Here is a 144,179-nt window from a genome sequence, read left to right as displayed (position 1 = left end):
TAGAAAACTTAAAATTATATATATGGTTCACATTATATTTCTGTCAGACAAAGCTGCTCCAGACAAAATGTCTCCAGAAGCATTGTTTTATTTGCCACGGCATTCCCAGGGCCTGGCACAGAGCCTAGCATGTAGTAGGTGCTCAGTAAATAACTGTTGAATAAATGAACACTTCCTACTTAAGGTCTTTTCCCCAGAGGGATCATGAGCTCCTAGAAGACAAGGCAGGGATTTTTCTGTTTGCCTCACAGGTGAGAGTCACCTCTGACACACATTTGCTGAATAAAGGTGATTAGGGAGGTCCAAATCTAGCTGAAGCTCTAGGAATGAAACCTGGTGGGGCCTGATGTGTGAATCAGGAAGTAAAGTCAAAAGACCAGATTGGAGAGTGAGTGGCATTACCTTTCTATGAAGAATAACTCACTTGAGGGTTTTAGAAGAACACAGGACTCTTAGAGAAGAAGCACAGGACCCTGGTGACCTGTTTTAACTCAGCCAGGGAGGTTGTTCTGTGCCAATTCTCTTGACAGGAAGATGCTAGCATCTGCTGGCTCTGCACATTTTTACCTTCAGAGGGGGGAAATATGTAACCTTTTCTGCTGCAAGAGGTTGTAAAAGGAAGAGATATCTGCCTATGTCCAGAGGCAGATCTCGAGCCAGACACTGTCATGAGCACTTTAGAATTGTTATTTCATAAATCCCTTCCATGCCTCTGAAAGGCAGGTAGTATTACCAACTCTGCTTTACTGATGAGGAAAATGAAGCTCCAGAGGTGAAGTAACTTAGCCAAAGTCTCAGATATAGTGGCAGAAAGAGCCCCAGAACATAATTTTCTTGATTCTTTATCCAGTGTACTGTCAACTGTATTACACCGTCTCCATCCTCAAATTGAAAGAGGGAGAGAGGGAGGAAAAAAGAAGGAAAGAAAGAGAGAAAGATGTGGAGTGGGACAGACAGAGTTTTGGGGTCTGTAATTCATTGTTTTTCTCATGTAATTCTTCAATGATAGAATTTTTCAAAGAGTATAGGTGCACTCTCCATCAGAGCACAGCTGTGTGACAGGAGCCCAGATCTAGAATTCTAGAATCAACACCCATATCTGCCTCACTTACTGTCCCACCACTAGCTTTCTGAGTCCCCAAGGATGATATTTCCCAGGTTCTTGTGTTTCTCTGTAAGATGGAGAGCTGAGATGCTGTGAATCTTCAAGTTTCCTGGTATACTTATATAAAATACCACCCACTAGCTGTTTGACCTTGGGCATGTAGAACACCTGTATCAATCAGTTATTTCTGCACCACAGAGTATCCCCAAATGGCCAATCACTCACATGTATATAGATCTATGGGGTGCTTCTGCTTCACAGACCTCAGCTCAGGACCCAGACTGACGGAAGGGGCATTAGCCACACAGGCATGGTCTTCTCATGTCAATTGCAGAAGCACAAGCAGGTAAACCAATCAGTCAAGCATACCTCAAGTCTCTGTTTGTAGTCTCATCTACTAACACCTCATTGGCCAAAGCAAGTCACATGGCCCAGCTCAAAGTCAAGATGCATAGGCGTTTACTCTTCCTATGGAGATTGGATGAGGTTGGTAGAAGAAAATATTTTTTTAAGAACAATGTAATCTACCATATCCTTTCGTCTATCTAGACCTCAATTACTATTGGTTTCAATGATCAATTGGTCAAGGAATAGAAACACACATCATGTTTAAAGGGTAATATTAGGTATATTCTTGATTTGTGGAATAATGCTAAAATAGATTTCTATTATTTGACTAGCTCATTACTTCCTTGACTGGAGTATTTCACAGGTCACATTCTATCTCTGAAACTGAACAACTACATCTGATTTGATGCAATTGGCCAATATATAAGTCCCATTTCCCATTACCAAGGTGGTAACATTTCCACTGCAATACTATAGAAACTTACCCATAGCATTGGCAGTGTTCTGTTCTCCAATGACAGTTTTCTCCCTGCAGGAGTTATTAATACAAAGGCTCTCCTTATAGATCTATTCACTTTTCCATAGCCCTCCCAGATTTTAGAATTTGCCACTTTTCTAAGAGAGTTGAATGAAGATTTCTTGTATTTAATGGCAAATGGATTGGGCATGCTTATTAGCCAAGTAATCATAAATATTTAGGCAACAGTTACACACAGGGCATTGCAGCAGGGAAGTGAAGACAGACTGAATGGTGAGAGACAGCCCTTACCCTCAAGGAGCATAGCATCTGGTTGGAAAATTGAGATACTCTCCCATATTGACATAGACCAGGCATGCCGGTACTAGAGTGTACGTATAGTTCAGGTCAAACCATCACTGAAAATATCACCTTTTTTAAACATGTTTCTCAACCCTGATATCTCTAGCTTGGATTTCAGAAGCAAATCTGAAATTTTGAAAAAATTTCAGTTTTCTGAAATGATGGTTTTAAATCTCTGATCAGCAATGTTTAAACTTCTCTAGCATTCTTTTCAGTTGAATTTCTCATCTTGTAGAGGGTATTTTTCAATTTAGGAGAGAAGGCTAATTTTGTTTAATAAAAGAAAAATAGAAGCACTAGATGGTACACATTTATCTTGCTTTCAGTTGATGTTTCATTACAAATTTCCATTGCATCTGACACTCTTGCATTAACGAATCTTTGGATACATCATTTTGGAATTAAGACAATAATTTGCCTGCAAATTTGACAAAAAAATTCAGTAATGCTGAAGATCCATCATACAGATATAATTTGCTACTGCTGTGATCATTTTCAGTAAAATGATCCAATTATACTCCACATAGCTTGTTATTAGTTTCCCTCCCTCGACCAGCTGGAAAAGGGAAAATAGTTTCATGTTATTAGTAAATGGCTAAAGTTTGTGCAACTCCAAGTCTGATTCTGACAGTGAAATCTGGGGACATCAAGCCCCAAACCCTGTAATCACTTATTTGCTCAACAAATACACATTAACCCTCTGAACTATGCAAGACGTTGTGCTGGATATGAAGAGGAGTAAGAGGACTTCCACAGAAAGGAATAAGACAAGGGGTCCCAGACTCAGTGCCTCCAGTTGCCAGGCTGCTGACATAAGTTGCTGAAGTGAGCACAGGAGAGCTTGGCAAACAAGAGACAGCATGCCCTGCCTACTCAGCTCCAGTCACCTATAACCTGGCACAAAGGTGAGACTGGTGTGACTACAGCATCTAAATTTTTAAAAGAAGCCAAAAACCAAGCACCTGGGTGGTTCAGTCAGTTAAGTATCCGACTCTTGATTTTGGCTCAGGTCATGATCTCGGGATCATGAGATCGAGCCCTGCATCAGGCTCCATGCTGGGCATGGAGTCTGCTTGGGATTCTCTCTCTCCCTATCCCTCTGCCCCTCCCCCAATCCTTACCCCTTAAAAAAATAAAAGAAGCAAAAAACTGGGGCATTTGGTGAAAACTTCTGATTTGAAAAACTTGTGTATTGACCTATGGGCTACTAATTGGGACCCCCAGTTGGAGGCAGGATTCCTGCCTTCAAGCAACATAGGCAGCAGTAAACACAGGTCACTTTGACACAGAGCAGAGTGAATTAGTGGTGTGAGGCATGCATCTCCAAAGTACTAAAGAAGCAGGAAGGATGGGGAGAGAGCCCTCTAGATGTTGGTTTCAGCAGGAGTCTTCTCTTTTGAGGCATCTGTAAGCCCCAAGCATTTTTTCCTTTGAAGGCTCCACCCCAAGACATGGTCGTCATATTTAAACACATCCAGTTCTCAGATTCAATATATTTCGTTGTCAAAAATTTGTTTTTAATATATTATTTTGATTTTTTGTTTTTCATATTTTGAGGACCATTATTCTTTTTCCCCTTCACTGCACATCTGATTGTCATAGGCTCCTGAAAACTCTGTAGGGCCTGATGAATAAAATACTCCAGAAGTCAGGAACAGTGTCATAGATCTTGAAAGATGCGTGTATTTCCACCAGTAGTGAGGGAGCCGAAAGGCTTTCCAGAAAGGAAACAGGGGAGGACATTCAGGAACAGTCTGGAAAGGATAAAGTATTCAGCATTTGCCAGAGGCAGGTTAAAGAGAGGTCTAGAAAAATAGGTAGAAGACAAATTTTGGAGACAGGATATGGATTTTAGACTTTATTCTCCAGGCCATGAGGAGCCACTGATGGTTTCTGAGGGAAGCCTGATCTTTCCAGAGTATTATAAGTGGGACCGGCCTGGAAAGGCTTCAAGAAGGTGAATCTAAAAATTGACTTTGAAGAATTGAACCTCAGAGCAGAGCTTGGGGTAGAACTCAGTGCTGTATGCATTGACTCTACTCCCTGTTTTCCTATAATTCCTTCTTGCCTTTGCCTTTCAAAGCTCTTCACTCCCTTCCCCTGCCACCATGCTCCACATAACACATTCTACTCCTGCTTCCTGGTCTAAAGTTTCGCTTTCTAGAAAGGACTTATTTCATAGAACTTTAATGCTGAAAGGGAAATTAGAAGTCAAAGATTCTTCATTTCTTCAGCTTATAGTAAAGGAAACTTAGCTTAGACAGGAAAAATGAATTGCCTAAGGTCAACAGAATCAGAGCCAGAGTTGAGACAAGAATCTGTGTCATCTGGTTCAAATAATGTTGCTTCTTTGCACCTGGCCACCTCCTGTGGGTATAACCTAGAGATTGAACTGATAACTATACAGTGGTATGAGCCATCAGACCTCAAACACATGACTGTTTTCTGAATTAAGATTGGTGTCCTTTGAGACAATTTAGAAATACTTTTAGTAAGGGGGCCCTTGGCTTTGTGACCAGGCTAAGTTGTTTTGGGACTAGTTAGACTGACCCATAAAATGCATTCTCCATGGATTCTCCAAGTCAGTCTCTGATTCACTTTATTTTTCAACCTTTTTAAATAAGAATGAATGAAATAAATGTTGGGGCTGATGATCCACCCTTTTTCTGATCTTCTGAGAGGAAATGTCTGACCAAGAAATAACCACTTTTTTTATTGGAAAAATTTGACATATTGGATAAAATTATTGGATAATTTTGACAATAACATTATATGTGTTATTTTGATACATTTATATATTGTAATGTGATTGCCATTGTAGCAATATCGATCACATTATATAATTATAATACAGTATTGTCTATATTCATTATACTGTGCATCAAATCTCTATGGCTTGTTTATTATCCATTGCAAGTTTGTACCCTTAAGCAACATCGCTCTTATCCTCCTCTCCATCCCCTGCTAACCACCATTTTACTGTTTTTTATGAATATGACTTTTTGAGATGCCACGTATAAGTGATATATAGTACCTGCCTTTCTCTGTTTGACTTATCACACTTAGCTTAAGGTGCTCAAGGGCCATCCATGTTGTCACAAATGGCAGGATATACTCTCTCTTATGGCTGAATTGTATTCCAGTGTATATGTACCACAGCTTTTTAAAATCTTTTTATCCGTTGATGGCCATTTAGGTGGAAATAACCATTTTTTTAAAGGCTGCTGTTCATCCTTGGAAAAACAGTGATGTCAAACAGAGCCACGAGTTTCTTCAGTGCGCTAACCTGCCTTCCCCCACCATTTTAACAGTGAGGGCTTCCCAGGTAACATGAAATTTTCATGAAAGCTTCGTTTGTCTTTATTTTTTTTTAAATTTTATTATGTTATGTTAGTCACCATACAGTACATCATTAGTTTTTGATGTAGTGTTCCACGATCCATTGTTTTCATATAACACCCAGTGCTCCATGCAGTACGTGCCCTCCTTAATACCCATCACCGGGCTAACCAATCCCTCCTCCCACCTCCCCTCTAAAACCCTGTTTGTTTCTCAGAGTCCATAGTCTCTCATGGTTCGTTTGTCTTTAAAAGAGATTTAGTGCTAAAACTTTCCATGACAGTCTGTTAATGTCAGTATAACTCATGTTGTGTTGGGCAGGCAGTGGAATTGAGCAAAATAGCCATAAAACCACCCAAAATGGATCTGTCTCTCTCACTTTTCTTGTCTTTGAATGGCTATCACATCCCTTCCTGAAGATCTTCAAGAGGGGAGATGCCATAGCCTCAACCTGATGTTTTATCATTAGATTTCACAAAGCTGATTTTCCTATCAAAAGTGTTATTCCTTTAACATTAAACTTTTCCTTTCTCAGTTCAGTCCCTAAAGCACAGAAATCACTGCCCAACTTTGTTTTTCTCCATCCTGTTCTTGCAGATGACATTGCACCAAGGGCCCTTGAGGGTAGAGGCAGCTTGCAAGGAAGGTTTCCCTGAGACTCATGACCCCAGATTCTCACCCTCAGCTGCATTTCAGATAGGCCCTCTTGAAGATGTTAGTGGCTCACTTCTCTGCTGCCTCTTCGTTTCTTCAGGATTCCAATGAACCTACTGCATGCAAAATGAGTTCTTCCCTTGTTTGAATCTGTGCTTACAGTTCCTAATTAAATAATAACTTGCACAGCACTCTGCTGCTCTAAGCCTGGGCAGCATTTCCATTACCTCTTCTCTGAAGTCAAAATTATAGGTCTGTCATTTCCTGGATTTTCTCATAAATGCAAGCATTAAATTATACCTACACTCATCCATTAGTAACTTCTCTTTGTAGTGGGTGTTTAAATGTCTTATAATGACTCTACTCTTTCTTCAACTTTCCATCTCTCTCAGAATATTAATAAGTTCCACCTTGTTCTAGAGTTCCTGTCTACTTTGTCTTCTAATTTCTTGATATAATATGAATGTGATTTTATAAAGCTCTTTCTTCCTTCTCTTTGGGAAGGGAGAAGGGAAACGTCTTTCTTAGGCAGTTTCTTTGAAGGGCAAGAACCTGAGAGAAGAGGAATCACTTTCAGATTTCAAATTTTTCCTTGAGCAGAAGTGCAGACAGTTTGGGTCCAGTTGCAGACAGACTGATTGAGGCCCTCTGTCTCTCCAAATAATGTTTCGCCACTTGATCACACTTTGATAGTGACACTTATGTCCTGGGTGCTTTATATGTATTAACTCTTTTAATCCTCACAGTGACCCTATAAGGTAGGTTCTGTTTTTGTTACCATTTTATAGCTGTGGAAACTGAGGCAAAGAAGTCAGTAAACTTTTTCAAGATCACAGAGCTAACAAGTCTCACATGCAGATCGAACCCAAGCAGTCCAGCCGAGTCCACATAATTGTCAGGGCCTTTTGAGTTACAAATGACAGAAGGTCAACGCAAACTGGCTAGGCAAAAAGGGAGAGTTTATTTCTTCATAAACTAATCCTTGAAAATAACAAGAAGGGAGCTGCTCTCTGAAACAACAGAGGCTGGGAACATGGCTGCCCTCATGACTCCATCTCTGATCTCTGGTGTTTGCATACTTCCCTCAGGCTAGCTTCTTCCACAAGGCTGCAGTGGGGGCCACCGATTATTTCCTAGCTGACACCCTCCCAGCTTCACAGGGAAAAGAAGGTTCTTTCCCGCAAGTTCCAATTAAGGAAAGAAAGAAGAAAGAAAGAAAGAAAAAGGGAAAGGAAAGGAAAGGGAAAGGAAAAAATTCTAATTGTCCAACTTGGGTCACATGACCAGCCCCTGGACCAATAACTGTGGCCAGGAAGGTGAGGCACTAGAATCAGTTTAGCCTGGGCTAGGTGCCCGTTCTTGGAGAAGTTTTGGCGAAGTTACTGTGTAGTTATCGTGCAGTCATTGTGCAGCTACCAGAAGTAGCTTCTGGTAAATTACATTTTAGAATCATGGAATAAGAGAAAAACAGTTCCCTAAAAGTTGGGGGTGGGGTGAGGTGGGGGGAGGTAGCACAGTTTTGCCACTGGTGCAGTTACTGTAAACTGAACAGCAGTTTACAAAAAAACATAAAAATTAGAGAAATAGAATGGGTAAAATAATTCTTCCTGAAACAGATGGAATGGATCTGCAGATCTGGCAACACCCGACTTGCAGGTCAACAGTTAGCTAGAGCTCAGGACCAGGTTCCCCTTTTTGGTGGGATGAGGACAGCCTACTTTCCAAAGCCACCATCAGTCCTGCTTTGTTCATTTATGTTACCTGCCCGGCCCCTGTAGGCATTTGAGTTTGAGGCCTGTGGCTTAGCATATTGCCAAATAGCACATTCCATCATTGGGGCAACCAACTAGAGCATTCATTTCCTCCATCATATTTGGCCAACAGCCCAAGAAGAAGGTTAATGCTTTGAAGAAAAAAGAGGCAAAGCAAAGGATCTGGCAGTTAAAAACAAGAGATTTCTTGACAGAATGGCTTATGGCATTTGACAGAATTTTTCAAGGCGCAGAAAAACAAGTTTGACAGCATGTGTTTTAAGCAGAGATGCATGTATGGCACTTCCAAAATCAATCACTGCCAGCCTTTGTGTGAGGTGGGAGTGGGGAGGGAGGGGGACTTTTTCTCTCTCTTTTCTCCTTCTTTGCACCCAGAGCCTTGGCCTGCCCTCTTTAGATGGTTGTGTGAAATAGGCAAACCTATTTCTTTCTTGTTCCCACTAATTTCTAGGTCAGCTCTCTGCCTTGGCATTCCATTTGTAATAATGCCCAGGGGCTCCAGGAAAAGCCATGAGCCCCAGGGCATTGTACAACACTGCACTTTTCAAGCTGTGGCCCTGGAGATTCTTTGCTGTGTAAGCCAGGAGGTGTTTTCTGGCAAGATGCCTGCCAAAAGCCTTCTAGGGCTTAGAGAAAAGATTTTGTTTTCCCTGATAGGCTGGGATGGAGTAGGCTAGTAATGGAAACACTGGATGAAGGTGTTATGCTTCACATTCAGTCTTCATTTTTCTCCACCTCCAGATCTGTGAAAATATAAAGAGACTCTGTGGGTGGGGGGAGAGGGCAGTGACCCTGAGCTGGGAAGTAGAAAGTGAGTAGGAGGTGATCATTTAGGAAAAAGCATCACTCTTGTCAAGCAAAAATGCAACTTTCTAGTCTCCTCTCAATGAGTGTCCATGAGAGGATGAGTCTCTTGCTTCTTTTTATGGAATTATTGGTGCCCTTATCACATTTGGGGTGGAGAGCAAGCTTGGCTGCCAGTGACTGTCTCCTTCTTCTGTCCCTTTTGGAATAAAACCCATATTTGTGCAGCATTGCTACACCTCTGGGCACTATTGTCTTCCCTGTAACTTGTGTAATCACCCTTCTGCATTCCTAAATGATTTTGGTGTTCATTTGTATGTTTTCCTCTCGTTTCACTGAGAGAGAAGAAACAGTTTATTGCTCCCTATTGCATCTCTACAAAGTCTCAGCTTCATTGTCCAACCCCTTATTTTGCTGATTTTTTAAAGATAAGAAATAATGCCTTTATCAAATTCAGTTATTGACCTGAAGAAAATAAGAATGTGTTTTAAATCATATTTTTTTTCAAATTTATAACCTGTGCTCAAGGTCATCCTTAATCTAACAAGTAATTATCTCTCACACCACATTAATCACTCATCTATCTATCTTTCCATTCACCCATGCATCCACCCATCCAACCATCCACCTATCTAGTCATCCATACATTCACCATTCTTTCATCCACCCATTCATCCATCCGTCCAACCATCTGTTCATACAACCATACATCCAGCCATGTATCCAATCATCCATCCATGCATCAATAACATTTATTCAGATAAAAAAAATCAAATAAAAAACCCATTTCTTTGATATGTTCATTCATCTCAGTGACCATATGGAATCAGCTGCATCACAAGACATAGCTACTATGCAGAAGTCAGTTTTTAAAATTACCAAATAGGATCACCTAGGTGGCTCAGTCATTAAGCGTCTGCCTTCGGCTCAGGTCATGATCCCAGGGTCCTGGGATCGAGCTCCACGTCGGGCTCCCTGCTTGGCGGGAAGCCTGCCTCTCTCTCTCCCACTCCCCCTGCTTGTGTTCCTTCTCTCACTGTGTCTCTCTCTGCCAAATAAATAAATAAATTAAATTAAGTTAAATAACCAAATAAAAAATTTAATTAGGCAATTATTAAATGTATAACTGGACTTTTCTGGAAAATATTATTACCAAATCTTTAAAAGTAATTTTTAGTTGTGAAAGTTAAGTATGACTATTTCTTAAAAAGACAAACAAAAGGAAGGAAAAGAAAGAGAGGAAGAGAGAAGAGAGATGTGAGAAAATCACAGATATCTCTTTGCTAACGTCTCTACTCTTCATGCCCAACCTTGGTTCCCTCCCTTCTCCCTAAAGGCCTTCATTGTTGAGGTAAGATTTGCCAACCTTTTTAGATGCATTTATATAGATATACAGTATGATACAGTTTATATTAAAATACACACAAAATAAATCCACGTATTTGCTGATTTTTTTTTTATACAAGGAATTTCAAATATTTCCCAGAGTTTCAGTAGAAAGATACTAGGGTCATTGTTTCCTTGCTTTTTGGTAAAACTTTGAAGGCCCTGCTTAAACATCAGTGTTTTGGGTGGCATCAGTGTCAGAGCTTGGGTCAGAATATTAGCATAAATTTGGAGAAATGCAATTTTCCCAGATGAATTCAAATTTAAAACCACCCACTTTTACAGAGGGCACTATATTATCAACTCTCCCAGGGCTTTTCCTTAGTAGGGGCTGGAGATTAGGAAAAACAGCCTGTCCCCACCCTGATTTCCACAGGCTAGGCTTCTCCCACCAATTCACTTGCTCTCAGCTCACTCTCCCTGATTTGAGAGCAGAAAAATTGACACCCAGGGAAAAATAACTTGAACAAGAGAGAGTCTTAAAGCATGGGACTGTCTCTATATCAAGCCCAAACTGGAGGTGGTGGAGGCATAAAAAGAGAGCCTTAAGTCACAATGTTAAGCTTGCTCTCACTCTGACGGGAGTCTTTCCTTTCAGCTCTTCCCTCACATCATTAATTCACTGTAAATTCACTTTTTGCTTCACTCTGGTAGTTCTGATTGTAATAAATTCATTTGCCTTTAAAAAAAGAGTTTGTTCTTTACCCTCTGCCCTAACTTTGTCACCAGTTTTACACCCCAACATGGATTAAGAAAGCATGGGTACCATACTTCAACAATGGCATAGCCATATATTAACATACAGAAACATTTCCAAATTGGAAGACTTTAAGCTTAAAAAATATGGATCTGTGTTATAAATTAGAGGGATTTATAGATATACGCAAATAGTCCATGTAAACATGAGTAATCATGTATGTTATCCTAAGAATCTATATTTTTTTTTAAAGATTTTTATTTATTTATTTGAGAGAGAGAGAATGAGAGAGAGCACATGAGAGGGAGGGAGGGTCAGAGGGAGAAGCAGACTCCCTGCCGAGCAGGGAGCCCGATGCAGGACTCGATCCAGGGACTCCAGGATCATGACCTGAGCCGAAGGCAGTTGCTTAACCAACTGAGCCACCCAGGCGCCCCTCTAAGAATCTATATTAAATTATTCATCTATACAGCAGATTTTTCAGTGAACCCAGAATCTTTTTCTTTAAGATGGTTTTTTTTTTTTAGAGTAATGACTGTATTGGGCTTTAAAAAAATAGTTTGTGTTTGTTCTAAAGAATTTAAGCAATGCCAAATCTACAAAGAAGAAAGTAAAAGAATTATACTGAATCTAACCCCTAGAAATGGATATTATTAAAATAACATGAATATTTTTTCAAATTGTCAGAATATCATTCCAAATACCTCTTTTTCTTTTGCATATATACAGATGGGAGGACAGATAAATCATGTAAAACATGTTTCTATGAAGTAGATGATACCATACATGCTACTTCTAAAAAAAATAAATTTATTTTACTTGAATTTAGTAGGAAAAAAATTGACATTAAACTAAAAGAATCTATAAATTTCAAGTAACAGTTACTGTACCATCAAAGGTATTAATTCCTAAAAGAGCTCCCTTGGATTAAACTAATAATAACAATTAAAACTTGAAAATACCTAATGGTATTTTTAGCTATCTATATCAATTTTTAGGTGTTGTTTATATATACCAATTTCAAATATTTACTTACTCCATATGGAAATCAGCACTGCCCTACCCTTATTTTTGTTGGTTATTTTTTCTTGATTTTCAAGGTTTATGACATTTGCAGGCTATTCTATAATTTTAATTCCCAATTATAATTTATTTAGTTCTGGTTCACAATTAAGTGACTCTAGTATTCAGAACCTGCCCCTTTCCATGACTTTTCCACCCCTACTTTATTTTGACTTCTCTCTTAATTGGCTATATTTTGTTATTGGGTGTTCTTCTTTTTTAATTTTATTTTGTTATGTTATGTATGTTGTATGTTATGTATGTAATGTATGTTAATCACCATACATTACATCATTAGTTTTTGATGTAGTGTTCCATGATTCGTTGTTTGCGTATAACAGCCAGTGCTCCATTCAGTATGTGCCCTCTTTAATACCCATCACCAGGCTAACCCATCCCCCCACCCCCCTCCCCTCTAGAACCCTCAGTTTGTTTCTCAGAGTCCATAGTCTCTCATGGGTGTTCTTTTCAAGAGGACTCAGGTGGGTTGTTTTTCTATGGTTCTTTCCACTGAGAATCTCAGTCTGCAACTGTTATAGCCAAATGACATCTTGTTGGAGTAGAATAGATTAGGAAGGTCTGTTACACCCAGACCCCGAAAGCCTTGGGCAGAGATCTTGACAGTATCATACTCAGCCTGTTGGGTCCCAGTGGTCTCAAAGCAGTAACACTTAGAAGCAAAAGGAAGAGGAGGAAGAGGGCAATATATTGGGGCAGGAGAGTGCAAATAATTCTGCAAGAACCTGTATGAGAAAAAGGTACCCTGGTCCTTTGTGGGTGCCAAGGTAAGGCCCATCAAAGGGTGAGCCCCACACTTGTTCCAGCTCTTCTATCAGCTACACATGAAACCCAAAGGAGGAGAAGAAATGCCCTCATGAAATCACAGAAGCAGAGATGGTGAGCAAAAACCAGCCTGCCAGGGAATGAAGGAGGAAATTCTGCCACCTGAAAGCCAAACCCTCTGAGGAATAAAGCAGAGTAAAACTAACCAACTAAATAAATCAGAGCAAAAGCAAATTAACAGGGGCAGTGAGGATAGGAGGGAATGAAAAGCTGGTGATCAAGCACAGCTGGCCCATTCAGAACAAGCTTAATATCTCTCAATTACAGGATGAGCTCTGCTCTTCAAAAACATTTATACTCATTTCCTCATTCAGTTCACAGTAACACTGCAAAGTTGACAGGACTAGCCCCATTTTACAGACAAAGACACCAAGCTGGGATATGGCGGGTCTAGGACTAGGTCCCTAAACACTAATCTAAATGGGGGTTCCTTTGTGATGTTTCTGGTGTATTCAAAAGACAAAGAGGATAAAACTGGGAGAGCTTTAGACATCTTCCTCTGGATTTTCTTTTGGTTGTCTTTTGCAAGATGGATGCTGGCCAACTATGTCATGGACATCCATCAATGGCCCACTACTTTCCTATTGGGAAATTACTTCCTGTGCTCCCCATTGGGGATAGTCTTGGTGAAAAACAATTCCAGATGATCACCTTTCACTATAAAACTAAGGGAGCTACTTCAGGATAGCTACAGCAGATGCTCTCTCTCCAGACTTTGAATCTTGAAAAAGTGCTGAAAGGAAAAGTAAAACCATTTAAAAGTAATTGACCCATGATGAGGCCATTCATCATGGTAATGGTGGAGGTGGTAGCGGCCATGGCATCCACAATTGAGATAGAATCACTCCTACTTGTTATATCTTTCCCATCAGTCTCCATTTGTATAAAGAGACCAAAGGTGTTTTCTGTTGTGTGCAGCCCAGAATCCTAACGGACACAAAGGAGTTGGCAGGGCTTATAATCTTCTCAAAGCTCCAGCCCCCTACGTGGCCACAGAGACCCTAGATGGACGGTCAAGGAATTGGGAGGGTAGCAGAGAGGACTAAGTCTTTCTTGGGCCATGAAGCTATAGATGAACAGATCCTGTATGGCAGATGTGCAGCAATCCTTGTCTAATCAGTGAGAAATCCTTGGAGTCTCCAGAATGGTGGATTCATGGCCAAACAGAGGAGTTCCTGGGAGACTATGGGACTGAAGTCTGCATTAAGCTAGAGTTGCCTGAGGGAAGGGACACAGGCACATTCTTCTGGAAATGTAGAAATGTGTCTCCATCACCAAGCTTGTTCAAGGTGTCATTTTCTCCTGCAAATGATTCCCTGCACCAGCAGAATGGCAGGTGTCCTGAAGAAAGGCCATCCTCCGAGTCTCACTGTTTGCAGAAGAGATGCTTGAAAGAACCTGCCAGGAAATGTCAGTGGGTCAGCTCTTAAGCACTCACCCCTGGACCTGTACTGGGGCAGCCTGTAAACATGCATTTTCCATTTTGTGGCAGAGCTTTGTTTCCAGAGCATTCAGTGGAGTGGCCTAGCCAGTGGGCCTCCATAAATCATACCTCGGAGCCCACTTCACAGGCTCTTTCCTGCCACCTGAGGGCTGAAGGATGACTGTTTCCCTGATGCTGCAGGTTTCTGCTTCTCTCCTCTTTCCCTCCTTTTGCTGCATAGGAAAGGCAACATAGTTCTAATGGTGGGAGTCAGTGTTAAAGGAAAAAGTTGGTTTGGCAAGAAACAAAGAGCTTTTATTTTACTTTATTCATTCCCTCAGTCTTAAGGCTGCTTGAAAAAGAGAGATGAAGAACCAATAGTGTGACAGCAATAGAAGAAGCAAATCCTTCTCTCCTGACTCTCCTCTCATTGCCTTTCCAGCAACACTGCCTGAGCTGCAGTATGTGGGCCAGAGCTCTTGGACGAGAAGCTCATTTATGGGCCCTCTGTTTTTGGTCTTTCCCTCCTAGAATAGAAGATCCATGAGGGCAGATGCTGTTTGCTCTAGTTACTGCTACATCTCCAGGGCCTGGGAATGTGCCTGGCACTGAGGGAGAGGTGTGCTCAGTAAATATGGTGGGAAGGAAGTGGTGCTCACCAAGTGGTGCTATGTGGCAGGGGGTCTCTTTTTCTTCTTTTTCAGAGTATCTGGAATAAAATGTAGAATGTGAAGGGATCTTAGTGATGTACTCCAATAGCCATACTTTAGGATGAAGATGCCTGGAGAAATAAAAGCATTTGCCCTTGAGTCACCAGCTAATTAGTGGTAGCTATGGAACTCACACTAGAGACTTTAGACAATTCTGTCCAGACCACAGAAGTCCCCTTAAATTATTAATTTTTCAGGTTATATAAGAAATATGAAATTTTTAAATTTAATTTTATAGTGGCAAGAACACTTAACACTCAACAAATTTTTAAGTGTACATACAGCATTGTTAATGACAGGTACAACATTGTACAGCAGATCTCTAGAACTCCTTTATCTTCCTTAACTGAAACTTTATACCTGTTGATTAGTAATTCCCCATTTCCCTCTTCCTCCAACCATGGGAAACCACCATGCCACTTTTTGCATCTATGGATTTGACTATTTGAGATAATTCATGTAAACGGAATCATGCAGTGTTTGTCCTCCTGTGACTGTCTTATTTCACTCAGCATAACGTCCTCATGGTTCATCTCTGTCATTGCATATTGTAGAACTTCCCTCTTTCCAAGGTTTCATTTATTTTTTTTTAAAGATTTTATTTATTTATCTGAGAGAGAGAGCACAAGTAGGGGCAGAGTAAGAGAGACAGGGAGAAGCAGACTCCCCACCAAGGAGGGAGCCGGATGTGGGGCTCGATCCCAGGACCCCGGGATTGTGAGCTGAGCCAAAGGCAGATGGTTAACTGACTGAGTCACCCAAGTGCCCCTAAGGTTCCACTTATGTATGCACCACATTTTCTTTACCCATGCATCTGCCGATGGATATTTTGATTGTTTCCATATCTTGGCTATTGTGAACAATGCTGCAATGAACATGGGAGTGCAGGTATCTCTTCAAGATCCTGATTTCAATTATTTTGGAAAAATACACAGAAGTGGGATTGCTGGATTATAAGGTTAAAAAAAAAAAGAAATATATGATCCTGTCTAAGTGCCAGATTTCAAGAGGGATTCAATAAATATTTTTTGAATGAATTGATGTTAAAAGAATTACTTTGACAACTGGGATGAATTGAAAAAGAATGACAACGAGGTTGGAAAGCCGTATCATTTGAGAACCAGCTGAATACATTGGGATCCTGGAGAAGGAAGGGCAATGGGGTGCAGAGCTGCTATCTTCACATACATTTCTTTCCTCCCCCACAAACACTTAGCACAGAGTCGGCAGACCATAAATATTTGTTGGGTGAGTCAATTAATTGCTTTGCTTGGAGAAGAGAGGACTGATATACTACATGCCGCTTCAGAAAGCTCATGATAGCTAATGAGTAGAAAAGTTTCCAAGAGCTGGCTCTCTTCGGGGGAAGTGGGTGGCATCTGTCAGAGTGGAAGGAGAACAACGCTTCTCAAACTTCAATTGTTCATGAATCACCTGGAGGTCTTGTTAAAATGCAGATTCTGATTTATTAGGTCTGAGGTGCAGCTGAGATTCTGCATTGTCAGTGAGTTTCCAGGTGATGCTGGTGCTTGCTCCTCATAGACCACCTTTTGGGCAGGGAGGATATAGATGAAACTCCTTAGACGGGTTAGTGTCAGTAATCACTGTAGGTCACCTCCATCCCTAAGAGTCCCTGAGTGCTGAGCCTTCAACAAAAAAGACAAAGTTGAGAAATCTGGTAGGGTGTGATTTCCAGACATACAAATTAATCTTTTATTTATTTATTTATTTATTTATTTATTTATGTATTTATTTATTATGTTATGTTAATCACCATACATTACATCATTAGCTTTTGATGTAGTGTTCCATGATTCATTGTTTGCCTATAACACCCAGTGCTCCATGCAGAACATGCCCTCTTTAATACCCATCACCAGGCTAACCCATCCCCCCACCCCCTCCCCTCTAGAAACCTCAGTTTGTTTCTCAGAGTCCATAGTCTCTCATGGTTCATCTCCCCCTCCGATTTCCCCCCTTCATTCTTCCCTTCCTGCTATCTTCTTCTTCTTTTTTCTTTTTTAACATATAATGTATTATTTGTTTCAGAGGTACAGGTCTGTGATTCAACAGTTTTACACAATTCACAGCATTCACCATAGCACATACCCTCCCCAATGTCTATCACCAGCCACCCCATCCCTCCCACCCCCCACCACTCCAGCAAATTAATCTTTCTATTTATGCAAATCCAGAGATCTCTGTGCTGGGAACTGTGATCAAAGGAAGGAGGAGGTATTTGTATTTTCACACCAGAAGAAAAGCATTCCTGGTGGCTATGATTCTACTAAAATGCTCAGCATAAGTGTGCTGCATTTCACAACAAATCTGCTCAGTTTGATGCATTTAAAAACCTGTCAAATGCTTTATAAGAAGAAAATACATAACTCATGCAGAACCTGTAGACACTTTAAAGCCCCTTGCTGTTACTCTCAGCAAAATGATCTCTCACCCTCCAACAGCCTCTCCATTAGGTGTGTTTCTGAGTCACCAGTTTTCCATTCAGACGTCCACCCTGATGCTGCTCCCTTACTTGGCCCTGGAGAGTGGGAGAAAATGCCCTCCCCCCTTCAGCTGACCACACTGGCCATTCCTGAAACACCAGATAAAAGGGCAGTTCTTCCTCACCAGAAATCCTTAGATTGACAACTTCTGGTTGACACAGGGGAGCAAGTCAACAGGGAAGGAAGAGGAGGGAATCACATTTGTTGAACACCTGTTACATGCCAGACAATGGACCAGACTCATTCCACACATTTTCCCTCTGCTCATTATACATTGTTACAAGGCAATAGAGGGTAAAGAAGTTTCCAGATATTCATGGGCTTTGGGGGTGAGCACACATTTCCCAGACTGCTCCCGTGTCCCTTTATACACAGATCGTGACTTTGACTATGTCCCAAAATCTCCCACTTTGTCTAGAGGGCCAGAACAGATACCAAAGCATGCCCAGACTGCTGCATGAGGAGAATATAGTAAAGGTGGCTGTAGGCTGTCATTGTTTCTTTCCAGTGTTGTCTGCTCCTGGGGGAGGGCTGCAGAGAGCAAATGCAGAAGTCCTGCCTAGATTCTGCCTTCACAAAAATCCTTTCCTGGGGCCTGAAGTGCCAAACCATAAGAGTGTTCAAGCCCAGACCATAATGCTGAAGCATGAAGATCCCATTATTAATGCTGCCAATTTCAGGTCTATTTCCAGTAGGGGAGGAATGGGGTTTGATTTTGAGGCTAAATTGATAAGTAACAATGCTTGTCCTTTGCAGACAATTGCTCACACTGACAAAAAATGTCCACAATAAGAACAAGAACAACAGTAGCAATAACAACAACAATAATAATAACAAAACAATGCCACCATGACCTTTTAGCAATATGGAGGAAATCATTCTTCAGCAGGGATTCATTTTCCCAGCTTTCATGCTTTTTAGTCATAAGAAATAAAGAAAGCACACACCTTATCCTTTAATTCACTGTTTTCACCTTCCAGTTTCTGTTTCCTGGTAAATTAAATAAATGCAGTTTACAGGTTTTTCTTACTTTCCTTGCTCCTGTGAGCTGTTTTCAAAAGCCTCTCAGTTCTTCCCCTACGCCACCTTACAAATTTCTAACTTGGCTCTTCCAGAGGGCTTATATAAATACTCTTGAATTCAATCAGGTATCCTGCACATATAGGTGCCCGGTAAATGCTGTGTGGGATTAAATTGAAGCACTGACAGTTTCTTATCTTGGTGTTAGCCCTATAGAGAACTACAGAATCTGGGGAGATGGACTGGTCACACTTTGTCCCCCAACCTAGTTTGCTCTCTTCCACGTCCATTACCTGACTTGCAGTGGAAAATCCAACTCCGCTCTGTATCCTCAGAAGAGCTTTTCCTCCCTAGAGACTGTGTTGGATGAAGCATGGAGTCCAGCCCAGCCCGCATCAGCCATGACAGCCGGCACCTGTCAACACAAGGCCTGCAGATCAAATGGAGGGACCTTCTAATGGGGCCGTTCTGGCAGGGCCACTCTGAAGAAAGGAGTCACATACTTGCAAAATGGGGGCAGAGGGCAAGCACACTACCCAAATCACAAAAAATAGTCACGAACTGAAATAATCATTGCTTTGTCTTTTTTTCTCTTTTTCCGTTTGTAAACAGCTCTAGGTTCTTGGTTCTACTCCCTGGCCACAGCAGCCCCTAGTGGCAGGAAGCTGCAACACACAGGACTGCAAAAGGATCCCAAATAGAAGGGCTTCAGAGTTTAGATTTTTCTAAATATGTCTCCAGATGTTAGTAGGAGCCTGAAACATCTTCACCACCACTCCCTGCTCACCTTCATTGATTTTATTTCTTAGGGCCTAGGTTAGTTGTAGACTCATACTGACACCGTGTGTGAGGCCTGGGAAAGCATCTGGGTCAACCAGTCCCTGGGGTGGGGGGTGCAGAGCTGGAGATTGGTGAGGACAGGAAGTGATTCTCAGCAAATTCCCATGTTCACTGACCCAGTGTATCTCGTGAAGCTGGGGCCCAGCTCTGACTTGATTTTTGTCCAGAGGAATTAGCTGTCAAAGAATGAGGGGTAGGCAAGCCAGACCTCACCCAGGGCTCACAATCTCTGCTTTTATCCTCACACCCACACAAGGAGCTGCCACCAGCCAGGGTGAGAAAAGCATAATGGCACCCTTTGAGAGAGGGCCTTGCATTAGCAGCAGAGTCTCTTCTCTCTTCCCAGGGAATGACTTAACAAAACCTGAAACTCCTACCTTGGATGACAGCTTACCCAACCTAAATGCAAAAGCTTATTTGAAACAGCATACCAAGGGTGTCCTTGGATGCCTTTCCCTGAAGGGAGTCTAAATAGTCAAGGTCCCCTGAAATTCCCCTTCCTATGATCAAAGGCCGGTGGGAAGCACCAGCCCCTGCCCAGGGTTGGAAAGGGCGGGGGAAATGGATTTGTGAGTGCCTACTGAGTCCTGAGACTCTGCTGGATGCTTCCTTCATTAAACCTTAGCTCACTTCAAAATCACACAGAGGAAACCAACATGTGAAGAATTCCTCTGGGAGGGAATTGACACTTGGAGGAATGGAATCCTGCCTTCAATGGACTCTGCAAATATGTGAACTGATTTAAATACAACTGAAGCTGAGTTGGTGTGTGTGTTTTTTTTTAATTTATTATCGAAGTATAGTTGACATGCAATGTTATATTAGTTTCAGGTGTGCAACATAGTGATTCAACAATTCTACACATTACTAATTGCTCACCACCATAAATGTAGTCACCATCTGTCGCCATGCAACATTATTATAATATTATTGACTTTATTCCCTCTGCTGTACTTTTCATCTCTGTGACTTATTTATTTTGTAACTGGAAGTTTGTACCTCTGAGATGGGTGATTTCAACATTGATTAATATACTCCGATAAACTTAGTAGAAGGGATCTTTGAATTAAGCTCAAGAAAAAAAAGAAGAAAGACCAGCCTTTATACTTCCTACTTTAAATTTTAACAGTGTATACAGGGCAATTCCCTCAAGGCTTATTACAAAGACTCAGAAGATGTTAAATCCACAGGAAAAATCCCAGAGCTCTGGATCTTGGAGGAAAATGTGAGTTAGTCAGTAAGGGGACAGTAGATCATTTTAACCATGTGTGATAATGGACTTGGTGTGGCATGCTTCCCAGCTGTTTGAAGGTTGGATGTCAGAGCAAGCTGGCTGGGTTCTCAGGAGTGCACTTTCAAGCCATGATCAGGAGAAACCTTCCCGAGGGACCCAGGCATTTTTAAGAACCCCAGCCCCCACCCCATCATGGCCTGTCCCTCCTATCAACCTGAACGTGAAAGACTGTCCCCTTCCCACATGACCCTTCATTGCCCAGCATTTGTTCCTCTCAAGTCCCTAAGCCTGAACTGTTTCCACCTCTTCAACCCCCCCTTCATCAGGCTGCATCCACTGACTTGGCTTTGGAGAAGTTGAGTATGTTGAGTGCCCTCTTACCATCGAGATCCATGAGCCTCCTCTCCCCTTCCTGCAGTTGGCCTGCCTCTCTGATCTGTTCTCCTCATGCAGCTCCAGAGACATGGCTCTTGCTCAAGTGCCCTTTCCTCCTCTGTTCTCCCTCCTGTCCCTAAAGCTGACCTCTGTTAAGTGTTAATGCTTTCTGTGGTTTGGTAGCAGACATCCAATCTTTATACGAACCCAGCATCCACTTCCCTATTCATGCCACAAATACTCATTCAGTACCTACCATCTATCAGACATTCTGCCAGCATTGGGCGTATAGCAGTACATATAACAGACAAAGTTCCTGTTCTTATGGACTTAGGTTCTAGTGCAGGTGTTGGCAAACTTTTCTGTAAAGAACCAGTATATTCTTTAAATTTTAACAATGTATACAGGACAATTCCCCCATGGCTTATTACAAAGATCCAGAAGATGTTAAACCCATAGAGAGAAGCTCAGAGCTCTAGGTATTGGAGGAAAATGTTAGCTGGTTTGTAAGGGGACATAATAGTAGGATAGTATATATTACAGGCTTTGCAGGCCAGGTGGTCTCAGTAGTAATGACACATCTCTGCTGCTGTAGCTCTAAAGCTGCCACAGACAATGCATAAACATGTGGATGCAGCTGTGTTCCAAATAAACTTTATTTATAAAAATGGGCTGTAGGAGGGAGGATTTGGCCTGAGGACCCCTGTTCTAGTGGATTGACAGCACCTCCAATTTTCCTTTGTGCAGACATACCTTCTCTACCCTCAGTTTATATTGTTTCAGTGGCCCTGAGCCCACTCCTCAGGCCTAAGGGTGGTCATGTAATCCAGGCTCAAAGTCATGGGGATTGTCTCAGGGATGGGCACAAGAACAACGAACTAATGAGAATCAGTCTTGGTTCCTTTGCTGGAACTGCTGAGAAAGACATGACCTTTTTCTGTTGGTATTTCTAAGTTATAGAATAAAGCCTCGGGGTCATTTTTGCCCTACATGGGAAGAACATACCTGAGAATGAAGCCATACAGAAGGAGAGCAGAAAGAAGAATCCTCATGACATCCATGACATCTGTGACACTTGGAGGAATGAAATCCTGCCTTCAATGGATTCTGCAAATATGTGAATTGATTTAAATACAACTGAAGCTGAGTTGGTGTGTGTTTTTTTTTAATTTATTATCGAAGTATAGTTGACATGCAATGTTATATTAGCTTCAGGTGTGCAATGTAGTGATTCAACAATTCTACACATTACTAGTGGATTGACATGTAACCATGTGTGAAGCCACGTGTGAACCGCCCCTGGTAACTTCAGTTACTGGAGTCAATAACATTTCCTCCCTTCTCCATTTTTGTTCTTAAGCCACTTGAGTTAGGGTTCTATCACTTGTAACCAGAGTACTGACGGATACAAAAACCATTCTTGAAGGCCCTTTCTGCTTACTCTGTATACTTTCCCTGGGAAATCTCATCCACCTCCATGAATTTCTGCTATAACCTCTAAGTAGATGATCCTCCTATCTTTATTTTGGGCCCTGACTTTAGTACTGGGCCTTTACTACCTACTGCCTATTGGACATTTCCACTGAGATATCCTGCAAGTGTAACATGTCTAAAGCTCAACTCATCCTAACATCTTCCCCTATGTTTTGTAACAATACTAAAAATAATAACACCAATTGGGTTACTACTCTGTGCAAGGCCCTATGGTAGCATTACATATACATTATTTTTAATCTTCCCAGCTAGGATGCAAGGCAGATATTGTAAGCTCCTCTATACAGATGAGAAAACTAGATCTCAGAGTCTAAGCTCATTTGTTCAGTGAGTGCCTGACCTGCAGATGAACTTCAGGCCAGCTGTCCTAAACCTTGATCCTCTACTGTGCTAGTCTGTCAGCCCTCCTGTTTGGTTAATAGCACCAGCACCCAATCAGGCAACCAAGCCAGAAACTTCAATATCCCACTGGTCACTAGGACCCAGTGACTCTTCTTCCAGACCATCTTCTTTAGCTTCTTCTCTATATATAGCCTTTGTCTTGGTCAAAGTTCTCATTCCTGAGGCGATACAATAGATTTCCAAATACCCTTCCGTTCTCCAGGTCCTTCCATTCCACTCCAGTCCATACTACATTTCATTACATTATAAATCCAAACTGTGAATGAACAAAAATAAAAATTCTCTGCATCTTGAACTCCCCTTCTCAGAAATCAACAGAACAGTTCCTCCATCACCCAAGCACCTTAGTTTTCAGTCAGGGCCAGTTTTATCCTTTTTCTTCTTTCTTTTTAGAGTTGGGGGAGGGGCAGAGGGAGAGGGAGAGAGAGAATCTTAAGCAGGTTCCATACCTAGCACAGAGCCCAATGCAGGGCTCAATCTCACAACCCTGAGCCAAATTATGACCTGAGCCAAAATCAAGAGTCAGACGTTTACCCAACTGAGCCACCCAGGAGCCCCTCCTTTCTTCCTTTTTTAAAACAACTTTATTGAGGTGTAATTGATATACAAAAAAGGTACATATTTAATGTGTACAATCTGATGAATTTGGACACACACATACACACAAGAAACCATCATCACAATCAAGATAATAGACGTACCCATCACTTCTAAATGTTTCCTTGTGTCCTTTTTGTATATGTGATAAAAATGTTTAACATAAGCTCTACCCTCTTAACAAGTTTCACATTTTTTTAAAGATTTTATTTATTTATTTGAGAGAGAGAGAATGAGAGAGAGCATGAGAGGGAGGAGGGTCAGAGGGAGAAGCAGGCTTCCTGCTGAGCAGGGAGCCCAATGCGGGACTCGATCCCGGGACTCCAAGATCATGACCTGAGCCAAAGGCAGTCGCTTAACCAACTGAGCCACCCAAGTGCCCCCAAACTTCACATTTTTAAGTTCACAATACAGTATTGTTAACTAAGCACTATGTTCAATTCGTATAAAATTTCAGTTATACATGATGAATAAGTTCTGGAAATTTGCTGGGAAACATAATCAAGGCTGACTTCAATCCAGCCTGTGACCAACCTTTTTAATCTTCTCTTGTAGTGACCCACCATTTAATATATTCTTGATCAAGCCACTGCTTCCAGAATATAACAAGTTTAATCTCCTTTTCTAGAGCTATTGGGCCACTTCAGCTTGGAATAATCCAACTGCTATCTGACTGTCCTTCAGTCCCTTCTCAATTTGCAATTCTTCCACAAGGCTCTCACAAAGTCTTGAAACTACTCTTCCCTCCACACCTTCCTAATTTGTTTGTCCCTTGGAGTTGTTGTCTCATTTTTTTAGTTAATACATACACTGTTATTTAACTGCATACATTTCCCTAACTAGGCAGTAAGTACCTAGAGGTCAGGTGTTTGGTTTTGTTTACTTGTTTTTTTTGTTGTTGTTGTTTATCTTTCCACAGTTCCTAGCACATTTCTTCTCAACTTTAGTTGTACATTAGAGTCTCCAGTGGAGCTTTTTAAAAAATACAAATGCTATGTCCCATCACCAGAGATTTAGATTTAATTGGTCTGATGTGAGGCCCAGGCCCAGGTGATTCTAATGTACAACCAGGCTGGGAAACTAGTGGTCCAGCACATCAGAGATACTCAGAAAATGGCTGATGGACATCTGATTGATTGGCTTGAGTCTAGATGTGGACCCAGATTTCATAGTTAATTACCCTAAATATATTTGGCTGCCATAATAACCTAATTAATAAATATTGTTTGGGATTGAGGATGATAATGTCATTGATGAGGACGATGATGATAGTCATGATGATACAAACCTGAAACAAATTCCCTCTGTGTTCTACTTGCAGCACCAGGCAACAGTTCCCCAGCAAGAAATCAGGTCAGCCCCAGTTCAATCTCTGCAAATTCTTTTCTTCCCTAATAGGTGCCTGGTGCCTTCCCAGTCACTCCATTCAGGGCTGTTTGCAAGACAACAGGCTTCCTGCATCAGTGGAGCAGACTCCCTGGGAATAACCCAGTTCCTCCTCATCCCCAAGGCTGCAGTTTATAAAAAGTTTAGTTAATTTGTCATTCCGAGGAACTTTTGGACCTATCTAAGTTCTTTTCTTAATGAGGCCTGGCTCCCAGGGAATAGGTAGGGGCACAGCCTTTTAGTCTATGGCCTAAAACATTCTTGGAAGAAAAGGAGTTGGTGTCAATGGCTGTTGCCAGTTGTTTAGAGACATTTGCTAATGAGGCTGGTGTCATGGCTCCAACCCCTCATAGAGTAATGAGCTTTGTCCATTCTGTGAGTGGAGCCCACCCCTGATCTCACTCAGCATCTTGCAAATGCCCTCAGACATTCCTATAGATGGTAAGAGAGTGTGGAGGGTGGCTGGTTACTGCCAGATTAGAAAGCACATGTGTATTTATGAAGTAGTCCCCATAGTTACAGCCTAAGTATCAGGACCTGGGGGCTGTCTCTGCCATTTTATGGCAGTGCTGATTAGGGACTTATCTTGGTTAGAAGTCAAGTGAGATCTAAGATGCAAAAACCGGACATGTTTTTATTTCTTCTGTAGCCCACCTTCCATTTAAAGCCAGAAGAAACCAGGACAGGTCTGAGTAGATCAGAAACAGAGGGTCTTGGGCAGTGCTTATTTTGGGGACCATGTGGAGAACATGTCAGGGGCTTGGAGTAGTACAGGGGTCAGGAGTACAAGCTCTGGAGTCACACTGAACTTTGGCAACTGACTTCATGTTAGCCTTTAATTTCTATATTTGTAAAATAGGATAAAAATAGTAAGTAATAGTAACAATCCTAGAATGTTCTGGGTCAGGGCAGAAGGAACTAATTGTGGGAGCTATGGCACTGAGAAGCCTCTATGACTATTATGTGATAATAATGTTGACCCAAATCCTTGTTCCCTGTAGCCTGGCTTCTGTTTAGCACACTCCTCAAATGGGAGAATCAGCTTCTCATCTCATTGGTCAATGGAGGGTAATAGGCACTCTTTTGTCCTTGACCCACAGGATAGACCACTATAGTAATGAGGATCCAGTCAGAAAAGCAAAAGTCAGTCCAGGTCTTCCAAGCAGAAGCAATATGATATGGGGAAACTGTGACACAGATAATGCAAAAACCAAGATGCCACGCAGAGGACAATGTGGAGAGCCAGAAATTAGCAACAGTGACAAGTCACCATCACCTGAGGTCTGGAAGGATGATAGGAAGAGATGGGCCCACAAAGTGCAGAAGCTAGGCCTCCTGGTAGGAGCTAAAACCATGGCAGGGGCTTCTGGGAGGTATCTGGGACAATGGAGGGAGAGACTGCCTGGTGGAAGCTGAAATAGCAGAGGAGAGACAGCCACTTACACCCAAGTAGGCAGAAGGAGGTGAGAAGAAATACCCTGGCTTTTCTCCTTCTCTCACCCCACCCCAGGGAGCAAGGGAGTTTGGGAAATGTAGTTTCCAATGACACCACATGGATTTGAGAATGCAGGGAATGGATCTGGAAGCAAACAAGTGCCTGAGGAGCATAGCCTCCTTCCACAATTCCTACTGCACTTGTTTCCCCTGGAGTCAGCACAGAACTTTGTCTCGTTGGATGAACTAAAATACAAAAAGGTATCTCTCACCTGGGAAGTGTCAGAAGGCACGGGATAAACTGAATTAGAAGGGCCCTGGAAACACACAGCATACCCAGGGCTGCTCTGTTAGAATACAGAATACTACAGAGAGCAGAAAGGCAAGCACTTCTGGGATTTGGGGAATTCGATTAGCTTGTTTCCTTTAATTTTTTTTCTGACAAATGCCTCAGTTCTTTTTTATTATTAATCTTGGATTTTTCTTTCATGTTCTCCATGCATCTTTGGAAGATTAATTTAAACCAAATCTGTAGGTTCCCAAGAGGCTAATCCATTTTTCTGACTCTTTGAACAAAAGACAGCTATTATTTCTTATCAACAGAAAAGCACAACTTTCTGTTAAGAGTACAGGAAGTTCCCTGCCTCCTCAGCAATCTGGAGGCTTGAGACTTGGTTAGGGATCTCAACACAGACTGAGTTTCTTGTGGGACTGCTAATGTGGTGATAAGGGAAGAGAGAGAATGGCCTTTGCCACACTAGGTGATGACCTCAGGCCATTAGCACCTCAGGCCATTACCCTTCTTTGCCCTCCTCCCATCCCAGTTCTGTGAAAGAGCAGGCTTCCCCTCAGCCAATGGGTAAATCTGTAATGGGGAGGAGAAATGAGTCTTCCATCTTTTGTCTGAAGTTCAGAAGCTAGAGCCTTGCAGCAAAAAACAAATAATGGCTGAGGCTGTCCAGGGGGCACTGAGAGACACAGCTAGTGCTAGAGATGCCAAGTAAGCACAGAAACTGGAGATAAATGCCCTGGCTTTTTTTCCTCTTCCTGCCCTCCAATCCTGGAGGACAGGAAGAGAAAATGAAGACTTTAAAATAATACAAACTCAGGGCGCCTGGGTGGCTCAGTCAGGTAAGCATCTGACTCTCAGTTTTGGCTCAGGTCATGATTCTCAGGTTTGTGAGATTGAGCCAGCCTCAGGCTGGATGTGGAGCCTGCTTAAGATTCTCTCTCTCCTTCTCCCTCTGCCCCTTCCGCTCCCTCCTTCTCTAAAAATAAAATAAACAAAATTTAAAAACCACAAACTCAGAACCCAAATGTCTGGCCTTCTAATAAATGTCCCCTCCCTTAATATCCCCTCTCCCAACCCCACTACCCCACCCCAACACACAGAATCCTGATGCTGTTAGAATATGTCCAGCACTGGGAAGTTCACTTCCCTCCATCCCTTTGGTGGCGGGTCCAACCACTACACTTCTTCCTTTCACTGAGCCAAATCTGTCCACTGCATTCCAGAAAAGAAGGGCTCTTCCATGCATCAGTTTATTTCTTTTTTTCTCCTGGCTGAAAAGCCTGATAAGCACTACACTCAGCTCTGATTTTGTATGTCTACCTATTAAGTATTTGAATCAGATTTATCCAAAATTTGTCACAGTGTATGAATTGATGATCTTCGGCAAATACCGTCAGCATCCATCCATATTCTTCGCTCGCCCTCCTTCGGTGCACACCGGCCCTACTTCCACGGTCAGCGCACACATTTCTGTTCCTGAGGGCCTTGTTTGATCGTTGGAACCCACTTTGCTCAGCCAAAGGCAAGTAAGAGGTGTTGAGAAATGAACACACCTGAGGAGGAGCCCTCAAGCAAAGAGGGATAGAGGTGGTGTGGAGCTACCCCAGCTCTCCTGCACCACCCTCAGGTGGGATGACAAGCCTGTGTTCTATCTGGCTGCAAAGGTCCACAGTGGGATTAAACTTCAGTTCACAGTGGTAGCTGGTCCTCTAACTCATCCTTTACTGGCTGCTTTCCCTTTCCTGACTCACTTCACCACTCTTGTTCTGCATCTTCCAGGAATCAGGAGTCTCTATCTCAGTAAATGCTTTTGGGAAGCCCAAATTAAAACACAGCCAACTTGCACCGTAAATCTCCATAGTCTGAGGCCTTTCGCAAATGTGTTTAATCAAGGAACCCTTTTCTCACAGTTCATCTTAGGGACCAGGGTTCCAGAGAACACTCTTCTTTGGGAAGCCCTGTTCTAATTCCTAGGCAGCACACACTCCGGTCACTTGTTGTTGAGAGGAAAGAAGTTGAGGATGGATGCATAAGGCAAGATGATGCTAGCTAGGGAATATTCAGCCACCTAGAAATGCCTGAGATTAAGATTCCTCAGGGACAGAGCCCAGTCTGCCAGAAAGTGGCCAACGTGGTCGTTAAACAGGTTCATCTGTTGTTACAAGACCTGCTTGGAATTATCATTCTCACACTTAAAGTGCAGTGTGTGGCCCAGGCTAATTCCTAGAAAATTCACACTTCATGAAAAAATTATATTTTCACTGTCTATGAGGGAACTAACCCTCCTGCTCTGCTTCTATCTGTAAGGAAATGGTACCAATCTCCTCCAGCTGCGAGACAAAGAGGCAGAGACACCCCAGGATTAGGCAATTATGTCAGGAAATTCAACATTTGAGATGAATGGAAAATGGCTGGGGAGTTTTTTTCAACAACTTGGCTTGAGCAGGATTGATTCCAGGACTGAGAAGCATTCAAGCAATACAGTGCCTACAGTGTTATAAAATAGGATCATTTTATAGTTGGAAAATCTAAGGTGTGCCCTACCATCAAAGCACAGACATTTAATAATGTTGGTTGAGAATGTGGAAGCAGTGAAGGGGAAATCAACCATGAAACGCTCGGTCAAACCTACATCTGGAGTCTGGACCATCACAGAGGCACAGGGAGACATCCTCTAGATTTTGACATGAAGTGGGAGCCTTAATTTTGCCCTAGAAGGACTGGAATGTTCTCTCTGGGACACTTCACAGCACTGTCCCAGGAAATCTCCATGACTCAGGAGTGCTGTCTGAGTCTGCACAGATCCTTAGGGCTCCACCAAACATTGGCTTTACATTTGGCATTTGGTGGTCGGTGATATGTGATGGAATATAACATTTAAAAGATGAATGTTCCCAGTCTTCCCTGACCCCTTACCCATAATGAGCATTCTGGCTGAGCCTTCTCCCTATCCATTAAGAAGGGCACCACTTGGCAGGCCAGCTCTTTAGACTCAGTAGCGCAGAATCTAGAGAAAGGGAGAAGGAGGAAAATACAAGAGGTCTTGGGGAGGCAGGGCTGAAAGGATGAAGATTTTCAGGGTGGTTTGGAAAATAATAAGTCTGGAATGCTATAGCACATGAACAAAGAGGATGAGAGAAAAAACAAAAATGTGTTAAGGATGACGAAGTTCAACACGTGCTCTCCTTGGACATCTGACTGGTCCAAAAGGATAGGAGTACCTGCTTTGAAATTACTCTCGATTGTGGTTTCTCTGGACCTCTAAACCACCCTGGCACTGGATTCTGTGGGTCATGGCTTAAAGCATTACATAGATGTATACCCAAACCCTGAGCCTATAAATAAATCCACCCAGGGGCGCCTGGGTGGCTCAGTCGTTAAGCGGCTGCCTTCGGCTCAGGTCATGATCCCAGGGTTCTGGGATCGAGCCCCGCATCGGGCTCCCTGCTCGGTGGAGAGCCTGCTTCTCCCTCTCCCTCTGTCTACTGCTCTGCCTACTTGTGCTCTCTCTCTCTGTGTTAAACAAATAAAAAAAAAAAAATCTTAAAAAAAAAAAATAAAAAATAAATCCACCCATCCACAGAAGGTTTGGCTAATGTCCAATAAAAATGGACATTGGGACCTCCAGCCTACTTTACAGATTAATGTCTTGGATCTTCTCTCTCCTCCCATCCTGTTCCTCTAGTCTTTTACTGTTTAATCTTTTCTTGACTTCTGACTTTCAACAATTCTCCCATTTTTGGCCCTGACCTTCTTTCTTGAACTTGAGCACAGAAGTTGACTTCCCTGGTATTGATCCTTGCTGTCCATAGGAAATAACTTTTTTCCGTTGCTGGCTCTCTCCTATCCTAAGCCTCCAGCATGAGCACCAGCCCAGCCTGGCTCCAGTCCCTGGGCCACCATGATGCCTGTTAGCTGGGCTTGCTTCACACCCCACTTTGGCCTTAAAGGGTCATTAGATAGTGTAGAACATGGCTGTTTTCCCAGCAGCCTGTAACTACTGGCTGTAGTACTGTAACTACTCAAGATCCCAGATAGGTCTGGTTTATCATGGTGTCCTCCCCACTCCTATCCCTGCACCTTGTCTAGAGCAAGGGTTTATCAAGTATTTGTTGATTCCCAGACACAAGATCATCTTTAGATCTCAGTCTGGGGAAAATGCCAGTAACAACTGTGACACTTTGAATTTACCATCGAGATGTTTACATGTGTTAATAGAAATTCCAGAATGACAGAGAGGCTCCTGGAGAAATTAGAAATTGTAGGAAAGAGAGATGCTATTTTCTGGTCAACAGTCAATGCACTAATGACTGAACAAAGTCAATAGCTCATGACATCTCCATGACCTTACCTCATTAAATTGCTGCCCCTCCTTTTGCTTTTAAAGGTCGGTCCTTTTGGCTCAGCTGATTTTTCCCAGTTGGACTGCACTTTCTCTGGTCCCTAGACGCCTTCCTGCCTTGTTGTAGCCCCTCCCCTCTGATTTCCTCCTCCTCATTACACCTAGAACTTGGAGCCAGATAGAAGCCAGATTTCCTTAGGTCTGTGATGAAATCTTGAGTTGTTTCTGATTTGATTATTCATTTTTCCTGTTTTTATTTACTTAAAAAAAATTTTTTTTTTTAGTATGATGAGTAAGCCCCCTGCTGGTCTCTAAGAATATAGTGACAGACCTTGACATCAAGGTTCCAGCACACTTGGGAAGACAGACAAGATGGTGGTGAATTACAAAATGCTATTTTGGTGGGTCTGGAGTGTTGCAGAAGCATAGAGAGGAGCCAAACAACCTAGCCTGGGTTTGGGGTTCTGTGTGTGGTGGTGGGTGATGAGGGTGGTAGGGGTAGAGGTGAGAAAGGCTTTTGGAAGGAGCAATGCCTGGGAAGATTTTAAAAAATAGATAGCAGGTAGGTTAGTCCAAAAGAGAAGCAAAAGGCAAGTGTTCTAATCTTCCTGAATTCTCTGACTTGAGTGTTCTTTGAGTCTTCTTTACCTGATACATCCATATACTTCCTCCAAAGCCCAGCTCAGACATCACCTCTGTAGGGTCTTTCTGACTCCCTTACCCCACCTCCGCTTCTGGGACTCAGCTCTCTGGTTTCCTCATGGTACTTTTGAATCCATTGCAATAAAACTTCTCCCACTACATCATTATTATGTACCCATGAATCTATCTCCCCAGACAAATGGAAAGTCCCTAGGTCTTGTTCATCTCAGTAGCCACAGGGCCTAGCACAATCCTGGACCCTAGTAGGTACTCAGTGTTTGTTGAGTTGAAACAATCAAATCTTAAGACAGCTTACTGATGTCATAGAGCTTTTGCAAGTATCAATTTGGATAATGGTTGGTGCCTATTAGGGAGTGTATTAGTCAGAGGATGCTAGGCCATGATACTGTAATAAGATCTCAACCCAACAAAGGTTTATCTTATACTTAATATGGCAGAAATTTATTTCTCACTCATACCACCTAATCTATTCAGGTCAACCTGTGGTAGGAAAGGGAGGGTAGGAGAAATTCTTCTTCACCTACTTACTCAGGGACCCAGGATGGTGGAGGCTTCACCATTTGGAATGTGGCCAAAACAATGGAAGAGATAGCTAGAGGGTTTTCGCTGGCTCTTCCATGCATCCGTTTATTTTGACATGTGTCACTTCCATTTAAGCCTATTAACCAAAATTGTAAAAGAATTGCAAAAATCTCTCCCCGATAGCAAGGGAGCCAGGAAAGGAGGCGGTAGGGAGGCATAGATGGAATGTTTGGTGAGACCACTGACCCTGCTACAGGTAGAAACTAAAATCCCCAACACCTTTTCTTCACCAGATGAGGAAAATAGGCACCATTGGGGGAAAGTCACCAACCCACACAGCGTGGCCTGAGATCCCATTGTCCTGGCTCCAATTAATTCACAGAGAACTTGTGAAGCCTGAAGCCCTAGGAAACACTCATGTTTTGGGGGGTATTTTTGTTTTTGTTTTTGTTTTTGAAACACTCATGTTATATTCATCTTTCCTTGGAAATGCTAACCACTGTTCAGATCTGACTGGTCCCTGGCCTTCTCCAGTACAGTCACCATCCCCATTAGAAGAGCTCCATCTTAATGCAAGTGCCAGAGGCCCAATGAGCAATGCTTCTCTGTCACTGCATCCATCAATGTCCAGTGGGACTCTGTCCCCATGGACTCCACTTTGCACACAGTTGCAAATGCAATTTTGTGGAGTCATGCTCTTCACTTTCTTGATTTTCAAATTTTCCTCTGCTCATCTTCATTCTCCTCTCTGGTGCCAATGTCTTGAATACTGCTATGTTTTCATATTGCAGTTTAATCAGATAGCTCATCTCTTGAGTTGCTGTTACCAAGGGCTTCAAATAAATAACTTTTGGTAATCATTTTCAAAGTCTTCCCACCCTTCCCTGTGACCCCTCCCCCACCTTCTATTGTCCTCTGCATCTTCTTTCTGTTCTGAGCTTGGACTCATTTATGAAAGTCATTTGAATCTGTTTTCTGCTTGGGTCTATTAATACAATGCATTTCTATGCTATTGCCCTCATTAATTCTACTTGTGCTGCCGACTCCGACTCAGGAGATATCCATCAATCCACACGTTAGCTTTTTGGAAGGGAAAGGAAAGAGGCTTGGCTAGCGGTGGGAGTTCGCATTGCCTCTACTGATCCACTTTCTTCATTACCTCTCAAGTGCAGTTGGTAGTTTTCATTTGCTTGGGTTTTTCCTTCTGACTATGGATGGCCCCTGGCTGTCTCCCTCATGTCTTCTCTGCACTGTGATACAGGGCTTGCTGGCTGTGGCTGCTCACTGGCCAGCTCGTCTGGCTGATCCACTCCCATCCTCCTCCTGCTTGGCTCTCTCAGACACTCAGTCTGGGGGTGCAGAAGAAGGCCAGAAGCCTCTCAGCAGCCATGTCATACGAGAGCCCTGACCATCCCTAAAAGATGTTCGTCCCTTCCTCATGTACTTGCTTCCCCCTTCAGCTTGTCTTCCCCTAAAAATTGAGGGAAACTTGGAAGTCCCTTGGACACTGTGGACACTTCCTGAGGGAAATAAAGCTATTTGGGTCTATTTGGGTCTAGCTCATCAGAGGGACTGGGACTACCACAGACCCTCTGTTCCTTCTGAATTTAGAGGGTGGCCATTCTGGGTAAGGAGATGGGAGTGAGGGTGGAGAGGAGTAGTTTCTGAGAGGGTGGGTAGGTGCAGTGTGTGTGTGTGTGTGTGTGAGAGAGAGAGAGAGAGAGAGAGAGAGGGAGAGAGACAGAGACAGAGACAGACAGAGACAAAGAGAGATACAGAGACAAAGACACAGAGAGAGAGAGAGTCACACTTCTCCAAGGAGCAGGGTACAATACAAGAACTGGGAGATTAAGACTCTAGACGCCAACTTGCATTTAGGCAAACCTCTCTGTCTTTTGAGCCTCTGTCTCCCCTCCCGTTAGATGAGCAGTCAGAATTGGGTGTCTTTAGTAGTTCCTGCCAACTCTGAGCTTCTGTGGTTTTATGAATGAATGCTGACTTAAGAGTCATAGTTTGACCATTGGCAATTTATCTCAACTTTTTATGCTTTTAAAAAAAATCCTAAATGAGGGATAAAAATCCCAATTCTGGAAACTATTGTGATACTAAAGTAGATTAAAGATGTGAAATCATTTTAAAAACTTAATAGTACTTTAAAAATGCAAGATCCTTGGGCAAGGAACTCAGCCTGCCTGTGCTTCAGTAAAATGTGGATAACAAACACATGTGCTCATCGAGCTCTTGTGAGAAGTAAATGAGGTTGTCAGGCAAAACTCATGAAACAGTGTCTGGCACATGGCAAGCACTAAATAAGTGTCTTATTATTTATATGCTTCAAGATGCCTGTAGGACAGTGTAACAGAGGGACCTCCCTGTGCTGAGACCATGATTCAGGGACTGATCTGCTGGAGGAGGTGTATGCAAGGGAGGCCTGGATCTGGAAGAGCATCTAGCTCCTAGTCTTGCCCCATGGGCTGGGGTGGGGCTATCTGGTGAGGGCCTTCTTCCCATTTAGGGCATGACATAGCACGACTCTGACACAGTGGGAGCATTTAGGTCTTTGGGGGGTTAGGAAGCTCTGGGGATACCAGAAGTCAGCAACCCAGGCAGGCCATCAGTTGCTAGTCCCTCAATAGGGACTATGCTACCTCATAGCAGATAAGTAATACCCAGGACTTATGGTAACATCTTCTCCATATCTGGGCTCTGTCTTTCTTCTATGTTGGCTTCACTCTCAGGCAGACACTCTCCTTGCAATATTGAAAATGGCATTTGGAAGCTTTAAGCTAAAGAGGTCTGTGGACCTCACCATACAAGAAGGAGAACTCCCCATTTTCCTCTTAGTTCCAGGGTTTGACCTTGACTGGCCCAGCTTGGGTCATGTGCCCACCCCAAACTTCTCAGAGCACCACGGAGATGTGACTCATATCAGCCTGGCCTGGGTCCCCAGGCCAGGGCCTCACCCCTAGAGGTAATTGTTAGGGTCAGCCTGAACTGCCTAGATCCTGGGCTAAGACTAGAGTGGGCAGTGGTCTCCCAAGAGGTGCTGGAGACTTTAAATGATGGATTTGCTTCTAGGCTTTTCTGGTTTTCCTCATGAGTGGCTCCAGTAGTGCAAGGCAATCCTGAGAAGAGTTAAAGGTAAAGACCAAAAGCACGCTGAAACAAACAAGAAGAAGGACCTGGGCAGAGTACTAACAACACTTCCTAGAATCCTAAAGCCTAGGCTTGTTTCTCTACACCATGCGTCCCTGTCCTCAGTTGGCCAATTCAGATGTTAACATGTTGCCTTTGCTTAGACTGAGGTTTGGCTCTAAAATCCCCTCATCAGAGAAAATGGAGGAATTTGATTAGTGTGGTAAGGCCATTATGACCACTTCCCAAAGAACCCCTTTGGCTGCCAAGCCAAATGTGCTCTCTGCACAGAGTGGCCTCATCATTTCCGAAATTATCCTGCTATGCAGATGATCTCTGATTTACCAATTGCAGAAGCAAAGAGGCACACAATTGAAATGGATGCAGCAGAAGGAACTTGGCTTTCCTGTCTCTTCCACTGCATGCCTGAGAGAGAGCTTCCTGCTGGTGGGGGCAAGGTGCATGTTACGGATCAGCAAATGTGACCCTTGTGTGCCACACTGGCAGTTTCTCCTCGGGATGCCCATCCTGCCCTGGGGAAGGGGGTGATGTGTTGGAACCACCAGTTTTTGTCCCCCATAGCTTGTTGGCTCTGCTGCAGTGGGACTGTCGGAAGCCCTGCTTTTCCTTGGCCAGACTCCCATGACTGCTAATGGGTTCTTCCCAGCGCTGCCCTAATTGTTTCTACAACAAACTGTTCTCCCATTACCAATTGTATCCAAGCCATTGGTGGTCTCCAACTGTGTTTGGAGGCGCAGACAGTGAAATACCTGACAATTTTCCAAACAGTCATCAGCCCTAGTTAGACAGTTGCCTGCTGTCTCCCCCAACCAAGCTAATCCTTATCTCTAGGTTTCTGGATGATTCCCCCAACCAGAATCATATTCATGGCCCCTCCTTGCCCTACAAGGGCCATTGGTGGTTTCCAGAATCATCTTCATCTCTGCCAACCTTCATTCACCTCTCCCTTTTTTAAATGGAAGGATGGATCAAAAGAATGAAGAATCAGGTAAATGAGTGAATGAATGAATGAAAGGATGACTGAATGAGCTCACATCTAACCTTACACTCTGTCCTCCAGCATGTTATGGTATTCTCTTTGGCACTTTTAAGTCATCTCTCCAGTAATATTATAAGCTACCTGAAGGAAAGTACTATTGTTTTTTATTTCTTCTATGACTCGGGTCACAGAACTGGGCCACCATTGGCCTTTTTGAGAATAGTCTGTGCATCAATCAATGTGAAGTCATGGATATAACACTAAGTTGGAATTCAGGATACTAATCCTCCCCCGCAGCTCTCTGGAAGACTTTAGACCAGTTTTAGGCTTTGTGGGCCTTAGTTTTCTAATCTGTGAAGTGAAGGGATTGGGCTGAGAGAGTAGGCTCTGAGCTTTCCCCTACCTACCATCTAGGTAATCTTGGGCAAGTTGCATCATTTCCCCAAGCAAACAGGAAGAACCATCTCTACCTCGTGAGCTGTTTTAAAGACTTAATGATATGACATACATCAGGTGCTAAGTCCATAGTTAATAATTATATTCTCTAAATTCCTGTCCAGATGCTGACACAGACTATCCACTCAAGATGCTGTATTAGAGAAGGAACTTTGCAAAATGGTAGAACACGTCTCTTCCGTTAAGATTTTTACATGCTATGTAAATTATCTTTAAAGAAATGCAAGGCCAATAAGCACATGAAAAGATGTTCTGCATCACTAAACATTAGGGACAAGTCAAAACCACAAAGAGATACCACTTCACACTTACTAGGATGGCCTTAAAAAGGAATGAATATCTAGTATCATATGATCTCACTGATATGAGGAATTCTTAATCTCAGGAAACAAACTGAGGGTTGCTGGAGTGGTGGGAGGTGGGAGGGATGGGGTGCCTGAGTGATAGACAGTGGGGAGGGTATGTGCTATGGTGAGCGCTGTGAATTGTGTAAGACTGATGAATCAGAGACCTGTACCTCTGAAACAAATAATACATTATATGTTAAAAAAAAAGAAAAAAGAAAAAAAAGAAGATGGTAGGAAGGGGAAAATGAAGGGGGGGAAATCAGAAGGGGAAACAAACCATGAGAGTCTATGGACTCTGAGAAACAAATTGAGGGTTTTAGAGGGGAGAGGGTGGGGGGACAGGTTAGCCCCATGATGGGTATTGAGGGCACGTGTTGAATGGAGCACTGGGTGTTATATGCAAACAATGAATCATGGAACACTGCATCAAAAACTAATGATGTAATGTATGCTGACATAACATAATAAAATAAAATTTAAAAAATTAAAAAAAAAAAGGAATGAATGTCTGACATGTGTCTTGAGGACACTATGCTAAAAGAATTCTTCCAGTCACAAAAAGACATCCTATGATTCCACTTTTAGGATGCACCTAGAGTAGTCAAATTCACAGAGAAGGAAAGTAAAATGGTGGCTACCAGAGAGGTGGCGGGGCGGGGGGGGGTGGAATGGGAAGTTATTGTTCAATGGTTAGAGTTTCAGTTTGGGGAGATGAGAAAGTTTTAGAGATGGGTGGTGGTGATGGTTGTACAGCAATGTGAGTGTACTTAATGTTTTAAAGAAATGTAAAACCAAAATTAGTTTCCTTTGGGTGTAATTTTTTGCCAGGTGAAGGAGGCCCAGAGCTCCAGGGGCTCCTGGAGCTGAGAGTACAGATCATGCTGTCATGCTTTGTGCTGAAACCCTAAAAACAGACTCAGCCTGGCCCTTTAATGCCAGTCCCACCATAGAGAAAGCTTTTCAGCAGGAGCCATGAACAGGCACATTGTGAAGTCAGGCAGACCTTTTCTATGGAAATCAGCATTTATTTGAAGGCTTTAGTGCCGGATTTATCCTCACCCAGAGGTGACCTTCTACACAGGGCCAAAAGAAAAGTGATTTCTTTGATCGTCCATTTGACCCCAACTTTGACTCCTGTGCTTTTCAATTCATTTTAAATCATGCTGTTCTGGCCAAAGCGATCCCAACTCTTAGCAGAGAATATTTCACATTTTTACCAACAATTCTGGGCCAATTTCAGATCTGTTCACTCGAATAGCAAGAACAAACTCTGTGAGTTCTTTCTGAGTCTTTCTGATCTTAAGCAGCAGGGAGGAAAGTTGAGGGAAATATTCATAAATGGCATGGATTTTTTGGGGGGAGATGTGAATTGGAAACTCCTCCTTGCTTAGATATGACCTAATGCTCATATGGGCCACATCTAAGGTAGGGAAGACAGGTGACTCCCAAGGCAGGGACCCAGATTCTCTTCCCCTTGAGTCAGAATCAGCAATGTCCCGGGAAGGAAGACATCACTGTCCTTTGCACTGTTTATGATGTTGTGGGTTGTAAGTAACAGTAAGCCAACTCAAGCTGGCTTGAACAATAAGGAAAATGCATCTTCTGGCACAATAAGAGGTGGAGTGAGGGCAGAGTTGGTAAGCCAGCAGATCAATGTTATAAAAAAGGACCTATGCTCTGTCCATCTCTCCACTTCCTCTGTGGTCATAAGAGAGCTGCCACAGCTTCAGACACCAAATTCACACCAGGCAATGGGAGAGAATGCTTTCCAGAACCTGCCCCCCAAGCCCCAGCTGACTTCCCTCTCATATCTCATTAACCTGAATTGTATCACACACAAATACCTAAACCAGGAGTGATCAAAATTTTCTGTAAAGGGCCAGGTTAGTAAATATCACTGGCTTCGAAGACATGTTTTTGGTTGCAAAAACTCAGCTCTGCCACTGGAATGTGAAAGCAGCCATAGGTGATGCGTTAACAAATGAGAATGGCTGTGTTCCAATAAAACTTTCTTTATAAAGACAGGTGGCAGGCTGGATTTGGCCTACAGGCTATGGTCTGCTCACCCCTGTTTCAGATCAACCATTTCACAATTAGCTTCAGGACACAACTAACTGGGAAACATGTCACAGGCAATTTGTTATTAATTTATAATAATAATATTTATAAGTGGTTTATTCTCTGCTGGCACACAAGAAAGGATATTCAAGAGGTTCTAATTCATAGAAGATCGCTCAATAGGTAGGCAGATGAACAGAGCACAGTAGAACTGGGCCACCAAAATAAAGTGAGAACAAAATTTCAAAGAAGTTCTTATGTGCAAAGAGCCTCAAAGGAGGCACTGTGGAAGACTCAGAACTTGGTTAAACTTTGTTCAACTTATTTTACAAATATAACCTTTACCAGAAATGTTTTAGTTATAGTTAGGGTTCACTGTAATTCCCCTAAAAGTTTAAATTCCACTCTTTAGAAAGTGTTTTCATAACCTCCTTTTTTTCCCTCCCATAGTTAAGTCAGGACTGGAAAGAACCTTAGCACTCAGTCCAAACCCCAAATTTTATAGATGGGGGAATGGAGGCTCAGAGGGCAAGCTAATTCCCCCAGATCACACAGCTACCCAGTGGCAAAACCAAGACCCAAATTCAGGCTGTGGTAGGTTGTAGTGTTATTCAAAATACCTGCTCCCCCTCCCAAGAGGTGGATTATATAGCTTCCTGCAGGGACAAATTCCACCATGTGTTTGTGGTTCCCCTCCTTACTGTTGAGCTCAGGAGTGGCCATGTGACTTGCTTTGCCAGTGGGACATGGGTGAAATGGCACGTGTCACTTCTGATTGTCATGCGTGTCTGCCCTCTGCCACAAAACTGGTGATGTGCTAGGCAGAGGCTGCCCTGCCAGCCTGGACCACAGAGTGAAGAGGATAAAAAGCACAGGCACAGCTGACCGGGATGGACATGTCACACAAATCGGGAATATACCCCTGAGATCTGGGGCTGTTTGTTACCACAGCACAACTGAGTCTATGCTGACAAATACATGGGCTGTACAACACTAAACGCTGGGCTCCTTCTCACTTGGAGAATCTCAGGTTCCAGGCAGTATTCAATGGACTGAAGAACACACATTTTGGAGTCAGCCTGCCTGGGTTGAGATTTCACTAGCTGTGACATTGGTCATGTTACTCTCTGGCCCTCAGTTTCTTCATCTGCAATATAACACTGGTGCCTACCCCCTGGGGATATGGTGAGGATTCAATAACTAATCCTGTGTTTTGAGGACTCTGGCTAAATGTTGGTTACTATTATTCAGCATAGTCTCTCCCTGGGGACAGTTCAGCAACAGTAAGTTGTGGGTGGTGGGGGGCTCACTAAGACTACTTCGTGTCATTACACATGAAAACAACAGCCATCCTTCCAGAAGTCACTCTCCCCGGTGTGCAGTGCTGACAGTCATCACTGTCCCTGCTACAGGCCGAGGGGAAGGGACATGAGAGGCTGTTGCAGAGGGGTTAGGAGCAGGGCTCCTAGGGTCAAGCCTGATTAGGGTTCAAATGCTATCTCTGTCTCTCCTTTCTGTGCATCTGTAGCTAAGTTATTAACCTCACACACTCATGCTACTCATTCTTGAGTGCTCATGTGTGCCAGGCATGTTTGGAAGGATGGGGAGAGGTATGTGACTAAGACTAAGAAGGGGAGGTGTATAGGAGATATCAAACAGAAGCTTTGTTGGCCATGGCTGCCCTTTGCCACATCTAGAGCTCAGCCTGGGGGCTGGGAGGTGAGTCCAGAAAACCTCACCAAAACATCACTGGGAAATTCAAAGGTAAAAGAAGACAAAGAATCAGACTGTGGGTGTGCCCTTGGCAAACACTGCACAAGAACCCTTTGGATCTTTTTTCTTTTCTTTTTTCCTCTTTTCTCTTTTCTTTTTTCTTTTCCTTTCCTTTCCTTTCCTATTTTCTTCCAAATGTTACCATGAATTAACAGCACTCACTGCAGGCTACTGGAAACATATCTTTTCTGTTTCTGACATAGCATACCTTAAAGTTGGAAAGGAAGCCTTTTATTTGGGGATGCTGTGGGGGTTTATTACTGAGTCTACCCAGAAAGCAATTAGGGTCTGTGAGAGGAAGTAGTACAGAAGGTGGAAGATCTTCAGTAAAATAATTGCAAGGCAACATTTCAGGGTAGTTTAATTTCCTACTGCATTTTAGTGACCAATATAGAAGATATAAAAATGTCATTTATAGAGAAACTCCAACCTTTTGTTTTCCTCGTTATTCTAATAGATCAAATGGAACATATAATATGATTTTTTTTTAAATTTTTCACCAAACACTGTAATCAATCTTTCATGCTACAGATCTGTGTAGTTACTGCTTGTCACACACTCAAAATAGATATGAATAGGACTTCAACAGAAAGGAAACTCCGCTCTTTTCCCTTCTGGTAACAAGGCAGGAAACTTTACAAATTCCGTCCTTAGGCATTTTCCCATTCCGTTTGATCAGGTTTAACTGAAAGTTACAATGTTTCCAATCTCAAGCACTGAGGTGGTATTGATGGAGACACATTGATGGGGACCTTGGGGTTTTAGGAGGTGAGGGGCGGTTTTTTAATCCATTAGTTTCTTCTGCGTCAGTTCACCACCCAGAACCAACCCCAAGCCTGCCAGGTGAGGTCGGGAGGCATGGGCTGGGTAAGGCAGGACAGCAACCTCCGCCCTAGCTCAACTTATGTGTCAGGGATGGAAGGGACAATGGGCCAGGGCTGCCTGCGGAAATGGCAGGCCCTTCTCCTGCAGGCTCCTCCAACTCATCTGAAGCATCCTCCTCCTCCTCTAAAATCAGCTGATGTGGCCCCATCAGGGACCTCTACAGTCGAACTTTGTTTTCTGCGGCTAGTAACATTGCAAATGCAGAATCTGGCTTCTCAGCAAGGACTTCAGGCTTGTCAAACTCGACCACCTGAAAGTCAGAGAAAAAGAGCTGAAATTGGCAGAAAAGATCCACTCACCTAGAGTCCAAACCACTGAAGCTTCTGGGGAGGTTACGCCAACAACTTCCTGTACCTTTCCATTTTCCATGACCAGAACGAGGTCGCAGTTGAGAACCGTGTTGAGGCGGTGGGCAATGGTCAATACCGTGCAGCCTTTGAAGGCATCTTTGATGGTGCTCTGAACAAGGGTGTCGGTCTTGGAGTCCATGGAGGCGGTGGCTTCATCAAGGAGAATGATCTGTTGAGGAAGGCACATCGTAAAAGTCGCACTAAGCCAAGACTGCAGCTGAGGGAAACTCACGGTCTTAGCTCTACTTATTAAAAAAAGAAGAAGAAGGGCTGAAAAGTCATGAGCTAAGTGTCCATCTCAAAAGGTTAGAAAAATAAGAGCAAAGTAAAAGCCAGTTCACACCTCCTCCATCTCCTTCAGAGGGACTGACTGAAAGAATAAGGTGATATATGACTTACGTCTCTTTTTAAGTTGTTTATTCTAATCTTACAACCTGGTAGGAGGGTTTATCTACCATGCTAACATGAATCAGCATGAGCTATAATAATGTATTTGTTTCTGATCGCAGCTATAACAAATTAGCACAAACTCAAGAGGCTTAAAAACAACACAAAGTTAGTGTCTTGCAGAGCTGGAAGTCAGAAGTCCTAAAGTCAAGTTTTGCCAGGGCTGCATTATTTTTGCAGGCTCTAGGGAGAAACTGTTCCCTTGCCTGTACCAGCTGCTCTGGCCTGTGTTCCTTGGCTCGTACTACCTTCCTAGCATTGCTCTAATGTATACTTCCATCGGTCACATCTCCTCTTCTCTTTCTGACTCTCCTGCCTCCCTCTTAGACAGATCTGCATGACTATACTAGGCCCACCCAGGTAATCCAGGAAAATCTCCCACCTCAAAATCCTTGGCTTAATCACATCTGCAAGGCTATCAGTACGTGGACATCTTTGGAGGGGGAGGGCACAGTTCTGCTGACCACAGTGCTGGTTTGCAAGTCAGAGGGCTCGAGCTCAGCTCTAGCTGGCTTGACCGTGGTTAAATTATTTAACTTCCCCAAGACTCCATGTCCTCATCTGTAAAAGGGGGTTATACCTTCTTCGGGGCATGAAACACAAAGACAACACAGCACACAAACCACTTAGCAGCGTATAGTGCCTCAGTCAGGATGGAATGCATGCTGGGGCTGGCTCCCTCCCTGCCATTAGGACATCTACACAACATACACGATGGGTTACACTTTGATCAGGGTTCAGAGAATGGGATTTCTAAAGCAACTGCAACCCGTTCCTTGAAATCAGTAGCCAAGGATGACTAAGTCACTAAGAAAAATGAGTATAAATTTTACAATTCTCATTTCTTAGCATTCTGAAGGTGTTCTTTAACATCCTGGGTGTTGTTTATCAGGCCTCAGGATTGTTCAGGGACAAGGCAAAAAAAAAAGTCAAGAGGCAGATTTCTTATACTCAAACCACTTAGGAGGACAGAGAGAATACCTAAGCAAGGCTTCCCAGGGGGAGGCCCAGGGGAGGCAGGTGCTATTGCTGTAAATGGCTGTTATTTTTCAATTTTTACCCCTTACAACTTTGTCTTAAAAGAAAGTGATCGGTTTTTAAATGGCTCAATTGTTCTCTCTTTGGTGAAAGACAAACGCGTGGCTCTACCTCCTGGATTGAGTGGCGCTGCGGGAAATATCCAAAATTTGACCAATCCATTTTCCGTGCTGTTTCCTTACTTTTGAATTACGGAGAAGCGCTCGGGCCATACAAAGCAGCTGACGTTCCCCTACTGAGAAGTTTTCTCCATTTTCTGTGACTTCTGCCTGTAATTTTTCCGGGAGTTTCATTATCTATAAAACATAGAAAATGTCACATTTATGCTGATGATCTATAAAATTGTCCTGCATCGTCTATATTGATTGTCCCCTTCTCATGCATTCATCAGCTGGCTTTATTTTACTGAGGAAAAGAAAATACAAAACAACAATCATTTCATCGCAAACAGGCACCAGGGAAAGACCAGGGAGTAGGCGGACATTAATAATTTAAAATCACAGTATGATTCATATAGCCCCGTAGACACCTTGCCAAAAGAGGACAAATGGTGCACATATGGCTCCAGACAAACACAAACGAAGCGTAAATGGCTTCCAGGGTCCCTAGTTCCCTAGACAAAATAGACATGGGATGGGAGAGTTTTCTAGTCATCAAAGAAAGGCAAGGAAGTATCTGATTTATACAGTCATAGTGGCATTGGGGCATGCTCACCTTGGTACCAAGTCTTGGTGGAAACAATCCCCTCTATGCTGCAGAGGTGGCCACGTTCACCTGCTGACCCCAGCTGCAGCTCTTATAGGACAGGACCCCATCTCACAGAAACTGGCCATATTTGCCATTCCTGGAGCATGCCATGCCCCCTCACCTTCCTGGGGCTTCTCTGTTCCCAGAAGCAAATAAGGCTATTGGCAGAGCAGAAGGATGCCCCATCTGCTCTAGAGTCAGATGCACTTGGGTTCAAGTCTCCATTCTGCCATTTACTAGCTTACACATATTTCTTCCCTGAGTCTTCATTTCTGTACCTCTAAAAATCAGGGTAGGAGTCCCAACCTCAGAGGGTTATAGTCAGGACAGGACCAAATGAGATAATGCATGCAGAGCTCTTGACTGGACCATTGCAGAGGCCTAATACATATTATCTATTGTTGCTTTAAACAATAGAGAGTAAATAAGGATCACATTCTACTGACATATGTGATGCCAACAAATAAGCCTGGCCAAATGCTGGCCCAGCGCTTGTCCAATTCAAACCTGGGCCAGGTATTTGGGGCCCTGGTGCTGAGAAACAGGTTCATCCTGGACAGCCCCAGAGACCTACTGTGTCTCTCATGAATGTCCTCTCCAGAACCTGCCAGATCATCTCATCTGAGTGGTTCTCAAAGGGATCCAAGTTGTACCTGCAATAAAGGAAAGAGCAGGGAGCTGGATTTCTGAGGAAGACAGGATGGGGGGAGCATGTTTTCTGCAGCCTGTGGGAGAGAGTAAGAGGTGGTGTGTGATGACTCCTTTGCCTCCAAAAGTAGTGCTTAGCCCAGGACAATGGTCCGTAAAATAACCAACCTCAGACCAAGAGAGCAAGAACCCACAGCTCTGTGATGGGGCAGAGACCACCAAGGCAGAAGAGATAGCACTGAGCAAGGCACTCAGGAAGACACATTTGTCCTCACAATGGCCGTTTACGGCAGAATGCATTTGGCCCTCTGCAAATTCTTGGTGGAGGTGAAGGGGTGGGATTCACTCTGCCATTGCATTCACTCCACCTTCAGAAGCAAGAGGTATAGCTGCAGCTCCCAGGCCCTTGCCCAGAGTGGGTATCCCACTTGCAGGGTGTGAGTCTAGTATACAGCCTACTACTTGATCTGGTGCTCCATGGGAGAAATATTCCTCTCATCAGAGGGGCAGCCATTGTGCTGGACTAAATGAGAAACTGGCTTTCTCCTTGTCCCTTAACATCAGATCTTGAGTCCTAAAAGTTGCAACCCTACCATTCTTATACTTGAACAACTTCTGTTCACTCCTCAGTGGGAATAAATTGATGCACTGTCCTATGGACGGCTATATACACAGGGAAACCACTTATTTTATTTCGCAAAATGGGCTCTTCTGAGAGTGGCCATTGGTAAACATGATAGGATGCTGAGACACAGGCATAAACCGGGGCTCTCCAGGACCAACTGGGAGATCTGCTTACCCTATGTGTAAGCATCTCGCTTATTGGTGATGTAGCTCATAAGATACAGGTAATGTTCAGGGCCCTAGTCCTTGGCTCCTCCCAAGGTTTCACTGAAGAGCAGGTACTTGCAGTGCTCGTGAGCACCTCAGGATGCTGCTTCTCTTATCCCCACTGTGGGCACTTCACCAAGCTCCTGGCTGGTCTGATTTTACCATCCAAAAAATAGATGCATGACGATCAAAAACAGCTACCTTACTGTACCTACAAACAGGACAGGATCCTGAGGGATCACAGTCAGCTTGGTTCTGAGGTCTTCCAAACCAATCGTGCAGATATCCACCTCATCAATGAAGATCGTACCACCGGCTGGCTCCACTAGACGAAACAAGGCCATTCCCAATGATGACTTTCCTGGGAACAATAAAAGCAAGAACAGCAAATCAAACATCAGTTTGCACTTCCATCATATCCAAGTATCTCATCAAGGGAATTTCTAATGCAGTGAAATGTCTCCATGCAGATGACCATGCAGACAGAAAGGCCTCACTCTGTGCAGGTAATCCACTGCCCTAACGCGGCTAACCTGCCCATCCCTGCAGGGGCTGTTAACACAAGACTCATCCTCTGGGCCTCGTTTCACCAGAATGATTCTCATTTAATTAATTCAAAAACTGATGTGTGATTGTTTCCAACTCCGTACACCCATTCAACCTGAAATCCTAATTTACAGTAAAGAGATTTGAGGGGAAAAAAACCAGCCAATCCACCACACACACACACACACTCACACACACACACACACACACACACACACACACACACACACACACCACCCTCTGGTGTGGCTTAACCAGCACACCCAGTGGAAATGCAAAGAAAACAACCTGAAAAAAGCATAGTCAGAGCTCACCAGAACCTGTTCTTCCAACAATCCCAACTGTCTGCCCACTTTGAATGACCAAGTTCAGCCCGTCAAGAACAAGGGGAGTGTTGTCTCTGTATCTCATCTGATAGTCTCTGAATGTTATCTCCCCACGGCTGGGCCAGTCATGCGGACAGGTTTCCACTCTGAGGGGGTGAGTGCACTCAGGAACACAGGTCTGAAAAGCAGAATGACCAGTGACAGGTTAATAATCATTCACTTTTCCATCCATTTAATTCATTCATTCATTCCCACAATTCTAGGTCCTCGTGTTCTTGGTGGTGAGCTAGACCAATAAATTCAGTCAAGAACTTACATTCCAGTGGGGAACTCAGATGATAAACAAGAAGTGAAATCAGAAGTGACGACAATAAAACAGAGTATTGTAACAGAATACAGAATGTGTGTGATGGAAATGGGAGGCAGAATAAAAGTAACTTAAGGGTTGAAGAAGGCATCTATGAGGATGTGGCATTCAAGCTGAGACCTGGAATGCTGCAAAAATGCCTGCTATAAGAAGATTTGGGTCCAGAGCCTTTTAGGCAGAGTGGACAGCTAGTGCAAAGGCCCCGAGCCCAGGGCAAGCTTGGTCACTTTGAGGAATAGAAAGAAAAATCATGTGGCTGGAGCTTAGTGAATAGAGAGATGGATAACTATAAGGGACAGCTCCTACTGGGCCTTGTGGGCCTGGGCAAGTGTCAGCCGTGTGACCTTGAAGCTATATGACAAATCCAGACCAAATCTTGAGACTTACAGAATTCAATCAGATATAATTTCAATATCTGCCAGAGTCATCATGGTGTTAGAAGTAAGAAGATGACAAGAAGGCAGAATGTCAGGTTCAGAGGTCTTTAAAGTGACATGGAAAAGACATTTTAGTTTCCAAAAAATCCAAGAAATGCAAAGTCTAAGTAAGGAGCAGAGCAACTTGGCTATGTTATAAGACCAACCCCTCCTCTGTAATGATGAGTCTTTGTTAGAGATAAGAAGACCCTCATGTGCCCTTGTACGGTGGTTGACCAGCCCAAATCTGTGATAGGCAACCACAATTAGCTGAGAAAATAACTGTATTCTTAGTGAATATTTTTAACCCCCAGTTGACCTAGAATTCATAACAAAAATATTTAAGAGAAGTTTGAGGCACCTGGGTGGCTCAGGCTGTTAAACGTCTGACTCTTGATTTCAGCTCAGGGTCATGAGTTCAAGCCTCACATTGAGCTCCATGCCCAATAAAATATATATATTTAAATTTATATATTTATAAATATATATATTTAAGAGAAGCAAAATTATAACAGTAATATTATCAGTTTAAGGATTCTGCATATTTGGTGTTTTAAGTATAATAATATTAGTAACATAAGGGCCTGTGATTCTAATTTAAAATGTATAATTGAATAATTTATTTAAACATGATTTTAAGTTAAAAGCTTACTGTTCATCTACAGCATTGGGATGGTTATGCAAATTTAAAGCTTACTGTATTTATAAGTGTAATTTATTAGATTTATATAACCTCTGGAAGGTTTGCTTGTTAAATCAGATAATCAAGATACTTAAGAAGGGAATAAAATGCGCTAAATTTTAAAATACAGTTTAAAATGTTTTAAAGAGATTAAGTTTGTAAATGGGGCTAAATGCTATTCAGAGTCCCTTAAAAGTGATTGCTTAACTTGTCTAGGCTTCTTTTCAAAGAATTGCAGGATTTGTAAGTTGAACATAAAAGCATTTAGAGAAGGGGCACCTGGGTGGTAGAGTCAGTTGAGCGTCCAACTCTTGGTTTCGGCTAAGGTCATGATCTTAAGGTCATGAGATCAAGCCCCGCATAGGGCTCCTTGCTCAGTGGGGAGTCTGCGTGAGATTCTCTCTCTCCTTCTTCCCTTCTTCCTCTCCTGCCCCACCCCCCGTGCTCTCTCTCTAAAATAAATAAATCTTAAAAAAAAACCTTTTAGAGAAGAGTTCAACCATTGTTTTTTTGCAATTTACAATTTCAGCCAATCAAATATTAATTTTTAGGAACTAAAGTTAGCCACTGATTTCTCTTTTTGTGTGGAGAAACTGCCCTCGAGGAAAAATGTTTTAAAAGGTGTATCTTCGGGCGCCTGGGTGGCTCAGTTGGTTAAGCAACTGCCTTCAGCTCAGGTCATGATCCTGGAGTCCCGGGATTGAGTCCCGCATCAGGCTCCCTGCTCGGCAGGGAGTCTGCTTCTCCCTCTGACCCTCCTCCCTCTCATGCTCTCTGTCTCTCATTCTCTCTCTCTCAAATAAATAAATAAAATCTTAAAAAAAAAAAAAAAAGGTGTATCTTCTTCAACCTCAAGAACTTTAGAGTAAATATGGGTTTTAAGAAGAGGGTTGTGGTCCCATTTCAGTTTTCAAAAAGATGCCTTTCACATGTCTAAAAAATCAAATGCCTACATAAGTTTTGCCAGAGTTAACTAGCCCCTCCTCTGGCATGTACAAATTTCTTACCAAAATATACTCTCTGAGCAACTCCACGGAGGTGAATTTGGCCTGGGTCTCTGTCCCTGTGCGCACGCACACTTGGAGCAGTCCACTTAGCTATTGTAGAGAAGCAAGCAGCTGGGTTAGAACCCTTTCCTCCCTTGGATTCCACTGTCCCACTTTCAGGGGAAGCCCTTGTGAAGTACCGTTCCCCAGTCTCACTCAAGGCCACACAAAGAGTAGGCCTGCATTCCCAGCCAAGTGCTTAGAAGTGAAGATACTGGGGTGTTTTGCCTTTAAACATTTCCTGTGCATTTAGAAACAAATGGGTAATGACATTTTCCCTGGCACTCCAGATGGCAAGTACCATCCCACCACAGTATCACTTGATCACTCTTAGTCTGAGCGACAGGAAGATGCTGATGAGCTGGAATCTCCCAGGGCCACAGAACTGCTGGGTATCCCCCCACCTTGCTGCCATCTGGTGGGGTCCTGTACCTCTATGCCCTCCCTGCTTTAACCTATCCACAACCAAACAGCAATTGAAATCCAATCACCACAGATCATCAGAGTAGAAGAAAACCATTAAGCCCGTCTGTTTGCTTCAGACATGAGAAAATCTAGGCTCAGAGTGGGGAATGTGGCTTGTTAAGGTTACCCACCTCAGGCCAGGATCCCCCAGAAGCCAACTCTGAAATTTGAGTATAAGCAGTATATTAGGGCAGATTGAATGGTGGTCCCCCTAAAAGGTATGTTTGCACCCAAATCCCTGAGACCTGTGAATGTTACCTCATTTGAAAAAATGATCTTTGCAAGTGTAATTAAGGATCTTGAGATCATCCTGGATTAGATGGACCTAAATCCAATGACAAGTGTCCTTCCAAGAGACAGAGGAAGAGAAGACACAAAAGAGAAGAAGATGCGAAGGCAGAGGCAAAGATTGAAATGATGCAGCTACAAGCCAAGGAATGCCCAGGAATGCCAAGAGCCACCAGAAGCTGGGAGGGACAAGGAATGGACTGTCCTCTAGAGCATTCAGAGGGCACAAGGTCCTGTCTACACCTTTGGGACTTCCGACCTCTAAAACTGTGAGAGAATAAATTTCTCTGGTTTTAAGCCACTAACTTATGGTAATTGGTTACAGCAGCCCTAGGAAACTAATCCAGGAGGTGGACCCTAAAAGTACCAGTAGGAGCTGGGAGAAGTGGGGCACAGAAGAGACGGTAAGTCACAAGAGGTTTAGTTGTGGGCAACTGAAACTTGATCCCACTGGAAGCTCTGGGACACTGCATGGAACACACTTGAGTTGTCCTGAGGAAGCTGGGCTACATCTCCACTGACCCCCTTCAATCATTGCTGGGCCACTTCCAGCTGGGGGAACTCCCCACACCTGTAGGCTGCTCTGGGCTTGGACTGATCACCTTCCTTTAGCAGCAGGATGCCAACTGACCTGCGCTGGAAGGTTGGTGCACCAACAGCACCTGTCTCAGTTGCAAGGTGGGCTAGTGGGCTCGAGGCAGGACCAGGTCTTCTTTCTCTAGGTGAGCAGTGACTGTGGGCCAGGTACTGCTGGAGGGTCCTGGTTTTCCAGGGCTGAATATGAAGAACAAAACCCCTGCTCTCATGAGGCTAATGTTCTAGTAGGCTGGCAGGAGAAGACAGGGGTAATTTCAAGAAATGGTGAGAATGCCAGTAAAACAGGATGACGTGAAAGTGGGCCAGGTTTGGGGGTGGGGTTGCCTCAGTTAGGGAAGTTAAGGAACTGTGTGAGTGGAGGCATTTACAGTAAGAAGTCCATGAGGTAAATTCAAGGTTTGGGTAGCTCTGAGTAGCAGCAAGTGGCCTTAACAGGAAGGAGGCAGTGTGGCCCAAGCAGGTGAATGAGGGGAGGAGTGGTATAGGTCCAGACCCTTTTCAGGGTTCCCTTGCTGCTTCCCGGCTTAACACGTGTCACTGGCTTTCCATTTCTCTTAGAGAATGGCTCTTGACCTGGGTAATTATGCCCTTCAGGAGACATTTAGCAATGTCTAGGGATACTTTTGGTTGTCACAGCCTTGGAGGAGGGAGGTTCTACTAGGATTTCCTGGTTAGAGATTAAGGAGGCTAACATCCCACAACACATAGGATAGCCTCTCACAAAGAGGATCATCCAGCCCAAATGTCCATAGTGCTTCAGTTGAGAACTCTTTCTTAGAATATAAGCAACTCCCCTGCCATGGGTGACAAAGCCCTGCAGAGTCTATCCCTGCCAATGCCTCAGACCTTATTTTCTACCAATCTGGTCAAACTATATGACCTTCTGAGTTCCTCAAATGCACCAAGCTCCTGCTTATCCCAAACCTTGCCCTGGCCCCTCAGCCTGAAGCATTCTGCCTTCTATCTTCTCTGGTTCTTTGTCATTCATGTATCAGTTTGGAAGTCACCTCCTGGCAGAGGTCTCCTCTGACTATAGGATCTAATGTTGCTTCCCCACTGACAGTCACATTCCCTGTTTTATTATCTTCATAACACTTAAACAATTTCCAAAGTCTTCTCATTGATTTACTTGGGCACTTATTTATTCCATCCCATGTTATATCTCTTTTTATCCCATGGAGTATAAGCTCCGTAAGGGCAGAGACCTGTCCAGCTTGTTCATTGCTGAATCCACAGCACCTCCCAGAGTTCCTGGCTCATGGTAGGTACTCAGTGGCTATCTAGTCAGTGAATGAATGAACCCTGCCCTTGAGAAGGGCTTATACGTTTTGTTAAATTCAAGGGTATCAGCCCCTCAAGGCTCTGGGCAGCCCTCCACAAGTTTAGAACTCCCCTGTCAGCACAGTGCTGGCCCCAGTAAGTGCTCATTCTCCTCCATGATGTTATGTGATGTCACTTTACATTCACTTTCTGCTCTGTGGGACTTCACACATCTAGGGAGTCTCATCTGTTCTCAAGGGAAACTCTGTCATTTGGATTCTGTGTTCTCCAAAGAGGGCTAATGCTCAACAAAGCCATAAAGCCAGCTAGAGAAGTGTTCCCCTAGATCTCAGTGTGTTCAAATTCTCTAGCCTCACAGCAATGTTTGAAAATAATCTTATGGAAAGCTGATGATACCCCCAAAAAGCACAACCTCAGTTGAGGAAAGCTGTTTCTCTTGGACCAAGTATGGGAATCTATTCAATATCATCTGCTTTCTATCTTACTAGGCAACAACAAATAAAAACATCCATCAATTAGGGAAGCTGCCTACCCAAGAAAAATTCATTTTTTCCCACTTAAGATAAAGACCTGAGAATATATTTTTGTTCCTTCCCCTTCCCAAAATGCCATTAAAATGATATCAGAGAGATTTTCAAAAAGGAATAGACCTTTAAGGGCAAGGGGGTTGGGAAGAGATATCTGAATGAAAGAGTCACAGATTTCTGGAAGATGGAAAAGGGAAGAAAAGCCTTTTGACAGAATGGAGGCAGAATGTCCTGCAGGGGCTTACTATCTAGCAGAACTCAGTTCTATCTAGCAGAACTCAGACAGGCTCTGGGTGTGAGAAGGAGCCACAGAGAGACTGATTTGATTGGTAGTCTGTCTATAGACCAATCTATTCCCCTCCCCTCATCTTTCTCCCAACCAGAGGTAGCTGGACACTTTATCCCCTAGACAACACGCACACCAAGATTCACACTCAGATGGGTATCAGACCCAAATGACATGGGTTCAAAGCATAGCTCTCACACATGACAGGTGTGTGATGTTGGACAAGTCTTTCTGAGCCTCAGTATTCTCATCTGTAAAATGAGGACTATGGCAGTACCTGACTCATAGGGTTGTTATGGGAATAAATGAATTAATTTACATACAAGACTTACAACAGTACCCAAAATGGCATGTGTTTCCTGATTATTATTATTATTCTCTATTCCTATTATTTCCCTATTACTGTTACTTTCCAAAAGAAAAAACACCAAAGCAACCAAAATGAGAAGTCAGTATTATTTGTCATGGACATCACGGTTGTCTCTCCAGCATTCTTTTCCTGCTCTCTATTGTGGGACAGCTGTGTGACTTGGGGGTCAGATGGGGTATGAATCCTAAGCCAATCATCCTAATTCTATTGGCCTAAGCCAATCATCACAACTCTATCCAGGCACTAATTCTGGGATGCCCAAATTAATCCAGTAAGAGTAAAGCTCAGGGCTTTTGCTCAGTGGCTAGGGTAGGAAAAGCTCTGTTTCTCCTTCCTTCCTGTTACAGCCCTCAGAGACTGTCAGTCACCATTGTACAACCATGAAGGAAGTCATCACAGAATAAGGACAAAGCCAGGGGCTATGATCCAACTGTTCCTGAAGCCCACATAACCGCCAGGCCTTTTAATGATGTAAGCCAGTAAGTTCTTTATTCTTTGAACCCATTTGGGTTGGATCTTCTATTACATCCATCCTCCTTGATATGCCCTATGCCAGAGCCTCCAGGCCAAGCCTAACCTTACACGAGGTGTTACCTGGATGATGTAAGACAAAGACAAGCCTTTGGATGAAGCACTAATTGAGGAGAAGCTCAGGGTCACCAACAAGGCCACAATGAAGGTAACGATGTTCATGAGGACGTCCATTCTTAGAGCAAACCACCTGAGAGCACAGTTAAAGTATAGGAGGTGGCTCGAGTTTTCATCATTTAGCATCTTAAACCTAAAATTAAAAGATCAGACAAAACAGGAGATCAGGTGTGCTTCCAAAACTTAGGGTTGGGGCTACTGGAAAATTAAGGCAAGGGGAATTTTTAACCAAGGGCTAATGCACTTTACATAGGAATCCCTTACAAAGATAGGAAAATATCCATACTCTAAAATCTGCTGCCATAGGTATCTTTGATTTGCACATATCCCATGTGACAGTATTGTGCTGAGTGGGTTCTTTCTCTTTCCCAGAACTGGCAACTAGAACTCACAGCTGAGAACAAAAGGTGCTCAGTATCTCATGCTCTACAATCAAAAGATCCCTATTTTGGAGTCAGCCACTCCCTACAAAGGCCTTGTGGAATTGATAGTTGGCCCCCTTGATCCATAAAAGGAGGGAGGGCTGGTTTGTGGAGGAGGTTGCCTTTAGGGAGAATCAATGTTTATGACGGTAAAATAAGGGAAAGGAGGATGCTTGCTTCCCTCCTCAAATCAGAGAAAGAAGATTCACGGCAATTGCTTATAAAGCTGGGGGTCTCCTTTAGAAGAAAAAGCCGACATCTTGTACCCCTGCTGTGTATTCACTGAGCCAAAGAGGAGAAGGGCACAGGGTAGAGGGACAGAGCGATGACAACACCAAGGTTGAGGGCAAGACCCGCCCCTAGAGTTGCTCATTCCCCAGATGTGTGGAAGACAGATCCTGCCCATTCCTGCTGTTGCTACAGTTTGGGGGTGCAAAGAAGTGACTTTTGGTGCTGCAGTCTTAATGCAGTATTCTTCCGCATGAGGCAAAGAGGCCCTGCATCAAAGGAATGCAGTGTGAGACTGCCCAGGAAGAGCTCTCTGGAAGACCCAGGCAGGTCTTGCCCATCAGCAATGCCCAGCAGAGCTGCTAGGGATTTGGTCCTGTTGGAGCCCCCACCTTGCCACACCAGATCACCACAATTTGCTGGACTAGCAGAAATGAGCAGCAGGAAGGAAAGAATGGCCCGAGGATGTGTCCTCCCCCACTCCATTCCCCTGCACCAGCTTCAGGGAACCAGGCTCAGAGAAAAGGGGGAGGATGTTTAAAAGAATAGATCAGGGGTTTCCCAGCAGCACACCTGCCCCCCATCCTGCACAGCTCATACACAAAGCACCGTGTTACTACTCCAAGCCTCTGGGTATGTTAGGGAGGGAATACAGTGGACCCTTGAACAACACAGGTTTGAACTGCATGGGTCTACCTATGCATGGATTTTTTTCAATAAATACAATGTGGTACTGTAAATGTATTTTCTCTTCCTTATGATTTTCTTAATAACACTTTCTTTAGCTTACTTTATTGTAAGATTACAGTATGTAATACATACAATCTATGAAATATGTTGTTAATTGACTGTTTATGTCATCAGGAAGGCTTCCAGTCAATAGTAGGTTATTAGTAGTTAAGTTTGGGGGGAGTCAAAAGTTAGATGCAAATTTTCAACTGTGTGGGGGGTTGATGCTCCCAAACCTGCATGGTTCGAGGGTCAACTGTACATTCAAGATGGAAATTTTAGCTGAGCTGAACCATTAACCACAAGAGACATCAGGTCAACTGCCACTGAAGGTTCCCCTGATCTATTGGGAAAGGGGCTTCATCAGAACAACTGGTAGAAATTATTGCGAAAAAACGAAAACCTTTCAATGTTTAAACCCCTAAAGAGTTAAGATTCCTCCACTGCTACAATCACAATCATCCTCAGGCATTGCTGTTCCATCTTGTTCCAGAACTCCTCAAAAGACTGTCTGGAAGCACCTCTGACCAGCCGTGCTGGGGCCTGTAACACCCTCCCCCTTCTGTTTCCACCCTAACTTATTTTCCCCAGAGCTTAGTTAAAATATTCTTCCAAACACCGTGGTGTTTCTATCCTTTAGCTTATAAAGCCTACAAATGCAGCTGACGGTTTAAGTGACTTAGAAGTCATGTGTGGTCCTATCTGTGTGGTTGGTTAGACTGCACAGGAACAAAAGAAACAGATTGGAATTTGACCTCAAGGCTCTGTTCAGTCCTGTGGCATTTTTGTCTGGTGACAAAAGCAATACATGTCAGAAGCCCAAGCCCTCTGGAAAGTCCACGGCAGGAAAGAAAGTATTAAAAGAAGGGGACCAAGGACCCCATCAATCATGTAGGACTCAGCTGTCCCATAGAATTTCCCTGAAAACCTTGGATGAGAATCTGCAGGAAGACAAAGCTTGTATCTGTTTTGTTTGTCCTGAGTAAGTCAATGAATGACTCCATGGACAGGAGCCTTTCCTCATGACCAGGACATGGGAAGGTCCATGTGTGATGCAGGACTCTTGACAGATGACATGCAGGTTAAACTAGGAACAGCACAGCCACTGATTGAACTAAAGGCAAGCTGGCATGCCGAGTCTACACTGAAATCCTAGGTAGCGAAGTATGGGAAGAGAGAGAGAGAGAATTAGACCCAAACTTGGAGTGTGTGTTAGGTTTTTTTTTTTTAAGATTTTATTTATTTATTTGACACAGAGAGAGAGCACACAAGCAGGCAGAGCAGCAGGCAGAGGGAGAGAGAAAAGCAGGCTCCCCACTAAGTAGACAGCCCAATGTGGGGCTCAATCCAAGGACACTGAGATCATGACCTGAGCTGAAGGCAGGTGCCCCAAGCTTTAGGTTTTTAAGGTGGGAAAATATAGGGAAACAAACAAACAAACAGAACAAAATGGAACACCCAATGTGGCAGATATTGCTATGGATTCACCAAACTCCATTTTCTTTTCCTCCTATGGGCACAGCTGGACTCCATTTCCCAGCCTCCCTTGCAGTTCGGTGAGCCCATGTGAATGAAGTCTGGTCAATGAGTGTGCAGAAATGATGAGTATCTTCATTGGAGTTAACTCATAAAAATTTCCCATGAGGTTCTGCATCCATTCCTCACCTTATCTTTCAGTTAGACACAGAGGATCCTGGAGAAGACCCCCAAGGCCTTCAGGATGGAAAAGCCCCAGGTAGAACAACACCCCTTTCCCCTGCCCTATGGACTCTCATTAAAATGTGACTCTAGGAAGAATAAACACATACTGTGTTAAGCCCCTAAAATTTGGAGGTCTTTGCTACCACAGTGAGCCTACATGGTTGATACAATTTATACTGTATTTTAGAAGTTTGGAGCTGGAAGACTCCAGAGAAATTTACTCATCTAGTCCCCACATTTTAAAAAGAAGGAAAGTGCTGTATCCATCAAGTAAAATATAATATGGCCTTTAAAACTTTATATTTATGAGAAATATGTTATAACATTTAAAAAATGCCATTTAAAAATAAAATGAGACAAACATGATTATGAGTACTTAAGAAATAGAAAAAATGAAAGACTGGAAGGAAATATATGAATATACTAATGGGATTTGGGTTGGGGACCTATGAGTGATTTTTTTCCTTCTTTTTCCTGCTTCCTCCTACTTTCCTGAATTGGACACATTTTGCTTCTACTGCAAAAAATAAAACATGTAAATTCACATGCTGCGGTTGTCATTGAATGAGCTCACCACTTTTGGGGCCCCAGATACTAGGGAGAAAGTCCTAGTGCCTTAGACTGCTCCTTCTTGATTCTGCCAGCAATTCACCAACTGAGTCCCCAGCATCCCAGACTTCCCTTCTCAGAGCCAGAGAAGCCATCTATTCCTGTTACCTCCCATTCAGGGTCAGGGGTGAAGTGGGGAGCCCTGGAGCAGGGGCCCGGCACTGGACTCACTTGCTAATGCAGTCCTCCTTCTTGTCATAGGCGTGGATGATGCCCAGGCCCTGCATGGATGAAGTGATGTGGGAGAACCAAGGAGACCGGCTGATGTTCTCCACCTTCTTGAGTTCCTGGACTCCTCTATGGAAAATGCTGTGGGTAAATCAAGAGGGCCACAAAATGGGGTCTCGGAGGGCTCGCTCTTAGCACACACAGGTCCGACTATGCACTCAAGACAAAGTTTAAGTCAGATGGATGCCATATAACTAGGGAGAAGGGGTTGGCCCACCACTCTCCTCTAGGACAGGCCATCCTGGTTGTGGGACAGATGGGGTCTCAGAAATGTGTCTCCGACATGAATAAACATTTTTCCAAAGAAGACATCCAGATGGCTAACAGACACATGAAAAGATGCTCAACATCACTCATCATCAGGGAAATACAAATCAAAACTACAGTGAGATATCACCTCACACCTGTCAGAATGGCTAAAATTAACAACACAGGAAACAACAGATGTTGGCAAGAATGCAGAGAAAGGTGAACTCTCTTACACTGTTGGTTGGAATGCAAACTGGTGCAGCCATTCTGGAAAACAGTATGGAGGTACCTCAAAAAGTTCAAAATAGAACTATCCAGCAATTGCACTACTAGGTATTTACCCAAAAGATACAAAAATACTGATTCAAATGGATGCTTGCACCGTGATGTTTATAGCAGCATTATCAACAATAGCCAAATTATGGAAAGAGCCCAAATGTCCATCGACTGATGAATGGATAAAGAAGATGTGGTATACACACACGCATGTGCACACACACACACACACACACACACACACACTGGAATATTACTCAGCCATCAAGAAAGAATGAAATCTTGCCATTTGCAATGACATGGATGGAGCTAGATTGTATTATGCTAAGTGAAGTCAGTCAGAGAAAAACAAATACCATATGATTCCACTTATATGTGGAATTTAATAAACAAAACAGATGAACATGGGGGAAAATAAAAGAGAGAGAGGCAAACCATAAAACAGACTTAACTATAGAGAACAAACTGTGGGTTGATGGAGGGACATAGGTGGGAGAATGAGTTGAATGGGTGATGGGCATTAAGGAGGGCACTTGTGATGAGCACTGGGTGTTGTATGGAAGTGATGAATCACTAAATTCTACTCCTGAAACTATTATTACATTATATGTTAACTAACTGGAATTTAAACCTGAAACTACAAAGGAAGGAAGGAAGGAAGGAAGGAAGGGAGGAAAGAAAGAAGGAAGGAAGGGAGGGAGGAAGGGAGGAAGGGAGGAAGGGAGGAAGGGAGGAAGGAAGGAAGGAAGGGAGTCTCAGAAATGTGAGCCATTCCTTGCTGTGGTCTCAGTTTTGAGTGCTTCTTGTAGCATGAGTGTCTCGCTGCAGGAGATGTGATTCCAATCTTTGAAGACCAGAAATTTTCATACAATGCAGCTCCTAATACAAGCCAACCACTTTTTGGGACCCAACCAAAGAAAAAGTGATCTTTTCCAATTCTAGAGGAAAATCTGGTCCTCAACTGCCAATGCGTGGTCTTCTAAAGGCATTTTCAAAGGTAATTTGAATCATAGCCTCAGGAGCTGACTTTAGAACCAAACCCCTCCACAGGATGCAACTCCCCTGGGTGTTGAAGCTCCAGGACCCTGCTGAGCACCAGACTACTGCCCTCAGGCATGCACATTGGCAGGCTGGCCCATGACAGCGAATCAAATCTGCCCTCCAGACTCTCAGCTAAAACTACCTGGGGGAGAGGAAGGAAAACCTCATTAGCTCAGAGCTCAAGTGAGTTAGCTGGAAATATTTAGGTGATTCAGTCATAGCCAGCCATGGTCTGGCCTGTCTCTGTAGCAAGAAGGAGGGGTGCAGAGCAGAGAAAAACTTTTGCTAAGTAAATCAACAGCATAAACTGGAGAACAGACGGAAACAATGGTCGGTCAAACACAGGGATTACAAAAACAAGCACCAGGCCAAGGAGTCCATTTTAAGAAGTGGTATCCAAGACATCTTTATCTTTGCAAAGGACTTGAAGAAAGTATTTTATTGGGTCATCACAATAAACCCTTGAGGCTGGACAGTGAGGCCATGTGACCTTTCTTGGAGTCACCAGGGAGATAGTGGGAGACCAAAGAGAGAGCCCAGGGCACTGGTGCTAGTTCTCACAGTCACACCAGCTCCTACACAGAAGCCAAGGATACAGAGTCCACCTCTCCAGCCCCAGTGCATCCCTATACCCTCCCTTCCCACTGTCTGTTGGCACCATCTGTGGACTTGACCCACAAACTACAAACATCCAAATGTAAGCCCACAGACTTGATTACCCAAACCGCTTCTCTTCCCATATCACCTGTATCTCTCTTCACGTCACTCCCTATCTTGGACCCATCCTTGGCCTCTCCCATCCCCCAACCCCAAAGACCATCTCAGAAATGGCTCCTAAATCCACCCCTCTTTTCTGTCCCCTACTGCTTCCGCCTGTCTCATCTCTCATTCAGACTCTACATTTCAAGGGTCTCTCATCCCATAGCCCTGGTCTTGATCTTTCTGTAGCTCCATCCATCCTCCACACTGGGGCCAAAGTGATATTTCTAAAACTCAGTTCTGAGTGTGGTGTCGCTGGATGAAAACAAACTTGCTTACAGGTGGAGGCAGGTCCAGGATTTGGGGCTGAATCCTTTACAATTTGGGGGACCCTCTTTGAGACCCTCAGTGTCCAGCCCAAAATTCGGCACATCTAGGAGCATAATAAACATATTGTTGAGTTTTATGAAAACTCAAAGTTTCTATAACATTGTACAGCTGACCTTTGAACAGTGCAAGGGTAGGGGCGCCAATCCCCCATGTGGTTGGAAATCTGCATATAACTTTTTTTTTTTAATTTTATTTATTTATTTGATAGAGAGAGACACAGCGAGAGAGGGAACACAAGCACGGGGAGTGGGAGAGGGAGAAGCAGGCTTCCCGCGGAGCAGGGAGCCCGATGCGGGGCTCGATCTCAGGACCCTGGGATCATGACCTGAGCCGAAGGCAGACGCTTAACGACTGAGCCACCCAGGCGCCCCTGCATATAACTTTTGACTCCCCAAAAACTTAACTACTAGTAGCCTACTGTTGACTGGAAACCTTATCAATAACATAAACGTCAACTAACACATATTTTATGTTATATGTATTATATACTATATTCTTACAATAAAGTAAGCTAGAGAAAAGAAAGTCATTAAAAAAATCAAAAGGAAGAGAAAAACCATTTATAGTATGGTACTGTATTTATCAAAAAAAGAGTCCACATATAAGTGGACATGAGCAGTTCAAACTCATGTTGTTCAAGGGTCAACTGTATTCCATTTTTAATTTATAAGCCACTTAGAGTCCTATAGTCTCATTTGATCCTCACAGTAACCCCCTGGTTCATGTGCCAGGTGTACGTTTTAATGATTATCTTTAGGGATGAGGAAACAGGCTTGCCCCAAGCTCTTCCAGCTAGTTTTGCAGTAGGGCTGGGGGTCTGGTGCAAATTTCTCTGATTTCCAACCATCTGGCCTTACACAATACTGACCATGCTGCCCGCTGAGGGCTCCAGCTCACCCCAGCAACAGGGAAGAACTGGGTTCCTCGAGGGCTGGGGTCAATCCACCCTCCTGCTTCCCTCCAAGGTGGGTGAGGAAATAGCAATGGGGCACAGCCTCAGCAGGACTCCCCAGTGCCTAGCTGCCTGAAGCCTTTCTCTAACCATATCAGCAGTTAGGGTGGGGGCTAGTTCCCAAAGCTCAGAGTGACTAAGGACTGGTCTCTCTCTTCTCCAGCAATGGGATGGCAGAGAGAGCTCTGTAACTGAGGACACAACAGCAGACAGACAGCAACCGTGGTTACTAGTTTCCTGGCCTAGGACCACTGACTTAACCTTCCCAATCACGCCCACCTCTCAGGGTTACCCTGAGGCTAAAATGCCAGATGTATGCAAAGCACTGAGCATAGCACCTGGCATTTCATCGAGACTAAAAATCAATATGCTCCCACAGTCAGAGAAGACAGCAAGGATTCTGCATCACCTGATACTACCCCGTCATTGAGCAGAGTTAACCAAATACATAAAGGTTTCATGTGCTCCTTTTTAAATAGTGCATCGACCTACCGTAAAAGAATGAAGAAGCCAACAGCAAGGCCGGCCAGGACTAAAAGGACAGCAGGAAACACAGCAGCCAATATCACAAGAATAAACAGCACCATAAAAAATTGCTGCAGAAAGTTCTCTGCGTGAAATGGCAGCCTCACATCCAGCTCGTCCATATCCTTGGAAAAACGGTTCATTAGCCTGCCAGTGGGAGTCGTGTCAAAGAAGCTCATTGGGCTCTTTAGGATCTGTGGATAAAATCAGAGAGTCCGAAATGAGGTGTGTGTTTAGGAAACACCGACCACTCTGCTGGGGCTGGGATACTTCGAGCAGCTTGAGCATTTTTCCAGGGCCTAACACCGTGTCCCAGGCCATCTTGGGAAAGTGAGGATGCACCCCATTCTTATGCCCCCCATGAATGAGAGTGTGGGAAAGATTCAGCCTGTGTGTGGAGCCCCAGGGAGAGCCCCCTCAGGTCAGGCCTCCCTCCAAACCTGGGATGCAGCCCGGGATGCCTTGGGAGGAAGAGGGTATTTTGTGCCCAGGGGCAATAAAAAGCTAAGTTCCCCTGTGTCTCTCTGCCTAGTGTGAGCCACACCTGTGGGCTCCGGCCAGGGCCCTGGCAATAAAATAAATCAATAAAATAAATCAATTCTGCCTACTGCAGCAGTGGAATGAGGAGGCAGCCAGAAGCACTTCTGGAGGCCGTCTGTGGACTCAGGGCTCTTTGGAGCTGGAGATGGCCTGCTGGCCGGCACATGTCTGTTCCAGTGCAGTGCAGTGTCCTCAGGGAAACCTTCCTGACCACCTTCACCTCCACCCCCAGTCTAGCCTGAGGGCCCCTGACACATCCTCACAGTCCCTGGAGTTTGCCTTCACAGTCAACAGTAGATACTGTAAGCCCCTTGAGCATGTGTCTGTGCCCAGAGCCCAGCACAGTGTCTGATGTGTCATAGGTTCTCAGTAAATGCTATTGACTCAACGACTAGAATTGCGTGCAGCCCCTGGGAGCAGTACCTTGTCAAACACACGGTCGTGTAACGAAGAGGACGCCATCAGTGTGGTCTTGGTGAAGGTGAAACCTTTGATGACACTAAAGGTCAGCACAGACACCATGCTCCCTGCGTACACCCATTGGTACACGCGCTGCCCTGTGTCTGCCAGCACTGCGCCCATCTCACACGCACTCTCGTTGCCCTGGGGCCCACAGGTCATCTTTGGAGAAAAACAAGAGAAGCACCAAGAATTGGTAAATTGTCAGGAAAAGTGGGAATTGGCCAGATGATCTTTCCGGAGAGAAGAAACAAAGGAGGTACATGATTGCGAAGAATGAACCAGGTAGTAAAATCAGGTCACTTCCCTTTGAGGACCTCTGTGCTTTGCCTGGGTCCTCCTGCTGGGCTCCCTGCCACCAAGGCACCTGACTTACGAGGCTCGAGGCTCGGCACAGTCAGTGGGCAAGCAAAGCAGACAAACCAGGCAGGCACAGGGCAGCCAGATAACTTCTGTCCCGGAAGCGAACTATGCATCAGAGATGAGAGGTGATGTTGGGCCAGGAAGATTACAGAAGCACAGGAAATCTGGATTCCGTGAGGCTGGCTGAAGAGCCCTCAGGCAGCCCATACAGGACAGGATATCAAGCCAACCCCACAGTCCCCTCCCTTTCCTTTTCTCAAGGAGCACCTTGGGGGGCACTGGTCCACTGCCCTGAAGTCCCTGGTAGGGCGGAGGGAGCCTGGTGAACCTCAGGGCTCTGGGAAGATTCAAGAAGACCACATGCGGCTCCATCCTGCTGGGGGGAGAACACACATTTCTGCTAGCACTTCTGGGGAGAGGCCATCTCCTCCTCCTGAGAAATTGGCAGCTTCATTTTTCTCTGAGCCATGTGCTGAAAGTCAAGACTGCCTTTGGGGAGCAAACAAGCATCTTTCTTTTAAATGCCATTTTGCTGATTACAGCAATAGCGGAAATGTAAACCAGAGGTGACGGCTGATGGATGAATATCCATAAAAGCAAAAGCATCCCTGGGGAGCTAATTGATGAAAGGCCCAGCTTGAACAGAGGAGACTTCACTGTGCATCAAGTTGTGCCCACAGTGTCTGGGGGCAGGGCAAATGCCTGGGTCTGCCATTACTGCTGCTGCTCAATTAGCCAGTGGCACTAGCCCACTGGGGAAGCACCACACCTAGGAGGAGGTTCCATCCTGACCAGAAACTTTGGGCTCTCCAGGGAAAGAGCTCTTAATGAGCCAGGGAGGATCTGGGAGAATATTCTAGAAATGGCGCTCTTCCTACACAGTGCAGAGCACCCACTGGCTTCTCCCCTTGGGAAAGCCCTCAGGAAGCTGTGCCAACTTCCAGGAGAGCTATGGTGACCTCTCCCCTGCCCACATCTCCCCAGTGCCTTCCCACTTTGGTTGTCATAGCAACAGAACTATACCAAAATGTCATCTTGCAGGATGGGCCCACACCATTCCCAGGGGCTCCAGGAAAGCTTAGAAACCATTGGCCAAAAGCTGGGAGAGTTTTTATCAAGCTCCAGCAAGAGCAGAATTATCAGTCCTTTCCAGGAGGCGCCCTGGTCTAGAGGAGACCCTTGGGTGGCAGATACCCGGTGTCTCAGAAAGATACAGGGTAGCTCTGCAGCACAACCAGGAACTGAGTCTGGCTTTTGCATGTCCAGTTCCTGTAGAGGGACTTTGGAGGGCAGAGAGAGATGAAACCCTCTGACACCTGACAGTGTCAACAATAAGATGTCAGTTTCTGTTCAGAGGCAGGAAGATTAAAACCCATGCTAGGTTTCCCCGGCCCCTCCACGGCCATCCTCAGAGGTGCCTCACAATGGAGGCTTCAAGACTGACTCTATCCTACACAGGCATGACTCCACAGACATGCTGCATTTGCCTGGCACAATCACAGTCTTTTTAGTCAGTCCTTTAAAATCTGAAGGTGGCACATAAAAATCCAGATGCCCTGCCTGTCTTGCAAAATCAAAGGGAATTTCAGGAATTGAACTGTGCAGGCAACTGATCTCAACTTCATGGAAAGAGGCAGTGGGAGGTTCATTGTGTGGTGTTGGGTGCATTCATGCTCTCCGTCAGCAACTGACTCATCATTTTCCAATGCCAAAGGGAAACTCACCTGTGAGCCCTTGTCTAGCCAGAGACCCAGCCACCAATTGCTGAAGGCAGAGCTGCCGATCATCAGGAGGAAGAGGGACACAGCGAACAGAGAGAGGAGGTACCCTACAAGAGGAGAGGAGGGGTCCAGGGGGTTACAGAGGAGGGGGCTACAGTGGGCCCAGCCCTGATAGAAAATTCAAAGCCTGCAGGAAGAGGGCCCCCACCCCTGGGAACTGCCTTTCAGGCTACTGTCACAAGTCTGGGGGTTGTGACCCTGAACCCCGAAGGGGACATGTGTTCCACCTGGTTGGAAAATGGGTCCAAATTGCCAATATATTGAAAAAAACTACCAATATGCACCTTAATAGAAGCAACTCAGTGTTCTTCAAAAACAAACAAAAGCTCAGTCTTGCTGGGCAGAGACAGGGAATAAAACTGGAAGGTATTTTTGCACATCGAGATGGGGACCTTGCACTAAGGCAGGCCATGAGCAGACTGCTGCAGTGCTCAGTGAAAAGGCAGCGAGGTGCGGAAGAACCACGGCTGGTTCATGCTGCTGCTCACTCAGTTTCAATAGAGTCTGGCCGCTTTAATGGAGATAAAGGGTGATTCCATTTAAAAGGCTGTATTATCAGACTTCAGATGGAAAAAAAAAAATAAAAGCATTGATAAATAGCTCTAGCATAAAAGGAGCAATTGTTAAGGAAATCATAAAACGTGAACCCAACAGTTTGAGAAAGGATTTTCTAATGCAAATTAAATCAAGAAACCCGTTGTTTTATATCGAACCTCCAGAAGCCTTAATGTACGTGTGATACGTTTTCCAGGTCACGGTTCCTTCCTGAGGGGACTCAGTCTGGACGAGCTGGTGCAGAGGAACTACGGAGACAGACACAAGTCCTGTGGCGCCTGCTGGCGGCGGGCGGGAGGGAGCCCAGTGGGTCAGACCCACCCCTCTTGCATATCCACACCCCCAACGGGGGCAGTTTCCACCCTTCCTTCCATTGTCCTACACTTTGAAATTCCCAACACATTTTTGCTCATGTTATTTGATTTGATCCTTATCACAGCCCTGTAAGGCAGGGGGCTTTCAGTATTTCCAGAAATATTTATGAAGCAACTACTATGTGCTCAGCCCTGGGATACAGGGGTTGTTTGGGTCTAGTTCTCCAGAAGTAGTTCCTAAGAGGTGGGTATGAATGCATGCAGTTTATTCAGGAGCTGTAGGGCATGGGAAAGGGAACAATAGAAGGCATCTCATCAAGCCAGAGAGCCCTGTGGGCAACTGGAGCTTAATCCTATGTAGAGAAGTGTCGGAGCCAGTGTGGAACACCCACATCACAGGTTTTCACCTGACCAGACGGATAGAGGATATTTCTACAAATCCCACTGGCCCCTGGGTGAGGGCTCCTCCCTGTGGGGCTTAATTCCCCAGCCCTTCTAGCTTAATCTGAGGCTGGCAGCTTGCAGAGTGAGCCCCCAGGCAAGAGAATACAGCTGGGAGTCCAGCTTCAGGCACTGAAGTGCTAAAGGCACCCACAGCAACTACTGAAGGGTGAACAAGAAGGAGGTGGCTCCTGTCTTCTCAGAGCTCATGCCTTGCAGAATAAACCCAGGGCATCCTCCTCAGTCAGCCGCTGCCTGGACTCCCGATCCCCTCCACGGGGCTGTTCCAAGTCCTCTCCACATTCCAAAGGGAAGGGAAAATGACTGTCAAGTTCTCATGGAAAGCACATCCAGAGGTCCAGGGATGCTGGGTCAAGCAGCTCCCAACAGTCAGAACCGAGTACTTGTCTCCTTCCTCTCCTTCACAGACAAGCATGAAAATGTCAGCTCCAAAGCAGAATCCTAAACCATACATGGCTATTATAAACAGAGATAAATAGAGCTAGACCCAGGGGTCCCCCTGAGCGTGTGTGGGCTCTCTGCACCTTGCTCCAAGAGGAATAACCGTCACACCTCAAAGGTGCCATGAATAGAGCTATGATTATACCCTCTGCCTGGGAACCTTCGTGCTTCTTTGAAAGTGCTCAGCCTGACTTCCTCTCATTGTGTCTCTCTCTGGGCCTGCAAGATGAGGGAGATGCCTCAGTGGGTCGCCGGAGCCTAATGAAAGGCATCGTGGAGCACAAAGGGAACTAGTCAAATCCCACTGTAGCCCACCAGCCCAGCCAGGAGTGCTGATGATGCTCTTCACCTTGCTGTGCTCTAGAAAATGCCCTGATGCCAGGCGTGGTGGGCACAGCCGGCTTTAACTGGCTCCCTTCCTATAGCTTTCAGAGCAGTGATTTCACATGCTCAGTATCCCCTCCAGAGAAGTGGGGTGAGGAGAAAAAGAGGAGCAGGGTTTACTTTCTCCACAAGACCTCACATCCTAGGCAGCCTGGAGCTTTCCTGGGAAGGCATGGAAGAGATGGTGGGTACCTCACTTCAGCCTTGGCCGCCTCCAGAGCGATAAAAATATGTTGTCTTTCCAAACGTGCATGCATTTGTCACAAGCACCATTAATGGTGCCAAATTTCATCGATTCAAAGACTCACATTTTTTTTTTTTCACATTTTAACATCTCTGAAATCAGGATGTGCCTTCCATTCGGTAGTATGCCATATCATCTAATTGGCAGAGATTTTTCTTTCTAAGTGGTACATAAAACGATGGTGATCTTAAAATGGATGCTATCTTTGATGAAATACACTGAGGTTTGTGTTTTTTTTTTTTTTTTTTCAGCTACACATTATTGAGGAATAGAGCTCTAACTTGGAAAGCCACCAATGGCACTTTGAGGAAAGAGACAGTGGATCTGGATCCCTGCCCTCTCCGTGCCCAGCCCCGGGGAAGGGCATAGAGTAGGTGCTCAACAAGTGTTGAACAGATATCAGGGTGGAAGGGAACAGTGTGTGGGGAGGAGAAGAGGGAGCTTGACGAGGCTGACCCACACCAGGCTTATCTTATCTCCCACATCTCTTCTCTCTGCCTTCCTGGAATTCCTTCCTGCCCTCAGCCTCAAAATCCTCCCCCTTCCCCACCTTCTCACCACAGTGCCCCCAGAAAATGTCTACATATCCTCGAAGGACTAGTCCCAAGGTTGCCACCTCTGTGAGGCCCTCCCTGATTTGTTATGCCCACTCCAACTTCCCATTACCCTTATCCCAGTTTCCCAGAATTATCCCCTTGAGTGTGTTGCCCACCAGACCATGAGATCCTGAGATCTCATATTTTTGTCTATGCAGACAAGTGTGGTGCCCAGCACATAGCAGAATAGTTAGTCCTCCCACCCAGTCTCTTCAGTGCTGCACATTCCTTTCTCAACGCTCCCCATAAAGAATGTGACACATCTCTCTTGTGTGTGCTTTTGCCTCTAACCAATCTTTGTGCACTGCTTTGACCTCTCTAACTAATAACAATAATAAAAACTGTTGAGAGTTACTATACATCAGACACTGGGTTAATCATTTTATGTGCAGTTTCTCATGTAATCTTTGCAAGAATTTATGAGGTTGGTTATTATCTCCCCATTTTATGGATTAAGAAACTAAGGTTCAGAGTGGACAAGTATCTTGTGCCAACTCATAAAACTAGTAAGTAGTTCAGCCAGAGTTTGGACTCAGGCAGTTGAACCCCAAGGCTCACATGACAGTAAGCTGTATTAATTCTAGCTGCCCCCAAAGGACTTACAATGTGCCTACATTTCTCTATCCAGAATGCTCAACAAATATTTAAGACTATATAACTGAGGGAACGAATAGCAAATACCTGTTATGTCTATAAATTCTGAGTCCATTTCAGGTTCTTTTCCTTCATCTTTCCCATCTCCTGGAGCCAGAGCTAGGGTGAGAAATAAAGAGAGATCTGTGTCCGCTCATGAGCCATGGGCAATAAGAGAGGAGTGGTTCGAACTTGGATTGTACCAGCATCTTCATCTCTCTCAGCGGGGCTCTCCTTAAGGGCTTCCACCATTGCTGCATTGTAAATGTGTTCAGGATCCTGGAGACAAAATGACAGTCCTTCTGAAAGCTACAGGACAGGACTTCTTCCAGGCTAGAGATTGAGAGGGAAGGACCCCATCTCTTACACCCAGGTGTAAAGAGTTACCTTGAATTGCAACCCTCGGAGATTGTGAATCAGTTTTGCATAGCACCCTCTCTCCTCCATTAACTCCTTGTGGGTTCCCTTTTCACAAATCTCTCCATCTTCTAACAAAATGACTTCATCACAAGACTCCAAGAACTGCAAAGATATTAAAATGATCTACAGCGAACTTCTGCCTAGTAAGAGAAGAGTGCCATGCCAAACTTCCTTCCAGTGGCATCCCAATCTCCTCTAGTACAGAGGTTCTCAACCTTGGCACTGTTGGCACTGAGGGCCAGATCATTCTTTGTTGTTGGGGCGGGGACAGGGGCTGTCTTGTGCATTGTAGGATATTTAGCAGCCTCCTCCTTCCCTCTACCCCCTAGATGCCAGTAGCACCCCCTTACCCCAGTTGTGATAAGCAAAAATGTCTCCAGCTATTGACAAAAGCCCTCTAAAGGGCAAAATAGCCACCAGTTGAGAAGCACTGATCTAGTGCCTACTGGTGTCTTGAGTACAAAGGGGGCTTCTGGTTGTCACTTGAAACACTGTTCCCAAAATGAGCTGCCCTGCTAAGAAATCTGATCAGGGGGCAGTTGGGATTTGGAATATGAAATTGACAAGTTACTGCAAGACAAGATCTGGTGGAGACCTCAGCAATGACCTTCCTTTGATATAACGTTACAAGCCCACCTCATCATCCTCATCTAGCCCAGGAGAAGCAGAACATGGAGCAGTCTCCAGCCACCAGGCCCTACTCCTCCCCTGACCACCCCCCACCACACCAGGCCTGAGGAGTTTACACCAGCTTTATCTGTATGATAAAAATATAGCCACATTTTGCCCAAAGCACTTCTGTTTTTCTAATTTGAGTTCCCTTCATTTACATATCACTCCTGAGATCAAAGAGTTCTGCTAATAGGGGTTTCCTCTTATTTGAAACTAGATAGATTTCTCTCCATAGGATCAACCCATCTAAGAGCAGGAAGCCCCTCCTACAGGAACAAAATGCTGTGAGATTTAAGATGGTTCAGCCTAATGAAGCCTTTGCAATACAGGCCAGAGGTCTTCCCCTAAATTCGGGGTCCACTGATTCAAAGCTTGAGAGAAGCAGCTACATTTGGTCACTGTACTCCCGATGGGGTGTTGGGGAAATGAGGGTGGTGCCCAAAAGACCAGATGACAACAGTTCTGACAGCTTGGGCAGCTCCAGCCTTTCTGCCTCCCTTGGACTAATGACTCAGCTCCTTATCCACTTTCCCAGATAGCTAAGCAGCAACAGCCTAGCTTTTAATGTCCAGTTGAGACACTTTCTGAGAGAATCTTTTTCCTGAAAATAACTTCTCTCCTTTATATAGCATCTTCTAGCTTTTCAAAGCCTCATCTTCAAAGTTTGGCTCTTATGTCTCAATCTCCCACAAGCCAGTAAAGGAAGTGGCAGCTTTGTTATCAGCCCATTCTCCAGATAGGGAAACTGAGGCACCAGTGTGGGGTATGTGGCAGCCTCACAGCCTTTTCTTCCTCTCTGGGGGCCCACATTCTAGCCCCAGAAGTTCCTGGTGAAGGCCCTCTGGCTAGTGAGCCCCCAGTTCATGCCAGTGAGATCTGGCGTGATTTGAGCAGCTTTGTTCTGCAAACTCTCAAAATCTGACCCTGGGCTGGTTTTCAGTGGTGACCGCAGGCCTCATTTCATTTGTTTCCTCATGGAAAAGAAGAGCAATCGCCCAGCCCAAGCACTGGAAGCATCCGGATTGGCTGTGGGCCAGAGAGTAAAAGCAGTGGAACACTATTCTGGAAAAGCCCTGGGGCTTCAGTTCAGGGGCTCGGAGCCCCCTCCTCCCCAACAACAGACAGCTGGACTGAAACTCCAGTGCCATCTGGTGGCTGCTTGCATTTTTCAACACTCAAAGAAAGAGAAAATGACCTTGGTGAAAGGTAGACTCTTTGAAGAGACTTAGGCCTGGGGAAAAGATAGTTCTTGCCTGAGGTCATGCTTCTAGTCATCAAGGTTCAAAGACTGGACCAGGGCTGAGGAGACGATTCCCCCCAGTGAAGATTCCTGCAAAGACAACTATGACCCACAGTTGTCAGGGGCCAGAAGTCTCCCTCCAGATCCCCAGGACCCCTCAGGAGGACAGCCCTCCCCACTGCAGGGGGTCTCCAGGGCTTGGATCCTCACAGTGCAGAGCTGTGGTTACAACATTTAGCACCCTGGCTGGGCAAGAGCCCATTCCCACTGACCTCATGGGGGTCCAGAAGAAATCCAACCTTCTCTTCCACTCTGATGCCTGGCCAGCAGAGTAACTTGTCGGCACCACACTGGATGCTTCCTGGAGGTGACCGAGCCCACTCAGAGGGAACCCAAAATTCAGATGCTTGGAACTTATTCTGAGAACTCTAGTCTCCAGCAAAGAGATACAAGCTGGGGGCAAAACTACAGCAATGGGAAGGAATGGCTTTCCTGGGTCTTTAAGAAACTTCCCCCTCTTCAAGCTGGCCCTTCTGGCCACTGATAGAAGATCCTAGAAATGCTGGTTAGAGCACCCTGTAGCCATGGTGATCTCATCTGCCTCCCCCTCCCCTAGGTTGACTTACCCTTGCAAAGACCATGAGGTCTGCCTCTTGCTCTCAGACCAGGCCCCTGTTGAATATTTTCCCCACAGGCGGCAAGAGAGGAAAGAAGATAGGACTTCTGCTCCAACAGTCCTCTCAATGCAGGTCAGTCCCATGGGATCTCTCCTCCAGCAGGAGATGCACACATGTATATACACACATATATACACACACACATACCCCACACCTATAGGGGCTCACCGTAGAGAGGGGAGATGGAGGCAGGGGGAAATCTGGTTTGTCTCAGGGTAGAGGGGAGTCTTGTATTCTACCAGGCATTCAGAACCCTTGATGAGGCTGACACTGTGAGAACTCTCCCCACCCTGCCCAATCCTCAAGCGCATTCAGGGCAAGCTTAGTAACTCCTCAGCAAGATTCATGTTCCTAAGCCTAAGAGAGTGGCTCTGAGAAAGGAAGAGTCTTGCCTTAGCCCAAAAGCCCTGGTCTCTAGCCAAGGGCATCAGAGCCTCTTATCCCCCTCCCAGACTCTCCTGTCCTCAGGCCCACCTAGCCCTTGCTGGAGGAAGGGTGGGGCCTGAATTATTTGCTCCTGGGTTCCCACCTCCCCACAGTCATTGGTCCAGAGCTGGAGGAAGTGGCCCATGTCCACCCCATAGATAGGGGTCATTTGCTTCTGGAGAGTCTATCCTCTGGTGGAAAAAAGACTTGGCCCCACTGAACCCAAATTTAGAACCAATAGAGGCTATGCCCAGAGAACAGTAGGCAGGGCTATGTGCAAGCTGGGATGGCTGGGGAAAATCATGAATGTAACCTACACACCTTGCTCTTTCCATCCCCGACCCTGTCCAGGTGACGCCAGCCTCGGATGGGACAGGTTTAGGCAGAAGAGGAGACTCTGTGAGCATTAGGTGCCACACCCATCCTGTGACCTCATGAATCCTGCCAGTCCCAGTCACCTGCAGCTGATGGGTCACCAGGACGATTGTCTTCCCCCTGAGCGTCTTCTTAATGCACTCTTCAAAAACATGCTTCCCCACGTGGGCATCCACTGCTGACAGGGGGTCGTCCAGCAGGTAGATTTCGTGGTTTGAGTAGACAGCACGGGCCAGGCTGATCCTCTGCCGCTGCCCCCCAGAGAGGTTGAGGCCCCGCTCCCCAATCTGTAGACAGGAGCAATGTTACTGTCCATCTCTGGGCCCCATTCCCACCCTGCAGTCTTCAAGGGAACTAGAGCTTCTTGAATCTTCTCAAGACTCTTCTGCAGACTGATGATTACTACATTCCAGATCCTCCACCCTTCGCAGGGACCACCTGACTGCACTAGATGCCCTGGGAAGTGGAAGACTCACTTCTGTAGGAAACCTGGTGGGCAGTGGCAACTAGAGAAAACTCCAATGTTGAGTGAGGGGGACCTGTCCTTCCAGTGCATAGCCCATAGAGACGGGCTATGTCTTGACCACTAGCACCAAAGGCAATTGTTGAGCAGAAAGCTCTGGGAGAGTGGACAAGTAAACAGGAGGGACCAGAGCCTGGGAGAAAATGGACAAGGAGGCTCTCAATTTGCTTGCTTGTGGACCAACTCCCCACCTCCCCTAGAACCTCTAAGCTCTACAAAGACAGAAGGCATGTCTACTTTGTTTATCACTATATCCCTAAGGTCTGGCATCACACCTGACCAAGAGCGGTGCTCAGTAAGTATTTGTAAGAAAGGATGAAAAGCTAGATAACCTACTTTAGGTTATTCTGTCCAACTGACCCCAAAGTGAGCCCCCATTATGTTCAGCCAGGCATTGGGCTGAGCACAGGGGAAGGACACATGAAGCTGGACAAAAAAAAGTCCCCTATCTACTGGGAGTTCACATATCAGCAGAAAGTGGAGGCATGGTCATGCACATAATAATGGTACAAAGCAGAATTTAACAATTGCCAACTGAGAAGCATAAGATACGTATTCTGGGGCAAATTACTGCAGACTGTGGGATTCAGGAAAGTCTCCCTCAAGGGGGTGGATTTGTGGTTGGAACTTGAAAGGTGGTAACAATAGCAGGAACAGAGGTCTAGAGGCTGGAAGGCAAGTGCACACTTAGGCAGGTAGAGATGAGTAGAAGCAAACCCTGGGGAGGTGGGCCAGGGCTGCAGCAAGATGAATGCCAGGCCAGGATGGCTGTGGTGTCCATTTCCTTGACATAGGCACATTGAGGGCCCTAGCAGAGAAAGGCAATGTATTCCAAACTCGTCTTTTTTCAAGACTCTCTTTTGCTTTTGGGCAAAGTGGAAGACTAAGCAGAGGACACACTGGGATGGGGAAACAGGAAGATGGCATGGTGACCCCCTACCTTGGGTCACCTGAGTTGGCAGGCTCAACCCTGTGCCCAGGCAGCTTTTTGGACAAGCAGCTGGAAGCAATGTTTGGAGGGCAGAGTAAACGAGCCAAGAAGGGGCCCTTGAGACTCCAGCCACAATGCAGCATCCCTGGACCTCTGTGTTTGGAGGACAGAGCCAGTCCATAAGATATGGAAGCAGCTTCCACCAGAAACCTTCTCTAAGTTAACAGGCAGATTGGGAATGGCTCCAGGAGTGACCACACTGAACCCAACACAGGTAGAGTTGGTACCACATCCGTTGTAATATTCCCCCAGAATAAACCCAGATGGAGAATTCAGGATGGTAGAACTTGGCTTTTCCCATACTTCCCAGGACCTTTCTGTCTTCCAGGGCACCCAAATGTGGATGGAACCAGGGCCTGCCAGCCTCAACACTTTCAACCTGGACAGCCAGGCTGCCATGCTGCTGCAGTGCAGCTGAGCTCCTAGCTCTGCTCACCTCAGTCAGGTCTCCATAAGGAAGGCTGCTCAGGTCCTCCTGAAGGGCACAGACTCGAACCGTGTGCTGATACCTGTGGACACAAACGACAGAAGTCAGCGTGGTAACAAAAGACCCCATTGCTGGTATCACTGGGCTAAGGCAAGGAGTTGGCCAGTTGCTTCATCTTTGATGTCCAAAGCCTCCCCTTGACCCCTAGGCATTCCCCACACACCTGATGCAGAGTTGACTCAGGGATGGCTCCTTCCCTCACAGGCTTCCTGCCCTGAGGGGAAGATGATTCAATGACGTGAAACTTCTGAAGGCAAAACTGGGGGCACCAACTGCTAGCATTGCTCTTGGAAGTCAGAGAAGGGAATGACCAGTGTGAGCTGAGGTCAATGTGGGAGGCTTCCCAGAGGATGCAAGACCGTGAATGGAAGAAATGTGTGCGGATGGAGGGTAACAGCAAGGTGCTGGGATGATTACTAATGATGACCCTGACATCTGCTCCAGGATACTCCTCAATCCACCAGTCACTCTTACCAGGTTAGAAAGAGCAGGGCTTTCTCCCCCTGAGACACCTGAGTACGCTGGGCACAGAGGATACTGTCTGAAGAACAGAGGCCAAGCAGGAATAGGATCTCAGTGCCTTGGACCTCCTAGCTTCTTTGTTTTGTCCCTCAGCATTGCCCACTGTCTAGCATTGGGCCAGTCTGTAGGGAGTCTAATGGGCAAGGCTCTAACCAACTCTCAGCAGCCATGCTGCTGGGATCAGCACCTCATCCTGCAAAGGACAGCAAAGCTGGGGGACCCATGACCTACCAGGCATGACCCCAGTCTCACTCCCTGGGAACTTCAGACAGCAAGGGATCCAGGAAAGTCAATAAGTTAGTGGGTAGGAACTGGAAAATGCTCAGGCCTCAAGATATGGGAGAGTTTCACACCCTCCTCCCTGGGTTTTCTCTGTGCCTCATTCCCGCTCAGATGGCCCGCACTGTAGATAGACTGTTTCCCAGGGCACCACAGTACACCATGTCGCTGCTTCAGGGACTAGTTCCTGCTCTGAATTCCCTAATGTTCCTGGTGTCAGTTCAAGCTCATGCCCTATGCAAGGAGCAGCTGGTTCCCACCACTGGCCCCTAGGTTTCTGTCCCACTTGACAGGCTGCCTGCCTCCACAAGGGTTAATTAGTTGACTAATTAATTGATTGATTGATTAGCTGGTTGATATCATCAGCATCATCAGCATCATTGGGGTCCTCTCTTCTCAATGCATGACAGTGGGCAAGCCTCACAACTCAGACTTTGCAGGACACACTCTCCCAATAAAAGGCACCAACAAGAGAGTGAGCAGGCAGATCATGGGTAGCTGCCCTTCAGGTGGCATGCTGACCCCTGGCAGAACTTAACGTCCTGGAACAGAAGCTGGGCAGAGCCCTGAGCATCATGCCCATACACCAAATTTAGGAGTGGTATATATATGGTGGTTAAGACTGAGGGCTTTGGCAAGGTAGCAATATTTACATTAGACAAAATAGACTTTAAAGCAAAGACTGTAACAAGAGACAAAGAAGGGTATTACATAATGATAAAGGGATCAATCCAACTAGAGGATATAACAATTGTAAATATCTATGCATCCAACATTGGAGCACCTAAATACATAAAGCAAATATTAATGAATATAAAGAGAGAAGTTGATGGTATTACAATAATAGTAAAAGATTTTAACACCCCATGTACATCAATGGATAGATCATCTAGGCAGAAAATCAATAAGAAAAGTGTCTTTGAATGATGCATTTGACCAGATGGACATAAGAGATATATAAAGGACATCCCATCCAAAAATAAGAAAATACGTTATTTTCAAGCGCACATGAACCATTCTCAGAATACATTGCATATTAGGCCACAGAACAATCCTCAATAAGTTTAAAAAGATTGAAATCATAGCACGAATCTTTTCTAATCACAACAGTAATAAAACTAGAAATCAATCACAAGAAAAAAAAACTGGGAAAAACACAAACACATGGAGTCTAAACAACATGATACTTAACAACCAATGGGTCAATGAAGCAATCAAAGAAGAAATAAAAAAATATATGGAGACAGATAAAAACACCATGGTTCAGCATCTTTGGGACACAACAAAAGTAATTCTAACAGGGAAACATATAGTGATACAGGCCTACCTAAGAAACAAGAAAAAGCTGAAATAAACAATCTAACCTTACACTTAAAGTAACTAGAAAAAGAAAAACAAAGCCCAAGAGGAGTAGAAGGAAAAGATAATAAAAATCAGAGCAGAAATAAATGACATAGAGATGAAAACAAATCAGAAAAAAAATTAATGAAACCAAGAGTTGATTCTTTGAAAAGATAAATAAAATTGATAAACAGCCAGATTCGCCAAGAAAAAGAAAGGACCCAAAAAAATAAAATCAGAAATGAGATGAAGTAACAACTGACACCACAGAAATACAAAAGATTATAAGAGAATACTATAAAAATTATATGACAACAAACTGGAGAACCTAGAAGAAATGGATACTTTTCTAGAAACATACAATCTTCAAAACTGAATCAAGGAGAAAAAGAAAATTTTGACAGACCAATTACTAGTAACAAAATTAAATCAGTAATAATGATAATAATAATAATAATGACCACCTACTGAAAAATAAAAGTCCAGGACCAGATAGATTCACAGGTGAATTCTACCAAACATTTAAGAAGAGTTAATACCTATTCTCCTCAAACTATCCTAAAAAATAGAAGAGGAAGGAAAGCTTCCAAATACATTCTATGAAGCCAGCGGTACCCTGATATCAAAACCAGACAAAGACACTATAAAAGAAAAGAAAACTACAGGCCAATATCCCTGATGAATATAGATGCCCAAATCCTCAGAATATTAGCAAACCCCATTTAACAATACATTAAAAGGATCATTCACCATGATCAAGTGGGATTTATTCTGGGGATGCAAGGATGGTTCAATATTTGCAAATCAATCAACATGGTACATCACATCAACAAAATGAAGGCTAAAAATCATATGATCATTTCATTAGATGCAGAAAAAGCATTTGACAAAATTCAACACTGTTCAAATAAAAAAAAAAAAGTCCCAACAAACTAGGTTTAGAGGGAATATACCTCAACATAATAAAGGCCATATGAAAACCCACACCTAATATCATACTCAATGGTGAAAAACTGAGAGGTTTTCCTCTAAGATCAGGAATGAGACAAGGATATCCACTTTTGCCACTTTTATTTGGCATAATACTGGAAGTTCTAGACACAGCAATCAGACAAGAAAATAAATGAGGTATTCATATTGGCAGAGAAGAAGTTAAACTGTCATTATTTGTAGATGACATGATACTACACATAGAAAATCTTAAAAACCCCGCCAAAAAACTACTAGAAGTAACAAATGAGTTCTGTGAAGTTGCAGGATACAAAATTAATACCCAGAAATTGGTAACATTTCTATACACTCATAACGAAGTAGCAGAAAGAGAAATTAAGAAAACAGTTCTATTTACAATGGCACCAAAGAAAATAATAAAATACCTAAGAATAAACTTAACCAAGGAGATGAAAGTTCTGTACTCTGAAAACTATAAAACACTGATGAAAGAAACTGAAGATGACACAAATAAATGGAAAGATATACAGTGCTCATAAATTGGAAGAATTAAAAATGTCCACATTATCCAAAGCAATCTATAGATTCAAATGCAATCCCTATCAAAATACCAACAGCATTTTTCACAGAACTAGAACAAATGATACTAAAATTTGTATCTTTGTATACAAAAGATGCCAAGTAGCCAAAGCAACCTTGAGAAAGAAAAAAAAGCTGGAGGTATCACAAGTCCAGATTTTAAGATATACTACAAAGTTATAGTAATCAAAACAGTATGGTATTGGCACAAAAATAGACACATAGATCAAAGGAACAAAATGGAGAGCTCAGAAATAAACCCATACTTAAATGGTCACTTAATCTATAACAAAGGAAGCAAAAATATACAATGGGAAAAGACAATCTCTTCAATAAACAGTGCTGAGGGGTGCCTGGGTGGCTGTTGGTTAAGCGTATGCTTTCGGCTCAGGTCATGATCCCAGGGTCCTGGGATTGACCCCGCATCAGGCTCCCTGCCAGCTGGGAGTCTGCTTCTCCCTCTGCTCCTCAGCCCGCTCATGCTCTCTCTCTCCCTCTCTCTCTCTCACTCACTCTCTCAAATAAATAAATAAAATCTTTTTTTAAAAAATGGTACTGAGAATACCGGACAGCTGTGTGCAAAAGAATGAAACTGGGTCAATTTATAATACCATTTCACAAAAATAAACTCCAAATGGATTAGACCTAAATGTGAGAACTAAGGCCATAAAAATCCTAGAAGAGAACACAGGCAGTAATTTCTCTGATATTGGCTGTAGCAACATTTTTTTAGATATGTCTCCTAAGGCAAGAGAAACAAAAGCAAAAATAAATTATTGGGACTACATCAAAATAAAAAACTTTTGGGGACACCTAGGTGGCTCAGTCAGTCAAGCATCCAACTCTTGATCTCAGCTCAGGTCTTGATCTCAGGGCCATGAATTTGGACCCACTAATAAACAAACAAACAAACAAATAAATAACTTTTGCACAGCAAAGGAAACCATCAACAAAACAAAAAGGCAACCTACTGAATGGGAGAAGATATCTGCAAATGACACATCCAATAAAGGGCTAATATCCAAAATATATAAAGAACTGACACAGCTCAATACCAAAAAAAAAAAAAAAATCTGATTAAAAAATAGGCAGAGGACCTGAATAGATATTTTTCTAAAAAAGACATACAGATGGCCAACAGACATATAAAAAGATGCTCAATATCATTAATCATCAGGAAAATCAAAACCATAATGAGATATCACCTTACACCTGTCAGAATGGCTAAAATCAAAAAGGCAAGAAATAACAAGTGTTGGAGAGGATATGAATAAAAAGGGACCCTCATACACTGTTGGTGGGAATGTAAATTGGTGCAGCCACTCAGAAAAATAGTATAAAGTTTCTTCAAAAATTAAAAAATAGAAATACCATATGATCTAGTGATTCCACTATGGGGTATTTACCCATAGAAAACAAAGACACTAATTGGAAAAGATATATGCACACCTATGTTTATTGCAGCATTATTTACAATAGCCAAGATATGGAAGCAACCTAAGTGTCCATTGATGGATGAATGGATAAGGAAAATGTGATGAGTGTGTATGTGTGTGTGTACATGCACGCACACGCATGGTGTGTAATGGAATATTACATGACCTTAAAAAAGCATGAGATCATGCCATTTGCAACAACACGGATGGGCCTAGAGGATATTATACTAAATGAAATAAGTCAGACTAAGAAAGACAAACACCATATGGTTTTACTTATATATGCAATTTAAAAAAAACAAATGAATAAACAAACAAAAAACAGAGTCAGACCCATAAATACAGAGAACAAATTGATGGTTGCAGGTGGGGGAAGGAAGTGGGCAAAATGGGTGAAGGGGGTCGGTGGGAGGTACAGGCTTCCAGTTATAGAATGAGTAAGTCATGGGGATGAAAGGTACAACACAGGGTATCTAGTCAATGATACTGTAATAGAGTTGTATGGTAACTGATGGTAGCTACACTTGGGGTGAGCACAGCATAACATATAGAGAAACTGAATCACTATGTTGTACACCTGAAACTAATGTAACATTGTGTGTCAAATACACTCAAATAAAAAAACTTTTTTAAAAGACCAGGGGCTTTGGAATCAGAACAATCTGTGTTTGAATCCAGCTGGGTAACCTTGGACAAGTGAATGTACCTCCCTGATCCTCACCCTCCCCTCTGTAAATTGGGCTAATAACTCTCATTGGGTTTTGAGAAGGAAACAAGAACACATGTGTAGAGCCATTAGCACAATTCCTGGCGCACTGGAAATTCTCCATCAGTGGTGGTTACTATTAATATTATTACCTTTGTCAATCTTTAACTATGAGATGCAGATTGCTCAGCACTTCTTCATTCCTTTGCCACCCTTACCCCCCTTCTTAACTTTCCTCCTACACTCCTGCTTCCTGTGGCCTGAGAGCCACCATGGTCACCCTAGAGATGCCACACACAAAGGGTGCCTTGATCTACTCTACCCTCCCAATTCAAGCACCACCTTCTCTTCCTTCTCATGATCTCTGCTGCCTCTGAATAATCCAACAGGACCTCCTGACACTTGGCACATTCCTTCTTGATGCACTGTTATTTCTGTACATCCCTTACTGCCCCTTCCAGACTTGTAACACCTCAGGGGCAAAGATACATCTGAGCCACGCTTCTTTCCCCCATCATCCTGCATGAGCCTGAAAACTGCAGGTATTTGGTAAATATGTGCCCTGACATTCTGCCTGATAAAATAGGAATTCTTCCTCCTAGCTGGCTACCACAGAAAGAAAAACCATTCCAGGTGGGGTGGGGAGGAGGCCAGGAAATGCTGAGCAGAGCAGTTTAGCTGGTGCCAAGGAGTCCTGCACTGATCAGACCTTCCTGCCGCTCTTGAGCCTCCTGGCAATAGGATGTCATGGCCAGGGAAGAGGAAGGGAAGTAATAGACCTCTTGCTGGGAACGCACATGCTGGCCAATGTCAGCCAGGAAGGACAGTTTGTGGGTTCAGACAATAAAATATGAAAGTCAAGACTATCACTGGAGAGCTGACAGCCAAATTTTAAAAAAACAACTCCATTGGTCTTTACTTCAGCATCGTGGAGCTTGGGGAGGCTTCAGGGGGAGCCACATGACAGGAAGCTCCAGTGAGAACAAATGATGTTGGCCTGGTATTCAAGACTCAACCCCTGCCATTTAATAGCCTTGACCTTGAGCAGGTCAACTCCCCTTCTGAGCTTCAGCCTCTTCATCTGTAAAATGGGGATATGATGCCAGGATCTCCCTAAATAGGTGTTTATAGAACTCTAATGAGAGAATGTACATGGCAGCATACTAAATCCAGGAAGGAATCATAGAAAGCTTTACTTTCCAGTGCTTAAAATAATGGTCCAAACTGTATCCAAAAATTATGACTTGAACTTTGATTTTCTTCCATTAGATCATTTTCAGTATATTAACGGCAATATATCCTTATAGATGTGATGTCAATTAATAATTTCAGGGGTGATTAATTTGCATACCTGCTGCTCATGATTTCAAGCAGTTTTGGTTACTTGGCCTAAAGCAAAATTCCCAGATATATCTTCCTCCAATCAGACAACATATGCACTGTTACAGAAAACCTCAGAACATATGCTACTCTGCACTGGGAATGAAGTGCCAATTTCATCCATTTCTCAGAGTGTGATCACAGGTCTGCAGAAAGCGCCTCTCCTGAACTCTTGGGTCAGGAAGAGAAAAACCAACACCCATTTGGATCTGATGAACGTTTAATCAGAATTCATTAAAGAAACCCACTGAGCAAGCATTACAAATGGCATCAGCATCTATAGCAGAAGGTATCAAATATCAAAGTGCCTCATCGTTTCAAAGTTAATATTACCTTTGGTGATCATACTTTTCTCCAAATAGTATGTTTTCTCTCACATTTCCATGAAAGATCCATGCTTGCTGGGAAACATAGGCCACAGTCCCATTGACTGCCACGATCCCTTGCTGTAACTGCATCTGGAGCAAAATACCGGAATACCTTCAGAAGCTGAACCTCACAAACTTCTCTTCAGGGGCCCACTAAACCCTTGCCACCCACTTATTCCATGAACATTATCCATGATGGTGCAAGAGGGTCAACAAGATGTCTTAACCCACACTGCAAAGCACAACCGTATAGTCTGATGGTCGCAAAGTCAAAAATCTATAAGTGGCCAGGCAGGAATGTCACAAAAGAGGCAGTCGTGAGTTCTACTATAGGCTGGAGAGGCTGCATGACACCTCCGTACAACCAGAACAAGATGCCCTCTGAGGGAACCCATCACAAAGGTTCCCTTTTCCTCCAAGTGCACCAGCAGGATCCCACCCTCCTCAGCCAGGCCCCAGGGGCAGGATATAGCCTGCATGGCTGTGAAGGTGGTCCTGGTATGCCCTGTCTCAAGGAAGCAGCCTGTACATTTGGTGCAGGGCCTGGTACAAGGATTTGGGCTTGGTGCAGCCAGAATTTCTCATTCTTCAACAGGAGTGGAAAATCCAGTTTCATGTGGCACATCAAGCAATCCAATTAAAAACTTACATGGGCTCTAGTGTGTGACCCTGAGTACATAAGTTCACTTAAGATGATCCCACATGGTGGGCATCTAACAGGTAACAGTGGACACTAGTGATGATACCCTGTTCAAAGCTTTCAGGAGGCAGGATTTGTGAGAGATGGCATGGTGCTCAGGGCTGATGCAGCAGCAGCAGTATGTCATGGACAGGGAAGGAAGATAGCCAAGGTCAAAGGATGTGATGCCATTTCACCTCAGGAATGGTCCAAGGGACAGAGAACATTAGACTTGGAGAAGAGAAAATGATAATGACAATAATGGTAATAAATATAGCTAAATGAATAGAGTATATGCCAGGCACAGGGTTAAGTACATACAAAATGCTGATCACCACGACTGTCCCTGGGAATTACCCTATAACTATTATATACATTATCTTGTGGAATCCTCACCATGACCCTCCTAACCCCCATTTTACAGATGAAGACACCAAGGTTCAGAGAGGCTCAGTTACTTATCCAAGGTTAAACAGTGAGCATGAGGCTGAGACAGGTGGTAAACATAGGCAGTCTGGAGCCCACTCATCAGTCACCCTGCTGCCTCTATCCCAGTGACTACAGTGAGGCATCTAATCTCACCACTGTCACATGGGAGATAGATTCTATTTTCTCTGAGAGATTCCAAAGGAGCAGATCAAAGGGCAGAAGTTAAAAAGAGGTAAACCCTACGTCCATATACATCAAAACTCTCCAAAGAGGGAACTGAACTCCCCATTGCTGGAGATATCTGAGCAGAGTTGGCTCAGCTATTAGGGCATGCTGTGGAGAGACTCCTGTTATTAAGTAAAGAATTGGGATGGGTCACCTGTAACACACCTGCTGACTCTAGGGTTATGACAGAGATACACACACAGAATCCTAGAGCATAAGGGACCTCAGGAGCTCACCTAATTCTGCCCCCACCTCCTTCAGACAGGGAAGGAGTTATCACTCTTTCTAGAATTGAGTTAACTGAGGCCAAAAGAAGTCACCCTAGTCTAGCGGGCTCTTCTGAGCCAGTGTCCTTGTTTTTTCAGAGGTGCCTCCTCTCCCTACTACAGGCATCCAAACTTCTCTTTAGGAACAGCAGGGCGGGGAGAAAGAGGACTTTCATTTGGGATGAGAAACCATATCAGTTTAGAGCCCTGTGAATACAGTAAATGGCTTGGCTATTTTGCTGGGGTCACACAGCTAGAAGTAGCAAAGGACAAAAAAACCTGGGCTCTTCCCTCTTCCTACCACAAGGTCTGCAGAGAAGTTGAGGGCAAATTGCTGTTTTAGTTGATGCATGCATTCAGCCACTCCATCAAAGAAGCTTTGACTGAGCCAGTGTGGTCTGGGAAGACACTGGAGATATGGAGATGGACATGGGGAAAAACACATCTAGAGACATGGTGAGTCATAGGTTCCTCAGTCCTTCCCTGCCAAGCCACCTTGCTGGCCTTTCTAATCAGAATAGCCCAAGTCATGGGAAACACCATGTACTTAATGACTTGTCTCAAGGAAACAGTCATTGTTTAACACATGTCCTTAGGAGGTAAACCTAAGGGTGTATGAAAAGCTCAGCACCACCTGGAAAAGGAGCATGGAGCTACTGAGCACATTAACCTCCTGGAAATCACTATTAACTGTGTGCACAGCATCCAATGCCATCGAGCCCAGCTGCTGGGTCCACTGTTCTCAAAGGGCCCCAGACATAGCAGGTGGGGACCATTTGACTGTCATGTCAGTGCTCCATCTTCGCAGCTTACCTGTCCTAGGAGAGCTGCAATGAGGGAGCTCTTTCCACTTCCAACATTCCCGCATATTCCCAAGACCTTCCCCTACCAGAGAAACAGAAAAAAAGACACAGTCATTCCACCAGTTCTTAGAGGGTCTTGGGCCAAAGGTGTTGCCCACAAACTGTGCTGGCTAGGCCAGGTGGTGACCAAGGGGTCACTGCTGGCTCTAAGAGGTGGCAGCTACAGCCTCACACCCCAAACCTGAAACACAGCCTGGGAGGAGGCAGGAACCTAAGTCTTAATTAAGTGCTTTCCTTGGCACAGCACAGCAGAGTGCCCGGAGGACTTCCAGAAATCATGTACAAGCACTGATGCGAAACAGCCTTGTGCTGGTCTGGGACACACAGGCCCTGGACATGAGGATTGTCCCCCTGCCCACACTCCAGGAAAGCAAATCTAATAGAAGTTAAAAGCTGTACAACCCAGGGGGACAAGGGTAGCCTTTGAAATACAGAGAGCCTAGTGTTTTCCAAAAGTCATTTTTAAAGTATCCTTCCACCATACCAAAGCGTAATCTGAAATTACTGAGCAGCTATGCTATTCCAACACATGGGGCTCATGGATTATTCTACAGCTACAGATCTATTAATTCAACCACAAATCATTGTAAGAGACTGCTATGTGCCAGTTGCTCTTCTGGACACTAGCAATAGCACAATACAGAAATGTACATGACAGACAACAGTTTCGCTCTGTCCACAAGGAGCTTACGTTTTAGTTGGGGGGCACTGACAGTCAACAAGATAGGTAAGTAAAATATGGAGAATGTCAAGTACATGCCACAGAAACACATAAAGCAGAGAGGAGATAGGGAGATAAGAGTGGAGGGAAACTTACTGGAAAAGTAAACATCTTAGCTTGAGTTCTCCCAGAAACAGGCCCTGAATCAAAGATTTGAGTGAAGGTAGTTTGTTTGGGAGGTACCATGGGAAGGGGAAGGTGGCCCATCAAGGGTGTACTATTATATCAGCTCCCATGGGAGGCAAGTGAAGTTCAATCCTGCTGGGAAATTCCGGGAAACTGAGGATTGTTCTATGTCCCCAGTGGCTGAGGGAGTTGGGGATAAATAGCCAATAGTCAGTGCTTGAGAGCAGCTCCCTTGTCTGTGGATGTCCTGCTGTTTTGGGGGAGGTGGGGAGGGCCCTCAGGCACAGACACAGATCCCGCAGTTGGAAGATGGCCAGGAAGATGACAGTATCTGCTACAGGCACCATTTGAGTAAGACCTGAAGGAGGTGAAGAAGTGAGCCATATAGATATCTGGGGGGAAACAACTGCAGGCAGAGCAAGAGTCCATTATGGAAACTTTTGGGCAGACATGTGCCCACTCTTGTGTTCAAGCAAATACTGTAATGCTGCAATTGGAACATCTAAGAGCATTCTCATTAAGACTTGCTCTCTGTGATACCTTAGAGCAAAGATGCCCATCATGAAGCTAAATATGTCTCCCTTCCCACCTGAGATAGACCAGAAGGGTCCTGTCTGCCACACCCAGCATGTGAAGATTGCTTCTTGTCATCACGAATTTCATTGACAAGTCTTTATGGAACACCAGGCATCATGGTAGGCATTGGGGATAATGCCTAAAAGCAACATAGACCAGAAAGGAACACAGACAATATACAGTAACAGTCACCTTACAGGTAATACAATGGCACTAAATTCCTATCTTTCAATAGTTACCCTGAATGTAAATGGGCTAAATGCCCCAATCAAAAGACACAGGCTATCAGATTGGATAAAAAAACAAGACCCATCGATATGCTGTCTGCAAGAGACTCATTTTACACCCAAAGACACCCCCAGATTGAAAGTGAAGGGGTGGAAAACCATTTACCATGCTAATGGACACCAAAAGAAAGCTGGGGTGGCAATCCTTATATCAGACAAATTAGATTTTAAACCAAAGACTGTAATAAGAGATGAGGAAGGACACTATATCCTACTTAAAAGGTCTATCTAACAAGAAGATCTAACAACTGTAAATATCTATGCCCCTAACATGGGAGCAGCCAATTATATGAGGCAATTAATTGCCAAGAAACATATCGACAACAATACAATAATAGTGGGGGACTTTAACACCCCCCTCACTGAAATGGACAGATCATCTAAGCAAAAGATCAACAAAGAAATAAAGACTTTAAATGACACACTGAACCAAATGGACTTCACAGACATATTCAGAACATTCCATCCCAAAGCAATGGAATACACATTCTTCTCTAGTGCCCATGGAACATTCTCCAGAATAGATCACATCCTGGGTCACAAATCAGGTCTCAACCGGTGCCAAAAGATTGGGATCATTCCCTGCCTATTTTCAGACCACAATGCTTTGAAACTAGAACTCAATCACAGGAGGAAAGTCAGAAAGAACTCAAATACATGGAGGCTAAAGAGCATCCTACTAAAGAATGAATGGGTCAACCACGAAATTAAAGAAGAATTTTAAAAATTCATGGAAACCAATGAAAATGAAAACACAACTGTTCAAAATCTTTGGGATGCAGCAAAGGCAATCCTAAGAGGAAAGTATATAGCAATACAAGCCATTCTCAAGAAACAAGAAAGATCTCAAATACACAACCTAACCCTACACCTAAAGGAGCTGGAGAAAGAACAGCAAATAAAGCCTAAACCCAGCAGGAGAAGAGAAATAATAAAGATCAGAGCAGGAATCAATGAAATAGAAACCAAGAGAACAGTAGAACAGATCAACGAAACTAGGAGCTGGTTCTTTGAAAGAATTAACAAGATTGATAAACCCCTGGCCAGACTTATCAAAAAGAAAAGAGAAATGACCCAAATCAACAAAATCATGAATGAAAGAGAAGAGATCACAACCAACACCAAAGAAATACAAACAATTATAAGAACATACTATGAGCAACTCTATGCCAGCAAATTAGATAATCTGGAAGAAATGGATGCATTCCTAGAGATGTATTAACTACCAAAACTGAACCAGGAAGATATAGAAAACCTGAACAGACCTATAACCACTAAGGAAATTGAAGCACTCATCAAAAATCTCCCAAAACACAAAAGCCCAGGGCCAGATGGCTTCCCAGGGGAATTCTACCAAACATTTCAAGAAGAATTAACACGTATTCTTCTGAAACTGTTCCAAAAAATCGAAATGGAAGGAAAACTTCCAAACTCATTTTATGAGGCCAGCATTACCTTGATCCCCAAACCAGACAAAGACCCCATCAAAAAGGAGAATTACAGACCAATATCCTTGATGAACATGGATGCAAAAATTCTCACCAAATACTAGCCAATAGGATCCAACAGTACATTAAAAGGATTATTCACCACAACCAAGTGGGATTTATCGCTGGGCTGCAAGGTTGGTTCAACATCCGCAAATCAATCAATGTGATAACAATACATTAATAAAAGAAGAACAAGAACCATATGATCCTCTCAATAGATGCAGAAAAAGCATTTGACAAAGTATAGCATCCTTTCTTGATCAAAACTCTTCAGAGTATAGGGTACATTATAGAGGGTACATACCTCATATCATAAAAGCCATCTATGAAAAACCCACAGCGAATATCATTCTCAATGGGGAAAAACTGAGAGCTTTCCCCCTAAGGTCAGGAACGCGGCAGGGATGTCCACTATCACCACTGCTATTCAACATAGTATTGGAAGTCCTAGCCACAGCAATCACACAACAAAAAGAAATCAAAGGCATCCAAATTGGCAAAGAAGAAGTCAAACTCTCACTCTTTGCAGATGATATGATACTTTATGTGGAAAACCCAAAAGACTCCACCCCAAAACTGCTAGAACTCATACAGGAATTCAGTAAAGTGGCAGGATATAAAATCAATGCACAGAAATCAGTGGCATTCTTATACACCAACAACAAGACAGAAGAAAGAGAAATTAAGGAGTTGATCCCATTTACAATTGCACCCAAAACCATAAGATACCTAGGAATAAATCTAACCAAAGAGGCAAAGGATCTATACTCAGAAAACTATAAAATACTCATGAAAGAAATTGAGGAAGACACAAAGAAATGGAAAAATGCTCCATGCTCATGGATTGGAAGAACAAATATTGTAAAGATGTCAATGCTACCTAGAGCAATCTACACATTCAATGCAATCCCCATCATAATACCATCCACTTATTTCAAAGAAATGGAACAAATAATCCTAAAATTTGTATGGAACCAGAGAAGACCCCGAATAGCCAGAGGAATGTTGAAAAAGAAAAGCAAAGCTGGTGGCATCACAATTCCGGACTTCAAGCTCTATTACAAAGCTGTCATCATCAAGACAGTATGGTACTGGCACAAACACAGACACATAGATCAGTGGAACAGAATAGAGAGCCCAGAAATGGACCCTCAACTCTATGGTCAACTAATCTTTGACAAAGCAGGAAAGAATGTCCAGTGGAAAAAAGACAGTCTCTTCAACAAACAGTGTTGGGAAAATTGGACAGCCACATGCAGAAGAATGAAACTGGACCATTACCTTACACCACACACAAAAATAGACTCCAAATGGTTGAAAGACCTCAATGTGAGACAGGAGTCCATCAAAATCCTAAAGGAGAACACAGGCAGCAACCTCTTCGACCTCAGCCGCAGCAACTTCTTCCTAGAAACATTGCCAAAGGCAAGGGAAGCAAGGGCAAAAATGAACCGTTGGGACTTCAAGATAAAAAGCTTTTGCACAGCAAAAGAAATAGTCAACAAAACCAAAAGACAACCGACAGAATGGGAGAAGATATTTGCAAATGACATATTAGATAAAGGGTTAGTATCCAAAATCTATGAAGAACTTATGAAACTCAACACCCAAAGAACAAATGATCTAATCAAGAAATGGGCAGAAGACATGAGCAGACATTTTTCCAAAGAAGACATCCAAACGGCCAACAGACACATGAAAAAGTGCTCAACATCGCTCAGCATCAGGGAAATCCAAATCAAGACCTCAATGAGATACCACCTCACACCAGTCAGAATGGCTAAAATAAACAAGTCAGGAAATGACAGATGTTGGCGGGGATGTGGAGAAAGGGGAACCCTCCTACACTGTTGGTGGGAATGCAAGCTGGTGCAGTCACTCTGGAAAACAGTATGGAGGTTCCTCAAAAAGTTGAAAATAGAGCTACCCTATGACCCAGCAATTGCACTACTGGGTATTTACCCCAAAGATACAAATGTAGGGATCCGAAGGGGTACGTGCACCCCGATGTTTATAGCAGCAATGTCCACAATAGCCAAACTGTGGAAAGAGCCAAGATGTCCATCAACAGATGAATGGATAAAGAAGAGTGGTATATATATACAATGGAATATTATGCAGCCATCAAAAAGAATGAGATCTTGCCATTTGCAACGACGTGGATAGAACTGGAGAGTGTTATGCTGAGCGAAATAAGTCAATCAGAGAAAGACATGTATCATATGACCTCACTGATATGACGAATTCTTAATCTCAGGAAACAAACTGAGGGTTGCTGGAGTGGTGGGGGGTGGGAGGGATGGGGTGGCTGGGTGATAGACATTGGGGAGGGTATGTGCTATGGTGAGCACTGTGAATTGTGCAAGACTGTTGAATCTCAGATCTGTACCTCTGAAACAAATAATACATTATATGTTAAAAAAAAAAAAAAGAAGAAGAAGAAGATATCAGGAGGGGAAGAATGAAGGGGGGGAAATCGGAGGGGGAGATGAACCATGAGAGACGATGGACTCTGAAAAACAAACTGAGGGTTCTAGAGGGGAGGGAGGTGGGAGGATGGGTTAGCCAGGTGATGAGAATTAAAGGGGCACATTCTGCATGGAGCACTTGGTGTTATACGCAAATAATGAATCATGGAACACTACATCAAAAACCAAAAAAAAAAAAGAGATAAATAAAAAAATAAAAATAGGAAAAAAAAAAAAAGAACAGTACAGGTATTAATACTGAAGAGAATATGTCCTAAGTGTGACTTTGCAGAGGTAGGGAAGAAATTGAAACCCCCTGTGCTAAATGAAACAAGCAGGTTAGTAATATTTTGTAGTTATTCTCCTGATAATCTTAATTTGGAAATCAAATAGCTATCTTTATGTTTATAGACACATTAAAGATACCTGAAAAGATACATACTAACATTTAATAGTGGTTGTTAGGGTGATGGGATTACAGGTGGTTTTCCAGCCACGTGCTCTAGATTTTTTTTCTACATCATCTATTTTTATAATTTCTGTAGTACATATTTATAATTTTATGTTATGTTTTACTTTATAATCACTTAAAACACCTCTCCCTACATGGAAAAATTAGAAATTTTACCTTCACTGAGAAAAAAAAAATTGGGGGAAAATATGGATGTTCTGAATTTAGGATATTTAAGTGCAGCTCTTAAGCTGGACTTGGTTGTGAGAGAAAAAAGGCAACAATAGCTAACATCAGTTGAGACTTACTATGGGCTTAGCATTTTTGTATGATATCTCTTTCAATTCTCACACCCACCTTGTGAAGTGCTGCTATTATTAAAATATCCATTGAGCAGGTAAAGGAGGAGAGGCTCTAAGAGATTAGGCAGTATATTCAAAGTCACACAGCTGGCAAGTGGCTGGGACTGGAACACATGTACACCAGGTTCCAGAGGCATACCCTTAATCTACACAATGCTGTGTTGCCCCTTTGTTTCAGAAAACATTGACCATGTTCTTGATGGACAAGCCCAAGGGTCACCAACATAATGAGAAGGAGGAAAGCAATGAGGGGGCTAAAAGGCAGCTTCTTTCTTTAAAACACAAGAGTAGTTCACTGAGGCCTCTCTGGAGCAATTCCAAAGACATGGTTAGAGCAATCCAGGTGCTGCATGCACATCATTGGCAGGAGGATGGGGATGAGAAAGCAAAATGGGTTGCACCCAGCAGGACTTAACTGAGAACCTAGCTCAATTGCACTCAGCTAAGCAAATACCATTTCCGATGAATACATGGCAGACAACCTTGTTAACAACAAGAAGTACCACTCTACACCAGCTATTGAGCTTAGCGTCACATAATAAATAGGAACCTCTCCTTCTATAGTGCTCGCACGGGGAAAGGGTGAGTCAACAACATGGGATATTAAAATACTAGGCACAAGATTAATGCTGAGCCCTCTGCAGCAAAATCAACAAATACTGCCATCCCCAGAGCACTGCTGCTGAGTTCCCAGTGCAAGAGAACCACATGCAGGAAAAGGCCAAACGTTCCATAAATGCAGAGCTTTGTCTAAAGACTCTATTCCCCAATCCTGAGGGGAGAGGCCAGCAGACTGGCTGGCTTCCTTTGCTGGGTTGCTTGTTGATCTCATTTGCTTTTAACAAGTATGTTGCTGAAGAGAACAGATTTTGGGGCCACGTGCCCTGTGTGTGCAACCCTCTTCTCTCACTTTCTAGCAGTGTGATCTTGGGTGAGATATTTAACCTCCCTGTCTGTCAGGTTTCTCAATCATAAAGTAGGGGTAGCTATAGTACCTACCTCTTAGGGTTATTGGGGTGGTTAAATGAGTTAATTATGTACCTGGTAAATAGTAAGTGCTCATAATTGTCAGTTACTGTCTATCATAGTTCTCCAATGTGAAATTAAGAACAAATCTAAATAGATTTATAAAAGATCATCAGTTTGAGCCTAGCCACCTGAAATGTATTGTCCATTCAACATTGCAACTGGCTCCTTTGGATTTTGAAGATCAGTACTAATACAAACACCATCTTCTCTCAGCCTGAAGAGAATGTCTCCATTATCCATGTACATAGTTTTAAAATTGGGGAAAGAAGACAGCCTATTAGAGACATCCCCCCACCACCACAACCACCTCCAGCTCAGACTGAATTATGTTAGGCCTTGGTAAGGCCATAGCTGTGTGATACAAGGAGGAAAGATGGAAGCCACACCTGTAGAGCTATTTACCCACCTTTCTCACTACGAAGTTTATATTGTGCAGAACCAATTTGGAGCTATCACTTTGCTCCTCTGGGCCAGCAACTCCCTGGGATGATGAACTCAAACGGTATGCCTCTAGGCTCTGTTTCTTGAGAAAATGCTTTTTCTGGTTCTGCACTTTCTTTAGGTCACTTTTTATGCTGGTTTCTTGATCCCATGTCAAGGTGGCATTTGCTAAAAGCAAGACAGTATCTGGGTCTTCTGGTTGGGTGATGTAAGATGGGGGGCTTTTATCTATGAGAATTTTCTAAGATTAAAGAGACAAAATTAACTGGGCATACATTATCCATTTGCAAGAACCATCCCAATATATCCTCTAATGACCCAAAATCATAATCTGGGCAATTTTACTTAGGACACTCAGGGATATTCTGAAGATATTCCCCTAGGAGAAGCTGCAGCAGAAATAGTCTACTAGCTCATGCTATCTAGGACAGATGCCTCCTTAGCCACAAGGTCTATGTGAGTCACCCACATTGGAGAATGCTAATCTCAGTTACATTTCTTCCTCATGCCCAAGGTAATAAGCTTTTGCCAGTCTTTGGGTAGTGGGCTTCATTGCCTGGCACTAATGCTTATGAAACCAAGGTCACATGCTCAGCCTCTACTGTGTCTTCTTCCTAAGACCCCACTCAGCTCAGTTCAACAAAACATTTGCCAAGTGTCTACCCTCTGCCATTCTGGGATAAACGCAGAAATGCAACTATGAATAAGGCATGATTCCTGTCCTTAAAGAGATTACAGTCTGAGGGAAGATGGGAACATACACAGACATTTCAGGGAAATGTGACAAGAACAAAACACTGCAACTTCTAGAGAAGGGAACTTGGCTCCCCATCCTGAGGGCCATGTATCAGTGCCTGAGCTGAGTCTGTAAAGGTGCTGTACAGGCAAAGATGAGGGAAGGAAGAGGAGATTTGCATTAGCAAAGGCAAGGAAGCATGCAACACCATGGTTTATTGGGGTGGGGGCATGAAACAAGCAATTCAGGATTACCACAGCTCTCAAGATAGGGAAGGTATAGGAAATCAGGTGGAGACATAACTAAGGACCTGCTGATGGCAGTAGGGACAGACCAAAAGTTGAGGAGTCAAGAAATAGCATTGTTCCTCTAGCCTAAGATATCTGATATAATATATACAATTAATGTGATGGTGTTCATGCTTGTGTTTTGTTCAAAAAGTGATGAGTCAACAGTGCCACCTTCCAAACCAATCTTACAAACAGCGCCTCTTAAAATTGAAGAAATACAGTGAGCAGAAGATGACCCAACAGGGTTCTTGATTGGTTGAATGTGGATAGTAAGGGAGAAGAGGGATACAGCCACCTCAGATGCCTAAGATGACTTCCAGTTGCTGGCCTGAGTGAATAAAATCATTCAGTTAATTCACACATGTCTGGAACACCCTCTTCCTTTTCCTTCCCTTGCCTGAACTTCAAAACCACTTTACGTACAAGTCATGTATCCTTACTGCATACATCAATTCCTGGGATACCTGGTCTTACACTAGACTGAAGGTTCTTGAGTGTAAAGACTCTCTCTTCCTCTTATTTGCATTTCCCACAATACCTTATATATAGGAAGCACACAGTATATCTCTGATGGATGACTGACTGAATGAATAAAGCAACTGAGTGCATAAATGTGGTGCCCCACTACCCTCTTCATCACTACCATCACCACGCCCATCATAGGACAAACCAAGTAGGTAAAGGGGAGGAGGATGGTTCAGTGAAAACTCAACCCCACTCCTGGAACAACTTAAGATTTATAGCTTGGAAAAAGAGTAGAGGTCAAGAACATCATCTCCATGTATAGAGATTCTATTTCATTTTTACTAAAAGGGCAGACCACCTTATAAAGCTCTGCTTGTACCCTCCTTGATGTACATTTATTGATCCAGCTCTGAATGCAGGGCCTTCTCCCAATGTTCTTCAAACCAGTGACCCAGCCCTCCAATGGGTTTACACAGCTTCCCCATATCTGAGAATTTTCCCACCCAAAAATGAGATCTCTCTTCCCTACTCACCCAGCATTAGTTATACCTTCATTCTCCTCAGAGAGACATTGGCTTCAGCCATTGCTTTGACAGAGAAAGGCAAGATTGCAATTGAAAACTTCATTACATTAAACATGGCAATCACACTAAATGCCTGAAGAACAAAAGAGAGGTATAGGGTTTAGGATGAGATATTGCCTTGGCTCTGAACAATTATATCCATGGGAATTACATTTGCTGAGATGAGAAATGATGGCACAGTTGGAATTCTTACAGGAATTTTTTTTTTTTTTCATGGTTCACAAACCATGGGCTGGCAAATTAGGGATAGCAATATCTTAATCTCTTTTGCTTTGAATTTTCATCAAAATGGTGGGAGATTTATCCCCTTTTCTTTGTCAGTCCAGAGAAGATAATGTCCAAGGAAGGCCTCTAATTGAATGTGTTTGGAAGTCTCCATCCACATCCTTACATGGCCTAGACCATTCACTCAAAACCCCATGGATTGTCCTAAATTATCCCCTTCTCCCAGTTACTTCAGAGGTCTCTGACCCTTCAGATCTAGAGCATCCTTTTCCATACCATATTCAGCCCCAGGATGAAGACAGAAGATTCCTGGAGGGACGGGTTGGCCCATGCTGCCTGGTGGAGAGTGACTTCTGGCTCTCCTGCCCCGGGGGTCTAGCCTCCACCCCTTGCCTCACCACATGCCTGAGACAAATTTGAAAGCCTCTGTTCAACTGCCATTCCCAAAAAATCACCTCCCCTCCTTACTGGGGCTTTTCTCACTGAACCCTGCCTGGTAGGTGGTTAACATCATACAGCCTCAATGAAGATAAGTTTCCTTGCTCCATCGGTGCCCCAAGGGTGCATGATTTCATCTCTCAGATTTCATCTTCTCATCTGTCTGACTTGTAATTAGCAGCTTCTCCCTAAGCACCCATTTAAGAAATTAATAACACAATTTCCATCAACAAATCCAGAGCGATCCTTCCTGCTATTGAATGGGCCCCATGGACAAAGCCCTGGGCTTCAACTAACCCTCATTAGTTCGGTAAGGGGACAATGAAGAATGCTGCCCTCATCACATCTGGTCCCAAATCCATCCCCAAAGAGAACTCAGCTCCCCCAGGTCCCCAGGCACGATCTTGGCTCAGAAAACCCAGGCCTTGGTTGACAGAGCACTCAGGCTTCCTGATGTGAGCCAGCACCTGGGGCTGACCTCCTACTGATGTGGCCCTGACAGAGAAGCCAAGGGATTCCAAATCTGAAGAAATATGTGCCTTGCATTCAGGGGAATTTGTTCTTAGTCTACATTTCTTCTAAATCATCATTTTAGAAAATATTAACCATGTGCACTCAATTCGGTTTTAAATTTGCTTGGTGTGTTGCTGGGGAAAGAATGTTTTGTTGTCGTTTGGGATCACAGAACACAGTCACAATAATTGAGAAGCATTCTGTTGAGGCTTTGGTATGTCGTTGCCATTCATTCTGGCTTTGGGTTCATGGCTGAATTCAAGCCCCCAGAGTGTGTGAGTAAATTGCATGTGAAGAACCCAAGAAAATAAAAAGCACATCACAACGAAACACAGGGAAGTAACAGGACTGACAGCCTCACAACAGATGCCCCCCCACCCCCACCCCAGCAAAAGCATCCTGCCTTCTCACACATCCCCCTTCCCTTCAAGATCTGTGATTTTTGGTGCAACTATTGCTCTTCAAGCATACTTGCTTATTTCGTTCTCTCTCTCTCTCTCTTTTTTTTTTTCTTGCTTTTATTGACTTTCCTCCATTCACTTACCCTTCAGACACTGGGTTTAATATCTCAGCTGTTGTTTATTTCAGCCAGGGGCTGTTTCTGATCTAGCCCAGAGTTTCTTTACCTTTAAGTGCACAGGCCCCCTTATAAAAAAACCTGAGCATCTCACATTCATTCTAATTCTCCCTCTGAGGCTTTCAGCCCAAAATCTCCTGGCCTGGGTGAGCATCAGGCTAATAAGAACAACAAACACTTACACAGCATTTACAACATACCAGGCGCCGTTCCACGTGCCTTACATAAAAGAACTCCTTCAGTCCTCACAACCACAGGGACTATCATAACCCCATTTATAGGTAATAAAACCAAGCAAGAGAGGTTCAATGAATTGCCTTCCATCATAGTAAAGTACCAGAGTTGGGATTTAAAAAAGGGGTATTCTGACCCTAGCATCTCCCAGTACCTACGACTCCTCCCACCCCACCCAGAGAACTCCCACAAACTTTCCTTCTTATAAAGCATATGAATAATTGTGACTAAAACAGCCAAGTGCTCATCTGATTTCAGTTTTGTTTTCCAAATGTCAAACTGTGTTCCAACATTAAACACTACCCCTGCACTGACATAGACTGGATAAGAGTCACTGTTAGGCTCTCCTGGGCTCCTTGTCAGCCCAAGCACTTGTTTTTAAAAGTCAAGATAGAATTCTGGCCCTTCTGTGATTGGGTATTCTGGTGCCAATGCTGGGCCTTTGCAAGCAGGGAGAAGCTTCCCACCTGGCACTTGCCAGTGTTGGAGTGTGAAGGAGGCCAGTTCTAGAGATGGTTCTTACCACCGGGGCGGTGAGCCTGCGTCTCAGGAGGATGTGGCAGGTGAATGTCAATACAATGGCTATTGTAGATGCAATGGGGGCCAGGGCTGAGTTTCCACTTTGGACAAATCCAGCTTTTTCCAGTAATTTCCTTTCCCTCTTCCTTATATCTGTAAATAGAAAATAGTCCATGATGGATTTATTTTTGCAGCACTAAGAAATGTATTTACCCTTATCTTATCCTCCTGCAAAAGAGTGTTAAGGATTCCTGTTGTGAAGTTTAAATGAAAGGAAGCACAGAAAGTCCTGGGCACAAACTGGGAGCTCAGCGCATGTCAGCTGCCATACTGGATGGTTTCTGAGGTCTCTTCCAAACCTGATTCTCTGTGTCAAGAGTCATACACTTGGATGCCCACAGAAGCCAGCCAAGTAATGTAAATGAAGGGAGTGAGCAGAGAGTAAGACCAGAGGGAGGGTGTGGAGTATAGCAAAATGGGGACCACATGCCTCAGTGAAAGGGGCCTCCACCTCTCAGTGCAGGGCAGCTCAGGGTCACCAGACTTTCAACTGTTCTGAAGTCTGGGATCTGGAATTTTGTGGGACATCTTTCTACTTGTAAATGTTGGGAACTAATTGAAAAAAGTTTTTAAACTGTAAAACCAAACAAAACGCATGTGACAAACCTGAAGACTGCCAGATTGGGGTTCCTGTCTTTTGTCCCAGGTACAACTACCAAAGCCCAAGAGCATTTATCCCTTTCATAAGTCCAGATGGGGTCCGTGCCTTTGCACTGTTCAAAAGTTAAATTCAAGCCTCCTTCTCCTCGTGTTTAAAGTTCTTCACTCCAATTCCAGCCTCTTCTGCAAAAACCCTTTCACACTGGCAACATGGGGCCATCGCCATTCTTACTGAGTGCTCTGGTGAGCACTGCACAAGGCTCTCATTTGATCACTCTCATCACTGTGTGACAAGGGAGAGCCTATCATTATGCTCTCTGGCAGGACAGGAAAGTCATCACAGGTTAAGTAACTTGCTTTTTAAGTGGTCATGGCAGAGTTGGAACTCAGTTCTACGGCAGTCCAAAGCTCAGCTGTCCACATGCCCTTTGCCTCTAGGATACCACCCACCTCCCTGTCCCCAAGCACGCTCTCACATACCCACCTCTAGGCCTTTGTTCCTGCTGGGGGTCTTCCCCAGCTCTGTCCATGTCTGAATCCTTGCTATCCTTGAAGGCCTTTCTAAAATGCCGCTTCTGCCATGACGCTCTTTCTGATCTCTCAATGTGATGTGCTCACCCCCTCACCCTCCTAGAACTTCTCTTCATTTCCTTTGTGGCATTTTCCCCATTTCACCCTACAGTTATTTCATGTGTTCACTCATTCAACAAATTTTAACCTGATGTCTACTATTGGCCAGGTGCTGTGCTTGGTGTTGGACAATATAGGAATAAACAGAGTCTCAGCTCTCTTTCCATAGGGGAGATAGACAATAAAGAAATAAACAAACAAATTCTATCATTACAAATTTGTTGGATGATATGAAAGAAATGAACAGGGTGAAATGATTAAAAGGAACTGGTATAGAATGGACCTGCTTAGAACTATAGTCAGGAAGGCCTCTTTGAGTCAGCAACATTGAGAAGAGTCACAAAGTCACCATGAACATCTAGCACAAGAGCATTTCAGGCAGAGGGAACAGCAATTGCAAAGATCCTGAGGCATGAATGAGCATGGATGTTGTTCTAAAAAAAGACAGAAGGTTCCATGGCCCAAGCGAGTTATCAAGGGTTAAGACAAGCTGTGATGAGATCAGAGAGGTCTTCAGGGGTCAGATCATGTTGGATAATAAGCCATATAAAGGAATTTGGATTCAAATATTTTACTTATTTATTTGAGAGAGAGAGAGAACAAGCAGGCGGAGGGGCAGAGGGAGAGGGAGAAACAGATTCACTACTGATCAGGGAGCCCAATGCGGGACTCAATCCCAGGGACTTTGGGATCATGACGTGAGCCGAAGGCAGACACTTAACTGATTGAGCTACACAGGCGCCCCAGGAATTTGGATTTAAATCAAAAGCCCTAAATTGGAATAATCTAAGTGTGATAAGAAGCCACTAAAGATTTTTCAGCAGGGAAGGACAGGATCTGATTGACATTTTTAAAAGGTCACAGTGGTTTCTGAGTACATAATGGATTTTATGTATGGGAAGGAAGAAAGCAAGTGTTGCATCTAGAAGTTCTTTCCATAGTCCAGAAGGGAGAGAATATTGGCTTGCACTAGGGTGGCAACAGAATGAAGAGAAGCAGATTCCAGATGTATTCTAGAGGTAGAGCCAACAAACTTATAGCTATTGTTGAGCTTAGTTAACTCATTGTCCCTTCATCTTAGAAGCAGGGACCTTTCTCTAATCATTTTACACAGCTCCCATGACCTGGCACATAGTAGGAAGTTGATAAATATGTATTGAGTTAAACTGACTCAAATTAAATTGAGTTGAATTAAATTGAACTAAGTCAAATGGAATCAAGTTTAATCAAATCATTGAACTAAAGTGAGTTCAATGTGTGAGGAAGTATTTCTGGGTCTTCAAGGAAGGTTCCAAAAGGTTGCCAGTGTCCCAACCTGCAGCACTTCCTCTGGCAAGCTCAGAAGCAAGTTTTCTAAAGCCACTTCCTAAAACACAGATACACAGCTTCAGGCCCAATTACATGCTGATCTAGAAGTGTAATTGTAGATCCAGAGAGTCAATTGTAAAAGTGGTTCGGATCATTAACCGGCCAACCACCTGAGTCTATGTCAGCAATTATGTAAATGTTCCTGCCATTAGATTTGCATTTATACTTGATTGTAATGGTTTTAATATCATTTTTTTAAAGCTATATATGTGTCCTCATATCTGTGTAAGGAATGTCAAGTCAGGGGGTCATGCAATCATGATGAGGTTGCTGCAGGCAAGGAGATATATATGTTAAGTGTGAGTGTGTGCCTGTATGTGTAGACATCTTCTAAGTCAAGGAAATAGCTTGAGATAGCTCTTCTTCTTCTCATAATGTTTTCGTGGATTATTTTTGCAAAAGGTAACCGGTCAGTACCAGCATCCACATGCCTTCATAAAGTCTAAACCATATGTCGCTCACCTGCTAAGCATTTGGGTTCACCAGAACAGATGCCTGGGTCTATTAAAATCTCTGCAATCCTTTGAAAAACCTGAAAAGCAGCTCAGGGGGTCCCCACAACTCCCTTTCTGGAATGCCTGGCCCCAGGAACCTTAAGAACCCCCTAGAAGAGCACATTCTACAGGGTAAGTTGTTCTTCAAGCACTTGCACATCCTACCTTGAATGGTACTGGTAAAAGATTTCTCCCAGGCATACATTTTAATCAGCTTGATGCTGGTCAGAAACTCATTCATTGTCTGAACTCGCTTGTCTGTCACCGAAATTGCTGATCTTCGGAAAGCTGAATTGAGCTTAGCCATAAACATCTGAAATCAAGGTACAAACAGTGTTCAGAGAGAATTGCTGAGTTGCAGTTGGCCTAAAAATCCAGGGATCAGAGTATAAGTGCCAGGAAAAATTCTAAGGGAAGCTGGACTGAGATTCTCAGCCATCCTTCCCGTAAGTTGTGGCAGCCAATGTGGACCAGGGGACACCACTGGGGATCAGGCAGGTGATACAAATACATGAGTTGCTAGGATGCAAAGAGAATGTTGGGGACTTTGACAAACTGAAAAGCATGCCTCCCTCCCCCAGGGCATTCAAATTCAAGTTCTTAAAAAAAAATACACTTTGCCAACAAAAGAAAGCACATTTGGGAGCACAAAGTGGGGGCACAGGCTTCAGTTCCCTGCCCTGGAAATGAAACCTTCTATCCAATTCAGTGAAAACATGGGTGCAAAATGCAAGCATACAGCAGTTACAATTGCAAAGACCTGCCATTACCTGGATGGGGATGAATATGATGTAAACAGATATCCCAATGAGAGCTGTGGGCCCCAGAATGAAAAAGGCATACACTGCACAAACAGCCATTAGGATAGGGATGGTGGCTGGCAAGGGACAAAACAAGGCAGCTTCAAACAAGGAATAACTATCACTTGATAGTATATTGAGCACCTGGAAAGAAAGCACATGGATTCAGGCTTTGGAAGCGTCACCCAAATATCTCCTCAACTGAGGAGAGGAGAGAAAACACTGCCTTAAGGGGGAGGGGTATTGTCAAGGGACCAACATGACGAATTTTGTGGCTCTCACGCTGATCTGATTTTGGAGAGGCCAGTATTTTAAGACTGAGAATCCCAATGAAGAAAGACACCAAGAGTAATTAATATTATCATCTAAGAGCATGCTGGAGAGATGGCTAGCTTTTTTTACCATCTACCTTTTATCTATCTCTCCTTCTTCCTGCTTTATTCAGAGCAGCAACATGCCCAGCTAAAAAACTACATTTTTTAGCCTCCTTTGTGGAAAGAGTATGGCCATGTGACTGTGTCAAGGGCAATGAGATAGATATAAGCCAAAAATGTCAAATGGGAGTTTGGAAATGCATTCTTAAAGGGAGTCAACTCAACTTAGAGGACATATACCTTTATTCTTTTCTCCTTCCTTTTACCAGCTATCTGAAACATGACTGAAATGGCTGGACCTCCAGCATCCATCCTGAACTATTTTGGGAGCCAAGCACTAGGATAGTGACAAAGAAAGGTAGGAAGATCCAGAAGTCCCCATACCAGCCCTGAATAGCTCTCTTCCAGACTCCTTTTGCAAAAAGTGGAATAAATTCATCTTGCTTAATCTACTGTTATTTTGGATTTTCTTGTTCTATGCAGCCGAGTTCATCTTAACTGATACAGGATGCTTTGGACATAATGAAAGAGCAACTGTAAGAAAGAGGCAAGTCTTCCCCCTTACCTCACTGGAATTCCCTTGACTAGGGAAATTTTATTGTGTAAATGGTGAGGATTTTATTGCTAAGGTTCAAGGGCTTAAGAAAATATAAATTCAGTCAGTTAAGGGAATGTTGGGTGGCTCAGTCAGTTAAGTGTCCCACTCTTGTTTTTGGCTCAGGTAATGATCTCAGGGTCGTGAGATTGAGCCCCATGTTGGGCTCTGCACTGGGTGTGGAGCCTGCTTGAGATTCTCTCTCTCCTTCTACCCCTCCCCCCACCATCTCTCTTTCTCCCTCTCTAAAGAAAGAAAAGAAAAGAAAAAAAGAAAAGAAAAGAAAAAAGAAAGAAAATATAAATTCTGAAGTCCAGTAGGCATAGTCTTTATTATGGCTTTAGCACCCCAAACTCTACACAGAGTTATTGGATCAATTCTTCACTCATTTTTTAAATCCCTGTGGTATATTCCATACTGCCTCAGTGTCCCTTTTGACAATCAAAGGGATTGAATGAGGTCACCCCCAAGCCCTGTCTCAGCTGGAACAGGAAAACATTTCCAAATTCTTCAGCTTGAATGGAGCCCTCCTTTCACTGAATTCCTCTGATGTTTTGAGTCTCCATCACCTCATTTAGCAGGGAGATGGGCTATAATGGGCAGGACATGGACAAATAAAAGGAAGGCATATGCACCAACCAGGAAGCACATCTCAATCATATTCAGAAAACTCAGGATTTAATTTTCTAAAATTAAACCCTGGACCAGCTTACCTCGCCAACAGAGACGTGTGCCAGTGTCTTGAAGGACACCAGGTTTTCGAAAACCAGGGTGGAGACAGCCACCTTCAACCGGATTGCTGTGCGGTAATTTATAGCCCAGGCAAGAGCCCAAAAGAGCACTTTGGTAAACTCAGTAGCAAAAAGTGCTACGCACAGGCCAATGCCAATCCAGACATTCCTAGAAATGCTCTCGGTCTGTTGGAGGATTTGGTGAATGAGAACAGTCTGTAAAACAGCACAATGGAGAGAGGAGAGGGCCCCCGGGGGTTGAGGTTGGCATAGGAAGCCTCAGATAATGCCGGCAAGCCGACTTTATGAGGCAAACTTTTTAATTAATTTCAGTGGCAGCTGCTGTGCTTGACAAGGATTAGCTTTACGAAAATTTGCCCCCAAGGAGCTCAAAGATAATGACAATGTACTAAACCCACCAGCTCGTAGAGAAAGTAACTAATGACATTCTTTGCCAGTCTGGGGACCTGTTTGACAAGGCAGGAGAAGGGCCACCCCCACTCACCGGCCCTATGGCTGCCATGATAATGCACAGGATATTGGCCACAATATCCATCAAAACACGTGTCCTCTGGAATTTCCAGACCACTCGGCCCAGAGAGGCTTTCTCAGGACCCATACTTTCTACCTCTTCATCCCAAAGGATTCGAAATCTGTGATGAAAGAACAGGAAGAAGGAACGAAAGGGACTTACATTTCCACTTGCTATTTGAAGCTACTTCGATGGACAAACCTCCCAAGGGTGCTCAGCACAACCCTCATCTCTGGCAGTGGTGGCTCCACACAAGCAGCACTGATTTTCTTTTCTTCTTTTCCAGGGCAGATGGGATATGGGAGGGACAGGAGGGCAAAGCCTTGGCACAAGCACCAGCTGGTACCTGGCACTTGGGCACTTTCCAGGCTTTCATTTCCTGCTCCTACTGCCCATCTCTGGCACAATACCAGTTCTGATAAAAAAGACAGAGGCAACAGAGAAATGACAAGAGTAATCTTCCCCAGGGTGAGGAGGAGTTTGTCCATTTCAAAGATCTGAAAGAAGGCCAGTGTGACAGGAGTGTGATGAAGGAGAAGAAGGGCTGACATGACACTGGGAGGAGAGGCAAAACCAAATCCTGTGGGACCTCATGGTTCTCAGGAAGGAGTTTAGGTTTATTTTCTCAAGCAAAGAAAGCCATTGCAGGTTTTTAAGCTGAAGTGATAAGATCATTTTACATAGCTAAAAGAACATTCAGGTTGCTGTGAGAATAGTGGATTATAGGGGGAACAAAGGCAAAAGCAGGCGGACCACAGCAGGAGACTGTTGACATCCAGGGGAGAAGTGGCAATGGTTTGACACTGGATTTAAGGGAAGTACATTTCAGGAAGGATGGACAGGGGCGTACTGATGAAGTAGACGTGAAAGAAAAGGGAAGGAGGATAAAGGACCCCAATTTTCTGGCTCAACCAAATGTGTGAATGGAGTTTGTCAAGAAGAGGAGAAGAGCATCATCAGGTTGGGGCCCAGGATCAAGAAAGTAGCTTCAGATATAAGATGCTTGTGAGTCATCCAAGTCCAGCTGTCCAGTTGGATGCAGGGCATATGAATTCAGAGTCTGGAAGAGAGGCATGGACCAAAGTGGCATGTTATTAAAAGGTTGTGTTTGGTGTTGAGTCTTTGCAGTGGATAAGCTCACCTAGGAATAGGCATAGCATGGAAGAGAAGAGGATCCAAGTTGATGTTGGGTAGATGGAAGGAAACATTAAAAATAGAAAGAGAAGTTTGGACCAGAGAAGTAGAAAGAAAATCCAATACTCCACAGGCACTTGTCCAACCCCTTCTCTCTGATCTCACTGGCAACTTTCTCTGGATTGTAGATTTGGGAAATTACCATTGAATGAGATATCTGCAGCACATGGGTGAGGGGAAGCACAGTTGTAGAAACAATTGCAAGACCATGATTAAAACTCCCAGCCCTTTAAGCACATACTCCAGGCTATGCCTTGCACTTTACCCCGTGTGGCCAAAGATAAGACTCCCAAAAGAAACAAGTGCAGAAAAGGCTTAGAGAAGTTCCACATTGTTTAAGACATTATGATTCATCACAACCTCAAAGGTCAAAGCAGCTGGTAGAAAGAATGAAGTTAATGTCTTTATCCTTATGCTGACATGGAAAAGTCTTTATAAATGCTTACTGAAAATAGCAAAATGGTTAACCATTCTATAGTATGATTCACTTTGTTTAAAGAAAAAAAAATATGACATGTAAGTGGGAGGAAGAAGAGTTACTGATCTGCAGAAGATGGTACCACAGGATATGCTTAATTAGAGTAGAAAAAATTCTAGACATATCAACACCCACATTCAGCAATGCTGACCTCTGCGGAGCAGAGCAAGAGTACAGTGGGGATGCTCCCATGGCCTAAATGTCTGTTGCTTTAACATTTTTAGAATGAATATGAATTATGTTGAACCAATAAATTTACATTTTTTGCAAGTCAAAATTTTCAAATATTGGCAGTTTCATTTGGTTCAACCTAAATGTATTTTGCAATGTAAAAGCCCAATGATGATTTTTAAAGTAAAACAAACATGATGCCTGGAGCTGCACTAGCAGCAGCCCGGGTGGGTCCGGCCAGCACAGTGCAAAGTGAAATGCTGGCCACCTTTGTCCTGATGTAGAACTCCTACAAACCAGTGACAGCCCAGCCAGCATGCTCCTGAGCCTCAGGCTATAGCTCACAAGCAGTCCTTTTTCCACACCAACTCTCCCCAGTCCTCACCTCCCCAGAGACTGGGCCAGCAATTTCAGTCAGCTCAACCCACGTTTCAGAGAACAGCCACCAACGAGGGCCCCCAAGGACCTGGAGGTGTCCATTTCCACACCTGGGAAAGGGGAGCACTCAAAGGGCTCATGGGCCCCTGCATAGGGTGGGCTCCTCTCCTGAGGTGACCCAAGGGAATCCTGGTACCTTTTGGCATTGGTGTCCGATGAGTCATATGGTGACAGCGGGGGCAGGGTATCCACAGTCAGTGTGTGCTTGTAGCCCCTAACCATCACTGGTGTGAGCCAGGAAAATGTAGCAAAGGAGAGCAGTCCCGCATCATCCACAGGGTTGGGTGCCAGCCTAAGACAAATGAGACACTCTGTCTTCCAGGGCATAGTGGTCATTGCCCTGAATCCCTGACTTGAGTTCTTAACTGTAGTAAAAACCACAGCCACACTTCGAAGCTGTGAGTCCTACCTGTTAGCCCTTTGAGCAATGGTGTGTGCTGGGACCAGCTCATATCAGCTTGTGAGAGCTGATTGTAAAATTTTCAAGAGTTTTGCAAGTTAGTTGCTAAACATGGCCAGTATTAAAAGTTACATAATTTTAAATAAATCATCTTAAGGACAAAGGTAATAAGCACTTGAAACTCATCACTTCCTAATTATTTTACTAGATTTTGCTAGTATCTATGGTCTTTAGATTATGTAAATCTGTTGCATCTATATGGTAGAAATACCATATAATAGGGTGCTACTGTGCATCTCTTCCCAACAGTATTCAGTGACATCACACTGACTTGAAATAGGCCATGGTAGTCCATAAGAGCTGATAAATGTTACAAACCATGGAATTTTTTTTAGTGAGCCAGTGTTCAAGCCTCATGACCATCCCATGGGAAAGAGGACACCTGACCCATTTGTCATGAGGAAATGAAGACCTAGAAGCTGATTATCAGAGGAGTGAGGTGCATGTGTTGTGCTCTCGGGAGGATGAGGAAGGTGCAGAGCAGGACATGCCACCATGGGGGGGGGGGGGCGGCGCTAGGGAAGCTACCTAAGCAGGCACATACTGGCAGCAAACTCGTGGTTCTGCAGATCAGGAGGATGGAATGAATTAAAATATTTAAAGTGCTCTGGCTACATAAATATTAGCTAGCAGATTAAAAAAAGAAGATGGAGGAGGAGAAAGGGAGGAGGAGAAAGAAGAAATGGAGAGGAGCAGGAGGAAAAAGAGGACAAAGAAGTAAAAAGAGGAGGAGGAGAAAGAGTAAACAGTTGAAGAGAAGGAGGAGAACAAAAGAAAGAAGAGGAAGAGGAAATGAAGGAGGAAAAGACCTTGGTTTTGCCCTTGAGAAATTAATCATCTAAGACAGAATAAAGTCAGAGACATGGAGTAATATCTACTGATTACTAAGTCATTAGTATATTCTGGACCCTGTAAGAGCTTTATATTTGTAGCAGATGCTGTCAGGATGCCCTGGGTCACAGACTCTTGGCTCAAGCTGACAGCATCCCAACTCGAATGAGAGCTATGCCTCTTTTCACCACCTGTTTCGGTGCATTCTCAGGAGCATAAGTGCAGCACAGAATTGCAGGGTGCTGATGCCTCCAGGAGCAAATCTTAACAAATGGAGTATAGGAGCCCCTGGATAAATGCACCCCCCTCATCCTTTGGGTGGAAAATTTTACACTTTCACAGGAGGACCTAGTAGAATCCACTCCCCATTCCTACAGCAGTGACACTGATGACACCATGTTGTCCTTCCCTGACCCACTTCCCCTAAATCCTCCCTCCTGCTTCCTGGGATCACTTCCTAAATTAGCTACCTGCATCCAAGTTCTCAACTCACATTCTGCTTTTGGAGAACTCAAGCTAAGAGAAAATTAACAATGTACTATGTACCTGGCACATGGTAAAATTTTCTAAAAGATGGCTTTTGTGATAAAGTCATACTTACCTCATAGAATTATTACAACAAATCAGAGGAATGTACAGAAGGGTAGTATAATGACACCATTTCATAGACAAGAACATCATGGCACAGAGAAGCTAAAGTACTTGGCCAAAATCTTACAGTTGATCAATGGTAGAACAATGATTCAAACCCACTGCTTGCTGACTCCAGGGTCCCATCATTCTCTTAAGCACTACACCACATTTCCTCTCCACAAAGCAATTATAAACTTAACCAAAACAGTGAGTAGTTAGTGCTTTCCTGCCTGGGGCTAATTATTCCCTCACCTTTCAAACTTCACCTCTCCCCTCAGAGAGCTCAAGGTGCATCTTCAGTCCAGAGATTCTAGAAGAGAGCAATGCTGTATCACCTCACTATAGAGATGCCACTTGGCCTTCTGCTGTTCAGAAGACAGGACACAGGACCCTTTCCATGTAGAAAAGGCAGCATTTTATAATATTGTAACTAATATAATATTAATAATATCATATTATATCATATCATGTTATAGTTAAGCATGTAAGCTTGAAAGTCAAGCTGCATGTGTTCCTATCCTGCAGTTCAAAATTGACTTAATTCCCTCTCCCCATCTGTATAACAACCTCTTGGAATGTGAGCTTGCAGCTGCTTCCATCAGTAGATCTAGTCTATTTCTCCACACCTTGAATCTGAGCTGACTTGTGACTTAATTTGGTCAATAGAATGCTGTGAAAGAAATTGTGTGCCAGTTCTGAGCCTAAGTCTCAAGAAACTCTACATGCTTCAACTCATCCTTTTGGCAGTCTACTCTAATACTAAGTGATCAAGCCCAGGATACCCTGATGGGGATTGATAGCCCATGTGGCCCACTTATCCCCATTGCCCCAGTCAACAGTTACCTTGCTGACCAGCAGATTTATAAGTAAGCCTACTCAAGACCAGATGAATCACCCAACTGAGCCCAGCCCAAGTTGCTGACCCAACCATAAAATTGTATGCTAACTAAATGGCAATTGTTTTAGGCTTCTAAGTATTAACAGTTAGGAAGTTTGTGTGTTAACAGAGAAAAAACTAACTGATGAACTTTGGGCAAATTGCTTAACTTCTCTGTGCCTCACTTCTCCATTGGATAAAGATAATAATACCTCCATGGTGGTTGTGTTATACAAAAACAATGAATCATGGATCACTACATCAAAAACTAATGATGTATTGTATGGTGACTAACATAACATAATAAAATTAAATTAAATTAAAAAAAAAAGAGTAAGTGAGACCATATTTGTAAAGTACTTGGACAGATTCTGGCACAACGAAAGCTCTCCTTAAACATTGGCTATTGTCTCTCTCTCACCAAAGGATAATAGGAGTAAAGAAGTGGTTAATAAATGGATGGATGAATGGATGGATGGTTGGAAGGAAGACAAAAAGACAAGCATATAGAGCAGCAGCATGGGGAGCAGGGCCAGTGCCTACTCTCCTGATGGGCTAGAAACTAATTCTGGAGGTTCTACCCTGGCCCTCCATCCAATCCTCCTCCTGGCTTACCTTGCATAGGGTCTCACTGGGATCATGGTCTTTAGGCTCGGGTCATATCTTTCTATAAAGGGTCTCCGATGGCCTCGCCGATCCAGATCTGAGATAAGGTAGGGGACTTCACCCACCATCCTGATGGCAGCCTGGAGCCCTGAGCTCTTGGCCTAGGGACACTTTCACTCTGGAGCAGAAAGATGAGGAAGGTCACTGAGAAATGAGGACACTCTGAAATGGGATCAGGCAGTCCCTACTCTACCCATACTCTACCCCAGATCAGCTTCCTTGCTCCAACCCCTTAGACAGTTTCACCAATTAGCTTTCTACATTTATGGGTCAGGTGGGGGGATGGGGGGTGAGGTGTGGCCAGAAACCCTGCCACATCCCTCAACTCCACTCTGAGGTTTCCTTATTAGCAAGGACATTCAGTGCCTCTTCTTTACCATTTTGGGTTGATGGGGAGCAGAAAACCTATTGTGGATTGTCTGTTAGGAGCCAGTCTGTAGCCAACCCTGAATCCCAGACCAACAAAAGAGCTCCAGGAAAGTGTGTTTGCTGTCGCACAAATTTGCTTCACACAGAGTGAAGTTTGTCACACACCTCTTTTTCTTTTTCTTCCTGCTTCTTGTGCGTCCACATTGTCCCATACCCAAGGACTAGAGACCTCCAGTGGGACTACCTCTCAAGACCAGGCACATCTGGACAAGCACACATTCCTCCCCCACCCCCCCACTTCTGAGACCACTGCCCCTAAGGAAAACCAACAATCTAAGTGGAGAGAACACTTTCTGGAGTGCCTGTCCCGTCCATAAACCGACCACCCCATTCACCAATCACCTAAACCTAATGAATAGAGAATAATCCTTGAAGGTTTGCCTATTCTTGGTTTCAGTCCTTTCCTGAATGAGACCCCAGCTCTGTTCTTCCCCTATGGTTCCAAACACCTCCCTCCCTATATGCTAGAGATGAATTCTCCCTTTTTACCCAATTATCTTGAGTTGGTTTCTGTCACTTACCACCAGAGGCCTCATTATTATATATATACATGGGGGTCCCATTCCCATGAATTTTCTCGAAAATTTTCATGGCTAGAAACATCCAATGAACCAATTCCCATCAAGGTTTTAATGACTAATAAACCAATGACAGAGTTTGAAATGTTCTCAAATTCAATCTTTTACAAACTCTTCATTATACAGAAGAGGAAACAGAGGCCCAAAGAAGGGAAAGGACTTACTCAAGAATATACGTAGTAGTGACACTAGCATCGTGGCTGAAAAAAGACAACCTTTGTTTGTGTTTCCCCTACTCCCAACAACAATTTGGCATCTATTCACCAGCAAAAGTGCCCTTCTGGGAGCTGTGGGATCCAGCACCATCTGCCAAGAAACCCAGGAGGAGTCTTGCCCACCCAGGTATCAGACAATGGACATAGAGACCTTGGTCCTGACTGTGGGCCCTGAAGTGGCCCATGAACTAACTCCAGCCCCCGTTAGCCATGATCTAGGAGTCCCTGAAAAATATTGCCTCAGACAATCACTAAGGACAAGAGAACCTTTCCAGGTTAAGGTTACCAGTGGAGAATTTCCAGCACACCATTGGAACAAAAAAATATATAAGCTTGGATGTATTGGAGAGGGAAAGGTTAATAGTTGACTTTATCCACACTACCACTCCCCCAAGGCAGCATAGTTTAGGGTCAAAAGAGATCTTCTCAGCCCGTGATTTCTCTCACAGGGGAAAGTGAGAACTGGCTTCCAGAGCTGGCATCCAGCTGTACAGGATACTGACAAAGAAGCCTATTTTTCTTTCACCACATTCAGAGGACTAGATTCTGAGCTACATGGCAGGTGCAGGAAGATGCTGCAAGAGAGGCACATAGGACTCTTCATGGGCATTAAAGGAACATGGATCCTACTAACTGCATCATAGACTACATCAAGAAACCTGCTCTTGAGCTGCTGAGGATACCTCATTCACACATGCCTCCAACTGGTTCACAGGCACTGCTAGAATTCCACATGCCTCATCTACACACACACCCATCCTGTGGCCAGCTCCCTGTGCATGCTGCCAATGGCTGCGGTAAGAGGAAGCTTTGACAGACAGCTAGTGAGCATGCACAGAAAACCACACCAAATCTGTGGGCTAGGGAGAGACCACAAACTTGAGCTTTAGCACCACTTTTAGAAAAACAAAAGGGAGGCTGTCAGCACCTAGCCTGGTGCTTTGCAGAATTGAGAGAAAGCATATAGGCTTAAGAATTCTGCCACAAGGAAGAGCAAGAAGTATGGAGCAGGCATATCCATAGAAGGTCTGAGAAAGCCCTAGACTCCATAGCAAGGATCATGGGAAGTATTTCTCTCCCAGAGGCAGTTAGTAAAGATTCAAGGAGGTAACTGATATTTCAAATGTGAAGACAGCAATGCAAAACCTCAAGGAGCATGAAAAATTAAGGAAACATGACACCACTAAAGGACAATAATAATCTTCCCAAAGATATGGAGATCTGCAATTAACCCAATAAAGAAGTGAAAACATCTGTTTTAAGGAAACTCGATGAGTTACAAGAAAACACAGAAAGACAATTCAGATAAATCAGGAAAACAATACACAACCAAAAGGAGAAGTTTAACAAAGAGACAGAAATTGTTAAAAATACCAAACAGAAATTCTGGAAGTGAAGAATACAATGAATAAAATGAAAAGTGTAATAGCATCAACAACAGAAAGAATCTATGAGTTAGAAGACAAGAACTTTGAGATAATCCAGTCAGAGGAGAACAAAGAAAGAGTAAAAAAAGAGTGATGAAAGCCTATGTGATCTATAGAATACCATCAAAAGAAACAGTTTGTGAATTGTTGGAGTTTCAGAAAAAAAAAGGGGGGAGAATGGGGCAGACTTATTTAAAGAAATAATGGCAGGGTGCCTGGGTGGCTCAGTCAATTAAGTATATGCCTTTGGCTCAAGTCATGCTCTCAGGGTCCTGGGATGGAGCCCTGAGTTGGGCTCCCTGCTCAGCGGGGAGTCTGCTTCTCCCTCTCCCTCTGATCCTCCCCCCTGTTCATGCTCTCTCTCTTAAATGAATAAATAAAAAATCTTAAAAGGAAAATTTTAAAAATCGAAAAAAAAATAAGAAATAATGGCTGTGATGAACCGCTAAATTCTAATCCCAAAACCAATATTACACTATACATTAACTAACTAGAATTTAAATAAAAATTTAGGAGAAAAAAAAAAAAGAGATAATGGCTGCAAACTTCCCAAATCTAGTTAGAGATTTGAATAGCCAAGCTCATGAAGCTCATAGGTCACCAAAGAAGCTCAACTTAAAGAGATTCTTTCCAACACACATTATAATAAAACTGTCAAAAATCAAACAAAGAGACATTCTTAAAAGCAGCAAGAGAAAAGAAGTTTGTAACTTACAAGGGAAACCCAATTAGTGATTTCTCAGCAGAAACTATGCAGGCCTGGAGAGTGAGATGACGTATTCAAAGTGCCAGGAAAACAAAAACAAAAACAAAAACCTACCAACCAAGAATACCCTAACTGGCAAAGGTATTATTCAAAAATGAAAGTGAGATAAAGACTTTCCAAGACAAACAAAAGTTGAGGGAGTTTATCACCACTAGACCTGCCTTAACAAGAAATGCTGAAGGAAATTCTTCATGCTGAAATTAAAGGATACTAATTAGTGACATGAAAATATGTAACATACTGACTAATGTAAGTATATAGTCAAATTCAGAATACTCTAATACTGTAATATGGTAGTGTGTTAACAATTCTAATATGAAGGTTAAAAGACAATAATTTTTAATAAATAAAAATATAAAAGAGACAAATTGTGACATCAATAACATAAAATACAGGAGTAAAAGGGTAGAGTTTTTATATGTGATCAAAATTAAGTTGTTATTGGGGGGAGGAGAAAGACAGCGGAGGAGTAGGAGACCTAAATTTCATCTGGTCCCAGGAATTCAACTAGATAGGGTTCAAACCATTCTGAACACCTACAAACTCAACAGGAGATCAAAGAAAAGAATAGCAGCAACTTTCTGAACAGAAAAGCAACCACTTTCTGGAAGGTAGGACGTGTGGAGAAGTGAATCCGAGGCGATATTCAGGAAGATAGATGGTGGGGAGGGGTCCTCTGTCAGCCACTACTGGCAAGTGGTAGAGCAGCAGAGCACAAAATTGGAACTTTTAGTGTCAGCTCTGCTGAGGGATGTCACTCCGGTGGCTAAGTGGGAAGTGGAACCCTCTCTGGGACAGTGTGGTCTCAGGACCCTCGGGGTCACAGAAAGACTAGGGGTGCCTGAGTGTGGCAGAGCTCCCAGGAATCAGAGCGGGAAAGCCAGCTGCAGAGACAGAGCCCAGGAGTGGGCTCTCAGCTCAGGGTTGCCATAAACTGTGATCCATGGCACAGTCGGGCCACTGTTCTTCCAGCAGGGACCCAACAAGTGGCAGATCCGGGGAGACTCCCCCTTCTCCCCCTGGGAGGAGTGGCGCAGGAGTGCACTGCAGGGATCTGCTGGGTTTGGAGACTCCACACGGGGTCGTGTGCCAGAGATAGAAACGCTCGGTCATAGGCCAGGTGAGCACAGAGTGCGGCCGGAGACTGGGGAGACGGGAGTGATTGACTGCTTTTCTCTGGGGGCTCACTGAGGATTGGAGCCCTGAATTCTCGGCTCCTCTGGGGCAGAGATTGGGAGGCCACCATTTTCACTCTCAGCCTCCAAAGCTATACGGAAATCTTGCAGGGAACAAAAGCTCCTGAGAGCAAACCCTAGTAGATTACTTAGCCCGGACCGGCAAGAGTGGGGCAATTCCGCCTCCAGCAAAGACATTTGAGAATCAGGGCAACAGGCCCCTCCCCCAGAAGATCAGCAAGAACAGCCAGCCAAGATCAAGTTTACCAATCAATGAGAACGGCAGAACTCCAGCGCTAGGGGAATACTGCACATAGAATTCGTGGCTTTTTTCCCATGATTCTTTAGTCTTCCAAAGTTAATTTTTTAAATTTTCTTTTTTTTTTTTTTTGAATTTTGCTTTTTCCCTTTTTCAACCAACATCTTAACATTCCCTTTTTTAAAAATCTTTTTTATTTTTCATTTTTAGAGTCAAATTCTATCCCTTCATAGTAGTTAACCTTATTTTGGTATATATATATAAGTTGTTCCCTCTTTAAAATTTTGGGATACAGTTTCTTCTAACAGACCAAAATATACCCTAAATCTCTAGTGTATGGCTTTGTTCTAGTCTCCTGCCTGATCACATTCTCTCCTATTATTTTTTTATTTAAATCATCTTCATTCTTTTCTCAACCGACTTCTTATCTTATCAATTCCTTTTATAAAATCTTTTATAATTTTCATCTCTACAGTCATATTCCATCCCTTCATCATATTTACCCTTATTTTTGTACATATATAAGTTTTTCTTTCTTTCTTTAAAATTTTGGGAGACACTTTCTTCTAACAGACCAAAATACGCCCAAAATCTAGTGTGTGGCACTAATCTAAGGCACCAGCCTGATGATACTTGATCATATTCTGGTTTTTTGTTTGTTTGTTTCTTTCTTTCTTTTTCTCTTTTTTTTTTCTTTTTTTTTCTCTTTTTTTCTTTCTTTCCCTTTCTTTTCCCCTGGTTTCAGGTCTCTTCTGATTTGTTTAGTGTATATTTTTCTGGGGTGGTTTTTACCCTGTTAGCATTTTGTTCTCTTATTCACTTATTCTCCTCTGGTCAAAATGACAAGATGGAAAAAATCACCTCAAAAAAAGAACAAGAGGCAGTACCGACTGCCAGGGGCCTAATCAATATGAACATTAGTAAGATGTCAGAACTAGAGTTAAGAATGACGATTTTAAAGATGCTAGCTGGGCTTGAAAAAAGCATGGAAGTTATTAGAGAAACCCTTTCTGGAGAAATAAAAGAACTAAAATCTAACCAAGTCGAAATCAAAAAGGCTATTAATGAGGGGCAATAAAAATGGAGGCTCTAACTGCTAGGATAAATGAGGCAAAAGAGAGAATTAGTGATATAGAAGACCAAATGATGGAGAATCAAGAAGCTGAGAAAAAGAGAGATAAACAACTACTGGATCACGAGGGCAGAATTCGAGAGATAAGTGATACCAAAAGATGAAACAACATGAGGATACTTGGGAACCCAGAAGAAGAAGAGAGAGAGGGGCAGAAGGTATATTGGAGCAAATTATAGCAGAGAACTTCCCTAATTAGGGGAAGGAAACAGGCATCAAAATCCAGAGGCACAGAGAACCCCCCTCAAAATCAATAAAAATAGGTCAACACCCCGACATCTAATAGTAAAACTTATGAGTCTCAGAGACAAAGAGAAAATCCTGAAACCAACTCGGGAGAAGAGATCTATAACCTACAATGTTAAAAAAAAGAAGAGAAGAAGAAGATAGCAGGAAGGGAAAAATGAAGGGGGGGAATTGGAGGGGAAGATGAACCATGAGAGACTATGGACTCTAAGAAACAAACTGAGGGTTCTAGAGGGGACGGTGGGGGGATGGGTTAGCCTGGTGATGGGTATTAAAGAGGGCACGTACTGCATGGAGCACTGGGTGTTATACGGAAACAATGAATCATGGAAGACTACATCAAAAACTAATGATGTAATGTATGGTGATTAACATAACATAATAAAAAAAATTAAGTTGTTATCACATAAAATAGACTATTATATCTATAAAATGTTTTGTGTAAGCCTTAAGGTAAAAGGTTTTTAAGCAAAAACCTACAGTAGAATTACAAAAGATAAAGAGAAGGGAATCAAAGCATACCACTATGAAATCATCAATTCACAATGGAAGGCAGCAAAAGAGGAAGAAAGGAACAAGGGATCTACAAAATAGCCACAAAGCAGTAAGATGGCATTAGTAAGTCCTTACCTATCAATAGATATGTGAAATGTAAATGGATTAAGTTCTTCAATCAAAAGGCTTAGAGTGGCTGGCTGGATGAAAAAATAAGACCCAACTGTGTGCTGCCTACAAGAGACTCACTTCAGCTTTAAAGACTCGCAGGCTAAGGTGAAGGGATGGAGAAAGGTATTTTTTGCAAGTGGAAACCAAAAGACAGCAGACATTTATATCAAACAAAATAGATTTTAAAGCCAAAAATTATAACAAGGGACAAAGAAAATTACTACATAATGATAAAAGGATCAGTTCACCAAAAAGATACAACAATCACATATATATTTGTATATATATATATATATATACACATTGTACACAAATATATATATAATACACACACACATATATATTGTATAAATATAAACAGATGATAGATAGATATGTTTTAACAATGGAGCACCTAAATATATTAAGCAAATACTAACAGATCTGAAGGGAGAAATATACAATAATAGTAGGTAACTTTTTTTTTAATTCAATTAGCCAATATATAGTACACCATTGGTTTTAGATGTAGTGTTCAATGATACATTAATATTCCACTTTCAACATTAGCTAGATCATCCAGACAGAAAATCAATAAGGAAACACTGGACTTGACCTACACTTTAGACCAAGTGGACCTAACAAACATATACAGACTGTTCTGTCCAACAACAGTAGAATACACATCTTTCTCAGGAACACATGGAACATTCTCCAGGATAGATAATGATAGGTCACAAAACAAGTCTTAGCAGATTCAAGAAGATTGAAATAATACCAAGTATTTTTTTCTGATCACAATGGTATAAAACGAAATCAATAACAAAAGAAAGCTGTAGAGTTCACAAATATGTGGAAATTAGACAACATATTTCTGACCAACCAATGAGTCAAAGAAGAAATCAAAAGGAAAATGAAAAAAAATATATTGAAACAAAGTGGAAACACAATATACCAAAATTTGTGGGATGTAGCAAAAGTAGTCCCCAAATGGAATTTTATAGTGATAAATGTCTACATTAAGAAAAATGAAAGATTTCAAATAAGTAACTTAACTTTACACTTCAATGAACCAAAAAATGAAGAAAAACTAAGCCCAAAGTTAGCAGAAGGAAATAACAAAGATCAGTGCAGAAAGAAATAAACTAGAGGCCAGGAAAAAAAACAATAGAAAAGATTAATGAAAGTAAAAACTGACTTTTTGAAAGGATAAGCAAAATTGACAAAACTTTAGCTAGACTACAAGGAAAAAGAGAAGACTCATAAATAAAATTAGAAAAAGTAGATATTACAACTGATACCACAGAGATACAAATGATCATAAGAGATTACTAGAACAACCATACATGGACAGATTGGATAATCTACAAGTAATTGATAAATTCTTAGAAACACACAACTTACCAAGACTGAATAATGAAGAAATAAAAAATCTGAACAGACCAATACAATAAAGGAGATTGAACCAGTGATCCAAACTATCCCCCAAAAAGAAAATCCAAGACCAGATTGTTTCCCTAGTGAATTCTACCAAACATTTAAAGAAGAACTAATGTCAAACTTTCTCAAACTCCTACAGAATATTGAAGAGGAGATATTACCCCCAAACTCATTTTATAAGACAAGCATTACCCTGATACTAAAGCCAGATAAGGACATTACAAGAAAAGAAAACTATAGACCAATAACCCTGATGAATATAGATGCAAATATTCTCAAAAAAAATTAGCAAACTGAATTCAACAACACATTAAAAGCATACACCATGATTAAGTGGAATTTATCCCTGGGAAGAAAGGATGGTTCAACATATGCAAATCAATAAATATGAGACATCAAATTAATAGAATGAAAGATATAAGTCATATGATCTTCTCAATAGATACAGAAAAATAATTAATCTGATACATTAAGATACATCTTAATAGATGCAGAAAAATTACTTGATAAAATATGACATCTGTTCATGATAAAAACTCTCAACAAAGCAGGTATAGAAAGAATATACCTCCACATAATAAAGGCCATATATGACAAGCCCACACCTAACATCATACTAAATGGCAAAAGTTTGAAAATTTTTCACCTAAGATCAGGAAGAAGACAAAGATGCTCACTCTTACCACTTTTATTCAACATGGTACTGGAAGTCCTAGCCATAGCAATTAAGTAAGAAAAGGAAATAAAGCATATCCAAATTGGAAAGGTGTAAAACTGTCTTTGCTTGCAGATGATATCTTATATATAGAAAATCCATAAGACTACAAAAAAAAAATGTTGAAACTAATCAACAAATTCAGTAAAGTTGCAGGATATGAAGTCAACATACAAAAATCAGTTGTGTTCCTATACACTAAAACAAAATATATGAAAAGAAATAAAGAAAACAATCTCATTTACAACAGCATCAAAAACAATAAAATACTCCTGGCTAAACTTAATAAAGGAGGTGAAAGATCTGTACACTGAAAACTACAACACTGAGGAAAGAAATTGAAGACACAAACAAATGGAAAGTTATCTTGTGTTCATGGATCAGAAAAATTAATATTATTAAAATGTCCATACCACACCAGTTATCTATAGATTTGACACAATCCCCATAAAAATCCTAATGATATTTCACAGAAATAGAAAAAACAATTCTAAAATTTGTATGAAATCACAAAAGACCTTGAAAAGCCAAAGAAAGAAGAACAGAGCTGGAGGCATGACACTTCCTGATTTCAAACTATACTACAAAGCTATAGTAATCAATGGTGCTGGCATAAAAATAGACACATAAACCAATAAAACAAAATTGAGAGCCCACAAATAAACATATACATATATACTCGCATATACAGTCAACTAATATTTGACAAGGGATCCAAGAATGCTCTATGGGAAAAGATATTCTCTTTAATAAATGGTACTGGGAAAACTGGATAATCACACGCAAATGAATAAAATTGGACTCCTATCTTAACCTCACTCACAAAAAATTAACTTGAAATGGATTAAAGGCTTAAACATAAGAATTAAAACCATAAATTCCTAGAAGTAAATAGAGGGAAAAATCTCCTTGTCTTGGCAATAATCTTTTGGATGTGACATCAGAAGCACAAGAGAAATAAAAAGCAAAAATAATTAAGTGGAACTACATCAAGCTAAAAGTCTTCTGCACAGCAAAAGAAAAAATCAACAAAATGAGAAGGCAACCTACAGAATGGGAAAAAAATATTTGCAAATCATGTCTCATAAAGGGTAAATATCCAAAATATATGAAGAACTCCTACAACTCAAAAGCAAAATAAAATTTAAAAAATCTGATTAAAAAATGAGCAGAGGAACTGAATAGACATTTTTCCAAAGAAGACATACAAATGGCCAATGGGTACATGAAAAGGTGCTCAATATCACTAATCATTAGGGAAATGCAAGTCAAAACCACAAGGAGATATCACTTCATACCTGTTAGAATGGCTATCATCAAAAAGACAAGAGATAACAAAGTATTGACAAAGACATAGAGAAAAGGGAATTCTTGTGCACTGTTGGTGAGAAGGTAAATCGGCACAGCCACTATGGAAAACAGCATGTAAACTCCTCAAAAATTTTACAATAAAACTGCCATATGATTCAGCAATCCCAATTCTGGGTATATATCCAAAGGCAATGAAATCAGGATCCTGAAAATATACCCGCACCTTCACACCCATTGCAGTATCATTCACAATAGTCAAGATATGGAAACAACCCAAGTGTCCATTTATGGATGAATGGATTAAGAAGATGTGGTATACATACACAATGGAATATTATTCAGTCTTGAGAAAGAATGACATTCTGTCATTTGGGACAACAAAGATGGACCTGGAAGGAATTATGCTGAGTGAAGGAAGTCAGACAGAGAAAGACAAATACTGTATGATATCCACTTAAATCTAGAATCTAAAAAAGCTAAACTCATAGTAACAGAGAGTAGAACAGTGGTTGCCAGTGGTTGGGTGGTGGAGGAAATGGGGATATGTCGGTCAAAGGTAGGTAAAAACTTATAGTTATGAGTAAATTCTAGGGATCAAATGTACAGCATGGTGATTATAGTTAACAATACTGTATTATATACTTGAAAGTTGCTAAGAGAGTGGATCTTAAACATTTTCACTTCAAAAGAGAATGGTAATTATGTAAGGTGATGGAGGTATTAATTAATGTTACTGTGGTAGTCATTTCACAATGAAGTCTATCAAATCTGCATGTCATACACATTTACATGTATGATACAAGAAGTTGTATTATATGTCAATTATACCTCAATAAAGCTAGGGGGAAAGCAGAGTGTATATAAAATGAGTGGCACTATCTCATCTGGGCAGGTTAGATACAGAGAAACTGACATGCCCACTTTTTTCCAATTACCCTGGAAAACCCCTTGCATATATTATATTACAAGAAGCACTCCTCTAGAATAATATATTCTTTCTAATAATAGAATTTGAAAATTAAAATGTCTTCACTTCAAAAAGACAAATCCCCCAAAATAAAAACATAAACAACTGGAGGGGGCAAATGTTTTATAGGCAATAATTCTGCTCAAAATCTCTTCTATCATTCAATTAATGAATATTAATGACATGAATACCATGGATCCAGCTCTAGATTCCTAATTCAAATAAGAACTCCCTAAACTTCTTGTCAACCTGAGCTGTACTCCATGGCCCACCCTCCATTTGTACCACCTAACACTGCATTCCAGCAATGCCACAAGTCTGAACAAATTGCCAATTATTTCTGCTTCTTGGTCTTTGCACTCAGCACTGTCACAACCTAGAACAATGTAACATCCTTCCCTTCACTTGACCAATTCCTGTTCAGCCTTCAAGGTTCAATTCAGACATTTTCTCCTCTGGGAAAACTTTCCTACTTACTTATCTATTTCCCTAAACAGACTTAAAAATAAGCACACAATAACACACATGAAAATGTAAATCACAGCACAGTGTTAGACCTGGGGAGGGGGGGAACAGAAAGAAAACAAGGACTTAAAGCTAAGAATTTAATCAAAGAAATAAAAAGGAGCATAAAATAGTAGATTAACCCCAAACAGCTTTATTAAGAGCTGTTATTAACAGCTTTATTATACTTGACATCTCAATGTAGGCAAGGAGGAACAGAAAAATAAAAAACAGAGGGATAAGTGGAAGACAAATAGTAAGCTGATAGACTTAAACCCAACCACATCAATAATTACATTAAATATAAATGGAGTAAACACTTCAATTAAAAACTAGAGATTGTCAGACTGGATGTAAAAACAAGACACAATGATATGGTGCCTACAAGAGATGGATTTTAAGTATAAAGACACAAACAGATTGCAAGTAACAAGATGAAAAAAGAACTACCATGCTAACAGTATCAGAATTGTCAACTCTGTGAGAAACACCATTCTTTACAGTGGAGAAACCTGACAAACACTACTTCAAACCAGGTGACCAAGGTCAACATCAACAGTAACAAGTCATGTGTGTGGTTTGTCTTTTATTTTATAGTAACAAGTCATGTTAATCAAAAGACATAATTTTTTAAAAGATCAAAATTTTAAAAACGTTTAAAGATTAAAAAGTAGGGGGCGGAGCAAGATGGCGGAGGAGTAGGAGACCTGGATTTCGTCTGGTCCCAGGAATTCAGCTGGATAGGGATCAAACCATTCTGAACACCTACAAACTCAACAGGAGATCGAAGAAAAGAATAGCAAAAACTCTCTGAACAGAAAAGCGACCACTTTCTGGAAGCAGGGACCCAACAAGTGGCAGATCCGGGGAGACTCCCCTTCCTCCCCCAAGGAGGAGTGGCGCGGGAGTACACCGCAGGGATCTGCTGGGTTTGGAGACTCCACACTGAGTCGGGTGCCAGAGATAGAAACACTCGGTCACAGGCCAGGTGAGCACGGAGTGTGGCCAGAGACCGGGAAGACAGGAGTGACTGACTGCTTTTCTCTGGGGGCGCACTGAGGAGCAGGGCCCCGAGTTCTCGGCTCCTCCGGGGCAGAGATTGGGAGGCCGCCATTTTCACTCTCGGCCTCCAAAGCTGTACAGAAAGCTTGCAGGGAACAAAAGCTCCTGAGAGCAAACCCGAGCAGATTACTTAGCCCGGACCGGGCAAGGGCGGGGCAATTCCGCCTCTGGCAAAGACATTTGGGAACCATGGCAACAGGCCCCTCTCCCAGAAGATCAGCGAGAACAGCCAGCCAAGACCAAGTTTACCAATCAATGATAACGGCAGAACTCCAGCGCTAGGGGAATAATGCACATAGAATCCATGGCTTTTTTACCATGATTCTTTAGTCTTTCAAAGTTAATTTCTTTTTTTGAATTTTTCTTTTTCCTTTTTTCAACCAACATTTTATCAATCCCTATTTTAAAAAACATTTTTATTTTTCATTTTTAGAGTCATATTCTATCCCTTCATAGTAGTTAGCCATATTTTTGGCATATATATATGTTGTTCTCTCTTTAAAATTTTGAGATAGTTTCTTCTAACAGATCAAAATATACCCTAAATCTCTAGTGTATGGTTTTTTTCTACTCTCCTGCCTGATCACATTCTCTCCCTTTTTTTTTTTTTAAATCCTCTTCTTTCTTTTTTCAAACAACTTATCAATTCCTTTTATAAAATTTTTTATAATTTTCATCTGTACAGTCATATTCTATCCCTTCGTCATATCAACCCTTATTTTTGTACATATATAAGTTTTTCTTTCTTTAAAATTTTGAGAGGCACTTTCTTCTAACAGACCAAAATACACCCAAAATCTAGTGTGTAGCACTGATCTATGTACCAGCCTGATCATATTTGATCATATTCTGTTTTTTTTTTGTTTTGTTCTGTTTTTGTTTGTTTTTATCTTTATCTTTTTCTTTTTCTTTTTTCTGTCTTTCCCTTTCTTTTCCCCTGGTTTCAGGTCTTTTCTGATTTGTTTAGAGTATATTTTCTGGGGACGTTGTTACCCTGTTAGCATTTTGTTCTCTCATTAATCTATTCTCCTCTGGACAAAATGACAAGATGGAAAAAATCACCTCAACAAAAAGAACAAGAGGTAGTACCAACTGCCAGGGACCTACTCAATACAGACATTAGTACGATGTCGGATCTAGAGTTCAGAATCATCACTTTAAAGATACTAGCTGGGCTTGAAAAAAGCATGGAAGTTATTAGATAAACCCTTTCTGGAGAAATAAAAGAACTAAAATTTAACCAAGTCGAAATCAAAAAGGCTATTAATGAGGTGCAATCAAATATGGGGGCACTAACTGCTAGTATAAATGAGGCAGAAGAGGGAATCAGTGATATAGAAGACCAAATGCTGGAAAATAAAGAAGCTGAGAAAAAGAGAGATAAACAACTACTGGATCATGAGGGCAGAATTCGAGAGATAAGCGATACCATAAGAGGAAACAACATTAGAATAACTGGGATCCCAGAAGAAGAAGAAAGAGAGAGAGGGGCAGAAGGTATATTGGAGCAAATTATAGCAGAGAGCTTCCCTAATTAGGGGAAGGAAACAGATATCAAAATCCAGGAAGCACAGAGACCCCTCTCAAAATCAATAAAAATAGGTCAACACCCCGACATCTAATAGTAAAACTTATGAGTCTCAGAGACAAAGATAAAATCCTGAAAGCAGCCCGGGACAAGAGGTCTGTAACCTAAAATGGTAGAAACATTAGATTGGCAACAGACCTATCCACAGAGACCTGGCAGGCCAGAAAGGACGGGTAGAATATATTCAGCACTAAATGAGAAAAATATGCAGCCAAGAATACTATATCCAGCTAGGCTGTCATTGAAAATGAAGGAGAGATAAAAAGCTTCCAGGACAAACAAAAGCTAAAGGAATTTGCAAACACAAAACCAGCCCTACAAGAAATCTTGAAAGGGGTCCTCTAAGCAAAGAGAGAGCCTAAAAGCAACATAGACCAGAAAGGAACACAGACAATATACAGTAAGAGTTACCTTACAGGCAATACAATGGCACTAAATTCCTATCTTTCCATAGTTACCCTGAATGTAAATGGGCTAAATGCCCCAATCAAAAGACACAGGCTATCAGATTGGGTTAAAAAACAGGACCCATCAATATGCTGTCTGCAAGAGACTCATTTTAGACCCAAAGACACCCCCAGATTGAAAGTGAGGGGGTGGAAAACGATTTACCATGCTAATGGACACCAAAAGAAAGCTGGGGTGGCAATCCTTATATCAGACAAATTAGATTTTAAACCAAAGACTGTAATAAGAGATGAGGAAGGACACTATATCCTACTTAAAGGGTCTATCCAACAAGAAGATCTAACAATTGTAAATATCTATGCCCTAACATGGGAGCAGCCAATTATATAAGGCAATTAATAACAAAAGCCAAGAAACACATTGACAACAATACAATAATAGTGGGGGACTTTAACACCCCCCTCACTGAAATGGACAGATCATCTAAGCAAAAGATCAACAAGGAAATAAAGACTTTAAATGACACACTGGACCAAATGGACTTCACAGACATATTCAGAACATTCCATCCAAAAGCAACGGAATGCACATTCTTCTCTAGTGCCCATGGAACATTCTCCAGAATAGATCACATCCTAGGTTATAAATCAGGTCACCACCGGTACCAAAAGATTGGGATCATTCCCTGCCTATTTTCAGACCACAATGCTTTGAAACTAGAACTCAATCACAAGAGGAAAGTCGGAAAGAACTCAAACACATGGAGGCTAAAGAGCATCCTACTAAAGAATGAATGGGTCAACCAGGAAATTAAAGAAGAATTTAAAAAATTCATGGAAACCAATGAAAATGAAAACAGAACTGTTAAAAATCTTTGGGATGAGCAAAGGCAGTCCTAAGAGGCAAGTATATAGAAATACAAGCCTTTCTCAAGAAACAAGAAAGGTCTCAAGTACACAACCTAACCCTACACCTAAAGGAGCTGGAGAAAGAACAGCAAATAAACCCTTAACCCAGCAGGAGAAGAAAAATAATAAAGATCAGAGCAGAAATCAATGAAATAGAAACCAAAAGAACAATAGAACAGATCAACGAAACTAGGAGCTGGTTCTTTGAAAGAATTAACAAGATTGATAAACCCCTGGCCAGACTTATCAAAAAGAAAAGAGAAATGACCCAAATCAACAAAATCATGAATGAAAGAGGAGAGATCACAACCAACACCAAAGAAATACAAACAATTATAAGAACATATTATGAGCAACTATATGCAAGCAAATTAGATAATCTGGAAGAAATGGATGCATTCCTAGAGATGTATCAACTACCAAAACTGAACCAGGAAGAAATAGAAAACCTGAACAGACCTATAACCACTGAGGAAATTGAAGCAGTCATCAAAAATCTCCCAACAGGGCGCCTGGGTGGCTCAGTTGGTTAAGCGACTGCCTTAGGCTCAGGTCATGATCCTGGAGTCCCGGGATCGAGTCCCGCATCAGGCTCCCTGCTCAGCAGGGAGTCTGCTTCTCCCTCTGACCCTCCTCCCTCTCATGCTCTCTGTCTCTCATTCTCTGTCTCAAATAAATAAATAAAATCTTTAAAAAAAAAACAAAACAAAACAAGAAACGTTTAAAAAAAAAAAAAAAATCTCCCAACAAACAAAAGCCCAGGGCCAGATGGCTTCCCAGGGGAATTCTACAAACATTTCAAGAAGAATTAATACCTATTCTTCTGAAACTGTTCCAAAAAATAGAAATGGAAGGAAAACTTCCAAACTCATTTTATGAGGCCAGCATTACCTTGATCCCCAAACCAGACAAAGATCCCATCAAAAAGGAGAATTACAGACCAATATCCCTGATGAACATGGATGCAAAAATTCTCACCAAAATACTAGCCAATAGGATCCAACAGTACATTAAAAGGATTATTCACCACGACCAAGTGGGATTTATCCCTGGGCTGCACGGTTGGTTCAACACCCGCAAATCAATCAATGTGATACAATACATTAACAAAAGAAAGAACAAGAACCATATGATCCTCTCAATAGATGCAGAAAAAGCATTTGACAACGTACAGCATCTTTTCTTGATCAAAACTCTTCAGACTATAGGGATAGGGGGAACATACCTCAATATCATAAAAGCCATCTATGAAAAACCTACAGCGAATATCATTCTCAATGAGAAAAACTGAGAGCTTTCCCCCTAAGGTCAGGAACACAGCAGGGATGTCCACTATCACCACTGCTATTCAACATAGTATTAGAAGTCCTAGCCACAGCAATCAGACAACAAAAAGAAAGAAAAGGCATCCAAATTGGCAAAGAAGAAGTCAAACTCTCACTCTTTGCAGATGATATGATACTTTATGTGGAAAACCCAAAAGACTCCACCCCAAAACTGCTAGAACTCATACAGGAATTCAGTAAAGTAGCAGGAAGTAAAATCAATGCACAGAAATCAGTGGCATTCCTATACACCAACAACAAGACAGAAGAAAGAGAAATTAAGGAGTCGATCCCATTTACAATTGCACCCAAAACCATAAGATACCTAGGAATAAATCTAACCAAAGAGGCAAAGGATCTGTACTCAGAAAACTATAAAACACTCATGAAAGAAATTGAGGAAGCCACAAAGAAATGGAAAAACGTTCCATGCTCATGGATTGGAAGAACAAATATTGTGAAGATGTCAATGCTACCTAGAGCAATCTACACATTCAATGCAATCCCCATCAAAATACCATCCACTTTTTTCAGAGAAATGGAACAAATAATCCTAAAATTTGTATGGAACCAGAGAAGACCCTGAATAGCCAGAGGAATGTTGAAAAAGAAAAGCAAAGCTGGCGGCATCACAATTCCGGACTTCAAGCTCTATTACAAAGCTGTCATCATCAAGACAGTATGGTACTGGCACAAACACAGACACATAGATCAATGGAACAGAATAGAGAGCCCAGAAATGGACCCTCAACTCTATGGTCAACTAATCTTTGACAAAGCAGGAAAGAATGTCCAATGGAAAAAAGACAGTCTCTTCAACAAATGGTGTTGGGAAAATTGGACAGCCACATGCAGAAGAATGAAACTGGACCATTTCCTTACACCACACACAAAAATAGACTCCAAATGGTTGAAAGACCTCAATGTGAGACAGGAGTCCATCAAAATCCTAAAGGAGAACACAGGCAGCAACCTCTTCGACCTCAGCCGCAGCAACTTCTTCCTAGAAACATCGCCAAAGGCAAGGGAAGGAAGGGCAAAAATGAACCGTTGGGACTTCATCAAGATAAAAAGCTTTTGCACAGCAAAGGAAATAGTCATCAAAACCAAAAGACAACCGACAGAATGGGAGAAGGTATTTGCAAATGACAGATCAGATAAAGGTCTAGTATCCAAAATCTATAAAGAACTTATCAAACTCAACACCCAAAGAACAAATAATCCAATCAAGAAATGGGCAGAAGGCATGAACAGACAGTTTTCCAAAGAAGACATCCAAATGGCCAACAGACACATGAAAAAGTGCTCAACATCGCTCGGCATCAGGGAAATCCAAATCAAAACCTCAATGAGATACCACCTCACAGCAGTCAGAATGGCTAAAATTAACAAGTCAGGAAATGACAGATGTTGGCGGGGATGCGGAGAAAGAGGAACCTTCCTACACTGTTGGTGGGAATGAAAGCTGGTGCAGCCACTCTGGAAAACAGTATGGAGGTTCCTCAAAAAGTTGAAAATAGAGCTACCATACGATCCAGCAATTGCACTACTCGGTATTTATCCCAAAGATACAAATGTAGGGATCTGAAGGGGTATGTGCACCCTGATGTTTATAGCAGCAATGTCCACAATAGCCAAACTGTGGAAAGAGCCAAGATGTCCATCAACAGATGAATGGATAAAGAAGAGGTGGTATATATATACAATGGAATATTATGCAGCCATCAAAAGGAATGAGATCTTGCCATTTGCAACGATGTGGATGGAACTGGAGGGTATTATGCTGAGCGAAATAAGTCAAAAACAGAAAGACATGTATCATATGACCTCACTGATATGAGGAATTCTTAATCTCAGGAAACAAACTGAGGGTTGCTGGAGTAGGGGGTGGGGTGGGAGGGATGGGGTGACTGGGTGATAGACACTGTGGAGGGTATGTGCTCTGGCAAGCGCTGTGAATTGTGCAAGACTGTTGAATCTCAGATCTGTACCTCTGAAACAAATAATGCAATATATGTTAAGAAAAAAAAAAGAAGAAGAAGATAGCAGGAGGGGAAGAATGAGGGGGGGAATCAGAGGGGGAGACGAACCGTGAGAGACGATGGACTCTGAAAAACAAACTGAGGGCTCTAGAGGGGAGGGGTGTGGGAAGATGGGTTAGCCTGGTGATGGGTATTAAAGAGGGCATGTTCTGCATGGAGCACTGGGTGTTATGCACAAACAATGAATCAATGGAACACTACATCTAAAACTAATGATGTAATGTATGGTGATTAACATAACAATAAAAATTTTTTTTAAAAGATTAAAAAGTAAAGCAACATGTTGGTGTAAATGTGATTCACTTAATTACAAAGAATTAGTATGCAAAAGTTACAAAGAATGCTCTATATATCAATAAAAAAGGACAATCAATTAGAGAAGTGGGCAAAAGATATAAACAGGCAATTCACAGATAAGCCAAATAAACGGACATAAAAATGCTCCATCTCTGAGTATCAGGGAAGTGCACATTAAAGCCACAATCATAGTAAGAACTATTTATCATTCTTCAGATAGGTAATATTTAAGTCTGAAAATTGTAAGCCTTGGTATATGTATGGATCACAGCAGCTCTTAAACCCTGCTGATAGGAATATAAATTGTTTAATTTATAAAGCAATTTGGCATTATCTGAACCAATTCAAGATTATTTTACTAACATAGCCAGCAATTATACTCCTTAGGTATATAAATGCTCAGAACCAATTCCGTCTGTTCAAGGAGTCCCATCAGGGTAACCACAAACCTTGCATGCTCCTTTTCATTGTCCTCACAAATTCTCCCCTACCTCTGCTGCCTCTTTTCAATCATACTAATGTCAACAATGAACTTCAATCTAGAAAAACACAAACAAACAATCCATGGAACTAGAGGGTATTATGCTAAGCAAAATAAGTCAGTCAGAGAAAGACAAATACCATATGATTTCACTCGTATGTGGAATTTAAGAAACAAAACAGATGAACATGGGGGAAGGGAAGGAAAAATGAAATAAGATGAAAACAGAGAGGGAGGCAAACTATTAGAGACTCTTAACTCTAGGAAACAAACTGAGAGTTGCTGGAGGGGAGGGGAGATGGGGTAACTGGGTGATGGGCATTAAGGAGGGCATTTGATGTAATGAGCACTGGGTGTTATATGCAACTGATGAATCACTAAATTCTACCCCTGAAACTAGTAATATATTATGTGTTAACTAAATTGAATTTAAATAAAAAACTTTAAAAAAATCCACAGAAGACAGAATCTCATGTAAAAATATCTCAGTGGCCCCTCTATAGAAATATTTGTAGCAGCTCTTTTTGTAACATTTTGAATATTCATCAATAGGAAAATGGGTGTGTTGTATAATATGAATACCATATATTACTATTCAACAATAAAAATGAATGCAAATCCACACATCAACCCATGTGAATATTGCACATGATAAATTGAAAGGGGTAAAAGGCATTGCAAGAAAACACATACACTGTGATAACCACTTGTGTAAAGTTCACAAACTTGCAAAGCAAGTGTGCACTGATAAATATATTTATAGTAAAATTCCATTTCTCCAAGTAGCCCTGATTCATCTTATTGGAAAATAGTATTAGAAACCAAGATATGGGTACTGGGTATGTTGTTACTAGGATGTTGTTTCTTCTGGACCCCCTTGGCTGACAGACCAAGGAAATGTATGTGTGTATATTAACTAGCATATATAGACATATCTAAAATTATTTTTATATGTAACCATCTGAATATATTTAATCTAAACATGGATTCCTCCTGATTCTCCAGCTATGACTCATTACTGTAATTATCATAATTCTAACCTCCTCCCTTTGCTTACCTATAAACTCCCACTCCAAAAGTGAGAAACCTGGCTCTCAGCATTCACCAGCCATTTGCTTAATTCAATTCCAGTATATAGACACAGAAGTATCAGAATTGCCAACATATAGGCCTGTGAGAAAGAGCTCTATCAACTAGAATACAGTGCTCCCAAGAGTACAGTATGATGTGGAAAAGTGAAAAAAGGAATGACTTGACGGGGGAGAAACCTGACAAATAGTACCTCAACTAGGTGATCAGGGTCAACATCAACAGTGATAAATCATGGTGATAGCACATGTCCTTGATATAATGGGATGAGGAGGGCACTTTACTTCTGTGGTCTTCCTCCCCAAAACCCATAATTCCAGTCTAATCATAGGAAAAATAACAGACAAATCCTAATTGAGGAACATTCTACAAAATACGTGACCAGTACTACTTAAAACTTTCAAGGTCATCAAAAAACAAGGAAAATCTGAGAAACTGTCACAGCCAAGAAGAGCCTAAGGAAACATGATGACTGTATCCTGGATGGGATCCTGGAACAAAAAAAAGGGGGGAGGGGGACATTAGGTAAAAACTAAGGAAAGCTAAATGAAGTATGGATATTAGTCAATAATGATGTATCAATATGTGTTCATTAATCTTAACACCATATGTAAGATTTTAATAGTAAAGTAAGATGCAATAACCATCTGTATTGTTTTCACAACTTTTCTGTAACCAAAAACTATCCTTAAAAAATAGCTGACTTTTTTTAAAATAAGTAAGAAAATATACACCAATTTCAAGATGATGGTTACCTCCAGGAGGCAAAGGAATGAGATCTGGAAGTTATGCAGGGATTGCCCCATGACGTTGTAACATTTAACCATATATTTAAGAATGGAAACCCTGGAACCAGGCTGTCTATGCTCAGTGTCACTGAGTAATGCAGACCACCTGTGCTACCCAAGTTCTGAGGAAGGAGAGAGCAGTATGGTGTGGGAGGAGAATGGGGTTAAGGAGAACTTATGGGAAGTGACACTAGAGCTGGGTGTCTGCAAAAGAGAGGAGAGGTGAGAAGGAGAGTTTGAGAGAAAGCCCAGGTGAGGCATTCAGCTGAAACTGGGTGTGTGGTACCTGCACAGTGAAGCTCTTGAGGGCACCATGTGAGCAAGACCAAACCCTGGGCAAAAGTCCCCCACCCCAGCCCCAAGACCCTTCCCATGAGACTTCGTGTTTGGCTATTTATCAGAAAGCCTTTCACAGCTTCCTCTACCCAAAGCATCATGCACAGCCCCATAGCCCGTCAGCTTTTCCAGATTTGCTGCAGGAAGGCAATGAAGGGGGATGCTCAGGGATGCTCAGACTGAGAAAAGTAAAGAACTTGGCTTCTCATCCTTGGATGGGTCCTTGGCTAGTTAAATAAATGCAATCCAGCCCTGGCCAGAGAGATAGGAGGAAGGAAATCTGGACATGGGCACAGCCTTGCATGCAGTCTTTCTACCACATTCTTATCCTCCCTGTAGCTGTCACAACATGGGCATGAACAGCTAAGCCGTGGTCCCTGACCAGCTGTCTGTGACATCCCACAGCCTCTAGGCCACTTCCCCTGCCTGCAGTGCCCTGAGGGCTGCGCAAAAGCTTAGTCTGAGCAAAGCAGAGGTAGAACGCAGGGTAGCTGATAAAGAAAAAGCTCACTACAAGTTCTGAGACCCAACTGAAATTATTTGGGGGAGAGAGAATCACAGAATCCAAGAATTAAAAGAATTCAAGAAAACATTAGCCATGGAAAACTCAGTGTCTCGAGTGAGAATTTCCTTCTAACCAACCAGACCATGATTCAGCAAGACTTGGTAACAGACCCCAGTCACCTCTCAAGACAGCCCTAATGGATATTTCGGCAAAGAAATGGATAGCCTGACTCTAGTCATGAGAAAATATCAGACAAACCCAAAGGAACATTCCACAAAACCACTGGCCTGTGCTTTTTAAAATTGTTTGCATTATGAAAGATTAACAGCAACTAAAGGTACTTGACAGCTAAAAGCAATATCCAATCCTACATTGGATCCCGGACCAGGAAAAAAAAATTAAGGATGTTATTTTGGGACAACTGGGGAAACTTGAGTATGGACTGTAGGGTACATAATAGTATTTTATCAAAGTAAAATTTTCTGATGTTGATAATTGTACAATTTGACAATTAATAATTGTGATAATTACAGTTATATGAGAGAATGTCCTTATTCTTAGGAAATATATACTACAGTATTTAGAGATAATGGAGCAAAATGTCTGCAATTTACTCTCAAATGTGTCAGAAAAATAATAATTATGCATAGAGAGAGAATGTTAAAGTAAATGTGGCAAAATGTTAATTTGCAATTCAGAGTGAAGGGTAGTTAAAATTTCTTAGCATTATTGTTGTTACTTTTATGTAGTTTAAAATCATTTCAAAATAAAAAGTTAAACCTTTTTTTAAAGAAATAGCCTTAAAGGGAATGAATTGTTTTCTTTCTGTGGAACTGAACGTGATGTTTCTGCAGCAGTCGCTCTGTGCTCAGGTGCCATGCGGGCTACATTTATCCCTCCTTACGTGCCCTCAGACGTGCGAGGACAATCATTGTGTTCCTCTGCTCACCCTCAGCAACCCATTTGCAATTTCTCTCCTGTCCAAACTACATGGGCCCAGTCCTTAGAATCCGGATTTCCTCTTCCTGAGAGGGTGGGCTTCACCAGCCATGGAGAACTGTTACTATGACCTCTGTAATTTTTCTCGCTTTCCTAATGGCAAAGAATCCTGGCAGCAAGCTGTCATGAGCTCATCTTAAGGGGTCTGGATTCCAAAATGCCAAACAGGAGACCAGGCCTCCCTGGCCATGTTTGGGTAATCAGAGTGCGTAGGAAATTGGTGCTGGGAGGTAATTTCCTTGAGTACTCCACAGGGAATGCAGAGTTATGATTACCTAAGATGGTTTGGAAGTGTTGCAGCAGGAATGGCAGCTTGCTAAATTTGGCAGCCCCGGGGGAAAATGAGACTTTTTAAATCAGGAAGTCTGCTTTGGCTAACGTCTCTATCCCCCGTCTGTCGTGCCATCCTCTGCCAGGAGTGAGGAGATGCCTGGAGCGGCAAATCTGCTTGCTGGCAGCTAGGGGGTGGGGGTGGGGGGGCCTGATGGGAGCTGAAACGAGTGAAGACAGGACCGGGCCAGGGCCCCTGAAGCTATCATGACTCTGTTCCTGGCAGCTTTTTTCCACTCATAGCATCTGAGGGTTGGCAGGGGATGGAAGAAGGTGCCTGGTGCATCCATCGCTCTGCTTTCTGGCAGGGCATTCCTAACCTGACCTCAATGGACCTGACAAGGTAGAAGCAGGAAGGTCTCTCTTTAGAGCAGTGGATTATGGACCACATATGATTTACAGGTCCATTTTATTTGGCCTGTACAGATTTTAAATTTTTCTGAATTTGAATTAGAAGATATCATATTAAAAGAGAAAAGACCTCTGGCTTGTGACAAAATATCAAGAGCTCTGCATGCCCACGTGGCTACAATCCCCTCATACTGAGCAACAGCAACCCTTTTTTTGCCACAATTCCACCACTCCTTATTGCTCCCCAACTCTGGGGCTCTGGGGACTCAGCATTTATCCTCACCTTTGCACTGCTGTTTTCCTTATAGTAGATCCATTTTTCTCTATCCTTGCTCTCCAAAGGTGGAGGACAAAAGATACCTAGAGGACGTTTCAAGAAATATTTTCCACATCTACTTACTTTGCTCAATTATGTTCCATTTCTGCCTCTCTAACCCAGAAAATTAACAAGTAGCAATTCTTGTTTGAGAATTGGATTCTTAGTGTTCCTTTGTGCCCATAATGGAAGTCCTTCCTTAGGATTCCCCTGCATCTGTCAAATGCAGATACACTGTTAATGATAAAATCCTTCCCAGATAAGAGATTATAGATGCTGTTGATTTCTTGATAAATCCATTCTTAATTTCAAGCCACCCAAACTACCAATATCTAATGGTCTTATGTCCTCTCCCCAACTCCCATAGCCTCTTCCTTCAGTCCCTGGCCAGCCTCCAGCTCAGAGGAGAAGCTCTGTCCGGCTGTCCCCAGCACCCAAGTGGGTAGCCAGACCCAGGAGGAGGGGCTGCTGTTGGGAGAGACAGGCAGGAGGTGAAGAGAGGGCAGAAGGAATCTCAAACAGATGAGAGGATGCTAAGCCTGGGGAGCAGGAATGGGGGTGGGGGCTTTGCCCAAGGCCTCTCATTCCCAGAGGGTCCCACACAGTGACCTCTGATGAAGTCTCCAAATGAGGTCACCCATTCAGTTACAGAGATATTCTGACAAGATAGAAGGAAGATGAGAACTCCCATCTTAGACCTGTGGGAACCACGCGGGGGTGCACAGTGAATTTAAGTTGTTTTTTAGTCTCTTAAATTTAAAAGTCCTGTGATTAAACTGTGAACAAGACAGTGTGTCCATGTGTGTGTGTTAAAAGACTTCGTTTATTCAATGTAGGCTTTTGTATGTCACAGATTTGGATATCCTGGCTTGGCACTTCTACTTTTTCTTGTACACCAGTGGGCTCCAAAGACAGAAGTGCCCCAAGCCTCCCTCCTGCTCTGGGAGGCCACAGGTCCCTGCTGACTCCCATGTGGGCAGCCACGTTTGATGTGGTGTCACCCCCCACAGCCTGTCCTGGGGAAGACAGACGGGCATTGGGGGCTGATTGCTACAGAGAGAAGCTCTACCTGTGCCGGAAATGCTAGCGTCCTGGTCCTGAGGAGGAAAGGATGAGGAGGAAGGGTCCAAAGTCATGGGGCTCAGCGGGTGTTGCCTGCTGCCTGTTAGCCTGAGTCTTCTTCCATCCACGGACCTCAGATTCAGCTTCCCTGTCCCACCTGCCTGGGGCCCTCTTCTCCAACTGCCCCATTCAACTGTCACTCCCACCACGCCCATGGAGGGAATTCTGGGGGACCAACATTCCCTCTGGCACATTAAAGGGCACTGCCCCGTCCCACTCCTTCACTGACAGCCCCAGTTCCCGCAGGATGCTTGAACAGCCGCCCCTTCCTAGCCTGTCACATCATAGCTTTGTATAAGTAAAGGAGAAAATGCCCCCCAGCAGCCGCCATTCTACAGGTGAGGAGCATGAGGAATCAGAGGCCCTCCATGACTGGCTTGGGACAAGGCTGAGACCACTAGCCAAGTCTCCTGACTCCCAGTCAGGGACCTCCCTCTCCATGCTCCTGCAAAGTAAAGCAACTCTGAGGTCAGGGGATGAGGTGTGTGTGTTGGGGCTGGGGGGTCTCCAATCTTCAAAACAGAGAAAAGCTCATTCATTTATCCAAAAATAAAAGGTAATCTGAGCTCTTTTTTTTCTTGAATTAAATGAAAGGTGAGGCAGGGCCTGGCACTGACAGCTAATTCTTACGTATAAAAGTTTCCCATTTACCTTTGCAAACTCCGGAGGGCAGGACTTTTCCAATGTCTTGAGATCCTTCAAGTGCCTGGCCATGGGGCCTTGCTCAGAGTTGGCTGAAGAATTCCAGAGTGGCCAGGGAATGGTTGGGAGCAGGCAAATCTCTAAATTCAGAAATGACAAATCTGGATTCATTTTTAAGAATTATTTGGACACCTTAGAAGACCTTCTCCCCGCCACCTGACTCCCATGGATTTTATGTCACATTTTACTGGAGTATTTCAAGCTTGCCCAAAGCCTCTTCCTACTTTTATCCTGGTCAATCCCTGTCCCCTGCTGGCTGTTTCTGGGGATGCAGTTCCCAGGGGAGGCTGCCGCCACCCAACAGGGTACTTCTATTCCTGCCCAAAAAGGAGGTGGGAAGTGGGGAGGGTCTGTACTCGATTGCCGGTTGCTGGTAGAAAAAGATACAAGGAAGAAGGCTCCCTGGCCTCAGTTGCAGGCTGGCCTGCAGAAGCTGTCCTTAGGCAGGGCTGTGTCCCCTTTTGTTTGCCTCCATTCCTTCCTCCATAAATGCAAATCACTGCTAATAATATCACTTGGCATTTGTAGAGCCCTTTGTCTATCATGAAGTTCTTCTCCCTTTTAACACTTGATCTTCACAACCACCCTGGGAGGTCTCCGAAACACAGCCCAGACTTGCTTTTGCAATTTCCAAACAGATTTGAATGCTGTCAAGTTTATAGCAAATTGATGAGCAGTTTTTCCCCCCAAGTTCATCGAAGGTCTGGCAGAGATGGATCTCTACTGAGACATGTGGTATTTTGGTACTACATAAAAATGATTGTTTGGACTGCCAGGTCACTGATTCTGGAGTGAAATGATGGAGGGGGATTGTGCAGTCTCTGCCAAAGGGGGGGCCTGAAGAAACGAACAGAGAAGCTCCTGTCCCAGACAGTGTGGACACCTACGAGAGGCCAGGACACTGAGATCTGAGGAGGGGGTAGACACCCCCACTCCGGGGCTGAGGGGGGCAAGAGAACCCATTGGAGTACAGGAAGAAAATATTAGAAATCCTTTCTAGGGATGCCTGGGTGGCTAGGTCAGTTGAGTGTCTGCCTTTGGCTCAGGTCATGATCTCGGGGTCCTGGGATCAAACCCCACATCAGGCTCTCTGCTCAGCAGGAAGTCTGCTTCTCTGTGCTCTCTCTCTCAAATAAATAAATAAAATCTTAAAAAAAGAAATCCTTTCTATATTCTTCCTCATCCTTACAAAAATGATATTTTTCTGTATGAATATAATGGGACAGTGATATACATGCATGTGCTATACATCATTTGTGAATAAATATATATGCATGTATCGGGAGTCTGCGCCCCCGAACACCATTGGTGGTGCTGGGTGGAAGGTTTCAAGAGCACTCCTCTTGATCATTTCCCCAGCTCTGCAGCTCAGTGAGGCCTTTATTCCAAAGTGAGTCTGTCTCAATTCTCTCTATCCCTCCTTTAATAACCATATCTTCAATAAACCATAAAAGACACGAGCTCAATCAATCTCAAAAACATTTTTGTAAATAACTTTTTTTAAAAGATTTTATTTATTTATTTGAGAGAGACCAGGGGAAGGGGCAAAGGGAGAGGGAGAAGCAGACTCCCCACTGAGTGTGGAACCCTCCAAAGGGCTGGATCCCAGGACCCTAAAATCATGACCTGAACCGAAGGCAGACACTTAACTGACTGAGCCACCCAGGCGCCCCTGTAAATAACTCTAAAAATATATGTGTGTGTGTGTGCATATTTCTGTATATACACAGAAATCAGTGTGTGGCATTGCAGAGTCAGTAGCATATAGTGGTTAAGAATAGAAACTCTGGAATCAGATCTGAGCTCAAACCTCTAAATTTCAATTTCCCCAACTACAAAATGAGAACACTAACTTCAAAGCATTGGAAGTTAATTGAGGATTATATAATGTAAGGGAAGTGCTTAACACCATGCCTAAAACATTGTAAACACTCAATACGTGGTAGTTATTAGTGCAAATAATAATTTTTTTTTTTAATTAGCAGGATCTCGGGAGAAATAAGCATCCGACCTTCTGGGTCACTGTTGGAATCTGTCCAGTGGAAGTACACAAAGAATCTGCTAAAGGAAGGGGCTTGGGTTTTTGTTTGCCTTATGAACTAAGGAAGGAGTTGCAGAAAGAAGAGCAAACAAAGTTGATGTCAAATGAATTTGGAAAGTAGTTTGGAATTTGAATTGGCTTTTAAAACAAACATAGGTTAGTGACGCAGAAACACATACCTGCAACAATTAGGGTACAAGCTCTCTAATAAAGGACAAAACATGTTCTTGGGCAGAAAGCCTGGGTTCTGGACTCAGCTTCACCACTCAGACCTTAAGATAAGTCCCTTGGCTCAGAGTTGAGCCCGTGAACACAAAAGCTCCCCACACAGGAAAGGTGGCCCTCCCTTCTCAGGACCGGGAAAACTTGGCTTATTGTGAACAACCTTTTTTTTTTTTTTTCCTCTAAATGGCTAAGTTGTGAAGATCTTTTTTTTAAAAGAATTTATTTATTTATTTGATGGGGCGGGGGGGGTGGGGAGAGCACAGCAGGGGGAGCAGCAGAGGGAGAGGGAGAAGCAAGCTCCCCACTGAGCAAGGAGCCCGATGGATGAGGGGCTCAATCCCAGGACCCTGGGATCATGACCTGAGCCAAAGACAGATGCTTAACATTTAACCAACTGAGACACCCAGGTTCCCCCAAGTTGTGAAAATCTTGTAATACATCTTTGTTCCTTCCTCTCACTTAAGGAGCTCAGAGTGAAAACTCTCAGCTATCTCTAACAACGGACGGTACACAATCTTATGGCATGCATAAGAGGGAAATGATGTCCGTGGAAGTGTTCCGTAAGCTCTAAGTCATGAACCAGACACAACCCCAGAATTGTGAGGTATATCGATGGGTGTGGAGAGAAGAGGTGGGGAGCATTTCAAGGAGTGCTGAGTGGGACTGAGGCCCTCATATTCTAACAGAAGCTTCTGGATGAGTACAATTGTTGCTAGAATGCAGCTCATATGACGAAGCACTTGGGAGCCAAGGATTTGGCAAGAACTATTATTATTAAATCAGAAAATTGTACTTCTCTTTGCTGTAATGAGAAATGGTTTTGCCTTAATACTGCTCACACTTGAAGCAATGGTGGCCAGAACTGGGTAAGGGTAGGCCAGGCATCAGAACTAGAACCTCTGCAACGGGGCCAGCCCATCGACCCCTTACCCTGAGCAGGCCGTGCCTGACCACGCTACTGGGGTAAGGCCTTTATCTCCAGCCCTTGCTGTCTGCCTGTCCCTCCTTCTTAATGCCTTTCCTCCCTGATTCAGATTCGAATTTCAAGCAGGCTATTAAAAGCCAGTGGTGTAGGCAGGGCACCTTCGCCGTCTGGGACTCAGTTTCCCTCTATAAAATCAAGAACTGAATTAAATCAGGGTTTTTAACCTTTTTTGTGCCATAGATCTCTTTGGCATTCTAGTGCGTTCTTAGAATAGTGCTTCTATTGTATAAAATAAAGGACATAGGATTGCGAAGAAAACCAATCATAATGAAACATGGTTAAAAAGCCAAATTTGGATATTATAATGTTTTTATGCTGATGTGTTAAAAAATGATCTAGCAGTAGGTTTAATAACTACTATAATTCAAAGCAGTGATGCACAGGATATTTTGAGATACCTGAAACAAATGAAATGAGATTTGAGAATATCTATGATTCTGTTGGTGATAAAGTCACAGGTAATAATAATACTATTATAGTTTGTTACCTCATTCATAATCATGGAAATGCTAAATTTCAGTGAGTAAAAATAAAGACATAATTTTTCCCCATCCAAATTCATGGGTCCTCTGAATCTAGCTCAAGAGTCCATGGACCACAGGCTAGGGAACATCCAGACTAAAATCTCTGAAGTTGCTTCTGACTCTGACACAGTTGAATTCCAGAGAGTTATTTAAATGAGTCAGGGGGAAATAGAATAGGGGACATTTAGGATAATGGGGTGAAATTTTACTATCTTATCAGCAGGCACCATAGTATATCATAGGGCGGAAACTAGTTTTCTTTACAGAAGTGCTTTGTTAGGTTTCCTGGCATAGACTATGAGACCCTTGTGACTTGTCTGGCAGGAAAAGGCATCAAAAATCAACAACTGAACTGCTCTGCATATCACAGGTTCAGGAACTGGGAGGTGGGGGCAGAGAGAACCCAGAGAATGTTGGCATGGAGAACACTGGAGTCTGAGGGAGTAGACATGGAGAGACTCCTTAAGAAGATGGTGCCTGATATCCAATTGGGGTTGTTGAATTACCAGGATAGAAACCCCTCTTTTGGTCCAAAACTTCATTGAAGTCATCTACAAGTACAAAGGAAATAAAGGAAAGTGCTGGGTTCTCCCAGGTCAACGTGATGGAGAAAAGGAGAGTCTGCATTGCCTACTGAAATGCTCATGGGGTCTGAAACAAAAGAGGTCAGAAAAATAAAAGTGTCCTGAAAATACATAAACTTTGAGGAACACATTAAAATGAGAGTTTAAAAACCTTCCCCCCAAACAATTATAAGAACATATTATGAGCAACTATATGCCAGCAAATTAGATAATCTGGAAGAAATGGATCCATTCCTAGAGATGTATCAACTATCAAAACTGAACCAGGAAGAAATAGAAAACCTGAACAGACCTATAACCACTAAGGAAATTGAAGCAGTCATCAAAAATCTCCCAACAAACAAGAGTCCAGGGCCAAATGGCTTCCTAGGGGAATTCTACCAAACATTTAAAGATGAATTAATACCTATTCTTCTGAAACTCTTCCAAAAAATAGAAATGGAAGGAAAACTTCCAAACTCGTTTTATGAGGCCACCATTACCTTGATCACAAAACCAGATAAAGATCCTATCAAAAAGGAGAATTACAGACCAATATCCCTGATGACCATGGATGCAAAAATGCTCACCAAAATACTAGTCAATAGGATCCAACAGTACGTTAAAAGGATTATTCACCATGACAAAGTGGGATTTATCCCTGGGCTGCAAGGTTGGTTCAACATCCACAAATCAATCAATGTGATATAATACATTAATAAAAGAAAGAACAAGAACCATATGATCCTCTCAATAGATGCAGAAAAAGCATTTGACAAAGTACAGCATCCTCTCTTGATCAAAAATCTTCAGAGTATAGGGATAGACGGTACATAACTCAATATCATAAAAGCCATCTATGAAAAACCTACAGCGAATATCATTCTCAATGGGGAAAAACTGACAGCTTTCCCCCTAAGGTCAGGAACACAGCATGGATGTCCACTATCACCACTGCTATTCAACATAGTATTAGAAGTCCTAGCCACAGCAATCAGACAACAAAAAGAAATAAAAGGCATCCAAATTGGCAAAGAAGAAGTCAAACTCTCACTCTTTGCAGATGATATGATACTTTATGTGGAAAATCCAAAAATCTCCACCCCAAAACTGCTAGAACTCATACAGGAATTCAGTCAAGTGGCAGGATATAAAATCAATGCACAGACATCAGTGGCATTCCTATACACCAACAACAAGACAGAAGAAAGAGAAATTAGGAGTCAATCCCATTTACAACTGCACCCAAAACCATAAGATACCTAGGAATAAATCTAACCAAAGAGGCAAAGGATCTGTACTCAGAAAACTATAAAACACTCATGAAAGAAATTGAGGAAGCCACAAAGAAATGGAAAAACGTTCCATGCTCATGGATTGGAAGAACAAATATTGTGAAGATGTCAATCCTACCTAGAGCAATCTACACATTCAATGCAATCCCCATCAAAATACCATCCACTTTTTTCAAAGAAATGGAACAAATAATCCTAAAATTTGTATGGAACCAGAAAAGACCCCGCATAGCCAGAGGAATGTTGAAAAAGAAAAGCAAAGCTGGCGGCATCACAATTCTGGACTTCCAGCTCTACTACAAAGCTGTCATCATCAAGACAGTATGGTACTGGCACAAAAACAGACACATAGATCAATGGAACAGAAGAGAGAGCCCAGAAATGGACCCTCAACTCTATGGTCAACTCATCTTCGACAAAGCAGGAAAGAATGTCCAGTGGAAAAAAGACAGTCTCTTCAACAAATGGTGTTGGGAAAATTGGACAGCCACATGCAGAAGAATGAAACTGGACCATTTCCTTACACCACACACAAAAATAGACTCCAAATGGTTGAAAGACCTCAATGTGAGACAGGAGTCCATCAAAATCCTAAAGGAGAACACAGGCAGCAACCTCTTCGACCTCAGCCGCAGCAACTTCTTCCTAGAAACATCGCCAAAGGCAAGGGAAGCAAGGGCAAAAATGAACTATTGGGACGTCATCAAGATAAGAAGCTTTTTGCACAGCAAAAGAAACAGTCAACAAAACCAAAAGACAACCCACAGAATGGGAGAAGATATTTGCAAATGACATGTCAGATAAAGGGCTAGTATCCAAAATCTATAAAAAACTTATCAAACTCAACACCCGAAGAACAAATAATCCAATCAAGAAATGGGCAGAAGACATGAACAGACAGTTTTCCAAAGAAGACATCCAAATGGCCAACAGACACATGAAAAAGTGCTCAACATCACTCGGCATCAGGGAAATCCACATCAAAACCTCAATGAGATACCACCTCACAGCAGTCAGAATGGCTAAAATTAACAAGTCAGGAAACAACAGATGTTGGTGGGGATGTGGAGAAAGGGGAACCCTCCTACACTGTTGGTGGGAATGCAAGCTGGTGCAGCCACCCTGGAAAACAGTATGGAGGTTCCTCAAAAAGTTGAAAATAGAGCTACATTACGACCCAGCAATTGCACTACTGGGTATTTACCCCAAAGATACAAATGTAGGGATCTGAAGAGGTACGTGCACCCTGATGTTTATAGCAGCAATGTCCACAATAGCCAAACTATGGAAAGAGCCAAGATGTCCATCGACAGATGAATGGATAAAGAAGATGTGGTATATATATATATATATATATATATATATATATATATATACACAATGGAATATTATGCAGCCATCAAAAGGAATGAGATCTTGCCATTTGCAACGATGTGGATGGAACTGGAGGGTATTATGCTGAGCGAAATAAGTCAATCAGAGAAAGACATGTATCATATGATCTCACTGATAGGAGGAATTCTTAATCTCAGGAAACAAACTGAGGGTTGCTGGGTTGGGGGTGGCGTGGGAGGAATGGGATGGCTGGGTGATAGACATTGGGGAGGGTATGCCCTATGGTGAGCGCTGTGAATTGTGTAAGACTGTTGAATCACAGACCTGAACCTCTAAAACAAATAATACATTATATGTTAAAAAAAAAAAAAGAAGAAGAAGATAGCAGGAAGGGAAAAATGAAGGGCGGGATTCAGAGGGTGAGACGAACCATGAGAGACGATGGACTCTGAGAAACAAACTAGGTTCTAGAGGGGAGGGGGGTGGGGGGATGGGTTAGCCTGGTGATGGGTATTAAAGAGGGCACATATTGAATGGAGCACTGGGTATTATACGCAAACAATGAATCATGGAACACTACATCAAAAACTATTGATGTAATGTATGGTGATTAACATAATATAATAAAATTTTAAAAAACTCTTTGGATAATTTCTAATCATTTTTTTCTATATGCAGTCCAATTCTGCACATACAGATTTTGTCTATCCTTATTTTTTTATTAATTTTCTTCCCCTTTCTAATCATCCTGTTGATCTCCTTTCTTAGATTCCTTAAATATGCTTACCCATATATACACCAATGTTTTAACTAATGCTATTAAATAATAAATAACTTTCTCTTTGACTTTAAAAAAAAAATCTTTCCCCCTTGGGATGCCTGGGTGGCTCAGGCGGTTAAGCGTCTGCCTTCGGCTCAGGTCATGATCCCAGGGTCCTGGGATTGAGGCCTGCCTCGGGCTCCCTGCTCAGAGGGGAGTCTCTTTCTCCCTCTGCCTGCCGCTCCCCCTGCTTGTGCTCTCTCTCTCTTTCTCTGACAAATAAATAAATAAAATCTTAAAAAATAAAATAAAATAAAACCCTCCTGTCCAGATCACATAGGACAGAATAATCTTGGCTAACCTCTGAGTTCTCAGAGTGTGGTCCCTGATCAGCAGCATCAGCAACATCTGGAAATTGTTAAAAAGGCAAATTCTTAAGCCCCAGACCCACTAAATCAGAAAGTTTGGGGGTGGGACCCAGCAAGCTGTGTTTTAGTCCTCCAAGCGATGCTGGTGCTCATTCAAGTTTGAGAGCCCCTGCCATCAGGCAATTTTATGTTTATAATTACATCCCAGCATCATATACCCCATAAAGTTATCCAATCTAATTTCCCACACATACAGAATCCCTGCCAGCACTCAGCCTTGGAGGAATGCTCTGAGCCTGTGGGGTATCATCTATGTCCCCTCACCCCATACCCAGGAGAGCTGTCAGAGAAAGCTTCCAGCCACTGAGAATTCCCTGTCCCAAACCAGCTACTCCCTAGTGGGACTTTTCCAATGACCTGAACATCTGTGCCTTCAGGGCCTGGGGCTGACCTTTGGAGTGACTTCTAGAGGAAGCCCTTCAGGAAAGTGAAGAGTGATCCTGGTTCCCTGGTGGCTTTCCTATGAACAGCCTCCATTTAGCAGCGTTTCTCTTAAAATGGAGGGTCCGGAGCTGGGAACAATGAAGGGCAGGGCCAGGGCCAGTGGTACCATTGCTTCTTTTCATCTGTCCATCCACCTCTCATCACTGTGGACCACATCACATAGCTTACGGGAAGCTGTTCACTGCATTGGATCAGGAGGAAGGGTAGCTAGGAGAAGCCTAGGCCTGAGGATAAATTAGGTCCTTTAAAACCCCTGGGCACCTCTTAACTCTAGAGAACAAACTGATGGTGACCAGAGGGGAGGTGGTTGGGGGGTGGGGGAAGTAAGTTATGGGGATGAAGGAGGGCACTTGTCCCAATGAGCACTGGGCGA

General features: G+C 43.0%; 1 protein-coding gene across 5 annotated transcripts; it reads right to left on the bottom strand.

Annotated features, from left to right (window-relative positions):
- Positions 1–41,309: 41,309 nt before the first annotated feature.
- ABCC12 (ATP binding cassette subfamily C member 12) lies at positions 41,310–135,272 on the bottom strand. 5 transcript variants are annotated; one of them, XM_036124326.2, is made up of 30 exons: positions 135,156–135,272; positions 108,698–108,866; positions 105,418–105,573; positions 102,974–103,121; positions 102,451–102,684; positions 100,739–100,912; positions 100,134–100,281; positions 96,821–96,969; positions 94,276–94,383; positions 92,201–92,476; positions 84,235–84,306; positions 81,788–81,912; positions 74,210–74,282; positions 72,343–72,546; positions 68,837–68,971; positions 68,653–68,728; positions 68,498–68,569; positions 65,534–65,623; positions 64,764–64,867; positions 62,641–62,838; positions 61,645–61,871; positions 57,489–57,626; positions 53,575–53,761; positions 49,128–49,217; positions 46,644–46,833; positions 45,985–46,144; positions 44,879–44,957; positions 43,740–43,853; positions 42,077–42,241; positions 41,310–41,972 (listed from the first exon to the last, which is right to left on the bottom strand). In XM_036124326.2, the coding sequence occupies exons 2-30, from the start codon at positions 108,814–108,816 to the stop codon at positions 41,880–41,882; spliced, it is 4,104 nt and encodes a 1,367-aa protein (XP_035980219.1). In that variant the 5' UTR covers positions 108,817–108,866; positions 135,156–135,272; the 3' UTR covers positions 41,310–41,879. The 5 variants fall into 5 exon arrangements, with proteins under 5 accessions (XP_035980219.1, XP_077918499.1, XP_077918500.1 ...); XM_078062373.1 differs by lacking the exons at positions 64,764–64,867; positions 65,534–65,623; positions 68,837–68,971; ... (12 more) ...; positions 108,698–108,866; positions 135,156–135,272 and having other exon boundaries at positions 68,653–68,668; XM_078062374.1 differs by lacking the exons at positions 64,764–64,867; positions 68,498–68,569; positions 68,653–68,728; ... (13 more) ...; positions 108,698–108,866; positions 135,156–135,272 and having other exon boundaries at positions 65,534–65,610.
- Positions 135,273–144,179: the final 8,907 nt, after the last annotated feature.

The sequence above is a fragment of the Halichoerus grypus genome, chromosome 15 (assembly GCF_964656455.1).
Source record: "Halichoerus grypus chromosome 15, mHalGry1.hap1.1, whole genome shotgun sequence".
Classification (NCBI taxonomy): Eukaryota; Metazoa; Chordata; class Mammalia; order Carnivora; family Phocidae; genus Halichoerus; species Halichoerus grypus.
This window is presented reverse-complemented; position numbering and strand designations above follow the sequence as displayed.

What these genes read in the sequence shown, in the direction of transcription:
- ABCC12 (XM_036124326.2), bottom strand. Translation starts at nt 108,816, where the DNA reads ATGGTGGGTGAAGTCCCCTACCTTATCTCAGATCTGGATCGGCGAGGC. An exon ending in AAGGAGGACTGCATTAGCAA is followed by an intron (nt 53,762 to 57,488) that starts GTGAGTCCAGTG and finishes TTTTAATTTTAG; the next exon opens with GTTTAAGATGCTAAATGATG. An exon ending in GGACATTCATGAGAGACACA is followed by an intron (nt 43,854 to 44,878) that starts GTAGGTCTCTGG and finishes TATGTTTTATAG; the next exon opens with ATAATGAAACTCCCGGAAAA.